General features: G+C 41.8%; 2 protein-coding genes, 1 long non-coding RNA gene and 1 pseudogene across 3 annotated transcripts; all 4 read left to right on the top strand.

The window, feature by feature from the left end:
* The first annotated feature begins 38,370 nt into the window (after positions 1 to 38,370).
* On the top strand, positions 38,371 to 46,558 carry LOC121581584. The gene is made up of 3 exons (XR_006003229.2): positions 38,371 to 38,502; positions 42,624 to 42,668; positions 45,744 to 46,558. It is a non-coding gene; the product is annotated as an uncharacterized LOC121581584 (long non-coding RNA).
* Positions 46,559 to 60,131: 13,573 nt separating this feature from the next.
* LOC121581364 lies at positions 60,132 to 111,344 on the top strand (annotated as a pseudogene).
* Positions 111,345 to 111,619: 275 nt separating this feature from the next.
* cdpf1 (cysteine rich DPF motif domain containing 1) lies at positions 111,620 to 119,776 on the top strand. Its single transcript, XM_041897085.2, has 3 exons — positions 111,620 to 111,741; positions 112,017 to 112,128; positions 117,930 to 119,776. The coding sequence occupies exons 1-3, from the start codon at positions 111,629 to 111,631 to the stop codon at positions 118,056 to 118,058; spliced, it is 354 nt and encodes a 117-aa protein (XP_041753019.2). The 5' UTR covers positions 111,620 to 111,628; the 3' UTR covers positions 118,059 to 119,776.
* Positions 119,777 to 120,016: 240 nt separating this feature from the next.
* On the top strand, positions 120,017 to 123,317 carry LOC121581240 (cyclin-dependent kinase inhibitor 1B-like). The gene is made up of 3 exons (XM_041896730.2): positions 120,017 to 120,766; positions 121,216 to 121,338; positions 121,935 to 123,317. Exons 1-2 carry the CDS (start codon positions 120,301 to 120,303, stop codon positions 121,329 to 121,331), a joined length of 582 nt encoding a protein of 193 aa, XP_041752664.1. The 5' UTR covers positions 120,017 to 120,300; the 3' UTR covers positions 121,332 to 121,338; positions 121,935 to 123,317.
* Positions 123,318 to 144,179: the final 20,862 nt, after the last annotated feature.

Here is a 144,179-nt window from a genome sequence, read left to right as displayed (position 1 = left end):
AGGATTTATGCGTTTTAAATATTGCTTTTAAAGTTTCAAACTTGTTCCAGATTTGTATTTGTATTTATTAAGGATCCCCATTAGCTGCTGCCAGGGCAACATCTACTCTTCCTGGGGCCAAACACATTAAGGCACTTACATATACACATAAAACAAAAGATAAAACAGTACATCATATAACATTATTACACCACTACATATCTACAATACAAAATGTATGATACCACCATACAACAATATTACAACGTACGTGTGTGTAAAGTGCGTGTGCTAGCGTTTGTGTGAGCTAGATGCATTCACAAACAAACAATCTTGAGACAAGTAAGCAATTGTTACAGGGTTTTAACGTTCAGGAAAGACCCCTTTTGGCCAACGTAAAATATTTACGCTTTATATTAACATAGACGTGTAGTTCATTGGTAAGTCAACTATTTACTATACTGTTATTACAGTTAATCAGAATGGAAAGTCTAAGTTTCCAAAAGTCTCCTTAATCTTAAAACATAATGCGGGATAAGCATGCATTGTGCCAGACATTTCTTAGTTCAAGACAGAGAAAGAAAATGGTGCCATGATGATATCGGAGTTGGATGAAGTGAGTTGCCCCCAGAAACTGATCTAAGGTCAGTTTTGGATTTCTGCTCCCTTATGGTTTTTACCAATAGAGGGAGACAATACACTTAAGAATGGCTGAGCTCAGAGGCTATAACCTAAACTTCCAGCTTTTGTGTTTCCCTTACCTCTACCCAATACATATTGTCATTGTTGTCACTTATGTTTCAACTTTCATATTTTATTGTTGATTTTATTAATGTAGTACCCATGAATGTCAGTATATTCCACATTAAAATAGATATGTATTTATTATTGTCAAGTTCTACATTGTCTGCCGTGTGTGTGATGCCAATGACGTTCTGGATTGTCTCTGTGTGAGAGCAATGCTCTAAATGTCCACCTGGGGTCTCTTCTCATCCATATTTGCAGCAGAAAAAGTGCTGGAGATCATACTGTTCAACACCCTCCAAACCACCGCACCAAACTGTGAGACAATGCCTTGCAGTGGTTCCGCCATTTTGATTCCCACCTTGGCAAGACAGTGAGCATCGGTATTATTGATACACAACTGACCAGTTCATAGCTCAATCAGTGTTTTCCACTGTGTGTAGGCTACTAGGCGTATTATTACTTCCTGAAAAGAGTATTGGACGTTTAAAGGTGTGGTTATAACAGTTTTAAGACATTTCTTCACTTTTTCTGTAACTATCTGCAAAGTGCAAACTTTTATTTGTACTGTCCCTTTTTGGGGCAAAATGTCAAAAGCAAGAATAACACCGAATTGTTATTACATTGTGAAGTTATAGTTATGTACTGATCGTTGGTCCCCATTATGAACTGGTTGTTGTTCCCAAAATAGGGGAACCAAACACATATCAGATATCTCTAAGTCTCTCTTGAATATACTGAGTGCCATTAGTCCACAGGGTTGGGTTTCTTTGTTGAAACATACTGACAATATCTTTCTCTCTCTCTCTCTTTAACACACACACACACACACACACACACATTGTACCGCTTAACAGGTTTTAGCAGGTTCTAATGGCTCAACCCACAAGGCAAAAGTTTTTAGAGTCATGTCGCATTAGTGCTGACCTTGCTGATTGAGCTTGCTTATAATCACATGGGTCAACTCTGATGTCAGCTGAACGGGTCATTTGTTTTAACTTTAACAACCAATTTCTGCTTCTCAAGGCACATGTTGGAGAAAACACTAGAAGACATGCTAATGTATGTAGCCTGATTATTTGCAGTACTTGACTCAGCAGAGAAAGAGAGACTGGCTAAATCAAACAACTGGCTAAATCGTAAACAACAGGTGCAGACTAACAGTGAAATGCTTACTTACAGGTCCTTTTCCAACAATGTAGAGTTTAAAATCAAGATAAAAAATAGTGACACAAGGAATAAATACACAGTGAATAACAATAATGAGTAAAAGTAACATGGCTATATACAGGGAGTACCAGTACCGAGTCGATGTGCAGGGGTACGAGGTAATTGAGGTAGCTATGTACATACAGTGGGCAGAACAAGTATTTGATACACTACTGATTTTGCAGGTTTTCCTACTTACAAAGCATGTAGAGGTCTGTAATTTTTATCATAGGTACACTTCAACTGTGAGAGACGGAATCTAAAACAAAAATCCAGTTAATCACATTGTATGATTTTTAAGTAATTAATTTGCATTTTATTGCATGACATAAGTATTTGATCACCTACCAACCAGTAAGAATTCCGGCTCTCACAGACCTGTTAGTTTTTCTTTAAGAAGCCCTCCTGTTCTCCACTCATTACCTGTATTAACTGCACCTGTTTGAACTCGTTACCTGTATAAAAGACACCTGTCCACACACTCAATCAAACAGACTCCAACCTCTCCACAATGGCCAAGACCAGAGAGCTGTGTAAGGACATCAGGGATAAAATTGTAGACCTGCACAAGACTGGGATGGTCTACAGGACAATAGGCAAGCAGCTTGGTGAGAAGGCAACAACTGCTGGCGCAATTATTAGAAAATGGAAGAAGTTGAAGATGACGGTCAATCACCCTCGGTCTGGGGTTCCATGCAAGATCTCACCTCGTGGGGCATCAATGATCATGAGGAAGGTGAGGGATCAGCCCAGAACTACACGGCAGGACCTGGTCAATGACCTGAAGAGAGCTGGGACCACAGTCTCAAAGAAAACCATTAGTAACACACTACGCCGTCATGGATTAAAATCCTGCAGCGCACGCAAGGTTCCCCCTGCTCAAGCCAGCGCATGTCCAGGCCTGTCTGAAGTTTGCCAATGACCATCTGGATGATCCAGAGGAGGAATGGGAGAAGGTCATGTGGTCTGATGAGACAAAAATAGAGCTTTTTGGTCTAAACTCCACTCGCCGTGTTTGGAGGAAGAAGAAGGATGAGTACAACCCCAAGAACACCATCCCAACCGTGAAGCATGGAGGTGGAAACATCATTCTTTGGGGATGCTTTTCTGCAAAGGGGACAGGACGACTGCACCGTATTGAGGGGAGGATGGATGGGGCCATGTATCGCGAGATCTTGGCCAACAACCTCCTTCCCTCAGTAAGAGCATTGAAGATGGGTCGTGGCTGGGTCTTCCAGCATGACAACGACCCGAAACACACAGCCAGGGCAACTAAGGAGTGGCTCCATAAGAAGCATCTCAAGGTCCTGGAGTGGCCTAGCCAGTCTCCAGACCTGAACCCAATAGAAAATCTTTGGAGGGAGCTGAAAGTCCGTACTGCCCAGCGACAGCCCCGAAACCTGAAGGATCTGGAGAAGGTCTGTATGGAGGAGTGAGCCAAAATCCCTGCTGCAGTGTGTGCAAACCTGGTCAAGACCTACAGGAAACGTATGATCTCTGTAATTGCAAACAAAGGTTTCTGTACCAAATATTAAGTTCTGCTTTTCTGATGTATCAAATACTTATGTCACGCAATAAAATGCAAATTGATTACTTAAAAATCATACAATGTGATTTTCTGGATTTTTGTTTTAGATTCCGTCTCTCACAGTTGAAGTGTACCTATGATAAAAATTACAGACCTCTACATGCTTTGTAAGTAGGAAAACCTGCAAAATCGGCAGTGTATCAAATACTTGTTCTCCCCACTGTATAGGTAGGGGTAAAGTGACTAGGCAACAGGATAGATAATAGACAGTAGCAACATCGTATGTGGTGAGTGTGTGTGTGTGTATGTGTGACATACCCTCTTCCCAACTGTGTGTGTGTGTGTGGACCATGTTAATTCCTTTGTTATTTGGACACAAAGAAATTTGAAGCTATCGACCCACTCCACTATACTATCGATGTGGATGGGAGTGTGCTTGCCCCTCCGTTTCCTGTAGTCCACGATCAGTTCCTTGAGGGAGAGGTTGTTGTCCTGGCACCACACTGCCAGGTCTCTGACCTCCTGCCTATAGGCTGCCTCATCGTCGTCGGTGATCAGTCCTACCGTCGTGTCGTCAGCAAACTTGATGATGGTGTTGGAGTCATGTGCGGCCACGCAGTCATGGGTGAACAGGGAATACAGGATGGAACTAAGCACACACCCCTGAGGGGCCCTGTGTTGATGGTCAGTGTGGCAGATGTGTTGTTGCCTACCTTCACCGCCTGGGGGCAGCCCGTCAGGAAGTCCAGGATCCAGTTGCAGAGGGAGGTATTCAGTCCCAGGGTCCTGAGCTTGGTGATGAGCTTGGAGGGGACTATGGTGTTGAATGCTGAGCTGTAGTCAATGAACAGCATTCTTACATAGGTATTCATTTTGTCCAGGTGGGTGAGGGCAGTGTGGAGTGCAATAGAGATTGCTTCATCTGTGGATATGTTGGGGCGGTATGCAAATGGTGTGGGTCCGGGGTGTCTGGGATGATGGTGTTGATGTGAGCCATGACCAGCCTTTCAAAGCATTTCATGGCTTTAGATGTGAGCGCTACGGGCGATAGTAATTTAGGTAGGTTACCTTGGCATTCTTGGGGATGGGACTATGGTGGTCTGCTTGAAACAAGTTGGTATTACAAACCAGGTGTGGCAGAGAGAAAGTGAAAGGGAGAGATGAGGCAGAGGGAGTGAAAGAGAAAGAGAGCCAGACTGGGAGAGGGAAAGAGAGTGAGAGGGGCAAAGAGAAAGAGAGGCTAGTCATTTTGTGGCCCTTGTCACCAGTGCCCTGTTGGGATGACAGATGTGCGATGATGTCATGCAGAAAGGGGATAGGGCGCGTGGAGGGGTGGAGCAAAAGAAGCGGACAGGCGGAGCCTTGATCCAAGAGAGGGAGCGAAAAGGAGGGAAGGGAGGTGGAATTCTTTTTCAGCCACTGCTCCTCTTCAGCCCTGCAGCCCAGTATTAAGTTATTTCTTATAAAGAACACACTGTATGTAATGACAAAATACAGATGTATACATTTATGGTGCTTTATAATGCAGCATCTATTATTTTTTCAGACATTATAGTAACAACCCTAGAGGGCAAATAACTGTAAACAATTGTATTATCTACAAAATCCTATGTGCATCTACAAAATCATCACTGTTTAAGCTCAAGGGATAGTTACTGTATAAATATGCTGAACTTGTGCTACCCTATCTAGCAGCACAACACAAAGCAGTGCTTTCTAAACGAGGGCACACACACAGACCGACGGGGTTGTAGCTTGATTGTGCAATTGTTGCAATGCTAAAGTTTATCCTCCGATCCCCTGACTATCCGCGGTATAAGAAGTCAATTGTATGCCGTGACAATGAGTGTTTGTGGTCATCCGAGGCAAGCTATACAGTAATTGTACTGTTCACTCACTGCTGCTCAGAGACCAGACATGGGTCTGTGTGTGTGTGTGTGTGTGTGTGTGTGTGTGTGTGTGTGTGTGTGTGTGTGTGTGTGGCTCTTTGCTGCTGCACTAGTGGGGTCACCTCAAGGGCATAATGCTCCCAGTCAGTCACTCTATCAATTCCCTTGTCCTTTGCAATAACGATTATACGATTATAAGATGAAGATAAACTTTTAGCTTTGCTTGCAGTTGTAGACTGACTCCCCTCCAGTCGAGTCCTCAGGTCCTACTCAGGGTAGTTTTTGCTGGCTTGGCAGCAGGAGAAATTGAATTAATTAAGGCTAGGGGATGTTTCTAAATAGGTTTCTGCAAATACGCACCCATTCCTGGCATTGTAGTGTGTTAGTATCGGTGTGAGGGGTATTGTGTAGAGTGGGGTAGAGTTGAGTGAGAGAGCCCCAGAGAGCCTCAGAGCCAGTGCAGGAAGTTAGAAACTATGTCAACCTGTGGGACTCAGTCCAAGGGAAAAGTGACGCAGTTCGGGGTGTGTTCTTTTTTTTGTTGCATGAAATTTTACCACGACTTTGACTCTTTCTATAATGTACAAGTCAGGTTGTAACTGTGACTCTTTTAACATAATATATCCTACAAGGCCCTCAAACTCAACTCTGGACCTCTAAACCATTTCCACTGCGTTTCTTTCATTGTTCCCCTCTTATCAGGGACTGATTTAGACCTGGGACACCAGGTGGGTGCAATTAATGATCAGGTAGAACAGGAAAACCGGCAGGCTCCGGACCTCGTAGGGTAAGAGTTGAATACCCCTGCACAAGGTCTTCCAGTTCTATTACATCAGCTAGAGCTAGTCACGCTCAATTGACTTTTATAGTGCAAAATGTCAATATGTCACTATTGTTCACAACATGTATGTTACAAAAAAGGAATGAGACTAGCATACAGCTAGCATTGCCCTTGCTAACAATAACAAATAGACACAAATGAAACATTTTAAAAATGTGTTATCATCAGACAGTTAAACACAGCTAAATCTACTGGCAGTAGGTTAGCTACCACAGCCCAACAATGCATGGTTCTGCTTGTGTCTCTGTCTCTGTCACAGTGTGGTGAGCCTGATGGCCTTGACCTGTTCCTGAGGAAATCCTCCCTCAGTCAGGGCTCCCTGGGTAATCATTCACCTGTTACCTGTGGCAACAGAGCTACAGCAGACACCCGCAGTGCCAACAGATAGCAGGGCAATAACAGCACTGGAGATGCACACACATACACAGGTGACCTGTTATCGACAATCACAAAGACAGACTTATGACTGCCTTATCAGTGAAAGCTTAGGCCTACCCTGTCATAGTCTTGTCACATTTAGTCCTAATGATTTTTTTTAATGATGGGTATATTTGACTTTAAGATGGTTTCTATACTTTGTGTTGGTAATAAGGAAAAGTTAAAGATGCACGTCCATTTAATAAAGATATATTCTATTCTATTTTATTCTATGTGAAATAGCAGAGGTTATTGGGAGGCCTCTAACAACCCTGTTCTACTAAAGAAATAAGAGTGATTAGCAGTTTATTCTGTGTAGATTTCTGACATAAGGTTATTTTCCAAGAGTGACCTCTCTCTCACAATGTCAGTTCAACATGAACACACTGTATAATAACTAAAGTTATTGCAGTGATTAGCAAAGTATTCTGCATACATTTCTGAAACAAGGAGAATGAGGTTCTTTTCCAGAGGTGACCTCTCCCTCACAATGTCAGTTCAACGTGAACACAGTGTATAATGTCAATTTTACCTTTATTTAACTAGGCAAGTCAGTTAAGAACAAATTCTTATTTACAATGACGGCCTACCTAATACTGCATAGCCAAGAGGCACAGAATAACTCCACGACCTGGATACCAGATATTGTAACAGAGCAGAGCTATAAAACCTGATTACATAACCATCGATATTAGATTTTAAAAGAGTAGAACTACCCCAGAGGCCTGAACATGCAGTGCCTGCCTAGGCCTTAGGGTGTGGCACTGCAGCATGTCTTTGGTGAGGAGGGAGGGTGGGAGGGATTGAGAATGGTGGGGGCAGTTCAGTTTGCAGTTTGTCCCGCTTTGGTTCCGCCTCCTCGGCCGTCGTTGCCATCTCTTGGCTCTCTCCCGTCCCAGAATGCTCTCCGTCTGAGAGCACTGGCCTGAAATAAAAGTGCGAGCTAGCTAGGGCCCTGGCTGGTCGGCTGCTCAGGACCCAGAGAATGGCTGCTTTGTCTCAGCTGCCATTTACACTGTCTGGAGGCATGGAGAGAGAACTCAAGGAGAGTGTATGATTGCAAATTAGCACAGGCCTTAGTGTGAAATGGAGCTACCCTTACCCTCCAGTTTATCCCCTCCCTCCTTCGTTCACTCCTTCCCTCTGTACCTCAGATACAGTTGGTGCTGGAGGAAATTGGGAGAAATTGTCTTGCAAAAGCTACAGGTTTTGAGTCTTTGATAGAAGTTATTCAACTCAATTCGTGAAATTTGAGAAATCAAGATTTACTTTACTATCGGGTGAATCTAAATTAGAGCATGTGATTAGTCTTAGCTTGTAAACTGTTTTTAAATTATTGTCCACAAATTTATACAGTATAAGTTAGCGGGCATTTACATCATTACGAGTTAAATGCAGATCATGTCTTCTCATTTGCCTCATAGGCCTAGCCTACAGTGTGATCTTGCAAACATTGTTATTTGGAATGAATATGTGACATCCACTATTTTTGAAATGTTCGAAAAAACTGTGTGTGATGTAATGTATTCTTCATTCACGGGTAAACAGGAGTCCTGCATCATCTGATCCTGCTCTCTACACACACACACACACACACACACACACACACTTCAGCTTTAATCTCATTACATTTGTCGGTAGGGATCTATACTGTAGGGTCACTGAGTGCATTCCTCTTAACCCAGACCCAGGATATTACTCAAATTTTACTGACATACTGAATGATACTACACTGAACAAAAATATAAACGCAAAATGCAAAGATTGCATGCTCCCTCAAAACTTGAGACATCTGTGGCATTGTGTTGTGTAATTATGTGATATTAAGACGTTATTATGAGATGGTAAATCATAATTATGATATAGTATGTCATAATAGTGACATATGTAAGTCATAATTAGGAGATAGGATGTCATTATTATGAGATGCGTTTAGGCGATCTCTATCATATGAATCCAATGTGTACTTTGCATCAGGCTCTCCTCAAATTTCAAGCATAACCGTATGTATATCTTATAGTCAATCACACATTGTGTGTGTTTGTGTGCGAGCGAGTGGGTTTGTGGTGATATTGTTATATTAATGGATTGGAGAGTTTTGTTGATATGAGTTAATGCCTGTTTGATGACATCTGGTTGACATCAGATTTAGGCTTCGACTTGGGCCTAAGAACAGCCCTTATTTGGGAGTTATCACACGATAATCCATGGGTTCTCATGCCTTTTGCTTATGTATCTCATTATTATTACTTAGTATCTCATTATTATGATTTACTATCTCATTATTAGCATTTATTATGCCTTCAGACTTTTTTCAAATGTTGTTGTGTTACAGTCTGAATTTAAAATGGATTAAATTAAGATTTTTTGTCAATGGCCTACACACAATACCCCATAATGTCAATGTGGAATGATGTTGTTGTATTTGTTTACAAATTAATAAAAAATGAAAAGCTGAAATGTCTTGAGTCAATAGGTATTCAACCCCTTTGTTATGGCAAGCCTAAATAAGTTTAGGAGTAAAAATGTGCTTAACAAATCACATAATACTCACTCTGTGTGCAATAATAGTGTTTAACATGATTTTTGAATGACTACCTTATCTCTGTACCCCACACATACAATTATCTGTAAGGTCCCTCAGTCGAGCAGTGAATTTCAAACACAGATTCAACCACAAAGACCAGGGAGGTTTTCCAATGCCTTGCAAAGAAGGGAACCTATTGGTAGATGGGTAAACATATAAAAAGCAGACATTGAATATCCCTTTAAACATGGTGAAGTTATTATTTACACTTTGGATGGTGTATCAATACACCCAGTCACTACAAAGATACAGGCGTCCTTCATATCTCCGTTGCCGGAGAAGAAGGAAACCGCTCAGGGATTTCACCATGAGGCCAATTTTAATGGGCGTGATAGGAGATAACTGAGGATGGATCAACAACATTGTAGTTACTCCACAATACTAACCTAATTGACAGAGTGAAACTAAGGAAGCCTGTTCAGAATACAAATATTCCAAAACATGCATCCTGTTTGCAACAAGGCACTGAAGTAAAACTGCAAGAAATGTGGCAAAGCAATTAACTGTTTGTCCTGAATGCAAAGTGTTATGTTTGGCGCAAATCCAATTCAACACATTACTGAGTACTACTCTCCATATTTTCAAGCATAGTGGTGGCGGCATCATGTTATGGGTATGCTTGTAATCATTAAGGACTGGGGAGTTTTTCAGGATGAAAAAGAAACAGAATGGAGCTAAGCACAGGCAAAATCCTGGAGGAAAACCTGGTTCAGTCTGCTTTCCACCAGACACTGGGAGATGAATTCACCTTTCAGTAGGACAATAACCTAAAACACCAGGCCAAATCTACACTGGAGTTGCCAACCAAGAAGGCAGTGAATGTTCCTGAATGGCCGAGTTACAGTTTTGACTTAAATCTACTTGAAAATCTATGGCAAGACTTGAAATTCGTTGTATAGCAATGATTAACAACCAATTTGACAGAGCTTGAAGAAATATGAAAAGGATAATGGGAAAATGTTACACAATCCAGGTGTGGAAAGCTCTTAGAGACTTACCCAGAAAGACTCACAGCTGTAATCGCTGCCAAAGGTGCTTTTACAAAGTATTGACTCAGGGGTGTGAATACTTATGTAAAATTCCTATAAACATGTTGAACCCTCATATAACAGAATACAATAGCTAAATAATATCTGTTGACATGGAATCATATAGCCTAATCATAAGTCCATGCATGAAACCACCTGACACCGCATGCATGAAAAAAAATTAAAACATACAACAGCACATGCTTTATTCAAGATGACACAGGTAGGCTAAACAGGTGCATTGGGCGTAGGCCTAGCCTACTGGTTTATTGGGTGCCTATTCGGCTAAGGTATTTTTGGAAAATAGGCTTACATGCCTGGAAATTATTATGATGGCCTACATTGACAGAACGTGTGTTTGAGACCTAGGCCTATGCCTCTCATTTGCATTTACTTGAAACTGCCTCGGTAAAATGACCAAATATGCTGACAGTAGGCTAGGCTAGCCTATTTGAACATGAGTCTCAAGTCTATTCTCGTATGTATCCGTTGGAAGTTTAGGACTCCATTGAACACTTGAATAGACCGAAATAATTCCGATTGCGTTATTGAAAAGTAATGTTTTCCATGTTTTCTTATGGAACAACTACAGTGTGGTAACGCGTGTAAAAAAAACTAGTGAAATAAAGAAATGAACTGGAGTAGCCTAAACGTAGTGCCTCGAGTTTCTCATAGCAATATTAAATCGTGTTGCAAGCATGCATTCTATAAAAACGGATGCGTGTGCATGGCTGTTTGTTCGCAGTAGGCTAATGCTCCACACTATCGACATCTCTTATCTTTTGTAAATATGTCATTGTAGTAGGCCTATGCTAGGTCCAGTGTTTTTCATAGCTGAGATATTGCAGCAACAGGCAGGCAGCTGCAAATCACAGTTCACCTTAGCTGAACTTCTCAAATCTATTTCAGCAATGGCAGAGGGAACACAGTGAGTCTGTCCGTTCTACTGATAGCCGGCCCCGCCGCCGATGTGTCGAGCGAGGAAATGCTGGTAGCCTATTCTTTATGAGCCTGCGAACTCAACACAGCTCCTTTTGCTATGGATGCTTATTTGCAGAAGGTTGTATAGGCCTACTTTGCTACAATGTTACAATGTATCGACTCAGCGCGCAGCTCACTACATAGCCTAGTCGTTTGTTCTCACACTCGCAGCATTGTTGCCGCGGTGCAGCGAGGACACAATAGTTACCGGGGGAGAGGAATTGGAAGTGAGGAAGAGACAGACAAATACAGCGTGACCGTCGCTCAGGACTTGAACTTGAACTTCATCTTGAAATTGGCGTCCATGTGAAATCGACGTTCGTGTTATTTTTTCTATAAGTGATTCAATGACAAACTACGAGGAGATATGAGGAACATACAGATGTTTTGAAGACAAGCAACTAAACGTAAGTTAATGTGCTCCATAAAAATACAAAAATAAACCGCATTTATTGTAGGGAATGGCCGTTCCAAATCATGTGCTGTCTGCGGGTGGATAGCATGTATTTTCAGTGCGGTGGATGACACGATTCAGAGACTGAGATGTTCGACAATCTCGTCTCGTCCGTAAGCAAGAGGGAATTAAGTTTTCGCGGGTCATTATTTCAACTGCAAACTAAATGGCCCCCAACAATTTTATGTTGATCCTTACAATGACATAAAACAAAACAAACCAAGATCAGCGTATAATGCAATGCTATTTTGAGTAAAGGGGGATGATAGGCTATAGCCTTAAATTCACAATTGCAGTTAAAGAAAGAAAGAGGTCAGTTTTAGTGCATGGTTTATATGATATATTTTCTCTTTGTTGTTCTAAACAGAGAGCTGAAATACAATGCTGATAGCCTTACCATCTCCACTAATCCACCATAAAGACGACACATCATTTTAAAATATGCTTTTGTGGCATTTGAACAAATGTGCATTTAATAAAACAAATGTTATTTCGCCAATTTCAGCTGTTCACTCGGTAAATTATCAGACTGAGATATGATTTTATTGTGTGGTTTTCTTATCTGTTTCCATGTGGTTTTCCCTCAAATACGTTTTAAAATGGAATATAGCCTATTATACTGTCATTGAAAAGTGACATTTGGGCATCAAGCCTTTATAGGCCTAAACCTATTAAAAATATATTTTAGACTCGAGAAGAGCCCATATGGACATTTTGTGTTTAGTTGTAAATATTTAGTAGGCTATTCAGTCCTTGAGTCTTATAATGATTCACATAGTATGGGACAAAAATAGATCTATTGAAAGTTGGGAGACAATTGCCTTCTTTGAGGAGTTGAAATGAGTTGGAGTTTTGCTGTGATGTTGATAATAATCTCAGCAATGCATCCTGTGTGTCTGTGGAAGAAAATATCCTACTATAGCCTAAAATGATTTTGCTGTAAATCATCCTCAGAATATTTTCACTATTTGCCTTTTTTGATGGTGATCATTTGTAATTTTCAGATGCAAAGATACAAGGGTGTTTCTGTAAAAGTGCTAAAATGTGCTGTGATTTCTGTGTTTCAGTGATGGCTGCTCAACCTCAGACATTGAAGAAGTGGACATTTCAGATCAACAGAAAGTCAAAGAGTTGAAGAATGCGTGTTATAGATGTTGTTATAACAGGTAGGTTGTATTTTTTTATGATGTAACTATTCAGTGACACAAAAACAATTTAAATCATAATGAGAAACCTGCCAAAATATTTATCTGATTTAAGTCACATTTGAATGATTTAAGTGTGCTGTAGTTGCTGGGTGAAACATATTGTATTATGATTCAGTGCATCATGTATTACATTTTAGTGCTGCATTACAAATGAAAAACATTGAGTGAAACTTGTATTTATTATTTATAATGATTGCCAAATAATGGTTATTAGTTCTATGGAGAATGTATAAGCCTATCATTTGTAAATCAAATAGGCAGTGGGAAAACCTGTTCATGTGAAAAAGATCACATACTCTGACTATACACCCTGGCCATCCTTCATCTATCTGAAAAGGCCTATGTTTAGAGACATTGATCCGAAATATCTCCTGTAAACGTGGCAGAAAATGTTGATTACTTCTTCATTTGAGCCTTGAGCCTTGAACCTTGTCAGTCACAGCATAGATGTTCTGTGTTAAGTGCACAGGTGTGCACAAGTGTTGGGGTCGGTACTCAGAGTAGGCCCTACATAACAGGTTGACTCTCACAGCCAAAGCTGTGAGCTGCACAATTCAACTGAGAGAGAGATGATGTATTATGAATACATAATAATATATATATATATATATATATATATATATATATATATATATATATATACTCTTTAAAGAATTAGCAATATTTAGAAGTAATGCCCCACTTTAATTTACATTAACAGCTTTAAATGAAACATTTCTAATTGACAGTATTAAGGGAAAGTTTTACTATCTGACAGCTCTTGGGAAAGCATTTCCCTTTGTTTAATAGTTGTCTCTCACTGCTCTCCTGCTTCTGCCAAAGATAACATTCAATTTACTCCTCCTTTCGTTCGGTTGGCAAGCTTTTTTTTATTTTACACAATCAAAGTTAAAAGTGTCATGGCCTGGGCCGGGCTGAACGGGCCAAATAAGACTGTCATTGGTTTTCTTTCTGCACATCTGGCTGTTTTAGTTCTGTGTCTGCAACTGGAAGCTTCTTCTGTTGCCTGGCCTGGTACTCTGGTGATGCCGAACCCAGCCTGTCAATCGCACTGCAGCGATGTTTCCCAAAATTCTGGGAGCCGCAGCAACGGATGACAGAAACTTGGCATTTGTTGTCGGCCACATTCTCTCCTCTCCTCGCTGCTCTCTGGAAAGAGGAGCAGACAGGGGCCAAATGTGTAACGGATCAATATGACCCTATGGCCCCCGATGGCTCAGGGAGATAGGCATCTTTAATGTGCTATATTAATAACCAGTATATTGCATGTTTATAAAAAAACACTTGTGACTATAAACAGGAAAACCATTGTGCATTGGGGAAAACGAGGCAATGAGGCAAACACAGGTGGCTGGAGACAATGGACAAGGGCTCGTTTCTCAAATCCTAAGCAGTAAAGAAAGAGAGAAAGCCTGTGGACTTGTGATTGGCATGACTTTGGCAGTGGCATGATTTACCCTCAGTTTACTCTAGAACAGCATAACAAGAAATAACTTGATTGGAATGAACAGGAGATCAGTCCCACAAGGGTATCTCTCTCTCACTTGTCTCCAGTCCTGACCATTCTCCACCGGACTGTTGTTTTCAGCCCCAGAAATTGATTGAAACATAAACTAAGGCACAGAGCCCTGATATTCTTCTCTATGAATACTTTATGATGATGATGATGCATTGGATGGTGTCCCTGTAAGGGCATTTCAGGTCAGGGACAGGGGGAAGGCTGTGCTGTTCTGAGCTATTCTGTTCTGCATAATTATTTCTTAATTTGAAAGAAGAACAGATGTTTTGAAGAGGGATGATGCTGCAGCTTTGGGTCAGCCAGGTTTCTGCGGAATGTGTGCAGAAGTAGTTTGTTTCGACTTGTGACCGGAGTTTTAAATGTTACAAAGCCTTCCGTAGCAGTGTGAAGCTAAAGTGGAGGTAATCGGCTCAGACGCTGTAAAATATAGCTAGTGTAGTCTATGGAGATTATATTTCACTGTTCCCCTGGTAATACGATTTCCCTGTGACATGGTTTGTATGTGTAGTTAGCTGCAGTGTGTTTGTGTGTGCATGCTTGTGTGTGTGCACGTGTAGCACATGGGGATGTGTGAAACTTACTCCTCAGCCTGGTGTCCCCACTTGTGCCAGCGAATAGCTAGCTTTTCGCGTGTTGCCGACTGGTAAGACACTTCAGGAGGGCAGTCACGTGTGCTAGTAAGGCAGAGGTCCCGAGTTTGCGCCAGGTATGGGTTGAATCTGGAGGAAGTGGTACTCTCAAAGCAAGCACCGTGACATCCTTTACACATGCTTCTACACTACAGCATGCGTGCAACACATATACTTTTTTTCTGTCGATAATGCTTTGCATGGAACACTTAAAGATGGAATCCGCAAGTAAAAGCGCCACGGCCGCCCCACCATTGTTATTGTTTTAGTTGCCGAGCTGAGGTTACCTGGCTACCCAAACTCCTTGCTATGGCCAAATGCTACGCCACGGCCAAACGCTATGCCACGCAGGTTAGTTTCTTCTCCACAATGAGTCTGGAGCGATTTCTAGAATGCAAACACATTAACCGTTCTGATTGGTCCCAGAAACTGATAGGTTGGGCCAGAGCCAGAACACCTGTGGGTAAAGCAGCACCCCTCATTTTGATGTCACCACAAACGACTTCAACGATGGCAGTCTCATACATGTAGAGTCTCTGCTCTTGGTGATGCATTTTCTTCTTTGACGCACCTTATGTCTAAACTTCTTTACAGTGAAATGATCTTGATTGGTGATCTCAACTGGTGTTGGTTAAAGCCGGTGTCTGATGATTTAAAAATGTTTTGTAATTCTATGAATCTTACCCAGTTGATTAATTCACCCACTCGCCCAAATCTTAAATGCCCTGATAAATCTACCCTGATTGATTTGATATTGACAAATGTTCCACATAAATATTCTGCGGTTGGTGTTTTTTGTAATGATTTAAGTGACCATTGTGCTGTTGTTGCTGTTAGAAATACTAAGGTTCCAAAGACAAATCCACGTTTTATTCGTAAGAGAAATTTGAAGTGTTTTAATGAGCAGGCTTTCTTTCATGATTTGTTTTATTTTGACTGGAGCAAGATTGAGCTTATCCCTGATGTGGAAACTGCCTGGATATTCTTTCATGATGGTTTTTTCCAAATAGTAAACAAACATGCACCATTCCGCAGGTTCAGGGTTAAAGGGCGGGATAATCCATGGTTTTCTTCTGAGCTGTCTTGTATTATTCACGACCGTAATCTAGCCTGGGCTAAAGCAAGGAAATCTTGTTCTGATGCTGATTGGCATATTTTTAGGCAGTTAAGAAACAAGTGTTCTTTTCTTCTCAGGAAGGCCAAGTCTGAATATTTTATGTCTGTTACCACTGATAACCTGAATGACCCTAGAAAGTTTTGGAATGCTATTAAGTCTATGTCTGGTAACAGTAATGTTAATGAATTACCGTCATGTGTTTTGAAGGACTCTGTTGCTATATATGACAAAACTGAAATGCTGAATTGTTTCAATGAGCACTTTGTATCATCTGGTAGGCTGTTTGATTCAGTGTCCTCTGTCTCTGTACAACCCTGTGTGGATGAACCAGTGTCCTCTGTCTCTGTACAACCCTGTGTGGATGAACCAGTGAGAGCTGGTCAAACTTTTAGTTTTCTGCCATTCTCAGTGCAGGTGGTACATAAAGCCCTGAAATCCTTAGATCAAAGAAAGCCTGCAGGTCCTGATCTTTTGGATCCCTGCTTTTTGAATCTGGCAGCTGATTTCATAGCTGAACCACTTACATATCTGTTCAATCTAACCCTGGAATGTAATGAAATTCCAAAGATCTGGAAATCAGCATTTGTCCTACCACTTTTAAAAGGGGGAGATCCAACTCTTTTAAATAATTATAGGCCAATCTCAAAGCTGTCACCCCTGGTGAAAATACTTGAAACCCTTGTAAGTGAACAGCTAAAATAGTTTTTATTTACTAACTCTATTTTATCAATGTATCAATCGGGCTTCAGGAAGAAGCATAGCACAATTACAGCAGCCATGAAGGTTTTAAATGATATCACTGAAGCCCTTGACAAAAAACAGCACTGTGTCTCACTTTTTATTGATCTCTCTAAGGCTTTTGATACAGTTGATCATGCTATACTAAGGCAGAGATTGTTGAGTGTAGGTCTTTCGGAGCATGCAGTTGCATGGTTTGCTAACTATCTGTCTGATAGAACTCAGTGCACTCAATTTGATGGGCTTATGTCTGTTAAATTGTCTGTCCTGAATGGTGTGCCCCAGGGCTCTGTACTTGGTCCTCTCTTATTCACTATTTATATTAATGATTTAGACAAAAATGTCCAAAATGCACAACTTCATTTTTATGCTGATGATACTGTTATTTACTGTTGTGCCTCATCTCTTACAAAAGCTTTCCAGAACTTGCAAACTGCTTTTTATACTGTTCAACATACCTTGTGTCAATTGAAGCTTATCCTCAATACTGACAAAACTAAACTAATGGTGTTTTCTAATGCAAGAAATAGACCTCTGAACCTTTCACCTGTTACTACCTGTCAGGGCAAGGAGATTGAGGTTGTAACCTCATATAAATATCTTGGAATTCTAATTGATGACGGCCTCTCTTTTAAATTGCATATTCAACAACTTACAAAAAAATTGAAGCTGAAATTGGGATTTTATTTTAGGAATAAGGCCTGTTTTTCTTTTGAAGCCAGAAGGAGGCTAGTATCAGCTACATTTATGCCTTTACTAGACTATGGGGATATTTTATATATGAATGCTTCCGCTCAGTGTTTGAGATCAATTGACACTCTTTATCATGGTACTTTGAGATTTATTTTAAACTGCAAAACCCTTACGCACCACTGTACTTTGTATACCAGGGTTGGCTGGCCTTCTCTAGTCACTCGTAGGCTCAGTCACTGGTATACTTTTATTTACAAAGCCATTTTGGGTTTACTACCTTTTTATTTGGGCATTTTTATTGTTCAGAAATGTGGTGGGTACTCTCTTCGTTCACTGGACTTTATCCTGCTAACTGTTCCAAATGTCCGAACTGAATTTGGTAAAAGGTCTTTTATGTACTCTGCGCCATCGTCTTGGAACACCTTACAAAATAATTTTAAACTGGAAGAACTTGTCCCGATTGGTGTTTTTAAATCTCTGATGAAGGATTTTGAGGCTGATTCCCTGACCTGTCAATGTCTTTAATTTGCTGTTTTTGATATTGTTATACTCTTGTGAATTCATGAATGGTTTTTACTAGATTACTTGTAGTTTTTCATGTTGTCTGTCTGTAATTTTTTGTAATGACTTGGTGCTGCCTATCTTGGCCAGGACGCTCTTGAAAAAGAGATTTTAAATCTCAATGAGCCCTTCCTGGTTAAATAAAGGTTAAATAAATAAAAAATAAAATGTAGCAAACATAGAGCAGCGTGCAATTGTCTTTTATCGCATGTGCAATGCAGTAACTTCTTTGTTGTTGTAATATCACAAACGGATTCCAGCTTTGACCTAATTTCTCAGGCGTTCAGTGAAGAGTTCAGGCAGCAGAGAGAGAGGGAGGGAGAGGGAGAGAGAGAGAGATATCCTTGGCATGTTAGTTTTCTTCCAGGGAGGGGGCGAGACACAAAAGGCCTGCCTCTGTCAACTAGTGTGACTGAGCTCTCTGCTCTCTCTCCTCTCTGTTCAGCTTTGGGTCGTATTTATAGTGGACACCGTAGCGTTTCTTTTTGGACACGTTTAGGGATAGTCCCTCCCTGTTTGACTCCGTTTTCTTCCGTTTGGTGCATAGTGAATATGACCCTGCTCTCTGCCTCTCTGTGCTCTCGCTCTGCTCTGGGCGTTTCCTCCTCCCAACCTATAACAGGAAGCTCATGTTCAAGTTCATGCGAGGACAGGGAAAAGGCTTTTTCTTTCCGCTGTGAATCATTTGGGAGAGAGAGGAGGAAGAAAAGAAGAAAAAAAGAAAAAACCCAAAACCCTTGCTTTGCTGCCTTGCACTGAATCAACCCTCTGCAATCTGGCGTGTTTTTCTATTTTCCCCTATACTGCTTTATTGTCTATTTTGGCTGAGTTTGCAAAGTTTTTCTCCCCCTATTCTTGCCAAGAAAATGTAAAAATAAATAAAAATAGGATAGGATATAGTGAGTGAGAGCAGAGTTGAGTTCCTGAGTCAAAAGCAGAGTTCATGAATCCTGTAAGCAAATTAAACAAATCTCTGTGGGGAGCTCCGCAGGTTCTTCCGGTTTGGTTCTAAATTCTAGAGAGAGCTTTGACCTGTAGTTACACACTCTGGAAAAAATAACACACTCTCTGTATGACTTTATACATGTTTATGATATCTAGACAGTGAGGTCAATCTTTAGAGAATGTCTTTGTGTATATACAAGGACCTGTAAATAAAGAATCTGACATGGATGAAAATCTGCCATGTTAAAACACTATAGTACATGGAGGAGTGCATAAAATACACTGTAACGTTTGTTTTCTTCTCTCCAAGTCACAATAGAGGTGGCTGAGCTTTGGAAACAGTTATGATGAGTGATACAGTGCTAGAAGTTTGTATAGTCAATTGCAGTATGGTTTAGATGTTTACAATTTTGATATTTTCCCTGAACATTGTATTTCACAGCACAACAGAGGCCTTTTATGGAGACAGACCAGACCACAAGGAAGACATACCCACTCCAGTGCAATGCAGGTATACCAATATACCACCATGTATGCATTGAAGGTGGCTGGACTGTCCACTCCCCGGTACTGAAGCAACTTAATAGCTTCAACATCAACTTCAGCTTCAGCATTCCACTTTATTTTTTTCTCTACTACAGAGTGTACAAAACATTAGGAACAACTCCCTAATATTGAGTTGCACCCCCTTTTGCCCTCAGAACAGCCTCGTGGACTCTACAAGGTGTCGAAAGCGTTCCACAGGGAAGCTGGCCCATGTTGACTCCAATGCTTCCCACAGTTGTGCCAAGTTGGCTGGATGTCCTTTGGGTGGTGGACCATTCTTGATACACACGGGAAACTGTTGAGCGTGAAAAACCTAGCAGCATTGCAGTTCTTGACACATTTAAACCGGTGCGCCATACCCCGTTCAAAGGCACTTCAATATTTTGTCTTGCCCATTTACCTTCTGAATGGCACATATACACAATCCATGTCTCAATTGTCTCAAGGCTTAAAAATCGTCATTTAACCTGTCTCCTCCCCTTCATCTACACTGTTGTTAGTAGTACTGTACACCAGTCCAGAACAGCCTTCAGCATTTATTATAACTGATACCAAACAGGCCCCTCTTTGGTTATAGAATGCCCTAAGTGTGGGAGAGTTAGGAGGGGATTTGAGCATGGTGGATTTAACCGAGACAGAAACTCAAGGCAGAACTGAGATTATGATGGTTGGTCGTAATATATATTTTCTGTATATGATTATTACAGCCTGACAATGTTCAATTCAAAACATTAATCCAAAAGTTATGTCTTACCCATGAAATTGAAGTAGTTTTTGACATTCTCTGAATGTATCATTGGCATTCTGTACTTGGGAACCAAAGCTTTAGGGATTCCAGTTATGAGCTGCCCACTGGAATAACATTAGAGGAAACAAAATGGGGTTTCAGTTGGAGCCAGTTGGATGACATCAAGGACAAGTCAGTATATTATAACCTTTAAAAATGAAAGTGAGCATGCTCCTCTTGAAGGACAGACGGAGGTCAGTTATGGCATATTTTAGGAGGGAATTTTTCAGGCAAACTGTGCCAGGTATACTGAGGGAATAAGTGTCACGTTCATTTATAGACGGGACGGACCAAGGCGCAGCGTGATATCGTACATGTTTATTTTTCCTTAATAAACACAATGACAAAACAACAAGTCCAAGGTACACAAAACAAACATACCTAACACGAAACAAGATCCCACAACCCACTAGTGCCAATAGGCTGCCTAAGTATGTTCCCCAATCAGAGACAACGAGCTACAGCTGCCTCTGATTGGGAACCACACGGCCAACATAGATCTACACGATCTAGATCTAAACATAGAAAATGCAACATAGAACATACCACACAGAAAATACACACCCTGACTCAACAAATACGAGTCCCCAGAGTCAGGGCGTGACAATAAGACTGGTTAATATAACCTTTTTTGAGACTTTTGAGTCCTCTTGAGTCCCGATCATTTATCTCTCTATCTCTCTTTCTCCCCTCTCCATTGTCCCTCTCTTCTTTCTGTCTGAGAATCGCCGCATCATCCTTTTTCTCTTCCTCCCTTTCGCTCTCTCTCAATTCAATTCAAAGGGGCTTTATTGGCATGGGAATCATATGTTTACATTGCCAAATCAAGTTAAATAAACAATAACCAAAAGTGAGAAGAAACCTAAAACAGCATCAACAAAAAAATTTACAGTAAACTTTGCACTCTTTAAGGTTTCAAAAGGATAAATGTTATATTATCAGCTTTGTACAGTGTTTTTAACAATGTGTAAATATAATTGTAGCACGAATAGTAGGGGAAGAAAAGTAAACGGATAAATATGGGATATATTTACAATGTTGTTTGTGCTCCACTGCCTGCCCTGTTTTCCTGGAAATGGGTCACGAATGTTTCTGCTGTGATTGCACATTGCAATATTTTGCTTAACAGATATGGGAGTTTATCATTGTTTGATTTGTTTTCAAATTAATTTAGGGTCTGTGTGATCTGTGGGAAATACAGTGCCTTTGGAAATTATTCAGACCCCTTGACCTTTTCCACATTTTGTTAAGTTACAGCCTTATTCTAAAATGGATTAAATACTTTTTTTCCCTCAGCAATCTACACACAATACCCCATAAGGACAAAAGCGAAAACAGGTTTAAAAAATACATTTAAAAAATACCTAATTGCTATGAGACTCGAAATTGAGCTCAGGTGCATTCTGTTTCCATTGATCATCCTTGAGATGCTTCTCCAACTTGATTGGAGTCCACCTGTTGTAAATTCAATTGATTGGACATGATTTGGAAAGGCACACACCTGTTTATATAAGGTCCCATAGTTCACAGTGCATATCAGAGCAAAAAACAAGCCATGAGGTCAAAGAAATTGTCCGTAGAGCTCCGAGACAGGATTGTGTCGAGGCACAGATCTGGGGAGGGTACCAAGACATTTCTGAGGCATTGAAGGTCCCCAAGAACACAGTGGCCTTCATCATTCTTAAATGGAAGAAGTTTGAAACCATCAAGACTCTTCCTAGAGCTGGCCGCCCGGCCAAACTGAGCAATCGGTGGAGAAGGGCCTTGGTCAGGGAGGTGACCAAGAACCCGATGGTCACTCTGACAGAGCTCTAGAGTTCCTCTGTGGAGATGGGAGAACCTTCCAGAAGGACAACCATCTCTGCAGCACTCCACCAATCAGGCCTTTATGGTAGAGTGGCCAGATGGAAGCCACTCCTCAGTAAAAGGCACATGACAGCCTGCTTGGAGTTTGCCAAAAGGCACCTAAAGACTCTCCGATCATGAGAAACAAGATTCTCTGGTCTGATGAAACCAAGATTAAACTCTTTGGCCTGAATGCCAAGCGTCTCTTCTGGAGGAAACCTGGCACCATCCCTACGGTTAAGCAAGGTGGTGGCAGCATCACACTGTGGGGATGTTTTTCAGGTGCAGGGACTGGGAGACTAGTCAAGATCGAGGGAAAGATGAACGGAGCAAAGTACAGAGAGATCCTTGATGAAAACCTGTTCCAGAGTGCTCAGGACCTCAGACTGGGGCGAAGGTTCACCTTCCAACAGGACAACAACTCTAAGCACACAGCCAAGACAATGCAGGAGTGGCTTCGGGACAAGTCTCTGAATGTCTTTGAGTGGCCCAGCCAGAGCCCGGACTTCAACCTGATCGAACATCTCTGGAGAGACCTGAAAATAGCTGTACAGCAACGCTCCCCATCCAACCTGACAGAGCTTGAGAGGATCTGCAGAGAGGAATGGGAGAAACTCCCCAAATACCGGTGTGCCAAGCTTGTAGCGTCATACCCAAGAAGACTCAAGGTTGTAATCGCTGCCAAAGGTGCTTCAACAAAGTACTGAGTAAAGGGTCTGAATACTTATGTAAATGTGATATTTCAGTTTTTATTTTTTCATACATTTGCAAACATTTCTGAAAACCTGTTTTTGCTTTGTCATTATGTGTAGATTGATGAGGGGGAAAAAAACAATTAAATCAATTTTAGAATGAGGCTGTAACGTAACAAAATGTGGAAAAAGTCAAGGGGTCTGAATACTTTCCGAATGCACTGTATGTCTCTCTAATATGGTCATACCTTTGGCAGGGGGTAAGGAAGTGCAGCTCAGTTTCCACCTCATTTTGTGGGCAGTGGGCGCATAGTCTTTCTTCTCTCGAGAGCCAGGTCTGCCTGGCGGCCTCTCTCAATAGCACGGCTATGCTCACTGAGTCTGTACATCTCTCTCTCGCTCTCTCACTCTGTATCTCTCTCTCCCCCCTATTTCTTGTCCCTCTCTTCTTTCTTTCTGAGACTCAGTCCTTATCGCCTCATCATCCTTTTTCTCCTTTCTCCCCTCTCTCGCTCCCCCCCTCTCCTTTTTTATCTCTCCTCCTCCCTCTCTCCTCCTCCCTCTCTCCTCCTCCCCCTGGACGGTTCTATCAGTGTCATGTGGCTGTTTGTTGCAGGTGTTCTACAGATGTGGCTGACTCAGCACTTCAGATCCCCGTCCACCATTAAATCTCTACTGCTGGAAATGTAGACATCACCACAAATGTGTTGGAAATGTATATCTATTGTATTAACATTGTATTGTAATTTATACACATTTTCATCACGTTTGTGTAGTAAATACATTTTCAGTTTTCAGTTTATTGCAAGTTTTTTGCAAGTTTATTACATTTATTTGAAGTCGAAAACAGTGGAAGTAATTAATTAGAAGAATATATCATGTTTTAACTATCAGTTTGCTAACTAAGAGAGAGTTCCATAGCCAGAGTTAGCTGGTCAGATGGGTGTGTTTATATTTTTTTTACATTTTAGTCATTTAGCAGACGCTCTTATCCAGTGCGACTTACAGTTAGTGAGTGCATGCATTTTTTTTTTCATACTGGCCCCCCGTGGGAATCGAACCCACAACCCTGGCGTTGCAAGCGCCATGCTCTACCAACTGATAAAAGTTGTATTTTTTAGTGATCCAATTGACATTTTAGTCATTTAGCAGACACTCTTATCCAGAGCGATTTACAATTTAGTGAGTGCATACATTTTTCATACTGGCCCCCCGTGGGAATCGAACCCACAACCCTTGCGTAGCAAGCGCCATGCTCTACCAACTGAGCTACAGGAGTGCCAATATATGAAGTCATGGAGGAGAATTAAGGAAAGTGGATGGTCCCTGTGCTCTCTGCCAGAAGGCTGAAGCTTGAGCTGGAGGAGTGAACCATGTGACTGAACCAGCTCCTGGGAGGCTAGATGTGTGTCCCAAATAGCACCCTATTCCCTATATAGTGCACTACTTTTGTCCAGGGCCCTGGACAAAAGTAGTGCACTATATAGGGAATAGGGTGCCATTTGGGATATACCAGGGCCTTTGAGTCCCCAGTCTGGGGCTGCACTGCGGGCCGGGCACCAGCGCTGCTGCGGCATTGTTAGCAGGCCCTCATTTGAATAGGCCTTTAGTGTTTCTGTGTGAGCAAGTCAGCGCCATTTGCATTTGTTCCAGTCACAAAGGTTTACAGGTCAATAGGGACTGCCTGGAAGAAAACTAACATGCCAAGGAACTCTTTGGGGCTCTCTCTATCTTTCTCTCTCTCTCTCATTATATATATATATATATATATATATATATATATATATATATATATATATATATCTCCTTCTCCAACCTTCTTTTTACTTATTTTTGTGTGTGTGAGAAAATTGACATATTTAGTGCCATTTCTGATACGGTAGTGGGAAGGGGGCCCATGGTAATCCTGAAGCAGTATTTACAAAAGTTAAATTAACATACATTTTACAGCCTGTTGCTTGTATAAGAGACATAGTATCAGAGGGAGGGGCTCTGTGCATGGACATGTAAGTGTTATGTAGATAATACGTTTACCTACCACCCCCACACCCTCTGGGGTATATATGGGGAACGATTGATGCTGTAAACCTCATTTCCTGAGCCTGCGATTATTGTTTTATTACAATTTATAGAATAACAGCGAACAACGCTGGGCAATTTGAGGTAACTAATTTCTCCAAAATGGATTTGCCACAAACATGTTGAATGTTATTATGCTTATTAAAGACTAGGAGGAACTTATTGCAAAACCATTAGCTCAAATATCACCACTGACATTTAGACTTAGTATTTTATAGCAATATCCCAGCAAGATATGTAGTGAGAACATTTTATTTTCTTGTTAATATCCAGCCTACTGTTGGTTTTGAAAGCATTATCTGTGAAATAGTCGTTTTATGGACATCATTTTCTTTTCGAATATACAACCCTTATGAGGATATTTTACTAGTATTAATTAGGGTTAGAGTTATTACATTTTAAACCAGGAAAACAAAGCTTAATCCATATCCGTGAAAGCATTCCATATGTGTTTTATGAGTGGCCACAGGAAGGCAGTGTCTGTCCTGTCCTGTGTGTGTGTGTGTGTGTGTGTGTGTGTGTGTGTGTGTGTGTGTGTGTGTGTGTGTGTGTGTGTGTGTGTGTGTGTGTGTGTGTGTGTGTGCGTATCTCTGTATCTCTAGTCAGAGGAGTAGACAGACAGACCCAGACCTGGCATGCATCCCATGCCCGACCTGCGTTATGTGAAACACTGAACACAAAGAAGGCTCCGTTATCTGTATGCACCCAACATAGGGGACCTTTTGTTGCTGGGGGCGCGCACATTACTCTTAGCATCTTAACCCCTTTGAGCCGCCCCACCTCATTGAAAAGACGGTATAGACTGTGGTGTGTATTCATGGATGACAAGGGAAGCCAGGCTTCCCCAAAAAATTTACCAAGAAAAAAACATACAAAATAATTAATATTTAGTCTCTCTGTGTTTCATACATTTTCTTCAATTAGCAAGAGGCTGCATGTCTCATCGGAGAAAGCATTCGAGCGAACGAAACAGCGCCCCTCTGTCTCAGTATGTGTAGCGGATCTATCTGATGCCGTCTGGTCAGAAAGAGTATGACATTGTTGCCGCCCATGGCATTGAATACAAGGGAAGCCAGCGAGCATTTGGCCAATAGCCAATCAGCTAAACTGAGTGAGCTCAGCTGTGAATGGTCCTGGCGCACCAAAAAAAAGTGTCAAGGGAAGCCAGTTTGGATTTGGCTTCAGACCAATCACATCACAAGCCAAACAACATTATTGACAGAAAAAAAACTTGAATTGTTGCATCTCATTGTGTTGTTGTCCTCCGGTGGCTAGCTAGCTAGCTAAAATCGCCCCTTTCCTAAATTAGCCATCGATGGAGATAGGGATTTGGACTTGTGGTTTTACTTAATTCTCCATACTGGCCAATAATTATAATGTCTATTCTAATCCAACCATTAATTCATACATTGTGCCCCTGGAATGAGGAAATAGTATGGAAATAGTATGCTAATATTAACTAATGTTATGCTAATATTAACTAGCTGTACACACACACAAATCAGTCCCATGGACAGCCACATCATATTTAGCTTACGTTGATTGGACTAAATTGTTTTTGGTATCTTTTAGTTGTCACTGTATTAGACTAAGCATAGGTGATTAGATGATGTTGAAATGTTGAAGTTGAAGGGGTGCTGGAATATTGAATCCAGCTCCTGTTTTCTTTGCGACTTGCGGTAACTCTCCGTGGTTCTAAATCAATAGTTGTTTAGTAGTCCGAAAATTCTAATTACAGTCTTAATTTGCCTCAAGCTAAAATTATAAGTATTCTAATTTATTATAGGCAGAAATGAGATGCTTGGTTTCCATAGGGTGATGCCTCACTAAAATCCAATTAAAGACAAATAACTAATATACTACAGAAAGACTAGATGGTGTCTACAGACACTTTGACCTATTAGAACTCTTTAATTTTTCAATTTTAGGATATGCCCTTGACCAGCTAGGCAAGTCATGATAATATTACACACTTTTAAAGAGATGGTGATGCTATTTTAGTTGTCTTTTTCTTGTTAAACACATATCGTCAACCCATTATATAGAAAGTGACATTGAATGTACGCTTTGAGTACATCACATCTATATAATTTTGTTACGACATATTACTCTTTATAATCTATACCCTTGAAGAATGGCTCTTCAACCCCACTTTAGCAACCACATATACAGTGAGGGAATTAAGTATTTGATCTCCTGCTGATTTTGTATGTTTGCCCACTGACAAAGACATGATCCGTCTATAATTTTAATGGTAGGTTTATTTGAACAGTGAGAGACAGAATAACAACAAAAAAATCCAGAAAAACGCATGTCAAAAATGTTATAAATTTATTAGCATTTTAATGAGGGAAATAAGTATTTGACCCCTCTGCAAAACATGACTTAGTACTTGGTGGCAAAACCCTTGTTGGCAATCACAAAAGTCAGACGTTTCTTGTAGTTGGCCACCAGGTTTGCACACATCTCAGCAGGGATTTTGTCCCACTCCTCTTTGCAGATCTTCTCCAAGTCATTAAGGTTTCGAGGCTGACGTTTGGCAACTCGAACCTTCAGCTCCCTCCACAGATTTTCTATGGGATTAAGGTCTGGAGACTGGCTAGGCCACTCCAGGACCTTAATGTGCCTCTTCTTGAGCCACTCCTTTGTTGCCTTGGCCGTGTGTTTTGGGTCATTGTCATGCTGGAATACCCATCCACGACCCATTTTCAATGCCCTGGCTGAGGGAAGGAGGTTCTCACCCAAGATTTGACGGTACATGGCCCCGTCCATCGTCCCTTTGATGCGGTGAAGTTGTCCCCTTAGCGGAAAAACACCCCCAAACATAATGTTTCCACCTCCATGTTTGACGGTGGGGATGGTGTTCTTGGGGTCATAGGCAGCATTCCTCCTCCTCCAAACACGGCGAGTTGAGTTGATGCCAAAGAGCTCCAGTTCTCCTCTGAATCATTCAGATGTTCATTGGCAAACTTCAGTATATGTGCTTTCTTGAGCAGGGGGACCTTGCGTGCGCTGCAGGATTTCAGTCCTTCACGGCGTAGTGTGTTACCAATTGTTTTCTTGGTGACTATGGTCCCAGCTGCCTTGAGATCATTGACAAGATCCTCCCGTGTAGTTCTGGGCTGATTCCTCACCGTTCTCATGATCATTGCAACTCCACGAGGTGAGATCTTGCATGGAGCCCCAGGCCGAGGGAGATTGACAGGTCTTTTGTGTTTCTTCCATTTGCGAATAATCGCACCAACTGTTGTCACCTTCTCACCAAGCTGCTTGGCGATGGTCTTGTAGCCCATTCCAGCCTTGTGTAGGTCTACAATCTTGTCCCCTGACATCCTTGGAGAGCTCTTTGGTCTTGGCCATGGTGGAGAGTTTGGAATCTGATTGATTGATTGCTTCTGTGGACAGGTGTATTTTATACAGGTAACAAACTGAGATTAGGAGCACTCCCTTTAACAGTGTGCTCCTAATCTCAGCTCGTTACCTGTATAAAAGACACCTGGGAGCCAGAAATCTTTCTGATTGAGAGGGGGTCAAATACTTATTTCCCTCATTAAAATGCAAATCAATTTATAACATTTTTAACATGCGTTTTTCTGGATTTTTTGTTTGTTATTCTGTCTCTCACTGTTCAAATAAACCTACCATTAAAATTATAGACTGATCATTTATTTGTCAGTGGGCAAACGTACAAAATCAGCAGGGGATCAAATACTTTTTTCCCACACTAGATTGTGTACATACAGAATATTCTATGATATTGTCAAAGGAGTGAAAAGTTTCCATTGTATGATATGAATTGGAGCCCTGCACTTCGGATTTGGCTTCCCCAGAACGTGGGAGTGGGTCGAGTTTATATCTATTGGCCTTCCTTCCTTCCTTCCCTCCTTCCTTGAGGTAATCAATGACCTAACACAAGTTGGATTAAGTGGGATAAATTCAAGTAAGGATACAAGTTCAAGTTAGGATACAGTTACTAGCTTTCACCAATCCAGTCATCACCTATTCAGTCATGATGTTAGATCAGTTATCACTTCAAGGAACAGATGAAGGAAGGAAGGAAGGAAGGAAGGAAGGAAGGAAGGAAGGAAGGAAGGAAGGAAGGAAGGAAGGAAGGAAGGAAGGAAGGAAGGAAAGGAGGGATTTTATTATTATATATATATTTTTTTACATTCGTCAATAAGGGCCCATGTCTCTCTCTGAGCTCCCCTGGGTAGTTTGGGAGTGTAGTACTGGTAGGGGGCGTGGGGTGTGGAGGGCTCGACTGGGCCGAGTCCTCTCCTCACAGGCCTGTCCGCACCGGAAGAGCTGTGACGTGGCACGTGCCAGAACCAAACGGCCGGCATGAGTCTTTAAGAGGGACAACCGAGAGAACTCTTCCCCTAGACCCACGCTCCCCTAGACCCGCCTGCCTGGCTTGCACACAATGTACTAAAAGAGGAAGAAATCATTGCTGTTTTTCTGGGGCTTTTTTCGAGACTCGAGGTTGACCGAGAGAAGCTATAAGCACAGTAAGAATTGCAGGTAACAAAGATATGGGGTTGTGGGGGTATGTTGTCAGATTGTACAAGACTGTGATTAGTTCAAATTAGTTAAATTAGATTGAAGTGGGTTAAAAGACTTCCCTTGTGTGGAGTTCGTTACTGTTTCTGCTATGATTGACAATGTATTAGCTATCACTTTCGGTTAATCACACATTCCAAATACTATGAGTAACAATATATTACAAATCATGAATCTCTCAAATGTTTTACCTTGACACAAGTAATTCGGAGGTTGTTAAGATAAATAAAAGATATAGATATATTTCTATTCAAACCTATCTTTCTTGTAATTTTTTGCTATCTTACAATATTGTGCTTGTATCAACATTAAATATGGAGTCATGATAATGAGCAATTTCATCTTAGGTCCTCCATGAAGCGTTACAAAGGTTCAGAGCTGCACATCTTTGTGTGATGGGTAAGGTTTTTATTTTATTTATGTCCTTGAGATAGACAATTTGCTTTCCTGATTTAAAAACAAATACAAGTGTAAGTGTTTTGTGCTAATAAAACACTAACTGGAAAATATTGTAATATGGTAGTCGCATGGTTAAATTGAAAGTATATTATTGAATTGAAAGGCCGATTATTAAATTGAAAGGCCGATTATTTCCCATTTTCTTTTAATGAGAAGAGTTCTAAGAGAAGATCTGCGAGGAGGCCAATAATAATTTTGTTTGGATCAGTCTGTCTGGTTAAAGTGTGACAGTCCTGTCCTGGCCACTTACTGTATTTCCAGCTCAGAGCAGTTCAGTTCTGTCCCAGCCTCTACCTTGCTAACATTTGCTCTGCTTAGCAGCTGAGTGAGCTCTCACAGAAGTAAAACTTCTGTTTTTAAAGGTGAGTTGTTGAATGATTATCAAAAAGAAAGGACTGAATTACAAAGAAGTTATACCTTTAACTTTTTGTACTTAGCTTTTTTAGTATGTGGTTTCAGTCTCAAGCTATTGTTTTCTTTCAGGATAATGTATTTCTTATTGCTAAAATCTCCTTTAAGTCATTGACCATTTATTTTTTCACCAACAGACACAACATTATTTATTTACATTTGTGGTGAACAAAACATAATACAACTATTTGATATTAGAATCGTGTTGCTTAAAAGTGATAAAATAGGTACAATTATTATAGAATACACGTATATGGTATTCCGGCACCAGCAAAACTATTTTGGTCAGTGTTCACAGATTTTCAATTCACTATAGAAATGTTCAGTAAAAAAAGAAGAACAGAAGTTGGCTCATATATGTTTTTGAAAGTGGCTTAAAATGTTTTATTGAAAAGAATGTAACGAATAACTGTAGTATCTATGTAAGAGGCTAAATCATCTGTCATTTTAGTTAATTTTGTAAAAATGGTCAAATATACTTTTTTTATTTATGCTGTTTATTCTTCTTCACTTTAAATAGTGATAACAATTTTTATGAATTATACATTTTATTAAAACACATTTACACACTAATGCCATTTTTTTGTCTCCACCTACTGACACCTTCTTTATGTCCAGTGTGTATATCACATGTCTGTATATACCTTTTAAGTTATAAAATACATGACTAACCTTGAATAATAAACATCATTAAAATAATAAAGATATATAATATGGTATACATTTCTGTTCCTAAATGGTAGTTTACGTAAGCTATAGTTTTGAAAATAAGCCATTTAAATTAATATAGTTATATTTGCCTCCAACATATTTGTATCTTTCTAATATCATGATCAGACTTAGATTTTTCTAATCTTTGATTTTGCTATCTAAATTAAACTAAAAACATCTTAGGTTGTATCAACCTAAATTTGAGTAAATACTACAGCATTTTGGATATTTGTAAGTACACAAATTCATTATTGCTAAAAGCTTTTGGCAAATGAACATAAATATAAATATGATTCATATAATATCTTATTTCTTTATTTTTATTTTCTAATCAATTGAACAAATAATTGTATTTAATTTGGTAATGTATTTCTGTAGAACAGAATCTATTCTTAGGCTATATTTCATCATATTTTTCTCTCTACATTACCTCTAGTTTATCAGCCATCTAAATCCATAGGTGCCCATTTACCTGTCCATTCTGAATGAGTTATACAGTATGTTTATTCGTGAAATACTCTTATGTTAATCATTATTTGCATTTGATATGATTCACCAACATTAGGAGTGAAAATTATTTCAAGCTTCCCCTCTTATCACTCAAGACATAATAAAATGAATAATGTGACCTTTAAAACAATACATGTCTTAATCCATCCTTAGCCACTTGAAAAAGCAATACTAAAGGCAACAAATATATATATATATATGTTAACATGGTCATATTCTAGTTTATTTTCTTTCATATATTGATGTAAAATATTTGCATTCATCCCTAGCCAAATATTTTAAATTGATTGCAAATAATATAATGTATATGTTTAGTTAGAGCTATTTGCCTTTTCCATCGGAATGGACAGAGTTAACCTTATCCCTGCTCAAACATGAAGAAACTGTAGAAACCGATGGTCACAAAATACTTAACTTCGATACCATGTTTTTGGTATATTTACAAAAAAAAGATATCATGATATACTTCTTTAGATCTCTTATCTGAATTTGTTTAGGTGAATCAGCAATCTGCAGTGTATTGCTACTTCACTAGTATCCATGTTGTCTCTGTCCTCCATTTTGAGTTTTCAGTTCTCTGTTGTACCTGCTGATATCGAGGCTGTTTATATCGATGCCTGAACACTTCATAATCATAACATTTTGGTTTTTAATTCTGTTTAATCTAATGCATTTACTTTATATCATAACATTTTCAATAAGAATACCGTTTAATTGGTTGTATACCTGCCAATATCGAGGCTGTATTCTCTGATGGCTTTCTGTTCTCTGAGGTATAACATTTTGGCATCTAATTATTTAAACAGGCAATCTGTTTTGTAACTTCAGAGGTTTTCTATAGAAATACAATTCAAATGTGTGGTCCTCTGTAGCTCAATTGGTAGAGCACGGCGCTTGTAACGCCAGGGTAGTGGGTTCGATCCCCGGGACCACCCATACGTAAAAATGTATGCACACATGACTGTAAGTCGCTTTGGATAAAAGCGTCTGCTAAATGGCATATTATATTATATTATAATTGATTAGGGAAACATGTCAATACACAAAACAATACAGTTGTTAAATTCATGTTTTACAAATATTGAATTTGCAAGCAGTTGATAATATCAGCCATATAGGATTAGCAGTCACACCAGCACAGCCTCTTGTAAGTGACCTGTAGCCCCTAAATGGCGGTCGGAGGTCAGGGAGGTTAACAGAGACTGATGTTACTAGTCCCCTGAGTGACATCCCTAAGGAGATGGGCCCCTTAATCTCTATTAGGCCCCTGTGTTAGTGATCTTTACCTTCTCTGAGCTAACACCATGCTACCTTGTCAATGGGGCTTAACACTTCTGACCTCAGGGGTCACGCCCTTTGTTCCCGTAGCAACAGAGAGTGACCCCAGGGGTCAGGGGTGTAATCGAGAAGTTGTCTGGACACGTGCGCTTGAGGGGCCCCACCATAGACCACCAATTAGAGGTGGTGGTTGGCTGTCAGTACTTCTGTCTGGGTAGCAGAGAGAAAGTCTCTCTACAATGTATGAGGTAAATAGAAAGGGACAGCACTCCAATAAATACTCTTCAATAATTTATTTATTCATGAATTGCACTGCATATATGCGATTCACAGCCCATTCTCATATGGAATACGCCAGGAGGTGCCGATTCTGCAGGTACCTTATTACGTATGGACCTGGCGAAATGTGGAAGCTATACCGTCCACTAGGGGCAACGTGGTCGCCTATTACCGTCTAGTAGACTTGAGGCTTGCTAGGGCGCTGTGGATGGGGATGGTGGATGGGCTTTAAGTCACAGCCTCCGGCTCGGAGGGTTGTGTGTTCGGAAATAATGCATAAACTTAAGTTTAACTTTATCCCTAACCTTAACCCTAACCATTCGGAATTAATGCCTAAACTTACGTTTTAGTTTCACTTTTACAGAGTTTGAGTGACAGCTAAGATACGGCACCACATGGCGTAATTAAAACGTCAAGCCATGGCGTAATTCTGTTACTGCAGTTAAGCCACAGGTTGGCGTTTTATTTGGAGATTGGGTTGGCGATTCAGCCTCAGTCTTCTTCAGAGTGCAGTGTCAATGAGATGAATACATGACATTTGTCATGAAAAAGTATACAATAAAGGGTATGGTCTTCTTTACCCTACAAAGGAATTTGATATATATTATTATATGTGACACAAAGCAGTGTACTATTTATTTACACTGTTATTATTACAGGTTTTAGGTAGCTTACATACCCTGCAGCATAACTCTCCCATTCTCCAACTGTTTGTAATTACACTGCTTCAGTGTATTTATTTCATTGTTAACCAGACGCTACAGCTAATAAAAAGACTAAATTACCTCTGGGATCCCCCCACCCAAAAATGTATTTGAGTACTTTGATGTCATTTAAGCTTTACAGCTCCGTTTTGCTCTTTGAAAAAGAATATGCACATTCTAGCTGTCAAGTACAGTAGGATAAGCTAAGCCAGATATATTTGTTCTTGTAAAGTCAGTCCCCAATCACCATAATGCCATAATCTTTGAATAAATGTTTTTCTTTATTTGTGTGTTTCAATATCATAGTTATTTTTGTGAACTTTGGATATGGTTCCCAAAACTGCTGTATTTGTCACTAAAAGTTTTTGTTTGATATATCAGGTATGTATTACTTACTTGTTAAGTAAAAATTCCCAACAGTCTATTTTGCATTAAGTTATTATTATTCTGTGAATCACTTTTGTTTTGTTCTTTTATGAGTGTCTGTGGTGATTGAGGTGGTGATTGAAGAAGCAGCCATTTTTATTGTGATTAAATATTTTCCCTTACGAGTTGCCAAGTCATACTCTCTGGATAGTTGGGCAACAATATGATTTGTAGGTGTGTGGAAAAGGATAATATTGCCTTAGTTGATTTGCATTTTTTTTAATTAACAAGGAACTTTATTTTGGCATGCTTTGGCAGATAGAAAAGCTCATCTGATGACATGTAACTCCATCAGAATGCTGAATTACATTACTGCCTCATCTCAGGCTAGTGTTCAGTCTGGTCACAATTGAACAAAAACACATGCACTGTTTAAAAACAACAAATATTCATTGTTTTACTAAATTGCTTTGAAAGTATGTGCGTGATGAACCAACCACACAACAAATATTCGTTGTTTTACTAAATTGCTTTGAAAGTATGTGCATGATGAAACACACAATACAGCTTTGATGTAGAAATCTACAGCTAGATGAAGTGCATCAATAAAGTTCCGTGCTACAGCTGACGGTTGTACAACTCCTAAAGAAGGTGTCATAAAGAGGTTGTTAATATTGGGGTTTGATCAATGGTAGACTTAAGCAGGCAGCTCAGAGCTCTCTGAGAGGGGTGAGGCCTTAGAGAGGCTTACAGTGTCAGGACTTGGCAGCCTATCCGAAACCAGAACTGTATCCTCGAATGAACTTTCCACAACAGCCCTGCCAAGTTTTTTGAATTCCTGCTACATGTAAAATTGTAAACAACAGAAGTCTCTCTTCAGACTAGAGTAGTGAAATGGGCCTGATAGTCAGAATGGAACAAAATGAATAAGTGACAAAGAGTATACTTTTGCTTATCTTAGTATTTGATCTATGTACTTTATATTATGTGTAATGCGGTTTTTAGTCTTGAGGAGTAGTGATTGGCTAAAAGAGGTGGCGAGATGTGACGTGGTAGGTTTAACCTCATGTTTGTACTGTAGATGCACCATCAGCTTTTGTCATAAGAAAATATGAGAGAAATATAGTTTAATTTAGCATATTCAACTGTACTGACACCATCTTGAATGTTTCTCGACAACTCCTATGTAAACTGGATTACACGCGTGTTTCTGAATATGGCAGTATTTATATTTTATTATATATTGGGTCATTGCAGAGAGAGTACATTGCAGAATGGGCAGAGTTAATGCTGAGAATAGCCCAGCTTTTAGTGCTGGGCTGGAGTGTGTTCTGTCTCCGTCCCACCTCCATGGCAGTCACGCACGAACACACACACACACACACACACACACACACACACACACACACACACACACACACACACACACACACTGGGATAGAGCCAAAGCAGCCAGACCAGCAGCCATGTTAGCTCCATCTCCTTTTTTAATCACCATCTAAAAAATATATAGACACAAGGAGAAAACCAGGAACAAAAAGATCCCAAACCTTCATTTTAATGAATGCAGTCCTTCTTAATCTCATGCAGCTAATGTAGGGTTTGGGGAAACTGCCAATAATGTTACATAGTTAGATTATAAGTTACATGAATGATAGGCCACATATTTGTGTGCGGCAACAAGGACTATCTCTTTACAGAGGGATTGAGACATGGTTTGTATGATAGATACTTAGGGTTCAGTGAGATGAGATGTGTGTGTAGGACGTGATTGTCAGGAGAGTCCATTTTATCATGCTCCCCTGAATCGAAGACACCCCTCCCCCTCTTACCCTCCTAGGTGCTGTAGATCGTATTTACTAGTGCAGCCATCTGTATTGTCACTGTGAACGTGAGGAGGATCTCACGGTGCACTAAGCTTTGAGTGTGTGTTGTGTGTGTATAAAATCACAGCCAATGCTTTACTGCTTCTCCAGCCTGCAGCCTCTGTGAAGCAGTCTCACCCCAGAGACTTATCTGGGTTTCGACAAAATAGTTGCAGGGGCCGAGCACTTTTTTAACTCGAAAATTGCTCAAGGTGGGGTGTATAGGGAGTTGAAAATCACTGTCCATCTCAACACTGCTGCAGTCACAGTCTAAGTTGCTTGTAAAGGTGTTAATCAAGTTTTTTTTCATTGTGATCAGCCTTAAACCTCCCCCCGTTTTTATAAGAATGGATTCATCCGTCTCAGAAAAGGCTCAAACACGTGCCTTTTGTCAGAACTGTAGCTGCATGGTTGTGGAACAGATTTAGTATGAAGCTAACCATCTGAGGTTACAGTAGCATTGTTTACATTTGTTTTAATCACGCACTAGATGTGTGTAGGGCCCTGGAATGATGATTGGCCAATATGTGTGTGTGCTACGGGAGTAGTTTGTCATACTTCCACCCCATTGATCGTCTCTCTCGCTCTCTCACACACACACACGTCGTGTCGAACGTGTGATAAAAGTGCGTCTTCCTCAATTACTTCGATGCGTCCCTATTTCATCATCAGCTGAGCTCCATCTCCTCCACTCACAGCTCTTTATTTCCCTCCCTCTTTCCCTCCCTCCCCCCCTCGCTCTCTCTCTTTCTCTCTCTTTCTCCACCCGCCTCACTCTCCCAGTCCCGGCCACATGCAAGGGGAAGACTAGATATGAAAAAAAGGAAAAAGGGGACAGCGTTATTTCTAAAGCTAGATCCTCCCCTTCAGAGCGACTGTGCCAGGAGGAGGAGGGCTTTTACTACTCTGGGGAGTTTAACCCTCTGCCTCTATCTCTGAGCTCTGCAAGCAAGTCCAGCTACTAAATACCCTGCAACAAGTAGCTTTTGGGCCTCCGCAGTTTGACTTTCAGTTTGGTTGCCCTTTTGAAAAGGTTTGTGGACATTTTTCCTGCAGCAGATTCCATACTTTCGTATTTTATTGGGAGTTATTGCGCATTGCGTTTGGATAATTGTTTTGGTAGCTACTGCTTTTAACGTACTCCACGGCGTGTTGCATTGGCTGTTCCCCATGTCGTCCCTCTTTGGAAGATAAGGATGTGCTTCTTCATGCTGAAGATGAAGATGGCTGTGTTTTTGGCGACCGCTGTGCGTCTGTGGTGGCAATAGCTCGCTTAGTGTCTCGTCACGTCTCTTTTCTTTCTCGCTAAGAAACACACATACACAAATACTCCTAGACTTTTTCACTCCTCTTACCATTTATTTCCCCCTCTCCCTTTCTCCCCCAATCCCTCTTTCTTTCGTCCTTTCTCTCTTTCTCTCCCGTTCTCTCTCTCTCTCTCTCTCTCTCTCCCTCTCTTCCTCTCTCCTTCCTGTGAAAGGAGAGTAGGAGGGCGGTGCAGCAGTGGCAGAGTTTTTTTTGGGACAGGTGCCAATTTCAAACAAAAGACACAAAAAGACGATGAGTGAGAGGCCTCCAAGAAATAAAAAAAGATGTGCAAATTGAAACACAAGAAGTGATTTGTAGTGATCATGTACTGTATGCATGTGTGTGTGTGTGTGTGCAAAAATGAACTCTTGCAGAATTCCCAGCACACGAGAGAGTGAGCGAGCAGAGATTTAGAATTCTCTCTCTCTCTCTCCCTCGCTGTCTTGTGAAGGCATTTGAGTTTCGGACTCGGAGGGAGGGGTGGTGGGTGAAAAGGGAAGGGGTCCTCCTATTTGGCTGCTGTTGAATTATTCACATTCCCGGGCCAACCAACCCAATGCAGAGACGGGACTGGCTGTAGCTGCTCCCATTAGCATTCATCCGACATGCAGTTTGTCTGTTTGCTAACATTCCTCATTCAAATACTTTTTAACTGCCAGACGGGGATGACCATGCGGCTCCCAGGCACGAACATGGCCTCTGATTGTGGCTGGGCCCAGCCCAGTGATAGACCCAGACCCAGACAGACCAGGGGATGGAAGACAGGAAGACAGCCCAGACATGATTCACTGAGCTGGGGGAAGGCAGCTCCCTCACACCCCTTTCTGGTTCTCACAGGGAGTCTGGATCTAACTGACTGGCTGACTGACTGTGGCTGCCCTCTGTCTGTCCCTCTCTACAGGACAACTGCACTATGGTTCTGGATCTGGATCTACTACCCTGGTGGATAATAAGGCCTGTCTGGATTTCAACAGCCTGGATTTCGTATCCATAGGTGGTGTGTGATGCTGACTGTCTACTGATGTCCGATTTGAGGTAAGTGGTACATTTCTAAGTGTGCTTCATTGCGTGAATGTGTGTAAACTAGTCTGTTTAGATCAGCTATCTGAATACGTTATTTAGTGGTTAAACCACACATGGAAGTGCACATTATTTTAATATAGTTTGTTTTTAGTTTAAGGATCTCAGACTCATGCAATGCAGAGATTGACTTCTCGATAATACACGATACAGCTAAACATCAGGAACAATAACATACCACGTCCCCAAACAATCCAGCATTTTGATGTTGCCAATTTGTACTTCGCTGAAGAAACTGCCAATGTAGTTTCCGATGTAGGTATAGTTCCTGCTTCCCTCATGGCTGTGTTTGTGATGGTTAGTGGTTGGGGTCGAAAGAGGGGGACAGTTTTTGAGGGACCAGAGCTGAGTGTGGTTGCTGTAGTTTTGGGAGAGATGCCAGAGCATGGTAGCAGGGCTGTGTCTCTCTCCCAGAGTAGCTTTTCAGTTAACCACTGCAGCTAAGAGAAAGTTATCAGAACGTGTAAATCCAAAAGATTGTTGTCTTATTGTTAGTTCAAGCGCTTACAGATACTGGTAGTTTTTATTTTGTTTTTCATCCGTAAATGCGGAAGATAATCAAAACAGTCACATGGTTTAATTGTTTTTATCAATGTATTTTTATACTGTGCAAGTCAATTTCCATTTTTCAACAAATGTTTAATTTAACTTTCAGATTATTATTTTATACTACGTAGGCGTAGTATGTCTTATTTCATGAACCATCGGTTCAATAAATATTATCTACAAACAATAGATTATTTACTCAAGTGGTCTGCCACGTGACACATTTAATATAGCTACATTTCTATATATAAAATGTGGTTTATGTAACCTTTTAGAAAATACGTCCCTTTCAATGTTTTCTCTTATTCAATGGAAGAACAAATTCTGCTATACCAGTATAGGCTTGAAAAAATAATAGGCTCAAAAATCCATTGATAGTAGTTCTGGTATGTCCAGTGTTGACGCAGATTCTGATAGACCTTCACCAATGGCAGGAGGGTATTTTGATTTAACCAATAGCAGTTGAGTTAGAGTTAGGTGAGTCATCACTGATGAAACCCACGAGAACCATCGTACATTAGATGTCCAATACTCTATTCTTCACCACATTACACTGGAACACTATAAGACGTACCGAACACCAAAATAGATTATGTTTAGGCCTATAACATTTAGCTTTCTTTAACAAATAGAAATTATCCTTCATACGGTAAGATACTAACTCTTATTTTATTATTGTAATGTAGCCCCTAGTAATAAAGTGTTGTTTCAATGCCATTAAAAGCAATCATATAATGTCTCGGAATACCGTATTAATAACTTTATCATAGGTGGTGACTATGGTAAGATGAGGGACAGTGTGTTGGACAAGAGAAGGGTGATGAAGATATGCATGTGTAGGCACAGGGCGTTCCCCCTCTGTCTCAGGCTTTTAGAGGCCTAGTGGAAAGGAACGAGCCGAAACGTAGGATCCGAATGCGTTTCCAGAATGTTCTAGAATTTGGCGAGGTGTTCTAGAAACTGGCGAGGCCTTCTAGAAGGTGTTATAGTTGTCATTGTTCCTTCACTATTATGTCTCATCCAACACCTAAATACCGAAAGCCGATTTTTGGCACGCGTCTACTGTACCATTTCTTACTTCATTTCATCAGCGGGTTGTATAGTTTCAGGGTATAGAAAGGAAAGATCGTAAAAGAGGACACAGTGGATCGGCCCTCCAAAGTTAGTAATAGGGGGGTATTTATAGTGGTATTGAAGCATATGTAAACATAATATACATTTCAGACATACTGAGCCCATTCCTGGGTATGCCAAAGGGACTGCTTGTGTAAGCAGACAGACACACACTGTCACATAGAGGCAGCAAACACCCAGACACACTCGATGCCATGTGCTCCACAATGGACCCTGGGTTTAACGATGAATGAGTTCCCACGCCTCTGTAAAGGAAAGGAGGGCAGAAACCCCTCCTTTTAGCATTCACATACACACACACACACAATACATTACACATTTACACGCAAACATACACACCATTTACACACACACACTTATACACTTACATGTGATCACACTCAAACACAAACACACTCCACCCACTCAGAATGTGAAAAATGTGTAAGAAGAGACACTTAATTACCATATTATGATTTTCGACCCATATGTTTGTTAATACTCATATTGACAGAGAGAAATGTGACACCACTGCATTTATGTGAGAATTGATTGATGAGACAAACAGAGAAGAGGAAAAAATGTAGACCAGGCTAAAGTGCATTCAGAAATGTTTTTAAGATGTGATTGCGAGGTTGGGTAAGTGTTTGCACGCACCTGTGTGTGTGTGTGTGAGAGAGAGAGAGAGGGACAGATGGAGGGAGGGAGAGCCAGAGGGAGATAGAGAGGGGGAGGGGGTAGAGGGAGAGGGATAAATAAATTGTAATAAAGCTGGTTTTGTGGCAGGAATCTAAATGAAGCATTGAAACAAAAGATCTGTCTGCTGTTGGGTTTGTGGGAAAATCTAACAGCTTATTCAAGTCCAAAGACTGTGTGTGTGTGTATGTGTGTGTGTGTGTGTGTGTGTGTGTGTGTGTGTGTGTGTGTGTGTGTGTGTGTGTGTGTGTGTGAGAGAGAGAGAGAGACTGAGCCAATAATAATAGGTAAGTCCATTTTTGCATTATTTACATAAATATTTACATTATTCACTGTTATTTAATTATGGGGGTTTGCATGATAAAATGCGTTATCAATTATAATGTTTGGATCAAAATGACAAAAAGTATTGCACTTACAGTTTTTGGCATTATTACATTGGTATAAACATGTCCAGACTTCAATCAGTACTTTAAAATACATTAACATTTGCATGAAAATTCTGGAAGTAAATATATTTTTTCAATTGAACAATAAAAAGTTGTATTCGTTTTATAATATTATAATTTTGAAGTGTTAGCCTTTGCACATTCTTTACGTTTACTTACTCTCACATAGCATCGACTTGTTATAAACAAACTGCACACAGTTTACGACAAAACTGTATATTATATTGGATGGTCAACATTTGAAATAAGTGCAACATTTTAGGTGTGTGTGTGTGTGTCCATACACATTCCAGCTCTATCCTAATGAACTGTTATTTTAGTAACATTTAGACATTCTAATTTGAACAGGTGCAATATTATAAATAACTTTAGTGTTTTATTACCTCATTATATATAATTAAAACCATGTGTTTCTAGTTTGTTTAAAGACATCATGTTGACTTGTATTCATCTATATAGATTTGTTTTATGTTTCTACTATAGTGATCTAATAAATGTTTTGCCCTGTTATTTCAGTCATAACACATTACCCTTTATGATTAGAAATAGATAAGCAAATGAGGCTATAAATCAGGATACACCCAAAGGAAAGTCAGAATAACAGACATATTTCTATTCAAGTTTTAAATAGACATTTACAGTAATAACCCATACGATCTGTGAACTTCGGTATGTGGGCCAAAATAGCAATGCTCAATACAAGTTATTTTCTGGACAGAGAGACCAGAGAGAGAGTGAGCGTTGACTTTGTGCAGCCGCTTGCGTTTGATGCCACTCGGGCCAGTAACTGTCTTGATATACTGTAGTCCATTTTGGTACAGTATTCTGAGGCCTGATCACTTCAACATATGGGAACTCAGTCTTAATTATATATTTGAGCAGAGGTTCGGGGAAAACATAGGCCTGGGATTGCTCCTGTACCAGTCAACGTGAAGTGAACTTGCACTGGGCAGACAAACTATATACAAACTATTTTTTTAGCCCGTTTTTACTAAATCAAACGGTAATAAATGTTCTCTGTATTTGACCTATGTTGCTCTTATTTAGTTGCATTTACATTTGACATTTTAGTCATTTAGCAGACGCTCTTATCCAGAGCGACTAACAGTTAGTGAGTGCATACATTTTTCATACATTTCTTTGCCAAGTTCTATTTGCTACATTACTGTAAGCATTTGTTTCTGTGTTTGTGATGTGCTTGACGAGCATTATTGTACTTTCAGACTTTTAGAAGAATTTAAGTTGTTTAAATTTGTCGTTTTATTTTTGCAGGTTGATGTGGCGATGTGTAGAGACGGAACAGACCCTGGATTCAAGGTGAAATTATGTTAAATTTAAATAGCATATTCTTGGTTCTCAAGCTGATTACGGTTTATATTGGTTTGGTATTTGGTTTGCTTTTCATTGTATGATTTTCATTGTACTCTAAGTAAAATCAATGACACTATGCAGCTCTTTGGTTTAGCCTGAAATGAAAAGCATCTCGCCTCGTTTTTCAGTAGCCTGCAGTTACACAAAGTTAGTCAAATGTTTATGGTGCAGTTGTTTGTTTTGAATGCACGCTCGCACTCACAGTATGAGAGAAAAAATCTCAGCTAGTAGACTGTGGATACAGTAATGTTAGTGATCTGTACAGTACAGTAGAAGCTGCTCATACCCTGAATCTGCCAAAAGAAATCAGTGAAAGAGGGAAAGTAAATCCAGTACCTCAAAGGTCAGACGAAGATGAAGAGACAGCGGACTGCGGTTGGCACCCTGAGAAACAGTAGACAGTGCACCACAGTGGGTTGGCAACCTGAACTTCACAAAGTCCATATTGTCAGTGGGTGCACTGCAGACAGCACTCAATAGACCTAAAAGGCCTACGGCTCTAGTCCTGGGGGGAAAGCGCCACCTGTTGGCCGTTTTGTAATATACAGCAGATTGACTTGGCTAGTTCTAGAATCATGCTTGTGTGATGAGTAACCTTGCCTGAGACCTGTAGACTTGTGTTAGCTCCCTTAGTGAATGCCCAGCCTTTAGCTCAGTGGGCTAACACAGTCTTTTGGCATGCTGGAGACCCAGGTTCGAACCCCAGCCATTCAATATTAGTGTCACATGTTCAAAACATTTCCACTGAAATGGCCTGCACTTCTGCACCCTGAAGAATGATGTCTGTAAAGGGAAATTGATGATGTGACATTAGAAATAGTACAATATTTGGGCTGTGAGTTTTGTGAGAGTGTCCTTACCCTCAGTGGAGTCGGGAAGGTCAGCCATGGTTTAGCTCCTCTTCTCTACTATGGAGAATGAATCCGTTACATTCATATAAATCCAAATGAAAGCCAATGACTGTGGAGTGGCGGCTTCGTCTCAGCCTCGCTGGCCTAGCGGGAGGTTGTACAAAGCTAGAGGCAGAGCCAGGGTCTTGAAAGTGTGACACCTAAAGTTATACCTCCACATATTAGTATAACCCTGTTAGTATACTATAATGTGCAGTTTCCTGGACACAGACCAAGCCGTGTCCTGATCTAAAAAGCATTGTCAATGGAGAATCTCTATTGAAAGCTCTTTTTAGTTCAGGACTATGCTTAATGTGTCCAGGAAACCGAACCAATATAACCTAATTCAAATACATATTATAATCTATTAGTATAATAGTGTAACCCTATTAGCTAATATGGTCTCACCCATCCAGGATGGAATAGGAGGAGTAGCATTGGACTGACAGTGGATTGCTACAGAGGGATACACTGTAACTGTGCCAAACAATGTTAGAAACAGTGGTACAGTCTATTTACTTTAATTGCAATGGGGTTGTGTCCAAACATTAGATTGGTCTCAGCTAAAGAGGGCATCTCAGGACACTGGCTGAGTGTGACAATGTGATTTCTCTTCTCAGTCAAAGCCCTGTTGTCAGTTACATTGATAACTTATACACTGAGTGTACAAAACATTAAGAACACCTTCCTAATGTTGAGTTGATTTGCCCCCCCGCTCCCTTTTGACCTTAGAACATCCTCAATTCATCGGACATGGACTCTACAAGGTGTCGTAAGCGTTCCATAGGGATGCTGGCCCATGTTGACTCCAATGACAGTTGTGTCAAGTTGGCTGGATGTCCTTTGAGTGGTGGACGATTCTTGATACACACGGGAAACTGTTGAGTATGAAAAACCCAGCAGCGTTGCAGTTCTTGACACAAACGGGCACGCCTGGCACCTACTACCATACCTCATTCAAAGGCACTTAAATCTTTTGTCTTGCCCATTCACCCTCTGAATGGCACACATACACAATCCATGTCTCAATTGTCTCAAGGCTTAAAAATCCTTATTTAACCTGTCTCCTCCCCTTCATCTGATTGAGGTGGATTTAACAAATGACATCTATAAGGGATCATAGCTTTCACCTGGTCAGTCTATGTCATGGAAAGAGCAGGTGACCTTAATGTTTTGTACAGTCAGTTAAGACTGTTAAAATACATTGACACAAATAATTAAACTACAAGCAACACTGTTTCACCCCACCCCTGTGTAAAATGGGCCGCGGTTTACTTGACAAAGAGATCTGCGCCATGGGAATTATTTCAGCAACACATCAATCACTTATTCAAGTGATTCCGTTTCTATTTAAATAATCTATCCTCAGAGACTGATGGACAGGGAGTACTGGATTTGTGTGGCATTTATGTGATCCCTGTCCTCCTATAAAATAACCACAAGCTGATGTGAGAGAATGTGTGTGTGTGTAAATCGCGACTGTGCGTCAATCTCACTCCTCCTGAGGCCTGTGACTCACCTTTGTGGTTGTGACTCCCCCATCTCCCCATTCTGAGGTAAACCACAGTGCTGCCCACAGCCTGTCACAGAGAAAACTCCCAGCATTAACCACAACCTTTCACCTCTCGTCTCACCCTCTCCACACCCCCAACACTAAACCACCACCAGATTTAATACCTCCCTACTTGAGTCACTTGATAGTCTCCTAATAGTAACTCTCTAATATGGCCTTGATTTGTCACTGTTACCTTTATAAACCTTTATAATATAGACAAACACTCTTGATTTGAGTTTTGGCAGTAACACTTGCTTTTCAGCTTCACAGTGACATCAACAACATAAAAAGAACAGATCCTAATAGCTCTAATATGTAATTATATGTAGTCCTATGATTGAAAACGTTATCAAAAACATTTCATGTTAACTGTATTAAATGTGCCGACATGTGAGGCTTAAGTAACTTAGCTGTGTGGAACAGAGATATCTGACCCTGGTCTGGTCTGGTCTGCCTGGCTAAACTATAATCAAGGGCCTGGTTAATAATGTAGCAAGACAACAACACAGCAGGTGAAAGCCTAGCTGTCCACTCAAGTCGCTGTTGTTAACATACTCTTCTCTTTTGGTCTTACAGATGGTGTGAACCTGAGATGGGTCAAGGTGGAACAGGAGGCAAAATATGAGGTTGACACATTGCATGTGCCGTGTGTGTCCGTGCTATCCACCTTTTCATGTCTGAGCTCTCACGAGGATCACTTTAAGGACCACTCCGACTGTTCATCAGAGACAAACCAACTGTCATTTGGTGTGAGGTAGTAGGTTGTATAGTTTTAGGGTCACACCCAAGCTGTCAGATGACTATACAACATACTGTCTTTCCTGAAGTGGCTGTAATATCATCACAGACTCTCCACGTGAAGAACCCTCGGCAAAGGCTGCTATGAAAATGTACCTTTCGTGCATACATTATTAAAATTTTTACAATATTATTACATAATTGTATTATTATCCATTTTATATTTGAACAGGAAATGATATTTCACTTCAGGTTAATTCACATTTTCTGGTTGGACTCCATCTCTAACCAACTGGTCAACCGGACCGTGCCTGGTCGGTGGTTCATGGTGTTCGCACAGGGTGAGGTAGTAGGTTGTGTGGTTTCAGGGTTGTGATTTTGCCCCATCAGGAGTTAACTGTACAACCTACTGCCTTCCCTGAAGGGCAGCAACACAACGCTACAACATGGCCACAATGGAGCTCACTGTCTACTGTGCTGTTTTTAAGTGGAGCGCAAAGTAAAGGTAAGCTATCTCAAATCATTGCCTTGTATTACTGCACAACAAGTATTTTATGTATTGGAATTTGGAAATAGGCCTATTGTTTATCTACCTTCAATTTTGTAATAATCCATACTGTACTAAAAGTCATAATAAAAAGTGAATAGTGTTAGTCACGTGTGTCGACTCCTTTTGGTTGTCAATAATTGGAAGTTTATAGTTATGCATGTTCCTAAAAATACTGTATTTGGCCATTTCTTATCCTGGAGATGAAGACTGAAATCTGCTGGGAGGATGGATCAATCAATACATTAAGAAGAATACATGTCAGGATAAAAATAAATGTAAAACAAGGCCAACATTTTGTAATGTTGTCTTTGAAAGCTGCAGGGTTTGTGTCCCCTCTCTCTTCCCAGCCAGATGCCATGGCATTTATAGCTTTTATGGTAAATAAAATATGCACACAGCCAGCCCAGACAGCCATTAGCCAGTGTATAGGGCAGACAGGCCCTCAGTCACATATGCCCATGTCACTGCTCCAGAATTTACGACTGTCGGCTGGCACAGGCACACACAGTCCCAGACAGACAGAAGGAAACAAGGCCGCAGGGGAAAATGAGGGTTTGAAGACTGCATTTTCTGTACAAGGACACAACATCTCCAACAGCACCCAATAACTGTGAGAACACGGGATAATTAGTTCGTTGACAATGTCAATGACTTGCATATTTGCAAGGCCATTAATCAGGTAACAACACTAGGTGGCGCCATAGATCATTGTATTTTCTTCAGCCAGGCAAGTTTTCCTTCCGTAATGATTTTACAGACTGAACAAAAATACATTTGTAGAGATATATAGAAGTAAATATAGAAGTAAATTCAGCCATTGCAGCCCAAAAGAAACATCCATAATGATATGGTCAGGAAGCAAACTGGGTGCATTTTTGGAACGACCAGACTATAGCAACAAGCAACGGTTGAGAGAAAGTTACAAAGAGGACAGTCACTGTAGCCTATTGTCTGCTCCTGTTCACTTATAGTACAGTGCACTTACCATCGTGGAGATGATATATTTAGTTTATGTCCACATCTCAGTGGTTTTCTGTAATTTTTTCTTTAAAGCTTATTTTAAGATTGACTGACATAGTTCACAGTGAATGAATGACAGTCTAAAAACATGTTGGGCTATTCATGGAACATTTGGAAATGTCATATAGACACTTCACATTCATACATACACTGACTCCTCTTTCATTTGCTATCATGTGTTGTATGTGGCTTGATGGCTGCTTGGCCTTCATCTGTCATTGTGCTTTTAAATTGAACAAGACAAATTCCCTATTGTATTATTTTCTATTCAATTGCATATTGGACAGTGTTTTGCAACGCATTTAGTAGTGGGTGAAGGATTCTTTCTGTGAAAAGTTCACTTGGGGTTGATGAAACTGTAGGATAAATGAAAAGCTTTGGCATGTCGCTGTGGAGCTGGCCAGCCAATCTCAATTATCATTGCGGTTTAACGATAGGCTTTTAATCGAATGGAAATCTCAACTGTGTGGAAGGGGTGTCTCTCACTGAGACCTCTGATTTCCTTCTCGCTGAAACCATAGGTGTGTCAGGAGATGTGTGCTTCTCCGGAGCTGTATTACCGCATCATTTCCGAAAGGGAGTGTGACTGTTTTGACAAAGAGTACAGTAGTTTTGACAGAGTTAGTGGTGGACAGCACAGGCTTGTTTGTATCAAAGGGAATACACCTGCCCCCTCCGATTTCAGTTCTGACAGTTGTATTCAGCACGCTTTGCAACCATATGGCGACTTTGGATTGGACAGTCATCGTTTAGGTATAAACCCTCTCTCGTACTAAACAATGTTGTTATGTAATATTGTGATAATAGAAAATGATCAAAGGCCTACTCATGATATACTGTTTGGATGAAGGAATTAAAAACAGCATGCTTTTAACCTCATTCTGATCGATTTAGATACATTTTTGTCTTTGGTGTCGTGTTGAATTATAAAATTAAACATTAGTGAGTTAAATTGGAAAGTAGAGAAGAAGGCAAAAACTTAATACAAACATTTTTCTTTCCTTTTAAAACGTATTTCTGTGTTCTGCATTGTATAATTCCCCATCTAATAGGCTAAAAAGCATCAGTTCTGCTTAAGATGTTTATATTGTCACATACACCGAATAGGTGCAGTGAAATGTGTTGTTTTACAGGGTCAGCCATAGTAGTACAGCTCCACTGGATCAAATAAGGGTTAAGTGCCTTGCTCAAGGGCACATCGACAGATTTTTCATCTTGTTGACTCAGTTATTCAAACCAGCGACCTTTTGGTGACTGGCCAAACACTCTAACCGCTAGACTACCTGCCACCCTCTTAGAGTTTGGCAATGGGGTGGATTTCTGGTTACAATACCCTACATACAGTAGCCTAGGCTAAACTACACTGCTCAAACAAATTAAGGGAACACTAAAATAACACATCCTAGATCTGAATGAATGAAATAATCATATTAAATACTTTTTTCTTTACATAGTTGAATGTGCTGACAACAAAATCACACAAAAATTATCAATGGAAATCAAATGTATCAACCCATGGAGGTCTGGATTTGGAGTCACCCTCAAAATTAAAGTGGAAAACCACACTACAGGCTGATCCAACTTTTATGTAATGTCCTTAAAACAAGTCAAAATGAGGCTCAGTAGTGTGTGTGGCCTCCACGTGCCTGTATGACCTCCCTACAACGCCTGGGCATGCTCCTGATGAGGTGGCGGATGGTCTCCTGAGGGATCTCCTCCCAGACCTGGACTAAAGCATCCGCCAACTCCTGGACAGTCTGTGGTGCAACGTGGCGTTGGTGGATGGAGCGAGACATGATGTCCCAGATGTGCTCAATTGGATTCAGGTCTGGGGAACGGGCGGTCCATAGCATCAATGCCTTCCTCTTGCAGGAACTGCTGACACACTCCAGCCACATGAGGTCTAGCATTGTCTTGCATTAGGAGGAACCCAGGGCCAACCGCACCAGCATATGGTCTCACAAGGGGTCTGAGGATCTCATCTCGGTACCTAATGGCAGTCAGGCTACCTCTGGCGAGCACATGGAGGGCTGTGCGGCCCCCCAAAGAAATGCCACCCCACACCATGACTGACCCACCGCCAAACCAGTCATGCTGGATGATGTTGCTGGCAGCAGAACGTTCTCCACGGCGTCTCCAGACTCTGTCACGTCTGTCACATGTGCTCAGTGTGAACCTGCTTTCATCTGTGAAGAGCACTGGGCGCCAGTGTCGAATTTGCCAATCTTGGTGTTCTCTGGCAAATGCCAAACGTCCTGCACAGTGTTGGGCTGTAAGCACAACCCCCACCTGTGGACGTCGGGCCCTCATACCACCCACATGGAGTCTGTTTCTGACCGTTTGAGCAGACACATGCACATTTGTGGCCTGCTGGAGGTCATTTTGCAGGGCTCTGGCAGTGCTCCTCCTGCTCCTCCTTGCACAAAGGCAGAGGTAGCGGTCCTGCTGCTGGGTTGTTGCCCTCCTACGGCCTCCTCCACATCTCCTGATGTACTGGCCTGTCTCCTGGTAGCGCCTCCATGCTCTGGACACTACGCTGACAGACACAGCAAACCTTCTTGCCACAGCTCGCATTGATGTGCCATCCTGGATGAGCTGCACTACCTGAGCCACTTGTGTGGGTTGTAGACTCCGTCTCATGCTACCACTAGAGTGAAAGCACCGCCAGCATTCAAAAGTGACCAAAACATCAGCCAGGAAGCATAGGAACTGAGAAGTGGTCTGTGGTCACCACCTGCAAAACCAGTCCATTATTGGGGTTGTCTTGCTAATTGCCTATAATTTCCACCTGTTGTCTATTGCATTTGCACAACAGCATGTGAAATGTATTGTCAATCAGTGTTGCTTTCTAAGTGGACAGTTTGATTTCACAGAAGTGTGATTGACTTGGAGTTACATTGTATTGTTTAAGTGTTCCCTTTATTTTTTTGAGCAGTGTATATTCCTATACAAATTTGGCCTAATGCAAATGGTATTTACTGTATAAAGCATGCATTCATCCTTCTCAGAAAGCCAGTGGTGTGACAGGAAACATTCCCAACCACTTCCTTGCTTGTGTACACCTGTTTTTGTCACAGTCTGGTAGCAGGCATTCTTGCAGGCTCCACTATTTTCTTAGGTGGAGCGGGTAAGTAAGGTTACTGTATAGAATACTTTTGACCTAAACGAAAGGTAATTGGTTTTAGCATACCTCATTCAGTTAATCTAGATCCTGATGACTATGTGCATGGTTTACATTTTAGTCATTTAGCAGACGCTCTTATCCAGAGCGACTTACAGTAGTGAGTACATACATTTTCTTACTTTTTTAGTACTGGTCCCCCATGGGAATTGAACCCACAACCCTGGTGTTGCAAGCACCATGCTCTGCCAACTGAGCTACATGAGACCATGGTTACCTTCCGTTAAAACAGGACAAGACAGTACTATGGCCCCGCTGAACAAAAATATAAACGCAACATGCAACAATTTCAAAGATTTTACAGAGTTACAGTTCGTATAAGGAAATCAGTAAATTGAACTAAATTCATTAGGCCCTAATCTATGGATTTCACATGACTGGGAATACATGCATCTGTTGGTCACAAATACCTTATAAAAAGGTAGGGGCGTGGATCAGAAAACCAATCAGTATCTGGTGTGACCATGAAAGAACTGGGACATTTTCAGCTTCCAGGAATTGTGTACAGATCCTTGCGACATGAGGTGATGGCGGCGGATGAATGGCACAACATTGGGCCTGAGGAATTCATCACGGTATCCCTGTGCATTCAAATTGCCATTGATAAAATGCAATTGTGTTCATTCTCTGTACCTTATGCCTGCCTATACCATAACCATTGGGGACTCTGTTCACAACGTTGACATCAGCAAACCGTTCACCCACATAACTCCATACATGCTGTCTGCCATCTGCCCAGTACAGTTCAAATCAGGATTCATCCGTGAAGAGCACACTTTTCCATCATGCCAGTGATATCGAAAGTTAGCATTTGCCCACTGAAGTCAGTTACAACGCCAAACTGCAGTCAGGTCAAGACACTGGTATTTGTATTTATTAGGGATCCCCAAGGCAGCAGCTACTCTTCCTGGGGTCCAAACACCTTAAGGCATTATATAGTTTCTTAAATCAGCATCTCTACATGTATGACAGCCATTCCATTCCAGTGTCTGTTGAATTCCAACACAGGCACACCTCATTCTACTGAATTAGGTACTGATTAGGTGATCACATGAACCAAATCTTATTTAACGAGGAAAAGTATAAAAACCACTGCTGTGGTCATCACTATCCTCTTGCAATAGGACCAGCTGGATGGCAAAAACAGTGCTAATAGTACCTCAAAAGTAATATTAATCAAAAAAATAACTATTGACCATGCTAAAAGAGTTGAGAAGGAAAGTTTTGAGTGAGGAAAAGAAGGGTTCAATTCTGGCTTTACTGGCAGAGGGATACAGTGAGGGTCAGGCGGTTCATAAGAATAAGGTCAAGCAGCAGACATTGGGGACAACAAAGCTACAGACCGGCAGAGGGCGAAAACGACTCTCTACTGACCAGGATGACTGCCAACTCATTTGAATGTCACTCAACAACCATAGGATGACATCAAGTGACCTACAAAAATAATGGCAAACGGCAGCTGGGGTGAAGTGCACGGCGAGGACGGTTCGAAACAGGCTCCTAGCAGCAGGGCTGAAGTTGTGCAAAGCTAGAAAAACGCCCTTCATCATTGAGAAGCAAAGAAGAGCCAGGCTGAAGTTTGCAAAAGACCATAAGGATTGGAACATAGAGGACTGGAGTAAGGTCATCTTCTCTGATGAGTCCAATTTTCAGCTTTGCCCAACACCTGGTCGTCTAATGGTTAGACGGAGACCTGGAGAGGCCTACAAGCCACAGTGTCTCACACTCACTGTGAAATGTAGTGGAGGATCAGTGATGATCTGGGGGTGCTTCAGCAATGCTGGAATTGGGCAGATTTGTCTTTGTGAAGGACGCATGAATCAAGCCACGTACAAGGTTGTCCTGGAAGAAAACTTGCTTCCTTTTGCTCTGACATTGTTCCCCAACTCTGAGGATTGGTTTTTCCAGCAGGACAATGTGCCATGCCACACAGCCAGGTCAATCAAGGTGTGGATGGAGGACCACCAGATCAAGACCCTGTCATGGCCAGCCCAATCTCCAGACCTGAACCCCATTGAAAACTTCTGGAATGTGATCAAGAGGAAGATGGATAGTCACAAGCCATCAAACAAAGCCGAGCTGCTTGAATCTTTGCGCCAGGAGTGGCATAAAGTCACCTAACATCAATGTGAAAGATTGGTGGAGAGCATGCCAAGACGCATGAAAGCTGTGATTGAAAATCAGGGTTATTCCACCAAGTATTGATTTCTGAACTCTTCCTAAGTTAAAACATTATTATTGTGTTGTTTAAAAATGAACGTTAACTTATTTTCTTTGCATTATTCGAGGTCTGACAACACTGCATCTTTTTTGTTATTTTGACCAGTTGTCATTTTCTGCAAATAAATGCTCTAAATGACAATATTTTTATTTGGAATTTGGGAGAAATGTTGTCAGTAGTTTATAGAATAAAACAACATTTTTATTTTTACCCAAACACATACCTATAAATAGTAAAACCAGAGAAACTGATAGTTTTGCAGTGGTCTCTTAATTTTTTCCGCAGCTGTATATATATATTTTTACCCCTTTTTCTCCCCAATTGGTAGTTCCAGTGAGGGAAAAAAGTATTTGGCTGATTTTGTACGTTTGCCCACTGACAAAGAAATGATCAGTCTATAATTTTAATGGTAGGTTTATTTGAACAGTGAGAGACAGAATAACAACAAATAAATGCAGAAAAACGCATGTTAAAAAAGTTATAAATTGATTTGCATTTTAATGAGGGAAATAAGTATTTGACCCCCTCTTAATCAGAAAGATTTCTGGTTCCCAGGTGTCTTTTATACAGGTAACGAGCTGAGATTAGGAGCACACCCTTAAAGGGTGGCTTGTCATTGTTGATAGACAACAATACTTTTTTCACCTCTTCCACACTCACTTTACGTAATTCAAAATGACAATACTTATCTTTTATAATTTAGTCAGTTACACTTGGATGTGTATTGTCTGCGTTTGTTGCTGGCATGTCATGCCTAAGTTTTCTAATCTTGCCAATTAAACATTATTAAAGTTGTTGGCAATATCAGTGGGTTTTGTGATGAATGACCCATGCTTATTAGTAACTGGTATAAGCAATTTCATAAATGTGTCAAGTGCAGTGTCTGGTTGCTCCACATTACACACCACAGACCAGCAAATATTATTTACATCATCAACATAGGAATCATTATAAAACCTAGTGTATGACCTCTTATACCCTATATTAGGTCCAGCCTTTGGAACTTTGGTTTCCTAGATATGGCTACTATATTGTGATCACTACATCCAATGGATCTGGATACTGTTTTAAAGCACATTTCTGCAGCATTAATAAAGACGTGACCAATACATGTTGAGGATTTCATTCCTATGCTGTTTGTAACTACCCTGGTAGGTTGACTGATAACCTGAACCAGGTTGCAGGCACTCGTTACAGTTTGAAGCTTTTTCTTGATTGCGCAGCTTGATGAAAGCCAGTCAATATTTAAATCACCCAGAAAATATATCTCTCTGTTGATATCACATACATTATCAAACATTTCACAGATATTATCCAGATACTGACTGTTAGCACTTGGTGGTCTATAGCAGCTTCCCACAAGAATGGGCTGTAGGTGAGGCAGATGAACCTGTAGCCATATTACTTCAACAGTATTTAACATGAGATCCTCTCTAAGCTTTACAGGAATGTGGTTCTGAATATAGACCGCAACACGTCCCCATTGGCTTTTCTGTAGATGTTATAACCATGTATTGCTACCTTTGTATCATCAAAGGTATTATCTAAGTGAGTTTCAGAGATAGTCAGAATATAAATGTGATCTGTTACTAGCAAGTTATTGACTTCATGAACCTTGTTTCTTAGGCTACATATGTTAATGTGGGCTATTTTTAGCACTTTCGTTGGATGTTTGATAGTTTTTATTGCTTTACTGGGAAGCTTATCAGAAGTAGACATGCTCATGTTATTTATATATGAGCTGATAGTGCAGTTTCAGCTGCACACAGTGGACTTCCTACTAGGACACACCGCTTCAGTGCTAACCGTATATCTCTGGTTCGTAGGCACATGATTACTGCATACAATAGCGACACAATGGTAGGGATTAACTAAGCTGGGCATGAGTCATAATAAGTCATAGTCTCAACGCGGCATTGAAATGCGTGGACAGAGTCCAGGAGCCAAGATGATTTGGATGAACTCCATTCCTGTAGAGCATTTTCTGTTTCAAGAAGGTGTCAAAGTTATCTATAAAAGTGATTCCTACAGAGCGAGGACGACAAGAAATGAACTTCCCTTAGACGGTTTCTGACAGTTTGTGCAGAAATTATTTGGTTGTGCAAACCCACAGTTTCATCAGCTGTCTGGGTGGCTGGCCTCAGACGATCCTGCAGGTGAAGAAGTGGGGCCTCCCACTCCTCTTTCTATTCTGGTTAGAGCCAGTTTGCGCCTTTCTGTGAAGGGAGTAGCACATAGCGTTGTACGAGATCTTCAGTTTCTTGGCAATTTCTTGCATGGAATAGCCTTCATTTCTCAGAACAAGAATAGACATTTACATTACATTTACATTTACATTTACGTCATTTAGCAGACGCTCTTATCCAGAGCGACTTACAAATTGGTGCATTCACCTTATGATAGCCAGTGGGACAACCACTTTACAATTATTATTATAATGTTTTTTTATATCAATTTTTCTTGTTTTTCATTTTTCATTTTGTGTTCATTTTTAGAGTTTTTTTTTAAATTTTCATTTGTTTTATATATATATTGTTGTTGATTTTTTATTTTTGTTGTTGATTTATTTTTATATGTGTTTTTTTGTAATTATTATTATTATTATTATTCATATATATATATTTTTTTTTTGGGGGGGGGGGATAGAAGGAGTACTTTTATACTATCCCAGGTATTCCTTAAAGAGGTAGGGTTTCAAGTGTCTCCGGAAGGTGGTCAGTGACTCCGCTGTCCTGGCGTCGTGAGGGAGCTTGTTCCACGATTGGGGTGCCAGAGCAGCGAACAGTTTTGACTGGGCTGAGCGGGAACTGTGCTTCCGCAGAGGTAGGGGGACCAGCAGGCCAGAGGTGGAAGAACGCAATGCCCTCGTTTGGGTGTAGAGACTGATCAGAGTCTGAAGGTAAGGAGGTGCCGTTCCCCTCACAGCTCCGTAGGCAAGCACCATGGTCTTGTAGCAGATGCGAGCTTCAACTGGAAGCCAGTGGAGTGTGCGGAGGAGCGAGGTGACGTGAGAGAACTTGGGAAGGTTGAACACCAGACGGGCTGCAGCACACTCCACTGGCTTCCAGTTGAAGCTCGCATCTGCTACAAGACCATGGTGCTTGCCAACTCAACTTCTGGATGAGTTGTAGGGGTTTAATGGCACAGGCAGGGAGCCCAGCCAACAGTGAGTTGCAGTAATCCAGACGGATCCTAGACTGATGAGTTTCAGAAGAAAGTTATTTGTTTCTGGCCATTTTGATCCTGTAATCGAACCCACAATTGCTGATGCTCCAGATACTCAACTAGTCTCAAGAAGGCCAGTTTTATTGCTTCTTTAATCAGCACAACAGTTTTCAGCTGTGCTAACATAATTGCAAAAGGGTTTTCTAATGATCAATTAGCCTTTTAAAATGATAAACTTGGATTAGCAAACACAACGTGCCATTGGAACACAGGACTGATGGTTGCTGATAATGGGACTCTCTACGTCTATGTAGATATTCCATAAAAATCAGCCTTTTCCAGCTACAATAGCCATTTACAACATTAACAATGTCTACACTGTATTTCTGATCACTTTGATGTTATTTTAATGGACAAAAAAAATGATTTTCTTTCAAAAACAAGGACATTTCTAAGTGACCCCAAACTTTGAACGGTTGTGATGATTACAAAGTTAAACATACCATACAACTGTTAGGCCTACTGCTGCTAGGTAGCTCTCTCTCTGCTCTCCCCCTCCCCTCTGTCTGTCCTTGATTGCAGGAGTGAAGTCTGGTGTGCGGGAGTCAGGGTTCCAGCTGCAGCTCATTCACCATAATCACCTCAGCCTTTAAGACCCGGTCAAACTTTCCACTCATCGTCAGATCATAGTCAAGACAACCATATATTTGGAACCTGACTCCTGCCTCCGCTTCACTCCTGCCACCACCATCCTGCTCTCCACTATCGGGCCTCTCCTTTGGACTCACCACGGACACTAGGACATTATGGTACCACACCTGCCCTGACCTGGATCTGTACCCTCCCTGTAACCTGGACTTGCTCTTCCCCATTTATTGGAAACCTGGACTATTGAACATTATAATAAACCTGTTAAAACTTCTCTGGCTTGGTGTACTTGTCTGCATTTGGGTTCTATCCAGTTAAATCATAACAGTATGATCTGACCAACATGAACCCAGCAGACAGTAGCTCGGATACCACCCCAGAGTGCACTCAAATTTGGACTGCCATAGCCAATCAGGGCATTCTACTTGGCCAACATGATACCCTGTTTAAGACGATTGCTGAGGACAGTCAGGTGCTGCTTAATCAGGTTCAATTACTCACCAATCAAGTGTCTGCCCTTACTACCCCTTCAGCCCAGATCAGAGAGCCCTTTGTTCCTGCTCCAGAGCGCTATGACGGGAACATGGGAACCTGTGGCGATTTTTTGACTCAATGCTCGTTAGTGTTTGAACAACAGCCCCTCACCTACGCCTCAGAAAGAGCCCGTATTGCCTACCTTATCAACTCTACTAGCGGTTCCGCTCGTGCCTGGGGATCCGCGGTCTGGGAGAGTCAGTCGGACATTTGCAACGCTTACGTGGCCTTCACCACGGAGATGAGGAAGGTTTTTGACCACCCCGTACGAGGCAAGGAGGCTGCGAAACGGTTGTTTTCTCTTCGGCAGGGGGCTCGTAGTGTGGCGGAGATGGCAGTGGAGTTTCGGACTTTAGCAGCAGTGAGTGGTTGGAATGACGAGGCATTACAAGGAGTGTTCATCAATGCTTTTTCTGAGACTTTAAAAGATGAATTGGTGTCATATGATGAATCGCCTACGCTGGATAATCTTATTTCACTCACTATCAGGTTGGATAATCGGATTCGGGAGCGCCGCCGGGAGAGGAGTGTTAGTTCCAAGCAACCTGTCTGTCATCAACAAACTCCTCCCTGCATCGTCCCCTACGGAGAGAGCCGTGTCTTCCCGAGTCGATACGAGGAGCACTGAACCCGAAGCCATGGAGGTGGGTCGTGCACGGTTGTCCTCAGAGGAGCGTGCACGTCGTATTCAGGCTCGGGTCTGCCTGTATTGTGGAGAAGCTGGTCATTTCGTTCCTTCCTGCCCAGTTCGTCCGGGAAAAGGGCCGGCTCATCATTTATGGGAGAAGTTTTGGTGAGCCGAGCAGCGGATTCTTCCTCTTCTCCCCGCATTCTGCTCCAGGCATCCCTCCAGTGGCAGTCCCAGAATTTCTCTGTTAGTGCGCTGATTGACTCTGGTGCCGACGAAAGCTTTTTGGATAGAGAGTGGGCTCAACAAATGGATTTGGAGACTGTTCCTATGGACTGTCCGCTGCAGGCTAAGGGTCTAAATGGACAATTGTTGACCCGCATTACCCATCAGACTGTTCCTGTTTGTCTTAGAGTGTCGGGAAATCATCAGGAGAACATTCAATTCCATATTATCGACTGCCCACAGACTCCCCTGGTCCTTGGTATCCCCTGGCTCATAAAACACAATCCACACATTGATTGGGTGACAGGTAGCATTGTTTCATGGAGCACATTTTGTCATGTGAATTGTTTGTGTTCTGCTCAGACTCCTGCCAGTACTGTGCCTCAACCTCCACTGGAGTCCATGGATCTTTCTGCTGTTCCTGACGTGTATCATGACCTGGCATCCGTTTTCTGCAAACACAGAGCTACTTCTCTTCCTCCTCACCGGCCTTACGACTGCGCCATTGACCTCCAGCCAGGAGCCCCGCTCCCCCAGCAGTCGCCTGTACAATCTCTCCCGGCCGGAGACGGAGGCTATGGAGAACTACATTCGGGACTCCTTGGCGGCAGGTATTATGCGTCCTTCCTCGTCACCTGTAGGAGCGGGATTCTTTTTGTTGCTAAGAAGGATAAGACCCTCAGACCCTGTATTGATTACCGTGGACTTAACAACATCACCATTAAGAACAAGTATTCTCTGCCTTTGATTAATTCTGCTTTTCCCCTCCTTCATGGTGCTACCATCTTTACGAAACTGGATCTACGAAATGCGTATCACCTGGTGCGCATTCGTAAGGGTGATGAATGGAAGACTGCCTTCAACACACCCTTGGGACATTTTGAGTATCGGGTTATGCCTTTTGGGTTGTCTAATGCCCCTGCTGTTTTTCAGGCACTAGTCAATGATGTCCTTCGGGACATGTTGAATCGGTTTGTTTTTGTCTATCTGGATGATATCTTGATTTTCTCAGAGTCCTCCCAGGAACATGAACTGCATGTGCGCCAGGTGTTGCAAAGGTTGTTGGAGAACAAACTGTTTGTGAAGATGGAGAAATGTGAATTTCATGTGTCTGAGACCTCTTTTTGGGTTACATCATAGCTCAGGGGGAGCTGCGGATGGACCCAGCTAAGATCTCTGCTGTCACGGACTGGCCAGCTCCCTCTACCCGCAAACAACTTCAACGATTCCTGGGGTTTGCGAACTTCTATAGGAGGTTCATCAAGGACTACAGCCGCATTGCGGCGCCACTCACCGCTCTCACCTCCATCTCACGACCGTTCGCTTGGAATGAAGGGGCCGAATCAGCGTTCGAAGAACTGAAACATCGCTTCGCCTCGGCTCCCATTCTGATGCAGCCGGACCCCGACCGCCAGTTTGTCGTGGAGGTGGATGCATCCGACACTGGGGTAGGTGCAGTGTTGTCACAACGTTCTCCTGAAGATAACAAACTGCATCCCTGTGCTTTTCTCTCAAGGAAACTTTCTCAGGCAGAGAGGAATTATGATGTTGGAAATCGTGAACTGCTCGCCGTTAAGCTGGCTCTCGAGGAGTGGCGACATTGGTTGGAGGGGGCGGAACAACCCTTCATCGTTTGGACGGATCATAAGAATCTGGCTTACCTCCAGTCAGCGAAGCAGCTCAACCCCCGTCAAGCCAGGTGGGCACTATTTTTTGGGAGATTCAATTTTTCTCTGTCTTACCGTCCTGGGTCACGCAACGTCAAGCCTGACGCCCTGTCTCGTGTTCATTCGGCTGTTGATACTGGTAGTAACCCTGAACCCATTTTGCCTCCTACCTGCAGTATTGCAGTCATCACATGTGACATCGAGGGGATTGTTAGACAGGCTCAACATCATCAAGCTGACCCTGGGAGGGGTCCTCCTAACCGGATGTTTGTCCCTGAGTCTGCTCGCTCCCAGGTACTTCAGTGGGCTCACTCGTCTCCCCTTACCTGTCACCCTGGAGTTTCGCGGACCCTTGACTTTGTGCGACGGAAGTTCTGGTGGGCCACGATGGAGGCGGACACTCGAGCCTTCGTTGCTGCTTGTGCGGTATGTGCACGAAGTAAAAACTCCACCCAGGCCAGCGCTGGTCATCTACGACCTCTACCTATACCCAGCCGGCCCTGGTCGCATATCGCTATGGATTTTGTCACTGGACTTCCCCCCTCATCTGGTAAGACTGTCATTCTTACGGTGATTGATCGTTTTTCTAAGTTCGCTCATTTTTTGGCCCTACCTAAACTGCCCACTGCCAGAGAGACGGCTGATATTTTGGTTGAACATGTGTTCCGCTCTCATGGTCTACCCACGGATATTGTCTCTGACAGGGGTCCCCAGTTTGTCTCCCAGGTGTGGAAAGCTTTCTGTAAAGCTTTGGGCATTACATCCAGCCTGTCCTCTGGATATCACCCCCCAGACCAACGGGCAAGCCGAGAGAGCGAACCAGGAGATGGAGACCGCACTTCGCTGTGTCACTGGGTCTAACCCTGGGTCATGGAGCTCCATGCTCCCCTGGGTGGAATATGCTCATAACACCTTGACTAACGCTTCCTCTGGTTTGTCTCCTTTTCTGTGTGCTCTGGGTTATCAACCTCCCCTGTTCCCTTCCCAAGAGAGGGAACTTGCGGTACCCTCGGTGCAGTCCCACATGCGCCGCTGCTGCAAGGTCTGGAGGAAGGCCAGGGTAGCTCTGTCCCGAGCTTCGGCGTACATGCAGAGGCAAGCCAACCGTCACCGGTCCCAGGCTCCCGGTTACTCTCCTGGTCAAGAGGTATGGCTGGAGTCACGGGACCTTCCATTGAAGGTGGAGTCGAAGAAGATGGCGCCTCGTTTTATAGGACCGTTCAAGATACTGTCTATTGTTAACCCCCTGCGGGGTTAAGCTACAGCTTCCTGCCTCCCTACGGGTTCATTCCACCTTTCATGTTTCCCAGATTAAGCCTGTGTCGGTTAGCCCTTTGTGCCCGCCCTCTCGTCCCCCTCCTCCGCCCAAGATCGTGGGTGGGGGTCCGGTCTACACTGTCCGGCGACTTCTGGATGTTCGCCGCCGGGTCGTGGTTTCCAGTACCTGGTGGATTGGGAGGGTTATGGTCCTGAGGAACGTTCCTGGGTGCCCAGGAGCTTCATTGTGGATCCTGCTCTGGTTCGTGAGTTTCATAGGTTACATCCTGATAAACCCTGTCGGCCGCCAGGTGGCGTCCGTAGAGGGGGGTACTGTTAGGCCTACTGCTGCTAGGTAGCTCTCTCTCTGCTCTCCCCCTCCCCCTCTGTCTGTCCTTGATTGCAGGAGTGAAGTCTGGTGTGCGGGAGTCAGGGTTCCAGCTGCAGCTCATTCACCATAATCACCTCAGCCTTTAAGACCCGGTCAAACTTTCCACTCATTCGTCAGATCATAGTCAAGACAACCATATATTTGGAACCTGACTCCTGCCTCCGCTTCACTCCTGCCACCACCATCCTGCTCTCCACTATCGGGCCTCTCCTTTGGACTCACCACGGACACTAGGACATTACGGTACCACACCTGCCCTGACCTGGATCTGTACCCTCCCTGTAACCTGGACTTGCTCTTCCCCATTTATTGGAAACCTGGACTATTGAACATTATAATAAACCTGTTAAAACTTCTCTGGCTTGGTGTACTTGTCTGCATTTGGGTTCTATCCAGTTAAATCATAACAACAACTCTATGCACAAGGACTACTTTCAACAATTTCTTCAGAAAATTTTACAAAAACACATTTACTTGTAGAACAGTAGAGTTTCGTAACAGAATTACGTTAAAATCTCCCTCTGTTTTTTATGTGACCAAGTTTTCCAAAAACTCAAAAGATGTCTGCAGAAAGAATGGGTGTCAGCTATGATATGACAACTTTGAAAAAAATCTGTTTTGGTTATTGAACTACAGTAAGTGAAATGGATTAACACCTGGTAACAGAATGACGGTAACAGTATGACATCATGGGTCCCTGATCTGTACTATACAAAAATGCATTATTATGAATATTTGATGTATTTATTGTGATGTATCCTGAATAGGTACACAAAGGTAGAAAATCCTATATCATCCTTTACATGTTTGGGTATTATCCCCCCGTACTCTACAGTCCAGAACACCACATCACAGCAGAGTAGAGTTCATTCAGTACAGTATACACTGAATGTACAAAAGATTAGGAACACCTGCTCTTTCCAAGACATAGACTGACCAGGTGAATGCTAGGATCCCTTATTGATGTCACTTGTTAAATCCACTTCAATCGTTTTTCACGCTCAACAGTTTCCCGTGTGTATCAACAATGCTCCACAACCCAAAGGACATCTAGCCAACTTGACACAACTGTTGGAAGCATTGGAGTCAGTCAACATGGGCCAGCATCCCTGTGGAACGCTTTCGAGACCTTGTAGAGTCCATGCCCCAACGAATTGAGGCTGTTCTGAGGGCAAAAGGGGGTGCAACTCAATATTAGGAAGGTGTTCTTAATGTTTTGTACACTTTGTGTAGTTTAGTGCAGTACAGTATAATAAAGTACATTATACTGTACTCTACTCTAGTGTGCTCTACTGTCCCCTGTAGCTCAGTTGGTAGAGCATGGCGCTTGCAACGCCAGGGTTGTGGGTTCGTTTCCCACGGGGGGCCAGTATGAAAAATATATGCACTCACTAACTGTAAGTCGCTCTGGATAAGAGCGTCTGCTAAATGACTAAAATGTAAAATGTACTGTAATGTACTTTACTTTAATGTGCTGTCCAAACTTTTGAAACATAGACAGCTATGATTGGTTCAGATTAGGATTGACCAGATTTCAACTACTTGTTACTTCGTCCGGTGTCGGTCAGTACTCATTGGTTGAGAACGCTGCACACTGGCCACAGACGTCAACTAAACGTTTATTCCATGTTGGTTCAACTGGAAACAACGTTGATTCAACCAGTGTGTGCCCAGTGGGTGGTTACAGTAAATGGAAAGAGAGGGGGCTCATGGGTAGGTGTCAGTAAAACTTTCATTAAAGTTCACAGAAATTACTATATATCTTAAAGATGTGTGGGACACTAGGCAATATTTCTTAAACTTACAGAAGGCAAACATTTCTTCAAAATTAAATATAAATGTTCATATTATATGGCAAGGGTCTTAACTTCAACATTATTGTGTTTTGATGTATTTCTAATACCTTTAAAACCGTTTTCTGGTAGATGTTTTCTAAGAGGACAGATGTGAACAGCTGGTTAATTGACTGGAGCTGTTGTTTCAGTCTCAGTTTTAGACAGAGCTCAGATGAGTTGGGTAAAGAGTCTGGGATTGAGCATCTTGGTAGATTTACTTGGAAATGTGCTGTTGCTGGGAACCTCTGTGTCTGTTTGTATCAATCAGTGTTTGGAAAGATCATTAGTCATACTATGATCTACAATCATTAGTGGTAGCAAGAAAGTGGATGCTGTAGCAGTAGCTTTATCTAAAAGGTCTATAGCTAACAGATCTACCATAACAAGACTTAGATACAACTGCCTCTTGTGATCAACATCTGACAAGACTTGCAATAAACTGTCTCTTGATTTCTTGATCAATAGCTGATCAATAACGACGAACCAAAGAACCCTAGACAGTCTATTATATGTCCAGAATATACCAACAGCTGCCTGCATACCTTCAAGGGTCATTGCAGGACGAAGTGTTAGCTACAGAGGGGGGATATTCACCCACAGTGCTATAAAAGTCTCCGGCAGGTGTTTCCAACCACAGAGTGAGAAGAGAGACAGCTGTGTGTGTTTGAATTAGTCAGATCTAGTCCCACACAGTGGAACCACACATAGATAAATCTCTCTGTACAGAGTAATGGGCCATGGGGTATAGAGTTACCAACTCCACAGGATGGAATTTCACTGGAACTAGGCTACATAACAGAACCTGGAGGTGTATTAGTCAGTGAGAAGGTGTGTGTATGTGTGTGTTTATACAGTATGTGTGTTGCGTTGCTTGCGTGTTAGTTTGTTGGGAGTTTGGGGTGGAACTTCACTGGAACTAGGGCTGTAGGCTACTGTACATTCCCTGAATATGCGTTGGTTTGTGATCGTGTGTCTTCGTCTGTGTCTTTGTCTGTGTCTATGTGTCTGTGTGTCAATGGATCATTGTGTGCAGGTTACGTAAAATGTTTTCTCGCGAAGATGAAGGGAAGAGGAAAGGAATGAGAGGAAGATGAGAAGAGGAAACCACTTAAAGTTATAGTTTCAGGTCACTGTCCTTCACTAACAACAGCATCACACCCCAATCCATGCACTGTAATGCATCCTATCTGGGAATGTGCACTTTGGTAGCCTTGTTGAGTCAGTGAGTAATAAGGTGATAAGACCCAGTCCAGTGTTGACTTAGTGGGCATGGACGGTTTGCTCTCCCTCACAGTAAACAGACTGACGCGAATGACCTGACCTTCCCTTCCTTGTTCTGTGTGAGTCTGGACATCACTAGGCCTGTATGCAACATTATTTCTCTCAGGAAGTGAGGTTGTTATAGACTACATAGAAAAGATGACTCAAAATTCCCTCCCTTGTTTCATACATTCTCTGTCTTTCTCCCTCTCCCTCTCCCCCTCCTCTCCCCCTGTTCTCTCTCTCCCTCTCTCCCTCCTCTCCCCCTGTTCTCTCTCTCCCCCTCTCTCCCTCCTCTCCCCCTGTTCTCTCTCTCCCTCCTCTCCCCCTGTTCTCTCTCTCTCCCTCTCCTCTCCCATTTGCTTGCTGGAAGTTTTGCAATTCACTATATTATAGACTGACAACTATGTCTATTTTGTACCTGTACATACAGTTTAGATTACTTATAGTGCTTTCAACCTGGTCTTTCTATTGTTTCGTTGTTTGTTGTGTAGACACCCTCACACCAAATTCCTAGATGAAATTATTTATATATTATTTAAGGATTATTTGGAATTGTACACATTTGCAGCTAGAAAGCTGAAATGCAGCATACCCAGGCCTACGTAAGTAAGTAAAAAAATTTATGAAATAAAAAGAGATGTAGTATACAATATTACAGTTAAGCAGCATTAAGCAGTCTCACAAAGTAAGGCATCGGGCTGTTGTAGTATCTGTCAGTCCGAGTAGTGGGAAGGTTCAGTTTGTGACTGGATCGGGTAGACCTGCCACTGACATGGCCTCTCGCCATTTGCAAGCTTCTGGGCAAAGAACCTGCCGAAGCGGGTGCTGTGGGGCTCCAACGACTGCAAACCCAGGTCATTGCATGCAGTCGCAGGAGGTGTAGGTGGGGCCCATGATGATTTTGGTTGCACGTTGTTAGATCTTCTCAAGTTGGTTGTGTTGGTGGGCTGTGAGACCTGGGTGTCATACTGGAGCGTTGTACTCGAGCACTGGACAGACAAAGCAGTTCAGAAGGTCTTCGGGGGGGGGGGGTTAAGTGACAAAGATGGTTCATCCTGAAGAGCTTTCGGTTCCCTTTGGTGCTAATGTCGGAGATGTGTGAGTCCCATTTTAGGTTGGCTTGGAATGTCACACTGAGTGCTTTGGCGCTGGACACCACCTTTATGTACACCTTTAGTATTACATTATGTAATACTTCTGATGAATGAGGGAATAGGATTTTCTGTAAGGATCATATGCCACAGAGACCAATGCTTTTTGGAGTTTTGCGCTTCACTTTCAGTAAACTGCATATATAGATTGCATAGCGCTTTCCACAAGGTCTCAAAGCATATATATATATACACACACACACACACGTAATTTCGATGGTAATTTTAGGTAACAGTAAAAAACTCAGAAATGTGTTACTGCAGCATACTGTAAATTATGGTGCATTGTGGGAAATTGAATTGCTGTATTTCAAATGGGACTGTAATTCCACCCCACAGAATACAGAACTGTACTGTACCTTTGGAGTGCCAAAAACCTTTTGAGCACTAGTGGGTGCATGCTATTGTTGTTTCTGGCTCATTAACATATTCTGTTGCACCTGTGAGTGAAAATGCTGTACCAATATAACTCCTATGTGGTTATGGTGTCCCATGAAATTTAAAGGTGCTACACATTTATTAAAAATAAAAAACTATAATATCACATTTACATAAGCATTCAGACCCTTTACTCAGTACTTTGTTGAAGCACCTGTGGCAGTGATTACAGCCTCAAGTCTTCGTAGGTATGACACTACAAGCTTGGCACACCTGTATTTGGGGAGTTTCTCCCATTCTTCTCTGCAGATCCTCTCAAGCTCTGTCAGGTTGGATGGGGAGCGTTGCTGTGAAGCTATTTCTCTCCAGAGATTTTAGATCGGGTTCAAGTCCGGGCTCTGGCTGGGTCACTCAAGGAAATTCAGACTTGTCCCGAAACCACTCCTGCAGCATTGTCTTGGCTGTGTGCTTAGGGTCGATGTCCTGTTGGAAGATGAACATTCCCCAGTCTGAGGTCCTGAGCGCTCTGGAGCAGGCTTTCATCAAGGATCTCTCTGTACTTGGCTCCGTTCATCTTTGCCTTGATCCTGACTAGTCTCCCAGTCCCTGCCGCTGAAAAACATCCCCACAGCATGATGCTGCCACCACCATGCTTCACCTTAGGGATGGTGCCAGGTTTCCTCCAGACGTGATGCTTGGCATTCAGGCCAAAGAGTTCAATATTGGTTTCATCAGACCAGAGAATCTTATTTATCATGGTCTGAGAGTCTTTAGGTGCCTTTTGGCAAACTCCAAGCGGGCTGTCATGTGCCTTTTACTGAGGAATGGCTTCTGTCTGGCCACTCTACCATAAAGGCCTGATTGGTGGAGTACTGCAGAGATGGTTGTCCTTCTGCAAGTTTCTCCCATCTCCACAGAGGAACTCTGGAAATCTGTCCGAGTGACCATCGGGTTCTTGGTCACCTCCCTGACCAAGGCCCTTCTCCCCCGATTGCTCAGTTTGGCCGGGCGGCCAGCTCTAGGAAGTGTCTTGGTGGTTCCAAACTTCTTCCATTTAAGAATGATGGAGGTCACTGTGTTCTTGGGGACCTTCACGCTGAGCAGGGCGCGTGGGATGACCACGATGGAACTCAGTCAGCAGGGACGGGTCTAAGATATCTCTCCTCGGCACCCAGCACCGCTCCTCCGGACCGTACCCCTCCCACTCCACGAGATATTGGAGACCCCCCATCCGACGTCTCGAATCCAGGATGGACCGAACTGTGTACGCCGGAGCCCCCTCGATGTCCAGCGGGGGCGGAGGAGTCTCTGCTATCTCACAGTCCTGGAGTGGACCAGCTACCACCGGCCTGAGGAGAGACACATGGAACGAGGGGTTAATATTCTTATAATCAATAGGTAGTTGTAATCTGTAACACACCTCGTTCAACCTCCTCAGGACTTTAAAAGGCCCCACAAACCGCCGACCCAGTTTCTGGCAGGGCAGGCGGAGGGGCAGGTTTCTGGTCGAGAGCCAGACTCGATCTCCCGGTGCGTACACCGGTCCCTCACTGCGGTGGAGATCGGCGCTCGCCTTGTGTCGACGGATGGCCCGCTGCAGATGTACGTGAGCAGCGTTCCAGGTCTCCTCCGAGCGCCGCACCCACTCATCCACCGCAGGGGCCTCGATCTGGCTCTGATGCCAAGGTGCCAGAGCCAGTTGGTACCCTAATACACATTGGAAGGGAGTTAGTCTGGTGGAGGAGTGGCGAAGGGAGTTCTGGGCCATCTCGGCCCAGGGAACATACCTCGCCCACTCCTCCGGCCGGCCCTGACAATACGACCTCAGAAACCTACCCACATCCTGGTTTACCCATTCAACCTGCCCATTGCTCTCCGGGTGGTACCCCGAGGTAAGGCTCACGAGACCCCCAAGCGCTCCATGAACGCTCTCCAGACTCGAGAGGTAAACTGGGGGCCTCGATCAGACACTATATCCTCGGGTACCCCATAATGCCGGAAGACGTGAGTGAATAGGGCCTCAGCGGTCTGTAGGGCAGTAGGGAGACCCGGCATGGGAAGGAGACGACAGGCCTTCGAGAACCGATCCACAACGACCAGGATGGTGGTATTCCCCTGGGAGGGGGGAAGGTCAGTAACAAAATCCACCGAGAGGTGAGACCAGGGTCGTTGTGGAACGGGCAGGGGTTGTAGCTTACCCCGGGGCAGGTGTCTGGGTGCCTTACACTGGGCACACACCGAGCAGGAGGAAACATAAACCCTCACATCCCTGGCTAACGTTGGCCACCAGTATTTAGTGCTAAGGCAGTGCACTGTCCGGCCAATACCTGGATGTCCAGAGGAGGGTGACGTGTGAGCCCAATATATAAGTCGATCCCGAACCTCGAGCGGAACGTACGTCCGACCCCACAGGACACTGTGGAGGGCTAGGATCGGTGCACGCCGCCCGCTCGATTTCGGAATCGACCTCCCACACCACCGGTGCCACCAGGCAAGACGGCGGTAGTATGGGCGTGGGCTCAACGGACCTCTCCTCCGTGTCATACCGCCGGGACAGGGCATCTGCCTTACCGTTCTGGGACCCAGGGATGTACGTGATCTTAAAAACGAACCGGGCCAGAAACATGTTCCACCTAGCCTGGCGAGGGTTCAGTCTCCTAGCTGCCCAGATGTACTCCAGGTTTCGGTGGTCAGTCAAAATGAGGAAAGGGTGTTGAGCCCCCTCAAGCCAATGCCTCCACACCTTTAGGGCCTGTACCACGGCTAGCAGCTCCCTGTCCCCCACGTCATAATTTCGCTCCGCCGGACTGAGCTTTTTAGAATAAAAAGCACAGGGACGGAGTTTCGGTGGCGTGCCAGACCGTTGCGAGAGCACGGCCCCTATACCGGCTTCAGACGCGTCTACCTCGACCTGGAATGGTAGCGCGGGATCCGGATGCGCCAGCACCGGCGCCGAGGTAAACAGGTCCTTCAGTCTCCCAAAAGCCCTATCAGCCTCAGCAGACCACTGCAAGCGCACCGGACCTCCCTTTAGAAGGGACGTTATAGGAGCTGCCACCTGTCCAAAACCCAGGATAAACCTCCTGTAGTAATTCGCAAAGCCCAAGAACCGCTGCACCTCTTTAACAGTGGTTGGAGTTTGCCAATTACGCACGGCCGACACACGGTCAACCTCCATCTTCACCCCTGACGCAGACAACTGATAACCCAAAAAGGAGACAGCCTCGGCCGAAACCATGACAGGGTCTCAATACTTTCCGTTAAAAAGTTTGGGGTCACTTAGAAATGTCCTTGTTTTCGAAAGAAAAGCAATTTTTCTGTCCATTAAAATAACATCAAATTGATCAGAAATACAGTGTAGACATTGTTAATGTTGTAAATGGCTATTGTAGCTGGAAACGGCTGAGTTTTAATGGAATATCTACATAGGCGTACAGAGGCCCATTATCAGCAACCATCAGTCCTGTGTTCCAATGGCATGTTGTGTTTTTAACCCAACTTTATCATTTTAAAATGCTAATTGAGCATTAGCAAACTCTTTTGTAATGATGTTAACACAGCTGAAAACTGTTGTGCTGATTAAAGAAGCAATAAAACTGGCCTTCTTGAGACTAGTTGAGTATCTGGAGCATCAGCAATTGTGGGTTCGATTACAGGCTCAAAATGGCCAGAAACAAATAACTTTCTTCTGAAACTCGTCAGTCTATTATTGTTCTGAGAAATGAAGGCTATTCCATGCGAGAAATTGCCAAGAAACTGAAGTTCTCTTACAACACTGTGTACTACTCCCTTCACAGAACAGCGCAAACTGGCTCCAACCAGAATAGAAAGAGGAGTGGGAGGCCCCGGTGCACAACTGAGCAAGAGGACAAATACATTAGAGTGTCTAGTTTGAGAAACAGACGCCTCACAGGTCCTCAACTGGCAGCTTCATTAAATAGTACCCGCAAAACACCAGTCTCAACGTCAACAGTTAAGAGGCAACTCCTGGATGCTGACCTTCTAGGCAGAGTTGCAAAGAAAAAGCCATATCTCAGACTGGCAAATAAAAAAAAAGATTAAGATGGGCAGTCTGAGATATGGCTTTTTCTTTGCAACTCTGCCTAGAAGGTCAGCATCCCAGAGTCGCTTCTTTAATCAGCACAACAGTTTTCAGCTGTGCTAATATAATTGCAAAAGGGTTTTCTAATGATCAATTAGCCTTTTAAAATTATAAACTTGGATTAGCCAACACAACGTGCCATTGGAACACAGGACTGATTGTTGCTGATAATGGGCCTCTGTACGCCTATGTAGATATTCCATAAAAAATCAGCCATTTCCAGCTACAATAGCCATTTACAACATTAACACTGTCTACACTGTATTTCGGATCAATTTGATGTTATTTTAATGGACAAAAAAAAATGCTTTTCTATCGAAACCAAGGACATTTCTAAGTGACCCCGTTTGAACGGTAGTGTATATATATACATGGGACACACCTACTTTTTTGTACTTCTTTGTTTTTCTTAATTTTGTACTATTTTCTACATTGTAGAATAGTATTGAAGACATCAAAGCTATGAAATAACACATGGAATCATGTTGTAACCAAAAAAGTGTTAAACAAATCAAAATATATTTTATATTTGAGTTTCTTCAAAGTAGTCACCCTTTGCCTTGATGACAGCTTTGCACACTCTTGGCATTCTCTCAACCATCTTCATGAGATAGTCACCTGGAATGCATTTCAATTAACAGGTGTGCCTTGTTAATTTGTGGAATTTCTTTCATTTTTAATGCGTTTGAGCCAATCAGTTGTGTTGTGACAAGGTAGGGGTGGTATACAGAAGATAGCCCTATTTGGTAAAATACCAAGTCCATATTAAGGCAATAACAGCTCAAATAAGCAAAGAGAAACGACAGTCCATAATTACTTTAAGACATGAATGTCAGTCAATCCGGAAAAGAAGTGCAGTCGCAAAAACCATCAAGCGCTATGATGAAACTGGCTCTCATGAGGACCGGCACAGGAAAGGAAGACCCAGAGTTACCTCTGCTGCAGAGGATCAGTTCATTAGAGTTACCAGCCTCAGAAGTTGTAGCCAAATAAATGCTTCACAGAGTTCAAGTAACAGACACATCTCAACATCAACTGTTTAGAGGAGACTGCGTGAATCAGGCCTTCATGGTCGAATTGCTGCAAAGAAACCACTACTAAAGGACACCAATAATAAGAAGAGACCTGCTTGGGCCAAGAAACACGAGCAATGGACATTAGACCGGTGGAAATTTGTCCTTTGGTCTGGAGTCCAAGTTGGAGATTTTTGGTTCCAACCGCCGTGTCTTTGTGAGACGCGGTGTGGGTGAACGGATTATCTCCGCATGTGTATTTCCCACCGTAAAGCCTGGTGGAGGAGATGTTATGGTGTGGGGGTGCTTTGCTGGTGACACTGTCTGTGGTTTATTTAGAATTCAAGGCACACTTAACCAGCATGGCTACCACAGCATTCTACAGCGATACGCCATCCCTTCTGGTTTGGGCTTAGTGGAACTATTATTTGGACAATGACCCAACACACCTCCAGGCTGTGTAAGGGCTATTTTACCAAGAAGGAGAGTGATGGAGTACTGCATCAGATGACCTGGCCTCCACAATCCCCCGACCTCAACCCAATTGAGATGGCTTGGGATGAGCAGCCAACACCTGCTCAGCATATGTGGGAACTCCTTCAAGACTGTTGGAAAAGCATTCCAGGTGAAGCTGGTTGAGAGAATGCCAAGAGTGTGCAAAGCTGTCATCAAGACAAAGGGTGGATATTTGAAGATTCTCAAATATAAAATCTACTTTGATTTGTTTAACACTTTTTTTCAACTACATGATTCCATATGTGTTATTTCATAGTTTTGATGTCTTCACTATTATTCTACAATGTAAAAAAAGTAAAACCCTTGAATGAGTAGGTGTGTCCAAACTTTTGACTGGTAGTGTATATATACTGTGTATGTGCTAGGGCTTTTCCTCCCTCTGTTTGTTTTTGAGTAATCCTTCCTCGCTGAAGGATTGATACCCCAGCTGGGGATCCATCTGCAGATTTATGTTATTTTTGCAGGAGGGAGAAGAGAGGGCTCTTTTAATGCAGGAAACCACAATTTCCCAATTATTATATTGTCTGGTTTTCTCCTCTTTTCTCTCTTCTGTATTGTCCTATTAAATATTTGTACAGGTGGGACAAAGAGTTTTCCTGACAATGTGGTCTGACCAGGAAAAGTACACACAAAAAAAGGGATAGTTAGTACCAAAACATTGTTCTTCATTTTTGTCCCTGTAGGGGAACCCTTTTTTTGGGCTATGGAGAACCTTTTCATATTGGTTCTTTGAATGTTAAATGTAATGTCAAAATTTTGATTTTCTCCTAAATAGACATACCCAAAAGTAAATATTTATAATGAGGACCATAAACAATACCTAGAATGCTTATACTACCAGAAAGATTAAAATCTCACCTTTCTGGTAAAAAATAGTTATAAATTGCTGAGGTGTGGTCACTTTTGAGGAGACAAGCTCAAGTACAAACTATGATGCAAATATGCAAATATGAAAAATCATATATATATATTTTTCATATTCAACAAAAGTGTTGGAATAGGGCTTGAAATGGTTGAAATACTTTCTGAATATAGTAACAATCAAATTATAAATGACTTACTATAATATTTCACCTTTCATATAACTGTAAAATAAATATGATCATACTTAGTGACAGTACAAAATTGGCACCATTTCATTTTACTGATGATAGAGCATTTTATGCCAAGCGTCCTCTGAGTGACCCACAGGCACCATTTAATAATAACAATAATAACAATAATATGCCATTTAGCAGACGCTTTTATCCAAAGCGACTTACAGTCATGCGTGCATACATTTTTGTGTATGGGTGGTCCCGGGGATCGAACCCACTACCCTGGCGTTACAAGCGCCGTGCTCTACCAGCTGAGCCTGCTGACTCGTTACAACTTCAGCTTTAAGCACGAGGTGATTTTGTCGTCCCTCTGTGGCCAAGAGAAAGTGGTCTTGTTTAAATTCTACAAAATTATATAATTGTTTTTCATGTTGAGAGCTCTAAATCCATCGGAAAACATCACAGCCAAATGAGACTGTGTTTGCTGCAATTGCTAGTCACCCGTAACATATGCCGTATTGTAAGTGGAGCTGCGACGTTCACAGCCAGGGGAATTCGATCCTTTGTCTGGATAGGCCAGAAAATATGACATGTCGCTCTCTATGCAAATTAGGTGTCAGATTTCACAAACTGCCTCGCAGATGAGAGTGGAGGCATGCGAGGCGAGACAACCACAGCTGTCACGGAGTGCACAGAGCACTCTGTACACAAAACTGTTGGTTGGAACCAGTCCTGAACTGCTCAAAGTTCCTTAAATAGGGGACTTAACATTTAAGAGTTTATAACCATCCGCGGCGGGTTCTTCATTACATAGTTAAAAATGTCCAGACTATTGGTTGCAGCGACAATATGGTTAATATACAAAAATTAACTATTTCTAGAGTGGATTAAGGTAATATAAGTGTTAGGGACAGTATGCTGCTGTATTCTGATTACTTGGGAGTGAACCTTACTTGGGATTTGAACTCACAACCTCCCGGTTAACAGCGACCTGAATTTCCTGCTACACCACCGGGTCTATGGGTATGATAGAGATTAGAACCCATAGACACTCTGTCATTTGTCCCTATCGGGGAACCCTTTTGGGTGCAATGTAGAACGCTTTGATTTTTTTGAACCCTCACACAAGGAACCCAAGGTGAGTTCTTTGTTTTGTCCCTGTAGGGGAACCCAATTGGGTTCTACGTAGAACCCTCTCATGAGGAACCGTCTGGTTCCATGGTTTTATCATCTGTCCCTATGGGGGAACCCTTTTGAGTTCCATTTAGAACCCTCTCATGAAGAACCCTCTGGTTCCAGGTAGAATCATTGATAGGTTCTACAGTTATACTTATGGCACACTGTTACGAAACCAATAACTAGCCTACTGATTTTGCTGCACTCGTTAGGTCTAGGGACCTTAGGCCTAGCTACATGGTCTGTAACCTGATTTGATGTGTGCATTAATGTGAAAAGTAAGCTAATGCAACCAGGCATTAAATCCATGTACCCAGGAGACAGCCACTTTACCTAGGTCCAGGGCCATCTCGGTCTTGACTCCTTTTCAGATGTTCAGATGGTGGCGAAAACAAATATATACAAATGATGACCACTTAATTGGCAGCTCTTGTCCTTATCAAGGCTTGGCAGCACAGCACTTGGACATGGTTACTGCTGCCCTCTGGGGAATGGAGTGTGGAAGTGGTAATGTGCCATCTAAACTACCTAACCCATTCCATAACACACATACACTGTTAGGTACTCACGTGGTACTGGTCGGCACCTTTAACGGTATATGTGCGCAAAATCTAGTATAATGGTGAATTTTTCGACCCAATATATTCAATATACACTGAGTATATAAAACATTAGGAACACCTGCTCGTTCTATGACAGACTGACCAGGTGAAAGCGATGATCCCTTATTGATGTCACTTGTTAAATCCACTTCAATCAGTGTAGATGAAGGGGAGGAGACAGGTTAAAGAAGGATTTTTAAGCCTGAGACATGGATTGTGTATGTGTGCCATTCAGAGGGTGAATGGGCAATACAAAATATTTAAGTGCCTTTGAACAGGGTATTGTACACTGCTCAAAAAAATTAAGGGAACACTAAAATAACACATCCTAGATCTGAATGAATGAAATAATCTTATTAAATACTTTTTTCTTTACATAGTTGAATGTGCTGACAACAAATCACACAAAAATGATCAATGGAAATCAAATGTATCAACCCATGGAGGTCTGGATTTGGAGTCACCCTCAAAATTAAAGTGGAAAACCACACTACAGGCTGATCCAACTTTTATGTAATGTCCTTAAAACAAGTCAAAATGAGGCTCAGTAGTGTGTGTGGCCTCCACGTGCCTGTATAACCTCCCTACAATGCCTGGGCATGCTCCTGATGAGGTGGCGGATGGTCTCCTGAGGGATCTCCTCCCAGACCTGGACTAAAGCATCCGCCAACTCCTGGACAGTCTGTGGTGCAACGTGGCGTTGGTGGATGGAGCGAGACATGATGTCCCAGATGTGCTCAATTGGATTCAGGTCTGGGGAACGGGCGGGCCAGTCCATAGCATCAATGCCTTCCTCTTGCAGGAACTGCTGACACACTCCAGCCACATGAGGTCTAGCATTGCCTTGCATTAGGAGGAACCCAGGGCCAACCGCACCAGCATATGGTCTCACAAGGGGTCTGAGGATCTCATCTCGGTACCTAATGGCAGTCAGGCTACCTCTGGCGAGCACATGGAGGGCTGTGCGGCCCCCCAAAGAAATGCCACCCCACACCATGACTGACCCACGCCAAAGAATGTTGCAGGCAGCAGAACGTTCTCCACGGCGTCTCCAGACTCTGTCACGTGCTCAGTGTGAACCTGCTTTCATCTGTGAAGAGCACAGGGCGCCAGTGGTGAATTTGCCAATCTTGGTGTTCTCTGGCAAATGCCAAACGTCATGCACGGTGTTGGGCTGTAAGCACAACCCCCACCTGTGGACGTCGGGCCCTCATACCACCCTCATGGAGTCTGTTTCTGATCGTTTGAGCAGACACATGCACATTTGTGGCCTGCTGGAGGTCATTTTACAGGGCTCTGGCAGTGCACCTCCTGCTCCTCCTTGCACAAAGGCGGAGGTAGCAGTCCTGCTGCTGGGTTGTTGCCCTCTTACGGCCTCCTCCACGTCTCCTGATGTACTGGCCTGTCTCCTGGTAGCGCCTCCATGCTCTGGACACTACGCTGACAGACACAGCAAACCTTCTTGCCACAGCTTGCATAGATGTGCCATCCTGGATGAGCTGCACTACCTGAGCCACTTGTGTGGGTTTTAGACTCCGTCTCATGCTACCACTAGAGTGAAAGCACCACCAGCATTCAAAAGTGACCAAAACATCAGCCAGGAAGCATAGGAACTGAGAAGTGGTCTGTGGTCACCACCTGCAAAACCAGTCCTTTATTGGGGGTGTCTTGCTAATTGCCTATAATTTCCACCTGTTGTCTATTCCATTTGCACAACAGCATGTGAAATGTATTGTCAATCAGTGTTGCTTCCTAAGTGGACAGTTTGATTTCACAGAAGTGTGATTGACTTGGAGTTACATTGTGTTGTTTAAGTGTTCCCTTTATTTTTTTGAGCAGTGTAGTAGGCGCCAGGCCACTCAATATTAGGAAGGTGTTCTAATGTTTGGTATACTCAGTGTAAGGTACAATCATTACTGCACTTTGAAATGTAGGTGGGGCCAATGTGCTGGCGGGGGCTCATTAGCATATTTGCGGGCATGGTCTATATATGTTGTATTTGTGCCAACCATTAGTGGAAGTGTTGTACCAGTTTAAGTGATTTTATCATTACCAGTTCTACAATCTTTCTAAGTGTGTTAGACAATCTAACGCTGCACTGTTAAGAGGTTACGGCACATTTTTCAGTAACTTAATGGTAGTTGGTCACCAGGAAGTTCATGTTTATTTTTCAATAATATACTGTCAGCTTGCTGGAAGTAGTTATTGTAATATTCACTGTGGCTGATCTCTATGATGCTCACTGACCTGGCAGGATGGTCACTTTGCAGTCAAATAAAAGGTTCAGGTGAGGCTGAGTCACAAGTATGTTCACCACAAAGAATGCTTAGTAGTTGTCAACTAATGTTAAGCTATCTTGTAATAACAAAAGTTTAGTTATTGGCAGCTAGTTGCAAGGAAGTTACTAGCAGTTACTGGCTATTAAGTTACTGTGAATTTTACAATAACTTACTGACAGCTGGTTGCACAGTAACCTCAACAGTGCAGCTCTTTATTGTCACATGCTCTTACAAAGATTGCAGAACTGACCTTTGACAACATAACCATAACACTGACGGTTGGCACAAATACACAAAATGCAGTAACTTGTTGTTGTTTACCATACTTTCACTGCAACCAGTAGCCTGTAGTGTACCGTAAAATTACAGGAACTTTTTAACAGTGTAGCCTTTCATGGCATAAAGGAAAACATTGTGGAGAGGGAAAAAACAGGATGGTTCTTCACAACCATAACAGAAGTAAATAACCCTTCCTGATATGCAAAACATAATAATAGTTACACATATCACACTCACCCCTGACAAAGAACTCCTCAATAACTATTTTTTTAGTGTAGATCACTTGGCTTTAACAAGGGCCCAGAGTTTTTCCAGGTCAGGTTGCGTAGTGACGTGATTGAATTTAGTTCAATCAATGCCCTACAGTCCACTAACTTAGGTTACAGTGATGTCACACTGCTGCCATTATGTTTTATTTTATTTTTATTTAACCTTTATTTAACCAGGAAAGCCAGTTGAGAACAAGTTCTCATTTACAACTGCGACCTGGCCAAGATAAAGCAAAGCTGTGCGATAAAAACGACAACAACACAGAGTTACATATGGAGTAAACAAAAACGTACAGTCAACAACACAATAGAAGATAGATAATCTATTTACAGTGTGTGCAAATGTAGTAAGTTATGGAGGTAAGGCAATAAATAGGCCATAGTGCAAAATAATTACAATTTAGTATTAACACTGGAGTGATAGATGTGCAGAAGATGATGTGCAAATAGAGATACTGGGGTGCAAATGAGCAAAATAAATAACAATGTAAATAACAATATGGGGATGAGGTAGTTGGGTGGGTTAATTACAGATGGGCTGTGTACAGGTACAGTGATTGGTAAGCTGCTCTGACAACTGATGCTTAAAGTTAGTGAGGGAGATAAGTGTCTCCAGCTTCAGAGATTTTTGCAGTTCGTTCCAGTCATTTGCAGCAGAGAACTGGAAGGAATGGCGGCCAAAGGAGGTGTTGGCTTTGGGGATGACCAGTGAGATATACCTGCTGGAGCGTATACTACGGGTGGGTGTTGCTATGGTGACCAATGAGCTAAGATAAGGTGGGGATTTGCCTAGAAGTGATTTATAGATGACCTGGAGCCAGTGGGTTTGGCGACGAATATGTAGTGAGGGCCAGCCAACGAGAGCGTACAGGTCACAATGGTGGGTAGTATATGGGGCTTTGGTGACAAAACGGATGGCACTGTGATAGACTACATCCAATTTGCTGAGTTGAGTGTTGGAAGCTATTTTGTAAATGACATCGCCGAAGTCAAGGATCGGTAGGATAGTCAGTTTTACGAGGGCATATTTAGCAGCATGAGTGAAGGAGGCTTTGTTGCGAAACAGGAAGCCAATTCTAGATTTAACTTTGGATTGGAGATGCTTAATGTGAGTCTGGAAGGAGAGTTTACGGTCTAACCAGAAACCTAGGTATTTGTAGTTGTCCACATATTCTAAGTCAGACCTGCCGAGAGTAGTGATTCTAGTCGGGCGGGCGGGTGCAAGCAGCTTTCGATTGAAGAGCATGCATTTAGTTTTACTAGCGTTTAAGAGCAGTTGGAGGCCACAGAAGGAGTGTTGTATGGCATTGAAGCTCGTTTGGAGGTTTGTTAACACAGTGTTCAATGAAGGGCCAGATGTATACAAAATGGTGTCGTCTGCGTAGAGGTGGATCTGAGAGTCACCAGCAGCAAGAGCGACATCATTGATATACACAGAGAATAGAGTGGGCCCGAGAATTGAACCCTGTGGCACCCCCATAGAGACTGCCAGAGGTCCAGACAACAGGCCCTCCAATTTGACACATTGAACTCTATCTGAGAAGTAGTTGGTGAACCAGGCAAGGCAGTCAGTTGAGAAACCAAGGCTATTTAGTCTGCCAATAAGAGTGCGGTGATTGACAGAGTCAAAAGCCTTGGCCAGGTCGATAAAGACGGCTGCACAGTACTGTCTTTTATCAATCGCAGTTATTATATCGTTTAGGACCTTGAGCGTGGCTGAGGTGCAACAATGACCAGCTCGGAAACCAGATTGCATAGCGGAGAAGGTACGGTGGGATTCGAAGTGGTCGGTGATCTGTTTGTTAACTTTCTAAATACTTTCTAAAGTGTTGTATGGCATTGAAGCTCGTTTGGAGGTTTGTTAACACAGTGTTCAATGAAGGGCCAGATGTATACAAAATGGTGTCGTCTGCGTAGAGGTGGATCTGAGAGTCACCAGCAGCAAGAGCGACATCATTGATATACACAGAGAATAGAGTGGGCCCGAGAATTGGATATAGGTCTGTAACAGTTTGGATCTAGAGTGTCACCCCCTTTGATGAGGGGGATGACCGCGGCAGCTTTCCAATCTCTGGGGATCTCAGACGATACGAAGGAGAGGTTGAACAGGCTAGTAATAGGGGTTGCGACAATTTTGGCGGCTAATTTTAGAACAGTCTACTCTGGGCTGGGCTGGTGCTCAACTAGACAGGAGAAGCCATGACAATGGCACATGACCATTTAGCTATTATAGTCCACGTCTGTCGTCTGCGTACGCATTGGCAATGCAAACCAGACACCTCGTGTTAATCCTTTTTGGTTATGGAAAATATATTTCACAGCGGTTTTGATGGTACAATGATTCTCTACACTATACTTGCTTGTTTTGTCACATAAATTGAAATTAGGCAAACTATTAGAATTTTTTTAACCAGGAAATGGCGGAACGATTTCTGCATAGTACATCTTTAAGATCCGACCTCTGTAGGATGCACAGAAATCATTTCTTCATAATTTCATTTCAACAGCCAGTGAATCTTATAGTCAACTCACTCTAGGAATACAGTGGTCAGTGCTGGATAATGTTGCGACAGAAGGATTTGAAAGGTTATGTTTTTATCTCAGACACAGCAGCTGTGATTGTGTTCGTGTTTAGTTTGACGACTTCCTTTGAGTGTTTCCATAAAGGCACGTTAGTACAGTATACACCGACAGGGTGTGTGTTGTAAGTCTCTCTCGGAGGAGGAGGATTAGTAGGGATCATAAATGTATCTGATTACATCTTTAATCTGGTACCTTGTGCCTGTTGGCTATTCAGCTCAGCACAAGACAGTGCAGAGGTCTGTGTGTCTGTGTGTGTGTCACGTTCGTTGAATGACGGGTCAGACCAAGGCGCAGCGTGATATGCATACATGTTTATTTTAACTGAATAAACACCACGACAAAACAAGAAACGAAACGAAACGTGAAGTCCAAGGTAGCACACAACAAACCTTACACGGAACAAGATCCCACAACTAGACAGTGCCAATAGGCTGCCTAAGTATGGTCCCCAATCAGAGACAACGAGCGACAGCTGCCTCTGATTGGGAACCACACCGGCCAACATAGATCCACACATACTAGAATATACAACATAGAGCAAGCACAACAAGGAATATACACACCCTGACTCAACATATAAGCGTCCCCTGAGTCAGGGCGTGACAGTACCCCCCCCCCCAAAGGTGCGGACTCCGACCGCACAACATAAACATAACAGGGTAGGGGCCGGGTGGGCATTCCGCCTCGGAGGCGGATCCGGCTCGGGGCGTGACGACCTCTCACTCTCCGCCTCCCTGTTGCGCCCCTGGTCTGTTCTGGACCTCGGCGCGCTGCTTCCCCTCTCCTTCCTCCCACGATACGCCAGGCCCTGTCTGGACCCTGGTGTGGGAGACCCCGAACCTGGAGAGGGGCTGACGTCATGGTCTGGACTGGAGCCGCTGACCGGAGCTGGACTGGGCACCGGTGGAGCGGACTGCTCTGGCTCCGGAGTGGAGCCGCTGACCGAAGCTGGATCAGGCACCGGTGGAGCGGACTGCTCTGGCTCCGGAGTGGAGCCACTGACCGGAGCTGGACTGGAACCCGGTGGAGCGGACTGCTCTGTCTCCGGAGTAGCGCAGCTGACCGGAGCTGGATCAGGCACCGGTGGAGCGGACTGCTCTGGCTCCGGAGTGGAGCAGCTGACCGGAGCTGGATCAGGCACCGGTAGAGCGGACTGCTCTGGCTCCGGAGTGGAACAGCTAACCGGCACTGGATCAGGCACCGGTGGAGCGGACTGCTCTGGCTCCGGAGTGGAGCAGCTGACCGGAGCTGGATCAGGCACCGGTGGAGCGGACTACTCTGGCTCCGGAGTGGAACAGCTGACCGGTGCCGAACCAGGCACTGGTGGGACGGGCACGGGCCGTGCCGGACTGGACAAACGCACCACTGGTCTGGTGTGAGGAGCAGGCACGGGCCGGACCGGACTAGGAACACGCACCACTGGCTTGGTGCGAGGAACAGGAACGGCCGGGCCGGACTGGCGACGCGCACCACTGGCTTGGTGCGAGGAGCAGGAACAGGCCGGGCCGGGCTGGCGACGCGCACCACTGGCTTGGTGCGAGGAGCAGGAACAGGCCGGGCCGGGCTGGCGACGCGCACCACTGGCTTGGTGCGAGGAGCAGGAACAGGCTGGGCCGGACTGGCGACGCGCACCACTGGCTTGGTGCGAGGAGCAGGAACAGGCCGGACCGGACTGGCGACGCGCACCACTTGCTTGGTGCGAGGAGCAGGACTGGGTTCCTTTATTAACCCCCGCTCCTTCTGCTGCCTAACCAGCTCCTCTCGCCGTGCCTCTACTCTTTCCTTCTCCCTTTTAGCCTCCTCTAGCGCCTCCCTCTGACCGAATAACTCCTGCTCCCTCTGAACCAATAGCCCCCGTAACATGGTGGCCTCCTCTCCTAAACTGCAGATCCGCCCTTTAACGGCCTCCTGCTGCCTCGTCGTCCACACCGTGTGCCCCCCAAAAATGTTTTCTTGGGGTTGCCTCTCGGGTCTCCGTCGTCGGCACTGTTGGCGCCGTTTCTCCTCTCCTACCTGGGCATCCTCCTTCATTGCCCTTCGATAACGGACGGCCTCCTCCTCCGTAATTCTCCCCCAACCGAGGAGGACATCTACTAACGTAACCTCCTGTTGAGTCCCAGGCGTTGTATAGCTGCAGACAGTATGTTCATTTTTTCATCCCACTTCCCTCGACCTTTCTCTGTTTTCTAATTCTAACATTGTTTTACGGAACTAAAACACCAATACATCCTGTATATCTTCATTAGATAAGTATTCACCCTGAGTCAATACATGTTAGGATCAGCTTTGGCAGCTATGACAGCTGTGAGTCTTTCTGGCTAAGTCTCTAAGAGCTTTGCACACCTGGATTGTACAATATTTGCACATTATTCTTTTTAAGATTCTTCAAGCTCTGTCAAGTTGGTTGTTGATCATTGCTAGACAGCCATTTTCAAGTCTTGCCATAGAGTTTCAAGCCGATTTAAGTCAAAACTGTAACTAGGCCACTCAGGAACATTCAATGTCATCTTGGTAAGCAACTCCAGTGTATATTTGCCCTTGTGTTTTAGGTAATTGTCCTGCTGAAAGGTGAATTTGTCTCCATGTGTCTGTTGGAAAGCAGACTGAACCAAGTTTTCCTCTAGGATTTTGCCTCTGCTTAGCTCTATTCTGTTTCTTTTTATCTAAAACTACCTAGTCCTTGCCGATGACAAGCATACCCATACCATGATGCACCCACCACCATGCTTGAAAATATGAAGAGTGGTACTCAGTGATGTGTTGTGTTGGATTTTCCCCAAACATAACACTTTGTATTAAGGATAAATGTTAATTGTAATAACTTTTGTGCCTTATTGCAAACAGGATGCATGTTTTGGAATAGTTGTATTCTGTACAGGCTTCCTTATTTTCACGCTGTCATTTATGTTAGTATTGTGGAGTAACTACAATGTTGTTGATCCATTCTCAGTTATCTCCTATCACAGCCATTAAACTCTGTAACTGTTTTAAAATCACCATTGGCCTCATGGAGAAATCCTGGAGCGGTTTCCTTCTTCTCTGGCAACTGAGTTAGGAAGTGCGCCTGTATCTTTGTAGTGACTGAGTGTATTGATGCACCATCCAAAGTGTAATTATTAACTGCACCATGCTCAAAGGGATATTCAATGTCCGCTTTAAAAAAAAAAACATTTACCAATAGGTGCCCTTCTTTGCGAACCATTGGAAAACCTACATGGTCTTTGTGGTTGAATCTGTGCTTGAAATTCACTGCTCGACTGAGGGACCTTAGTCATTTAAAAATCATGTTAAACACTATTATTGCACACAGAGTGAGTCCATGCAACTTATTATGCGACATGTTAAGCACATTTTTATTCATTCACTTATTTTGACTTGCCATAACAAAAGGGTTGAATACTTATTGACTCAAAACATTTCAACTTTTCATTTTCAATTAATATGTAAACATTTATAAAAACATAATTCCACTTTGACATGATGGTTATTGTGTGTAGATCAGTGACACAAATTCAGGCTGTAACACAAAAAAATGTGGAAACGGTCAAGGGGTGTAAATTCTTCTGAAGGCACTGTGTATGGCCTGCACTACACGCATATGACAATAATCAGATGTTTATTGTGTCCATTCAGGTTTTTACCATTATCATTTGCACACATACACAGCAAATTCTCCAGTGTTACATCAACACTGAGAGTGTTAAATTGAACACTGAGAGTGTTAAATTGAACACTGGTCCAGTGTCTATTCGGGTCAGTGTTAAATTAACATTCTGCTTAGAGTAAATTCTTATTTGCATATTTGCCAGAGTGCCTTGCCTTTCGAGTGAATTGTAGAGTTACCACCATGACTGTATTTGTTAGTGACAGAGACATGGTTGTTGCATTTGTCAAATTTTTTTTATTGTGGCCTTCACCAAGTGAGATCCTTAAGTGAATGTTATTATTACAATTACATTATTTAACACAATAAAACACATATTTCATAAGGCCTTATTTTGAGGACCTAGTTTGTTTTACCTTAATACGGTGGCCTGAAACTCATCATTTACAGGCAATATCAGGCTTACTGTCACACCTCCACCCACTCCCCCTCTCCAGCGCTCGACTTTGCCGGTCTACTAACCACTGGTCCTGGCACCATCATTACGCACACCTGGACCTCATTATCACCTTGATTACTCTCCCTTTATTTAGCCCTCAGTAGCCTCAGTCATCACGCAGTATTGGTTTTGTCTCATTCAGTAGGCTTCTCCTGTTTTGTTTATCTGCCTATTATTATTAAACTCACCTTCTGCACTAGCTTCCTAACTCCCAGCGATAACGATACACCTACAAATTACATTATGCTGGTTAGCAAAGTGTAATTCCTATTAGAATCCAGCCAGAGTAGGGATATCCAACATCAGACATTTTTATTCAACTGCAACCTGCATTCAAAATGACTGTCGGGTTGGCAAGACTAAGATTTGAGACTACCTAAAGCATCTAAACTGGAACAACCATTTCAGTAACGGGTGCAACAAGTCCAAGTAACAGATTGGATTAGTTTAGAAAAATTGATGTTATTTATATTTCAGTAGCAAAACATTAATTATTCAATCAATGCAAAAACATAGATATTGAAACAAACAAAAATCAACCTGCAATAGAGCATGCTGGGAAATATGAAAAAGATAGGCGTGGTTTTGGTTTAACACTGGTTATTAACACCAACACTGGGGTTCGTTTACACTAAAGAGAGCTAATTTAACACCTGAATCAACACTAGAAATGTTACCCAAAAATAAATAAACTCTAGGTAAAACTGACCAATTGGCCGTGTATGATCTGGAGGACTACACTTGATGGCATGCTATGCGGAGGGGATGATACATAGCCCCGTACATTTTTGCGATTACTAAGTGTACTTGAATATGTATGGCCTAAGGCCTGATAAATATCTGATCTTGTGTCCAGCACTTATGGTCCTGGTTACCAACAACCAGGATGAAGAGGAGTGTGCACTAACAGGAATGCCAAGCATTGTACATGTACTGTACTATAAATATGTACAGTGGTGTCATGGAGTTAATGTATTGGCAGGTTTCCCAACATCCGTTTGCTGGTTTTAACATGACACTCCTGGCTTTGGCTAAGGGTCTTCATCCCAAATGGGACCTTCCCTACATAGTCAAAGGTAGTGCACTATATAGGGAATAGGGTGCCATTTGGGATGTATTCAGGGTCTTCGAGGATCTAGTGACCAGTGGTGGAAAAAGTACCCAACTGTCATCCTTGAGTAAAAGTAAAGATACCTTAATAGAAAATGACTCAAGTAAAAGTGAAAGTCATCCAGTAAAATACTATTTGAGTAAAAGTCTAAAAGTATTTGGTTTTAAATATACTTAAGTATCAAAAGTAAATGTAATTGCTAAAATATACTTAAGTATCAAAAGTTAAAGTATAAATCATTTCAAATTCCTTATATTAATCAAACCAGATGGCACAATGTTCTTGTTTTTTTAATTTACGGATAGCCAGGGGCACTCTCCAACACTCAGACATAATTTACAAACAAAGCACCCCCTATAAATAATAATAATAATAATAACAATAATAATAATAATAATAATAATAATAATAATAATAATAATAATAATAATAATAATAAACAAATTAAAAAGCATTCGTGTTTAGTGAGTCCGCCAGATCAGAGGCAGTAGGGATGACCAGGGATTTTCTCTTGATAAGTGCGTGAATTGGACCATTTTCGTGTCCTGCTAAACATTCAAAATGTAGCAAGTACTTTTGGGTGTCAGGGAAAATGTATGGAGTAAAAAGTAAATTATATTCTTTAGGAATGTAGTGAAGTAAAAGTAAAAGTAGTCAAAAAATTTAAATAGTAAAGTAAAGTAAAGTAAAGTACAGATACCCCAAAAAACTACTCAAGTAGTACTTTAAAGTATTTTTTTTCTCAAGTACTTTACACCACTGCAAGTGATAATCTAGTTCTACCAGGAAGTCCTCTTCATATAGAAATGGTTAAAGGTCCAATGCAGTTGTTTTTATCTCAATATCAAATAATTTCTGGGTAACAATTAAGTACCTTACTGTGATTGTTTTCAATTAAAATTGTCAAAAAATAAACACAAATAGCTTCTTAGCAAAGAGCAATTTCTCAAGCAAGAGTTTTGCTAGTATTGTCAAAAAAAATCTAAAATGTGATTTTCCTGTGTTTTATATATATTTCCACACTATGAGGTTGTAATAGTACTGTGAAATTGTGAAAATTATGATAATTCCCTTTTAGTGTAAGAGCTGTTTGAAAAGACAGCCTGAAATTTCAGCCTGTTTCACAAATCACCTAGCAACCAGACCAGGCACCATGTTAGAAGACCAGAGTCAGTCTGGTGGAAGTCCTCCAATCGCCCACATGGCTGGCTGCGTTTTGCTACCACTAGAAACATCGGGAAGACTGCCCATTATTTTGTTTTCTAAGGACCCAGAAAACAGAGGCAGTGGGAGAACTTATTGAAGTCAGTAACTATATTTTGAAAAATATTTGTACTATGTATTATTAGATGGCTAGCTTGCTACAGGAACTTAGTGTGCAGGCTGAGGCTAACTCAAATGAGCTGCTAACGTAATGTTAGTTAACAGTAGCTAGCTAACTTTACCTACTATATAGCTAGTTAAGTGAATTTAATATCACCAGCTAACTAACTTTATATTAGCTAGTTGGCTATCTTGATGTATTTATCTTTGTAAATTAAAAACACTAACTCGAAATGCATTTGTAGCTAACTACTGATAGCTAACAGCCATGGAAGAGTGTGAAACGATTAGCAACTCCAGCTGCCAGAGAAGGGAGAGAGTAGGCTACTCTGGATAGGGCAGGTACCTTTGTGGGAGGACATTATGAAAAGATTGTCCAGTTCCATTCCCTAGTGAGAAAAACTATGACGACAAAGAGATATAGTGAGCTCCAAAAGTATTGGGACAGTGACACATCTTTTGTTATTTTGGCTCTGTACTCCAGCACTTTGGATTTGAAATTATACAATGAGGTTAAAGTGCAGACTGTCAGCTTTAATTTGAGGGTATTGTCATCCATATCGAGTAAACCGTTTAGAAATTAATGCACTTTTTGTACATAGTCCCCCATTTTAGGGGACCAAAAGTATTGGGACAAATTAAATTATGTTTGTATTAAAGTAGTCAAAGGTTTAGTATTTGGTCCCATATTCCTAGCACACAATGATTACATCAAGCTTGTGACTCTACAAACTTGTTGGATGCATTTGCTGTTTGTTTTGGTTGTGTTTCAGATTATTTGTGCCCAATAGAAATGAATGGTAAATAATGTAGTGTCATTTTGGAGTCACTTTTATTGTAAATAAGAACAAAATATGTTTCTTAACACTTCTACATTAATGTGAATGCTACCATTATTACGGATAGTTCTAAATTAATCATGAATAATGATGAGTGACAAAGGTACTAACTGTAAGTCGCTCTGGATAAGAGCGTCTGCTAAATGACGTAAATGTAAATGTTACAGACGTACAAATATACTATATACAGTTGAAGTCGGAAGTTTACATACACCTTAGCCAAATACATTTAAACTCAGTTTTTCACAATTCCTGACATTTAGTCCTAGTAAGAATTCCCTGTTTTAGGTCAGATCACCACTTTATTTTAAGAATGTGAAATGTCAGAATAATAGTAGAGAGCATGATTTATTTCAGCTTTTATTTATTTCATCACATTCCCAGTGGGTCAGAAGTTTACATACACTCAATTAGTATTTGGTAGCATTGCCTTTAAATTGTTTAACTTGGGTCAAACGTTTTGGGTAGTCTTCCACAAGCTTCCCACAATAAGTTGGGTGAATTTTGGCCCATTCTTCCTGACAGAGCTGGTGTAACTGAGTCAGGTTTGTAGGCCTCCTTGCTCGCACACGCTTTTTCAGTTCTGCCCACAAATGTTCTATAGGATTGAGGTGTGGGCTTTATGATGGCCACTCCAATACCTTGACTTTGTTGTCCTTAAGCCATTTTGCCACAACTTTGGAAGTATGCTTGGGGTCATTGTCCATTTGGAAGACCCATTTCCGACCAAGCTTTAACTTCCTGACTGATGTCTTGAGATGTTGCTTCAATATATCCACATAATTTTCCTTCCTCATGATGCCATCTATTTTGTGAAGTGCACCAGTCCCTCCTGCAGCAAAGCACCCCCACAGCATGATGCTGCCACCCCCGTGCTTCACGGTTGGGATGGTGTTCTTCGGCTTGCAAGCTTCCCCTTTTTCCTCTAAACATAATGATGGTCATTATGGCCAAACAGTTCTATTTTAGTTTCATCAGACCAGAGGACATTTCTCAAAAAAGTACGATCTTTGTCCCCATGTGCAGTTGCAAACCGTAGTCTGGCTTTTTTATGGCGGTTTTGGAACAGTGGCTTCTTCCTTGCAGAGTGGCCTTTCATGTTATGTCGATATAGGACTCGTTTTACTGTGGATATAGATACTTTTGTGCCTGTTTCCTCCAGCATCTTCACAAGGTCCTTTGCTGTTGTAATGGGATTGATTTGCACTTTTTGCACCAAAGTACGTTAATCTCTAGGAGACAGAATGCGTCTCCTTCCTGAGCGGTATGACGGCTGCGTGGTCCCATGGTGTTTATACTTGCGTACTATTGTTGAACGTGGTACCTTCAGGCGTTTGGAAATTGCTCCCAAGGATGAACCAGACTTGTGGAGGTCTCCAATTCTATTTCTGAGGTCTTGGCTGATTTCTTTTGATTTTCCCATGATGTCAAGCAAAGAGGCTCTGAGTTTGAAGGTAGGCCTTGAAATACATCCACAGGTACACCTCCAATTGACTCAAATTATGTCAATTAGCCTATCAGAAGCTTCTAAAGCCATGACATCATTTTCTGCAATTTTCCAAGCTGTTTAAAGGCACAGTCAATTTAGTGTATGTAAACCTCTGACCCACTGCAATTGTGATACAGTGAATTCTAAGTGAAATAATCTGTCTGTAAACAATTGTTGGAAAAATTACTTGTGTCATGCACAAAGTAGATGTCCTAACCGACTTGCCAATACTAGAGTTTGTTAACAAGAAATTTGTGTAGTGGTTGAAAAACAAGTTTTAATTACTCCAACCTAAGTGTATGTAAACTTCCGACTTCAACTGTATACAAAGTATGTGGATACCCCTTCAAATTAGTGGATTCAGCTATTTCAGCCACACTCGTTGCTGACAGGTGTATAAAATTGAGCACACAGCCATGCAATCTCCATAGACAAACATTGGCAGTAGAATGGCCTTACTGAAGAGCTCAGTGACATTCAACATGGCACCGTCATAGGATGCCACCTTTCCAAAAAGTCAGTTTGTCAAATGTCTGCCCTGCTAGAGCTGCCCCGGTCAACTGTAAGTGCTGTTATTGTGAAGTGGAAACGTCTAGGAGCAACAACGGCTCAGCCGCGAAGTGATAGGCCACACAAGCTCACAGAACGGGACTGCCGAGTGCTGAAGCGCGTACCGCATAAAAATCGTCTTTCCTTGGTTGCAACACTCACTACCGAGTTCCAAACTGCCATTGGACTCTGGAGCAGTGGAAACACGTTCTCTGGATTGATGAATCACGCTTTACCATCTGGCAGTCTGATGGACGAATCTGGTTTGGCGGATGCCAGGAGAACGCTACCTGCCCCAATGCATAGTAACAACTGTAAAGTTTGGTGGAGGAGAAATAATGGTCTGGGGCTGTTTTTCATGGTTTGGACTAGGCCCCTTAGTTCCAGTGAAGGTAAATCTTAACACGGGGGGCCAGTATGAAAAATAAAAATAATAATGTATGCACTCACTAACTGTAAGTCGCTCTGGATAAGAGCGTCTGCTAAATGACATAAATGTATAAATGTAAATGTTAACACTACAGCATACAATGACATTCTAGACGATTCTGTGCTTACAACTTTGTGGCAAAAGTATGGGGAAGGCCCTTTCCTGTTTCAGCATGACAAAGCCCCCGTGCACAAAGTGAGGTCCATACAGAAATTGTTAATTTTACACAAATTATCATTGGGTCAGTGCAACTGGAGTTTTTTTGTACAGTAATATCCTCCTCCAGGCTAGATGGACGTCATATTGTACAATTTGTGTCTCGCCTTTTGGTAGGCCTAGATTAGATGGATTCATTCAAGACAAGGTCATTTTTTATTGATCTGTTTGTCAGTGTCAGCAGAGTAGGGTGCCTTCGGAAAGTATTCAGACCCCTTGACTTTTTCCACATATTGTTACATTACAGCCTTATTCTAAAATAGTTTTTTTTTAAAGATAATCACAATCTACACACAACACCCCATAATGACAAAGTGAAAACAGGTTTTTAGAAATTTTAGCAAATGTATAAAAAACAAAACTGAAATACCTTATTTACATAAGAATTCGGACCCTTTGCTATGAGACTCGAAATTGAGCGCAGGTGTATCCTGTTTCCATTGATCATCCTTGAGATGTTTCTACAACTTAATTGGAGTCCACCTGTGGTAAATTCAATTGATTGGGCATGATTTAGAAAGGCACACACCTCTCTATATAAGGTCCCACAGTTGACAGTGCATGTCAGAGCAAAATCAAGCCATGAGGTTGAAGGAATTTTCCGTATAACTCCGAGACAGGATTATGTCGAGGCACAGATCTGGGGAAGGGTACCAAAAAAATGTCTGCAGCATTGAAGGTCCCCAAGAACACAGTGGCACAGTTGACAGTGCATTCTTAAATGGAAGAAGTTTGGAACCACCAAGACTCTTCCTAGAACTGGCCGCCAGCAAAACTGAGCAATCGGGGGAGAAGGACCTTGGTCAGGGAGGTGACCAAGAACTCGATGGTCACTCTGACAGAGCTCTAGAGTTCCTCTGTGGAGATGGAAGAAAGATGGCTTCGGTACAAGTCTCTGAATGTTCTTGAGTGGCCCAGCCAGAGCCTGGACTTGAACCCGATCTAACATCTCTGGAGAGACCTTGAAATAGCTGTGCTGCAACGCTCCCCATCCAACTTGACAGAGCTTGAGAGAATCTGCAGAGAAGAATGGGAGAAACTCCCAAATAGAGGTGTGCCAATCTTGTAGTGTCATAGACAAGAAGACTAAATGCTGTAATCGCTGCCAAAGGTGCGTCAACAAAGTACTGAGTAAACGGTCTGAATACTTATGTAAATGTTATATTTCCCTTTTTTATATTTTATACATTTGCAAACATTTCTAAAAGTGTGTAGATTGATGAGGGAAAAAAACAATTTAATCAATTTTAGAATAAGGTTATAACGTAACAATGGGGAAAAAGTCAAGGGTTCTAATTACATTTTCAAATTAGTGGATTCTGCTATTTCATCCACACCCGTTGCTGACAGGTGTATAAAATCGAGTACACAGCCATGCAATCTACATAGACAAACATTGGCAGTAGAATGGCCTTACTGAAGAGCTCAGTGACTTTCAACGTGGCACCTTCATAGGATTCCACCTTTCCAACAAGTCAGTTCGTCAAATTTCTGCCCTGCTAGCGCTGCCCCGTCAACTGTTAGTGCTGTTATTGTGAAGTGGAAATGTCTAGGAGCAACAATGGCTCAGCCGCGAAGTGATAGGCCACACAAGCTCACAGAATGGGACCGCCGAGTGCTGAAGCACGTAAAAATCGTCTGTCCTTGGTTGCAACACTCACTACAGAGTTCCAAACTGCCACTGGAAGCAACTTCAGCACAATAACTGTTTGTCGGGAAGTTCTTGAAATGGGTTTCCATGGCCGAGCTGCTGCACACAAGTAATGCCAAACGTCGGCTGGAGTGGTATAAAGCTTGCCGCCATTAGACTCTGGAGCAGTTGAATTGCGTTCTCTGGAGTGATGAATCACCCTTCACCATCTGGCAGTCTGAAGGACGAATCTGGGTTTGGCAGATGCCAGGAGAACGCTACCTGCCCGAATGCATAGTGGAATAATGGTCTGGTTTTTTTTCATGGTTCGGGCTATGCCCCTTAGTTCCAGTGAAGATCAATCTTAATCCAACAGCATACAATGACATTCTAGACGATTCTGTGCTTCCAACTTCGTGGCAACAGTTTGGGGAAGGCCCTTTCATGTTTCAGCATGACAATTCCCCCGTGCACAAAGTGAGGTCCATACAGAAATGGTTTGTCGAGATCGGTGTGGAAGAACTTGAGTGACTTGCACAGAGCCCTGACCTCAACCCCATCGAATACATTTGGGATGAATTTGAAGGCCGACTGCGAGCCATGGTCTGTGCCCGACCTCACTAATGCTCTTATGGTTGAATGGAAGCATGTCCCCTCAGAAAATGTTCTAACATCTAGTGGAAAGCCTTCCCAGAAGAGTGGAGGCTGTTATAGCAGCAAAGGGGGGACCAACTCCATATTAATGGCCATGATTTTGGAATGAGATGTTAGTCGAGCAGGTGTCCACATACTGTTGGTCATGTAGTGTATAAAGTGTAGTAGAATTGCATGAAATGTGTTTATCAAAGGCCACATTTTCCCGTGCAAAGGAAAGCAACATTTCTGATATAGCCTATAGGCCTATGCCACTATGCACTCAGCCATGCACAGTGATTAGATTGAGTTATATTAATAGCCTAATAAATTATGACTATCCAAACTACTCATCACATTAGGAATAATAGGCTTACATTAGGAAAAAAAATTCTGTGACAAAATTGCTTCCCAAAACTTGAAACTCACGCGCAGCCTATGAGGGAGATGCATGCTAATAGTTAGACTACAAGTTATTTAGCTAGCTAATGTTGGGCTAACTTAGTGTCTTTCCTGCCTTGTTAGAGCAGCTAAATACTGCACAGAAATTGACCATGGTGATGAATCAACTAGTTTTAGGCACTGTTATCATGTAGCTTGGGGTAACCACTCAGCTGTTTTTGTCAGAGGATTGATGCGGTGGTCTTCTAACATGGCTGCCAGGAGGCGTCCTACGTCACCTGGCAACCCTCTATAAGAAAGAGTTCAAAATCTCTCTGCCAATATCATCTAGTTTTCAGTTTTCCTCTCCCAACACAGACAGTGTAGCAAAGTTCTTGTTTGAGAAATTGTTCTTTGCTAAGAAGCTATTTGTTTATTTTTACCATTTTAATTTAAAACAATCACGGTAAGGTACTTAATTGTGACCCAGAAATGATATGATACTGAGATAAAAATGACTGAATTGGACCTATAAAAACAGGCAATATGGTGATCAGTTGACTCTAAAAAGTTTGTACTGTTTGCTTCTGTTAACCACATTTTAAGGAAATATCTTTGTCTTTCTGACAGGGATTCTTCAGAAGGACCATCAGACTGAAGTTGGAATATGACAACTGTGACCGACACTGTAAAATACAGAAGAAGAACCGCAACAAGTGCCAATACTGTCGCTTCCACAAGTGCCTTGCTGTGGGCATGTCCAACAACGGTAAGAACTTAGTCAGTCCCTGAGTGTCCCAGTATATAATAGTATATAAAATAGTAGTGTAATAAAGCTCGCTAGACCACCCGAGAGGTGGGGCAAGTACTGGATTGAGCAGAGTAGCGTGACTCTGCCACCACCTTTGTTTGACTGGTATGGTCCAGCTTCAGAGGATAGGACACACCAAAACTCAACACAGAAATAGCAAACAATGATTTTTATTGTATGGGACACCTTTAAATGTGCCTTTAGAGGCCATGCAATTCAGTACTCATCTCGAAAACAAAAGCAATTTAGGTCAAAAGAGTTTATACTAAGAAAGGAAATAGAAAGTCTAACAGAACAGATAGATGGCAATAAAAACTGTAACATAGAGGCTCAGAATAAATTAGAGGAAAAACAAAAAGAAATGGAGAAATTTATTCAAGAAAGATCAAGTGTAACATATTATAAAAATAAAGCAAACTGGATGGAATATGGGGAAAAATGCACAAAATTCTTTTTTAATCTTCAACATAGGAATGCTACCAAAAGAACTTAATGAAACTGGTTACAATTGACGGAGTCACCCATGATTCACCAAATGACATTTTGAAGGAAGAAACAAAGTACTTTAAGCATATGTTTTCTTTTCAGTCGCCTCCATCTCCTCTAACTGAAGCTAATTGTAGAGATTTTTTTTCTATTGATAATGTCAAATTAACAGCCACACAGAAAGACTCATGTGAAGGTGAAATTACAGAGGAGGAACTTCTGGATGCAATTAAAGACTTTAAGTCTGGGAAAACTCCAGGGTTGGATGGCATACCAGTCGAGGTATACCAAACCTTTTTTGATATACTAAGAGGACCGTTATTAGCATGTTTTAACCACTCCTATGTAAATGGTAGATTATCTGACACTCAAGAAGAAGGACTGATCTCATTATTACTGAAACAGGATACAAGTGGAAAATATAAAGATCCAGTCCATTTACAAAATTGGAGGCCCCTTACACTTCAGTGTTGTGATGCAAAAATCCTAGCAAAATGTATAGCGCATAGAATTAAAAAGGTATTGCCGGATATTATTCATTCTAATCAGACAGGTTTTTTTACATGGAAGATACATTGGAGATAATATAAGGCAAGTATTGGAAACATTAGAACACTATGGAAAATATGGGAAACCAGGCCTGCTATTCATAGCAGACTTCGAAAAAGGCATTTGATAAAGTTCGACTGGGGTTTATATATAAATGCCTGGAGCATTTCAATTTTGGAGAATCTCTTATAAAATGGGTCAAAATCATGTATAGTAACCCTAGGTGTAAAATAGTAAATAATGGCTATTTCTCAGAAAGTTTTAAACTGTCAAGAGGAGTGAAACAAGGTTGTCCACTATCGGCATATCTATTTATTGTGGCCATCGAGATGTTAGCGATTAAAATCAGATCTAATAATAATATCAGAGGATTAGAAATAAAGACCTTAAAAACAAAGGTGGCATTGTACGCTGATGATTCATGTTTTTTTTTAAATCCACAACTAGAATCCCTCCACAGCCTCATAGAGGATCTAGATACATTTTCTAACCTCTCTGGATTACAACCAAATTATGACAAATGTACTATATTACGTATTGGATCACTAAAAATACAATTTTTACATTACCATGTAGTTTACCAATAAAATGGTCTGATGGTGATGTGGATATACTCGGAATACATATCCCAAAGGAAATAAATGATCTCACTTCAATAAATTTTAATAGAAAATTAGCAAAAATAGATAAGATCTTACTACCATGGAAAGGAAAATACCTGTCAATTTGTGGAAAAATCACCCTGATTAACTCATTAGTATTATCACAGTTTACCTATTTGCTTATGGTCTTGCCTACGCCTAGCGAACAGTTTTTTAAATTATATGAGAAAAAAATATTCAATTTTATTTGGAACGGCAAGCCAGACAAAATTAAAAGAGCATATTTATATAATGAATATGAATTCGGAGGACAGAAATTATTAAATATTAAAGCATTAGACCTATCACTAAAAGCTTCAGTCTTACAAAAGTTATACTTAAATCCGAACTGGTTCTCAAGCAAATTAGTAAGATTGTCTCACCCAATGTTCAAGAAAGGCCTTTTTCCCTTTATTCAGATTACAACCTCACACTTTCAGTTATTTGAAAAGGAAATAATCTCCCAAATGTCACTATTTCTAAAACAAGCCATAGAAAGTTGGTTGCAATTTCAATTTAATCCTCCAGAAACGACAGAACAAATAATGCAACAAATATTGTGGTTAAATTCAAATATACTAATTGACAAAAACCTTTATTTTTTGACAGAATGTTTAAAAAAGGTATAATCTTTGTAAATGATATCATCGGTAGGACTGGTGGAGTTATGACGCACATGCAGCTAACAAAAACATATGGAAATGTCTGCTCTACCCAAAATTACAACCAAATAATGGCAGCATTACCGCAAAAATGGAAGAGGAAAGTGGAGGGGGAGAAAGTAAGGAACTTGTCTGTCGGCCTTGCATTAAAGAACATAATTGGTTAAGGAAAACTGTGATAAATAAAAAAATATATCAGTTTCACTTAAGGACCAAAGGATTGACAGCCGTCCCATATAGATTGCAAAATAGTTGGGAAGAGATCTTTGATGTACCGATCCCATGGCATAGTGTTTATGAACTGACACGCAAAAACGACACCGGATTCAAAAATTAGAATCTTTCAATTTAAATTATTATATAAAATCCTTGCTACCAATAGAATGTTATTTATATGGGGGATACAATCCTCCCAGCTCTGCAGATTTTGCTGTGAAGAGACGGAATCATTGGACCATTTGTTTTGGTTCTGTCCATTTGTAGCTTGTTTTTGGACACTGGTCCAGGAATGGCTAAAGGATTGCAATATTTACCTGGAACTAACCTTGCAGATAGCATTACTGGGTGATCTGAAAAGTCATAGTCAATCAATCAATAATATAATAATACTTTTAGCAAAGCTGTTTATTTTTAACTCTCAATCTGTAGAAGCAATGAGAATAGAAAGGTTCAGAATTATTGTAAAACATCACAGTACGGTTGAAATATATATGGCAAATAGAAATCCGATATGGATGGTGTTAAGAGATAGATGGGAGGTATTGAATAGAGCTGAAGGATGGGACTAATAACAAATAACAACAAATAATAACAAAGATAGCTAATAATGTAAAGCATACTGTGTCCATAATAAGTATATAGGCTGTATGTTGGGAGCTTTTGGGAAAGAGCACAGTTAGAAAGATATGGCATATAGAAGCAAACCGGATGGACATCATGAAAACGATCGGAGAGGTTGAGAGTAGAAGTAGTTCAGGAGCAAAAAATAAATAAATAATAATAATAATAATAATGATATATATGTATGTATGTATATGTATATATATATGTATATATATAATAGAATTATTGTAAAATTAACTGTGTCCATAAGGTGTAGATAGTAAGTATAGACCGGAAGTAGAGACCTGGGCATTGTTGTTCACTAATTTACTCCAAGTAGGGAAAGGATGGTGGGGTTGAAAAGTAATAAAGGGGAGTATATATAAAAAAAAAAAAAAAAAAAAAAAAATGGGGGATTGGAAGTGATGCAGACAATTACATTGATAGAAGATACAATCTATCTGCAATATTAAGCTGATCCATTCCCCAAAAAAAAAAAAAAAAAAAAAAAAAAAAACAATGATTTTTATTAGCTACAAAATTTCATAAGGCAGCGTGCATGAAATGCTAGGCGACCTACTGAATTCCTGCAGTCTCTGTAACCCAATCAGAAGGCTGCAATGAGCCGAAGAAGGTGTAAGGCACACAGGCTATTAAGTGCGATAACTTGCTAAAAAGTGAAGCTACACACACACACTAGTGAGGTATATGGTTAAGGAGAACTGAACATCCAAGGTTCTACTACTACTTCACTGCAAACTTGGCATATCCCAATGAAACACAATTGTACAAACATGCAAATTCACTGCACACAGGGGCATAATAGCCTACACACGGACCCACACCTGATAATAAAGTCATAGAACCCCCCACTTTGAGCTATGCACTGCAATCCCTGTTCTGTCCGCCCCACATAACCCATTTAACAAGACTAGGCCAATGAAAGAGGACCTAGACATAACACTGAACATTTAAATGTAACATTTAAAAACACTTAGCTCTCCTAGCTGACGGACCCCCCATGGGGCAGGGCGTGTGCACCACCGTTGGGCCGGTCGGAGTGGCAGACCGGCAGTGGATATGTATTCAAGGTGCACTGAAAAGGCTACAAACTGGACAGGAATAACAACTAGGCTATACTCGGATTCAGGTTGATCGCCGTTGTCATGACTCTCCCTGGGTGAGGATCAAAGGCCTCATATCAGCTTGGCAAATGGCCGACAACAACCAGACTCTCTTACCCACAGGGGGCTGTGCCGGTCTTGACACCTTAATACTGCCATAAATTCGAGAGGAGGAGAATCTATCTCTGACGTTCTAGTCTAGTGAAAGGAATGCCTTTGTTTCAGAGACTTTTTGCCGCCCAAAAACTTCAACATCCAACAATGAACATTGGGACAATATATTTCAACATCCAAACGTTGGGAATGATGAGAAATGGAATATAGAAAATGAATGTCTATTTTGTGATGTCATAAAAATTTTATAAAGGCGTTACAACGAAAACATTGTGACTTGAAGAGCTTTTACACTGTGTATATCAGGTATACATCCTTTACCTTGGGTAGAAAATATCAAGGAGGAAGACAATGTTTTCGTGAAGATAGGAATGTGATTTTAGCTTTCTAACAAAATCATAGTGATGATAATACTTTTGCCTCGTAACTAGCCAGGGAGCTCAGAGAGCATGTCAGTATGACGGAAACGCCCCTCTTTAGAGTCTACGACTTTCAGAATGAGACTGATATGAGGTAAATTATTAATAAATGACTGTTAAATGATAAGAGATATCTAGATATCTTTAGAGTTAATTCGGGAAACGGTAACTCGTTAAACAACTTTTCCCATGGTTCCCCAAATTCCTAATGAGTTAATTGTTATATGATTAATTTAATCTAGTAACAATTAAACATAGTAGGTAATTATTCGATAAATAATAGTCATCACAATAATGAGTCACGTCACGACACCGTAGGTTTTAGCCTGATGAATTACATAGAACAGAGGAGTGCACAAATCTTATGTTTGTGCTTTTCTAGTAACCAATTTCTGTGTTCTTTGTTTGACGACCAGACCCTTGTTTTTAGAACGAAAGATATCTCAGTTTCAAGGTCTAAGCTTAGAGAGAAGAAGCCTCGTGAGGTATTGGTCTGTCACATGTGTCATAACTCTCTCCTTGGTGAGGATCAAAGGTGCCAGATCAGCTTGGCAAATGGCTGACAGATAGCCAGACCCCCCCCGTCAAAAACTTCCGCACCTTTGACCCCGTTCCAGGTAAGCCAAACGACGCTGAGACATAGAGTATGCATTGGATGGCTACCCGAACGCTACGGGTTCTGACATGCTTTACCTGTTGAAGTGAACGTCGAATAGACACGTGACAAGGTTCATTCGTCTACAACAGCAACACGTGCAAAACGACTACGCTAAACTTGCCACGGCTTTGAAAAAAGTATTCAGTGGTTCTGCGACTCACAAACATGACAGCTCACTGGCTAACACTGTCAAACAAGCTCGGAATGAACACCCACAAGCTTACTATCATAGCCTTCATTCAGCTTACTTTGGTCTACTCACTGAAACAGGAATGGACGAGCTATTACCATTCAAACGAATGTTTCTGTCGAACATGTATTCCACCTTCATTACCTACTTACCTACACCCCACGTTGGTTTGCCAATCTCAGACCTCAGAAGGCTTGCAAGCACAGCTTTTGAGGCATCAAAAGTGCGCAAATCTAAGAGCCCTGTAATCTCGGGTTTGAAGATTGATCAGGAGCACTCACTCCAGTTACAGAGTGCATTATCAGGTATTGAAGCGTTGAGTGATGACGCACAACAACGGTTTCTACCATAAGACCACGATACCAATACCCACGCGGTCGAAATAACTGTAAAGTACGTCGCCAGGAAAACAACAACCGCTACAATCAACCTGATCGTTACGTTCCTGCACCCAACCCACACAACGTGTCAGAGCACAAGGGTAAAAAAAGGTTCAATGTCGACCAAAACACAGACCGATGCACTCTAGAAGTTCTACTAAGAGAAGAACTAAAGTGAGAAAAATTTGAGAAAAGGGATCAAGTTAAGTCACTATGACTAGACATGGAATTGGCGGAAAACAGGTCCGCAAGAATTAACACCCTTAGCAAGGACGTAAACAATCAAATGACTCCCGCTCTCACTCGAGACCCTATCCAGGGCCCACTCAATCAAGAAACAAGCCCACAGGCTTTGTCTATAGACTCTGATACAAATGTTGCGAATCAAAAGGTAAAAAACATCGCAATAGCCAATGCCACTCAAACCCCGATAAGTCGATCTGTCTTCACCATGAACACATATGACACATCACGTAGTTGCGAATAACCACTCCACTTTGTGGGGAATATGACCACAAAACGCAACTCAAACAGCACATACCTGGAAACAGTCCTGGAGGACTGCTTAACCTGTTATGCGCCAATTAATTCAGGCTCAACAATGTCGCTCATCTCTCAAACGTTGTTAAGTGATCTCAAAATGGCTTTTAACCCAGCTGAACGTTGGTTAAAAACGGAAATATGCGACATTAAACTTTTGAGGTGTCACTCAGACTACCTCTTCTCTCACATTGAGACTCATGCTGAAACTACACTTCCAAGACGTATCGCTTGTTCACCCTGTGTATGTTACCAGCCTTGAAAGTGAACCCCCGCTACTCAGAGCAGACTTGATGGATTGTTTGATCCCTCTAATGGATTGGAAAAGCAACCAAGTATGGTCACAGGTAACTGTGTCATCTCCACTGACCACACTGTCTTCTCCGAATGCTAGCTGCAACACAGTAATCCACGAGGGGTATCTATCGAAAGGACCCCTTGAAAAAAAAAAAAAAGACGTTTCGTCATTTTTACTTTAATTTTCTTTGACTTAGGAACTGATAGTGCCACAAACAAGTTCCCCATACGACCACCAGTTAGTGACACAACGCCGCTCATTTGGGGAAGAAATGTAATGATGTATTTCGTGAGTGTGTGTGCGTTGTTAACATCTGCCTAAGTTACTGCCCAGATCTACCAGCCTGGACGACCGGGCGACGGGTCCAGAACGGCGATTCCCAACCCGGACATCACCTGCCCATTCTTGTGGTGGTCTGCAGCTTGCAGAAACCCTACTAGGGTAAACCACCAGATGGGGACCGCAACGATGATCCACAACCAGGACATCCCGTGGTCATTTTTAGGATCAAAGGTGCCAGATCAGCTTGGCAAATGACAGATAGCCAGACCCCCCCTCTCTCCCACAGGAGAGGAGAAGGGGGAGTTGGGCTGGTTTTATGACTTAACAGCCGGTCATAAATAGTTTGCAGAAAAGGACTCATTTTGGTCTCTAGTGTGGGAAGAATTAGATCTTCTTTGTTCCAGAGCCTTTGCTGAGACGTCCAAAAAGTAAACACTGGAACAATATTCCTAACATCCGAATGGTCAGTGGGGATCTAAAGAATAATCATGTCATATTGTTTATTATTTTGTGATGTAATTAAAAACTTTATGAACCAAATACTGTAATTTAGGAAGGACACCCCCTTTATCTGTCAAGTTTCCATCCAATACGTTGTCTATGTGATATGAAAATGGATGAAACTATTTTTGTTAAGATAGGAATGTGATATTAGTCATAAGAGATAATCATATCCTTTGCACAGTAACTAGCCACGCCCCAAGTGCCATCAGCGATCATGTCAGCAAGTAGGAACGCCCCTTTTACCAAGAGTGCATAAAGGCTTGAAAGACAAATTAACATTAGATCAGGAAGCGTGGAGCTATGGATACATGGCTGAAAATGGTTAGACCAGAAAACGTGAGAGTGGCGACTACACTTTTAGAATGGTTAGAACTTTGAATGAGAAAGACCAGCCGACGTGAAGCGCGAGCTCACGTTACAAATGGTTGAACCTCTACAGACCAGCCAACGTGCAGCAGGAGCTTCACGTCGGCTGGAGTTTCTTATCCGAATGAGCGGTGGTTTCCAAATGTAATAACGATAAATTGAATATCTTTGTCTCTCCCTTTCGCTCTCTTTCTATTGACCCCTCCCTTTTTGATAACCTATACCGTGTGTGTGTGATTATGTATTCTGTGTTATTATTTAGTTAGTTAGTAAATAAATAATTAACCTCTTAAGGATTGGACACTCTTTTAAATTTTCGCCTAAAATGACATACCCAAATCTAACTGCCTGTAGCTCAGGTCCATCATCTTTGAAATGCAAGAGAAGGCCACAATAAAGTATTACCGTTTAGGCGCAATTTAGGTTTTGGCCGCTAGATGGCAGCAGTGTATGTGTGCAAAGTTTCAGATTGATCCAGTGAAGCACTGCAATACTGGACTATTTTGTATCAAGTCTCCCCAAATGTGCAGAATTGGTCAATTGATAAATTTTCAAGTACATAACTATAGAGAACATAAAAAAATGATATGGTAAGTTTACACACGCCCAGGAATGCCAAACATGATGTTCATTAGCTCATACACTAACTTTCACACATCTAGATGGCCGGGCGGTGTCAGTGTGGCGCCAGAGACAGCAGGGGCTCAAACTGTAGAACCCAGTTCCTACATTTGAATATAAAAATGGATTTTATCAAACAAAACTATGCTACATTTTATCTCTGGGACTCTTAGGATGACAAATCAGAGCAAGAGTATTGAATGTAAGTACATTATTTAACTTCAGAGGTGAATGTATCAAACCAGTTACCGTGATATGTTTTTTGTTGTTTTGTACTCTCATCAAACAATAGCATGGCATTTTTTCACTGTAATAGCAACTGTAAATTGGACAGTGCAGTTAGATTAACAAGAATTTAAGCTTTCTGCCCATATAAGACATGTCTATGTCCTGGAAAAGTTTGCTGTTACTTACAACAGTCATGCTAATCTCATTAGCGCACGTTAGCTCAACCGTCCCATATACGGGACACCGATCCCGTAGAGGTTAACCCAATTTGTGTATTGCTAATTCATCAATAAGGTTAGGGTTCTTGCAGGTTCAAGGATTATGCGACGTTCAGAATGAGACTGATGAGGTAATGATTTAATAAGTTATAAATATATAACATATATCATCTAAGAGTTTAATTCGGGAGATGGTAACTCGTTAAACAACTTCTTCCGTGGTGCCCTAAATTCCTAATTAGTTAATTGTTACATGATTAATTTAATCGAGTGACAATTAAACATAGTTAGTGGATTCGATAAATAACAGTCATCACATGAATGCAAGTCACGTCATGGCACATGCATGAACCAGCATTGGTCGGTCACATGATTGAAGCAAACATTAATGATGAATTAATGATGAATGATGAATAAGCTAAATCATGCAAATATAACTTGTCTGCAGTATATAACAGAAATAACGGGACTGCCCCGGTAGAGCTCCTGACAGATGTTCACTATGGTGCATCAAGTTTGTTGGAACCTCTCCAGTTAACTGTTAATAAACAATGATTCATTTAAGATTGACTTTGAGTGTCCCATGTGTAGAATTTCCACGACAAAGCTTAGCCAATTAATTTGCATGTCCAAGAACACGCTACAAAACAGTCTGTTCCCAAAAGCCGGGGAGATGACTCGCACTCCTAGCAACCCCAGTATCTTATCTGGTTTTCCAAATTCACCCTCACTACCTGTCTTCGTTGCCGGCTGCCCTATCCAGCAGCAAACGACAACTTCCCTCCGTTAAAGCGGTCTACAGACAATAGCAAACATTGCCGACGCAGTTTTTTCCTACCTGGAAATTGAGACCTGACGTAATATTCCTTGCGAAGACTGAGGGGCAGTATTGAGTGAGTTTTGCAACGTCTGTGTCTACATCCCATATTTTCCGGTATTTCTTCTGGTATAAACACAGAAGAGATGGACGTTCTGCTACTTCACTACTACTACTTGCAAGCTTCCTTTTTTGTGCTTTTTATTTTTGAGATTTGCTAAGCGTAATTATGTCTGTCCAGTTTGGAGGAGTGTCTGTGCGAGCTGGTGAGACAATACAATAACCTTTTCAACCCTCTGATGCGGTTGTATTTGGACAAGCAAGCAAATGTCAACAGCTGGAGGGACAAATTACCGATACTGACATCAAATAAACATGGAGAAAGATTCGGGACCGATATGTTCACAATCTGAAAAGGGTGAAGGAGACGAGGAGTGCAGCTGCCGCGGGTGTGTGTCCCACCGATTATCAGACAACTGGGGTTTGGACAGTCCAGAGATTGAGCTGAGCCCTGAGGGCTCATCCCCGGCCACTCTCTCCAACGCCCAGGCCCTTCTCACCAACACCCAACCCACTGTCCAGATGCACCCGTGCTCTCTGCCCTGCAACACCATCAACCTCCACTCCATCTCCCCGACCCAGCTCCAATGGCTGGAAGAGGAAGACAGCTGAGAATCTTTTGGACACTGACATTATGCAGCGGGTGGATGACTTACGTATGTGTGCATCCTTCTGGTCTACCCCATAGCTATCCGGTTTGGTCGGATGCCTCAGTCAGAGAAGTTAAAGCTGAAGGCAGAACGCCAGACGGGGGAGAGAGAGGCGGGAGGAGACCCCAGGCAGGTGGACCACAAGACCCTGGTCAGACAGATCCACGAAGCCTACATGAAGAACTTCAACATGAACAAGGCTAAAGCACGGGTCATACTGACCGGCAAGACCTGCACACCGGTGAGTGGGAGAATTTCATTACTTTGCTTTAATGAAAACCACACTGTAAATATCCTGTTGTTTTAATGTTACACTAATTGATTTACAGTACCAATAATGCTACTGCAATAATTTTACGGTAACATATTCTTACTGTAAAGCCTAATTTGCATATTTCCCAGAGTGCCTTTCGAATGAATTGTAGAGTTAACATGACTGTACTTGTTAGTGACAGAGACATGGTTGTTGCATTCATCCATGTTCAGTCCTGTGGCTTTCATCAAGTGAGATCGTAAGCGAATATGTCCTAATTAAAATTCATCCGAACTACGAAACATGAATATTTATAATGTTATCCCCACACCCATACATTTCGCCTAGTGCATGTGTCCAACTCATTCCACGGAGGGCCAAGTGTCTGTGGGTTTTCGCTCCACCCTTGTACTTGATTGATGACTTAAGGTCACTAATTAGTAAGGAATTCCCCTCACCTGGTAGTCTAGGACTTAGGAGTCTAGGCCCTCCGTGGATTGAGTTTGACACCCTTGACCTAAGCCATTTAAACTGGAACAACCATTTCAGTAACGGGTGCAAAAAATCTAACTCATTGGATTAGTTTAGAAACATGTACGTTATTTATCTTTGTGTAGCATAAGATTAATCATTCAATGTACATACAAAAATGCAGATATTAAAAACTATTCCAAAAAATCTACCTGCAGTAGAGCATGCTGGGAAATCTGATAATGATTACAGATATTTTACAGTAATTTACAGGTAACTGGCTGCCAGTAAGTTACCGTAAACAAAACAGTTTTATGGTATCAATGCCGCTACTGTAATCCATTGACGGTACCATTAATGGTACTGTAATCTATTGTAAGGGAAGGGGAGAGTGATAGTTGTTTGAATTTAGGCTAAGTGATGGTGCAATTTGCCTAATTTCCACAAGGGGCCTGCATTTTACATGTAGCTCCTATTTTGTGTGTGCTTGGTTTACTTTTAACAAAGTTATTTAGTTTTATGATGTGCCTTTCAAATTGTATATTTTTTCTTTAATATAAAACAGCATTGCCACAAAGAAAGCAATGTATATAAACTAACAAAACAGCTTTGATTTGGTTGCCCATGTGCTTTTTGTGTGGCATTCTTTTTGATTGGTAAGTGCACAGCTACTGTGTTTTACATAGCATTTTTTTTACGGTAATGGCCAAAATACATCCAATATTTCCAGTCCGTTAAAAAAAATTCCGCAATGCAATTTACAGTAATCTACTGTATTCATTTTATACAGTATGTTACTGTTGATTATACAGTAATTTACTGTGACAATAAACAAAAAAAATTAGTGTACTACTAGTCATTGACTGCTCACTGGCGCCCATCTCTGGCAGCCTATATCATGCACAACATTTAGGACACGTTTCCTGGACCCAGATTAAGCCTAGAGTTGGGCTAAAACACACTTTCAATGAAGACTTTTTATTGAGAATGATTTTTAATCATGGACTAGGTTTAATCTGGATCCAGGAAACCGGTCCAGAATGTGTAATATACTATACATGACCTAACTATGCTTATAACACTGTATTATGTACTGAACTAGGTTAGTCTTTCTCTCTTCTCTTCTTTCCGGCAGCCTTTTGTCATCCACGACATGGAGACACTCCAGCTGGCTGAGCGGACAGTGATGGCACGGCTGGTGGGTGGAGGAGGTGGAGGAGGTGGTGGTGTAGGCCCAGATGGAGTAGGGTCTGGGCCCGAAGAGCTCCAGGCGAGGGAGGCAGAGGCCAGGCTGTTCCACTGCTCCCAATGATTCTCTGTGGAGACTGTGACAGAGCTCACAGAATTCACCAAGTCCGTACCAGGCTTCCAGTGCCTGGACCTGAATTACCAAGTGGGTGACCAGTGTTAGGATTTGTAGAACTTGATGTATGTGCAATGTGTGGTTCATGTTATGTTGTGTATATTGTATCATATTCCTTGTGAAATGTCTGTTGTTGTTTTATGGATGAATCTTCTACAAAAACAATTTCCGCCTGAGAATAGTTTTCTACTACTTCTACTAATAATAATCTACATTTTCTTCCAGAATTAATTGAAGTTAACTGGCATTGATTGACCCCCATACTCTGCAGGTGACTGTTGAAGTACGGGGTGTACGAGGCCCTCTTCACCCTCCTGGCCTCCTGTATGAACAAAGATGGCGTCCTGGTGGCGAGCGGAGGAGGGTTCATTACCCGGGAGTTCCTCAAGAGTCTATGGTGGCCCTTCAGCGACATGATGGAGCCCAAGTTCCAGTTCGCCATGAGGTTTAACTCCTTAGCGTTGGACGACAGTGACCTGGTGCTGTTCGTGGCCACTATCATCTGCTGTGAAGGTAAAATACAAAACACAGACCCTTTTGACTATGGTGCAGCTATGGCGGATGCATAGCTAGGCCAATGCAGTACACTGTAAAAAAAAACAAAAAACTATTTGGATCAAACAAAAAAAATTGTTTCAACTGGTTACAATAAACCAATTTGGTTATTGAAAATATATTTCACAGCGGATTAGATGGTACAATGATTATTTACACTGCTGTATACATTGCTTGTATACAGAAAATAATATTTCCTGTAAATAAAACCCATTTTTTATCTTGCTCCAATTCTATTTTTCACTTATCTACCTATCCAAATTACTTCAACTGGGTTACAAGCAATTCTATAAATTCTCCACAAATCAAGAAATTACAGTGGTTCAACAACATGATATAGTGATTCCAAAATGACCTTTGGCGTCTTCAACATAAAACAATCACATTTATTGGCCACAATATTGTAGTCAAATAGTACCTTCTTAACAATGGAAGCCTTAAACAGGCTTTTAAATACCACGTAGAATTATGCAAGAATTTTAGATTCAACGCAGGCAGTGTACAAGCCTAAAGCTTAGCAATGGTGAATACAACAGAACAGATTAACTTGAATGACATCCACTCTGACGGGTGGCGAAAAATAATTACTTAAAGTCACGCCCCATATAAGCCACGTCTTCCTCTTCTGATAGGTTGACGCCACTTCACTGCCCCATCGCAATGCAATGTGCATCTGCTTGTGTTGAAAGCGATTTAGTAACTTTCATTCAATTTAAAACACCACATTGAACTGTCAATTAATTGTTTGACTTTTAAAAAATGAATAGGTTAAACAAACCAAAGTCTATACCAATCAGCATTCCTCTTCCAGAGTGTATCACGTGCACTTATGCAAGGACAAATAATATATATTATATTAAAGTGATGAATAAGGTAGACCATATTCACAAGAATGACATTCACTCTGACGGGTGCGCAAAAAGAACAATCTGAAAGCCCCCAAAAAACCATGCCTCCAACTCTTCCAATAGTGTGCAACTGCAGCCCGCAATTCAGTGCATTCCTGCATGTGGGCATTCCTGTGAGACTTTTGAATGTGGGTCAAAAGGGAAATAATAGTATTATCTGAGTTTTTTCACCCCCGCCTAGAGTCCTTGCTAGCTAGCAGAAGTGACACCGGTATCCAATGTCCTTCACTCCCGCCTGCCAAACACCTGCTCTCGCCATTGATAACAGAACTACGGGAAAACAGTGCCCGACAGGCGGGGGCGAAGGACACTGTCTTCCAGTGTATGTTAGCTAGCCGTTGTCACCCCCCACCCCTTCTTCTGTGGGGTTTATCCGTGGCTGGCATCCAACGCTATTGTGCATTAATACCACCTACTGTACTGGAGTGCTCCCCGCCTCCCGCCTGTCCTAACTTAAAAATTGACCAATAGAAGTATAAAGAGAGGTTCCTGCAGATGCAGGAATGCCCAATTGCAGGAACGGCTCAATGCGTGCCGCAGTTGCACACTTCTCAACTCTTGTAATAGGCTGCCGCCACTACATTGCTCCCACCGCTATTCAATGCGCATGCACATGAGGTATGGAAAGTAATTTATATATTTGATTTCAGACAAATTGAATAGAATAGGTTTAACAAACCAAAGCGTAATTCCAATCATTCTAATCAGTAAAATCACTTCAGATGAACCATAGCGTTGTCCCACTTTTTGCAGTGTACAGCTCGGCTCGGCTCAGTTATGTGGAAAGTGCTTCTGTACTGTACCATTTAAGTCACATTGTACCATTATAACGTTATCTTACATATTGTATTAATAAATTATTGCTTAATCAAGTATAGGCTTGATTTTAATAACTTAAATGGCATCCTTTTATTTTTTTAGTTTCATTGATCCATCTAACCATGCCATTACAGGGCCATTACTAATCAGACATAACTTGAGTAAAGTCAGATATGGTGTCATAGACCACGTGTACATTGTGCAGAGTATGTGTGCAGAGTATTCCAGATAGTAGCTCATATCCCGCTTAAGGTCTTATTCGGGATAAGCTTTGATATCCCGCTCACAAGTATCCCTGTACCAATGGAAAGTAGCCAGTAGACTATGTGGTCCAGTATGGAATATATGCAAAATATATTATTATGGAATTATGGTGGATCGAACTACGCAGGTTGCCTACTTTTTTAAGTGATTTGTTTGACAATCAGATGAAAACATCGTCACACAACACCCATAATATGTGAAACTGAGCCTGCGCAGACCATGAAAAACCACAGTAAATGGACAAGATGTTTACATGCCACAGTATCCTTTCTAAAATCAACATATCCCAGTCATTTTATCCGGGTTTCTCATAACCGGGATACAAGCTTTTTCAGGTTATTGTAAACGGGATATATCTTTTTTTTTTAATCTTTATTTTAACAGGGAAAAACAGACTGAGACCTGGATCTCTTTTACGGCTGTGCCCTGTGTAAACATGTTGACATGTACAGTTTTAGACATACAGACAAGAACATTTCAAACATACAAAACAAAAACACAATTCAACAGAAACAATCACAGACAACATCATATTGATCCTCCATAACATTTTTAAAATGGGCAAGGGACACCAGAGTGTCTAACTTAAGTTGGATCTGCAGTTTGTTCCATAAATAAGGTGCAAAGGAACTGAAGGCAGTCCTACCCAACTCTGTGGAGACCACAAAAGTCTCTAATGTAATCCACATCTGTGATCTGGTTTTAAAATTAGTATATCTAGTGGAAATTAAAGATGATATAAATGGAGGTAGTTTTAAAAGAAGTGCTTTATAAATAAACAAGAGAGCATGTTGCTCTCGCCTCACAGATAGAGAGGCCCAACCCACATGTTGATATAGGAAACAGTGATGAGTTTTGTAAATATCACCCGTGATAAACCTGAGTGCACAATGGTAAATAGCATCCAGTGGTTTTAATGTGTTTGCCGATGCATGCATATAGATAATATCACCATAATCTAAAACGGACATAAAAGTAGCCTGCACAATTTGTTTTCTATTTACGGAGGACAGACAAGCCCTGTTTCTGTAAAGGAACCCTATCTTGAATTGGAGCTTTTTTCCCAATTCAGTAACATGTTTTTTAAAAGAAAGCCTATCATCTAACCATACCCCTAAGTATTTATATGCAGAGACCTGTTTGATTTGAGTACCATCCAAGCTAGTGATTACAAAAGTGTTTCTAATTGAGAGTTTAGACCTAGAAAAAAAAATAGGATATGATGTTTATATGCGTCAACTCAAAAACAGAATACTTGAGTATCCCGAATAATAACGGGATATCGGTGTGCATGTAGACGTTGTCATAGTAGTCGATTAATCTCTTCTTTCCCCCTTGAACGTGTCTAATGTAGAGCAGCTCCAGGAGAGCATCGTCCTGGCTCTCCGGCTCCACCTGCTGGCGAACCACCCCGATGACACCTTCCTGTTACCCAAACTGCTGCAGAAATTGGCCGACCTGCGGGAGCTGGTCACAGAGCAGGCTCAGTTGGTCCAGGAGATCAAGAAGACGGAGGACACGTCTCTGCAGCCATTACTGCAGGAGATCTACAGAGACATGTACTGAGAAGGCGGGAGGATGAAGATGATGAAGATAACTTGTGGTGCTGGAATGGACTAGCTAGGAGGGGATGGGTTGGGTTGTGCTGGACTAGGTTGTGTTAGGCTGGGCTAAAATGGACTGTGTTGGACTGGGCTGGTCTGGACCAGTGAAAATAATATGTGCTGCTGTGTGGCTCCAGAGAGGTGCCTGGATGATCCCAGGTGCAAATGCATGGAGCCACTCTTCTAGCCTTTCATGTTAATAGAAATAAGAGTATATGTGTATCCTTGTACAATGTGTTCACCAGCAATTGATCCCCAAATTTTAACAACCACTTATTGTACTGTACAATGGTAATATACAGGGACTCAGAAAAGGAAATATATTACTGTCATAAGGGCAGATGATGTCAGCATTTATTTTTAACCACAAACAAATCCAAGTCTCTGTTAAGCTCCTTGATACTTTATTTTTAAAATATTTCAAGAATTTGAGAGTTAAGGTGAAAGGGACATCTGTATAAAAAAAATTGCATATGCGTGACCCTCCATTTTTTTCAAATGTGTCTCTCTATATACCACTATCAAAATAAATATGTTGCTCATACCATATTCACATAATCCATCATAAACTACCTGGCAGTTTAGGGTTATGTTTTTAACAAATAAAGTACACTGTGTGTTTTAAACTCTACCATATCATATCTACACTATATTCTAATATTCTAATTTCATCATGACAATATGCAGTATAAGTATTGATTGTGTCCGGTTAATGATATCAATTACCGGTAGGTCCTCTTCTCTATACCTCTCTGTGTATTTGTAGTAACAATGGTTGGTAAATTCAGGACAGGACGATCCGCTGACTGTCCATTGCCTTAGTCCGTTCAGTGACATAGCTAGCTACAATAGATCTCATTAACTTGAAAATAATGTTTTATCTGAAGTAGTGTTGAAATACTGTAAATCTGATCATCTTTTGCGGTTGTGCAGTGGTTTGCTAGCCAAGGTCTAAGGGAAACTGCTGGAAGACATTGTGATATACACCTAAAATTTGGTGGGGTTATCAACTGTGTTGTTCAGTCATGTGAATTAATCAATTGGATATTGATTAATTTTAAATAAATGATGTAGAATGTTAAAAAGTACATTTCATTGTCTTAGTTTGGTTGTAAAGTAGTACTTTGAATGTCATTAGTATATTAATATATTGGTCTACTGCAGGAATCAACTAACGGAAAAATATGTACTCCTTTTGGAAATAGACAGTTGACCATAGTGAAAATTGACCGCAAAGTACAGAAGGCCTCGACCTCTTGGATGCAGCATTATCCCTCCCGTCCACTACGTGGTGGTAGAACCATGCTGTTGCACACTTCCCACAAATGAAGAAAACAAAGCAGGAAGTAGAACCATGCTCACATTCACAACAATGGAGTCAAGCATAGATGGGGTTCCTCAAAATATGTTTATTTGCCATTTGTGCAGTTTATCTACACCATTCACATACTATGGACAGAAGCCACCCAATACCAGGGCTATTGTGTGAGTAAAGTTTTGATAACAGTAGCGTCGTAGCGAGGTGTGTGAACTCAATATTTGCTCATGCTTACTGGTTAACATGGAATGCAATGCAGTTGGTCCCTGGCTAGTGGCTTCTCTAGAGTCTAGTGGAGTCTCTAGTGGCCCTAGCTAGCTAACTTCTAGTGTTGTCTATGACTATGTTAACTGTCAAGTGATGAGGTGTAAAGTAAACCTTTCAGAAGGTTGTAACGTTAGCTCTTGCATTTACTCATCATGTTTTTGTTTCTTTCCATCAGCTTGTTGGAAGAGTGTTTTGTGACCAAGGACCCTTTCAGTCCAGACCGAGAGAGGTTCCTTATCCTGGGATCCAACTGCAGTTTGTGCCACATCACAGTTTGTGTTGGAACGGTACGTTGTTTGCTCATATTGCCGAAAATAATGAACATGAAATGGCTGAAATCTGTTCATCATACAATGTATGATGTCAATGTCATAACCTAGAATGGAATGTCCAGTTATTTTATTTTGACTAAGTCACCCTTACGGAAAAAAGTACATTTCTATATATTTAACATCACATAAAATGTATTTCAAATACATGTAGTTACATTTGAAATGTCACATCTTTGCTTAAATGCGTGTAATGCCTTAAAATGTATCCCAGAGATGCATGTACATACACTATATATACAAAAGTATGTGGACACCCCTTCAAATTAGTGGATTCGTCTATTTCAGCCACACCCTTTGCTGACAGGTGTATAAAATCAAGCACACAGCCATGCAATTTCCATACACAAACATTGGCAGTAGAATGGCCTTACTGAAGAGCTCAGTGACATTCAACGTGGCACCGTCATAGGATGCCACCTTTTCAACAAGTAATTTCGTCAAATATCTGCCCTGCTAGAGCTGCCTCGGTCAACTGTAAGTGCTGTTATTGCGAAGTGGACACTTCTAGGATCAACAACGGCTCAGCCGCGAAGTGGTAGGCCACACAAGCTCACAGAACGGGACCGCTGAGGCGCGTAGCACGTATAAATCGTCTGTCCTCGATTGCAGCATTAAATACTGAGTTCCAAACTGCCTCTGGAAGCAACGTCAGCACAATAACTGTTTGTCCGGAGGGTTTCCATGGCCGAGCAGCCTCACACAAGCCTAAGATCACCATGCGCAATGCCAAGTGTCGCTGGATCGGCTGGAGTGGTGTAAAGCTCACCACCATTGGACTCTGGAGCAGTGGAAACGTGTTCTCTGGAGTGATTAATCTCTATCTGGAAGTCCAACGGATAAATCTGGGTTTGGTTTGGTGGATGCCAGGAGAATGCTACCTGTCCCAATGCATAGTGCCAACTGTAAAGTTTGGTGGAGGAGGAATAATGGTCTGGGGCTGTTTTTCATGGTTCGGGCTAGGACCCTTAGTTCCAGTGAAGGTAAATCTTAACGCTACAGATTAAGATTACATTCTAGACAATTCTGTGCTTTCAACATTGTGGCAACAGTTTGGGGAAGGCCCTTTCCTGTTTCAGCATGACAATGTCCCCATGCACAAAGCTAGGTCCATACAGAAATAGTTTGTTGAGATCCTTGTGGAAGAACTTGACTGGCCTGCACAGAGCCCTGACCTCCACCCCATCGAACACATTTGGGATGAATTGGAACGTCGACTGCGAGCCAGGGCCTAATCGCCCAACATCAGTGCCCGACCTCACTAATGCTCTTGTGGCTGAATGGAAGCAAGTCCCCGCAGCAATGTTACAACATCTAGTGGAAAGCCTTCCCAGAAGAGTGGAGGCTGTTATAGCAGCAAAGGGGGGACCAACTCCATATTAATGCCCATGATTTTGGAATTAGATATTTGACGAGCAGGTATCCACATACTTTTGGTCATGTAGTGTACTTTTCCATCTTTGCTCAAATGCATGTAATGCCCTGACAATATTCCAGAAATGCATGGCTATGACATCTAGTCTACACCCACCAAGACAAAACTTTGGCAGTGATATAATTTAAATTGTGATGGTGAGTAAAAAAAACCCGTTTGATTTCACCTAATTTTAACATTGTCATAAAGATCACATGGTCAACTTAATAAAAAACAGGTTTTCCCATCTCAAGAGAGAGAGAGAGGGGAAAAAAATACTGTTGTAAGTGCCCCTCTTAAGCTTAATTAAATAAAGGAAAAAATTGGGCACAAATCAAAACCAAATGTATTTGTAACATGCGCCGAATACAACAGGTTACCGTGAAATGCTTACTTACAAGCCCTTAACCAACAATGCAGTTCAAGAAATAGAGTTAAGAAAATATTTACTAAATAAACTAAAGTAAACAATAAAAAGTAACACAAAATTACATAACGAGGCTATATTCAGGGGGTAACGGTACCGAGTCAATGTGCGGGGGTACAGGTTAGTCCAGGTAGTTTGTACATGTAGGTTAGGGTAAAGTGACTATGCATAGATAATAAACAGCGAGTAGCAGCGGGGGGTCAATGTAAATAGTCTGGGTGGCCATTTGATGAATTGTTCAGCAGTCTTATAGCTTGGGGGTAGAAGCTGTTAATGAGCCTTTTGGACCTAGACTTGGCGCTCCAGTACCGCTTGCCGTGCGGTAGCAGAGAGGACAGTCTATGACTTGGGTGACTGGAGTCTTTGACAATTTTTTGGGCCTTCCTCTGACACCGCCTAGTGTATAGGTCCTGGATGGCAGGAAGCATGGCCCCAGTGATGTATTGGGCCGTACGCACTAGGCTGTTTTCTATTATTTTAATTTGAGTTTTTATCGATTTTAAAGAAAAACTATACATTGTACAACACTCCACAATATGTCTAGGTCTTGTGCTTCCAATTAGATGTACAGGATTGTACTGCTGGATGGTGCGTGGTTAGCGGTGTTATGGTGCGTTCGTAACCAAGTGGGAATTTTCCACATCTGGGGAAAAATCCACTTGAACGGCCGTCCAGCTAGTTAATTACTAGTTAAATCAGCCATGAATTCCCTTGTGACAGGAGGAATGGAAGCGTGTTGTGGGCAACAGGGAGGGGCAATTGTTAAAACATTTCTAGCCTGTCTATCTATGGGTAACAGGGTTGACGTGTTAGAAAATGGCTAAAAAGAGTAGAACCAGCTCACCAGCTTTTACACTATGATTTGACTATTATATGTTCAATGTTTCTTTTGAAATAAATATTTTAAAAGGGAATAGTTTCACCATATTAAAACGAGAGTTCAGTTCACGTAACAGGGTTGACCTTAAAATTAGGTACAGATGTAAATGAATCACAATCACATTAAATAAATAATAATCTTCAGAAATAACTTTGTCAAAGCAATGAAATAACAAAGGCTTTACAATGATGGTGAAAACGTGGAATATTAATGAGGTTACTGGGTTAAAATCTTCCTAGAAATCACAGAGGATGCACGGAGGGACATGTCAAAATGCAGAATATTGAAAATCAGATTTATTGAATTTTCCATGTGGTCTATATTAAAGGGCACGTCATTTCATATAACAAGCTTTTAAAATTCAATATTCGTGCATAATTTCTACTTAACATATCAAAAAGGAGCAAAAGGCACTCATTTTCGTGGAACAACCCAGTACACGTTAAGTTCTGCCCATTGGATGTTGTTTGCAATGCTCTCGTCAAGTTCATTTGTTAATTTTTCATATGCACATGAAGGACGTGGAGTCACTACATGACCGATAATGTATCATATTTGTAGTCATTTTTTAAAATCATTTAAATGCATGTTAGTGCTTTTGGTATGTGTCAAGTACAATAAAAATGCATTTAGAAAAACTATATTGTAGCGGCGGCAGCCTATTAGAATAGTTGGAGGTGTAGCTTGTTGGGGGCGTGGCTTTGTCGTAGTGCTTTTTGGTCTCCTGTGAGACTGATTGTCATGCCAGTTGATGTGTTATGTTGTGTTCTGTGATTTAAAAGTTAAGCTTGTATACTGTCAGTTCTACGGTCTTAATAAGACTGTCATAAGTGCATGTGATACCAAATAGCCTACTGAAGTTTCATTGTGAAGCCTGTGACCATGTTGTTACAATATTTTTTATTTATATGGGAAACACTTTATTTAAATAATATATTTCTTACAAATACATTTAAATGCATGTTGGAATATATTTGACAAAACATTTTTGAATATATTTTCATATATACAGTACCAGTCAAAAGTTTGGACACACCTACTCATTCAAGGGTTTTTCTTTATTTTTACTATTTTCTACATTGTAGAATAATAGTGAAGACATCAAAACTATGAAATAACACAATAACACCAAAAAAGTGTTAAAAAAATCAAAATATATTTGAGATTCTTCAAATAGCCACTTTTTGCCATAATGACAGCTTTGCACATTCTTGGCATTCTCTCAACTAGCTTCACCTGGAATGCTTTTTCAACAGTCTTGAAGGAGTACCCACATATGCTGAGCACTTGTTGGCTTCTTTTCCTTCACTCTGCTGTCCGACTCATCCCAAACCATCTCAATTGGGTTGAGGTCGGGGGATTGTGGAGGCCAGGTCATTTGATGCAGCACTCCATCACTCTCCTTCTTGGTAAAATAGCCCTTACACAGCCTGAAGGTGTGTTGGGTCATTGTCCTGTTGAAAACCAAATGATAGTCCCACTAAGCCTAAACCAGATGGGATGGCGTATCGCTGCAGAATGCTGTGGTAGTCATGCTGGTTAAGTGTGCCTTGAATTCTAAATAAATCACAGACAGTGTCACCAGCAAAGCATCCCCACACCATAACACCTCCTCTTCCATGCTTTACGGTGGGAACTACACATGCGGAGATCATCCGTTCACCCACACCACGTCTCACAAAGCCACGGCGGTTGGAACCAAAAATCTCACATTTGGACTCCAGACCAAAGGACAAGTTTCCACCGGTCTAATGTCCATTGCTCGTGTTTCTTGGCCTCTTCTTATTATTGGTGTCCTTTAGTGGTGGTTTCTTTGCAGCAATTCAACCATAAAGGCCTGATTCACACAGTCCCCTCTGAACAGTTGATGTTGAGATGTGTCTGTGACTTGAACTCTGTGAAGCATTTATTTGGGCTGCAATTTCTGAGGCGTTGCTCATGAGAGCCAGTCATAGCGTTTGATGTTTTTTTTTACTGCACTTGTTGTGCAAATGTTCCGTGTTGACTGACCTTCATGTCTTAAAGTAATGATGGACTGTCGTTTCTCTTTGCTTATTTTAGCTGTTCTTGCCATAATATGGACTTGGTCTTTTACCAAATAGGGCTATCTTCTGTATACCCCCCTACCTTGTCACAACACAACTGATTGGCTCAAACGCATTAAGAAGGAAAGAAATCCCACAAATTAACTTTTAGCAAGGCACACCTGTTATTGAAATGCATTCTAGGTGACTACCTCATGAAGCTTGTTGAGAGAATGCCAAGAGTGTGGAAAGCTGTCATCAAGGTAAAGGGTGGCTATTTGAAGATTCTCAAATATAAAATATATTTTGATTTGTTTAACACTTTTTTAGTTACTACATGATTCCATATGTTTTATTTCATAGTTTTTATGTCTTCACTATTATTCTACAATGTCAAAAAAATAAAGAAAAACCCTGGAATTAGTAGGTGTGTCCAACCTTTTGACTGGTAGTGTATGTACCAAATATAACACTAAAAACATGTGAAAGTATATTCTAAAATACATTCTTTAATGTATTTCTGAATGCATTTTGAAATACATAAAATTCATTTTCAGATGCATTTAACATGTGTTATACATTTTACATACATTTTCTGTGTATAAAAATACTCCCTAATACATACAGTACCAGTCAAAAGTTTGGACATGTGGCAGGGATAGTGTGCTTGCTTAATGTGTTTGTTATATATAGATATAGAATTATTGTAAAATTAACTCTGTCCATAAGGTGTAGATAGTAAGTATAGACCGGAAGTAGAGGCCTGGGCGTTGTTGTTCACTAATTTACTCCAAGTAGGGAAAGGATGGTGGGGTTGAAAAGTAATAAAGGGGAATATATATATAAAAAATAAAAATAAAACATGGGGGATTGGAAGTGATGCAGACAATTACATTGATAGAAGATACAATCTATCTGCAATATTAAGCTGATCCATCCCCCCCCAAAAAAAAAATAAAAAAAAATAAAATAAAAAAAAAGTGTTTGTTACTATTTTTGTTTCTCTTCTTCCAGGGCTGCAGCCTTTTCTACACCAAGCGATTCTGCATGCAGTGTGTGAACAAACACTTAGACCAGTTCCCCCCTCACATTCAAGCTGAGCTCGCCAAGAAGAAACAGCCATCAAAGACAGGTGTTTCATGATTTCTGCAAGAGACAAATTAAAGACTCTGGAGGTACTTCAGGAAGGAAAATCTCCTAGCCTTTCAATTAGGAGATGTCTCTCTGGGTTGTGGCTAGCGTGCTTGCCTTGGGGTCAAGTGACCCGTGTAGTATTCCCACTTAGGGTGATACTGTCTCCTGTTGGTCACTTGTGATATACCCCTCTGGGATAGACACGTTTCTGTTTTGGGAGAAATGGTTGGAACTGAACATTACTTCTGGGCCACCTAAGGGATTCTAGTTGGTGTCATATACAGTTTTACCACTAGATATCAGTAAAGACTTACATCCCTCATTCACAGCAGCTGAATACAAGGAGTCCCAACGTCAAAATATATAATGTACCTTGTTTAATATTTCAGTATAACATGGAAAAATTGTACAATATGTTGAAAATACATATACTACCAGAATTACGTGTAGTTTGCACTTGATGAAATATGCTCCGCCCAAGCATTGATACTAACACTATTTTTCTATGGATGACCTCAATGTTTATAAAACAAGATGTGTTAACTTGTTGACCTTGCAGAGTAAATGAGAACTCTCTGGTCCTAAGGGACATTCGGTGTATCCCAAATGGCACCCTATTCCCCATTTAGACTAGTGCACTACTTTTGACCAAAGCCTCATGGGCCCTGGTCGAAAGTAATGCACTAAATAGGGAATAGGGAGCCATTTTGGACAAAATCTAAATTGTCCCAGTGAGGGAACTCCAAGTACATAAGCAAATGTAACCACTAAACTGCAGTGATAGTCAGATTGTGCCAAAGTCAGTTGGCAATAGGCGAGCTGCCAACTGTGATGGAAGGTATTTAACACTGAGGATATGTCACTCTGGACTGGAGGCAGGTTTAAAAAGAACAAACAAAATTGTCATATTGGAGATGTTGAACCCTGAACCCAACATTGCCAAATGTAGGACAGGTATAATTCCACAAAACCCTTCCCTATCTCTCCCCGCTCTTTAGGGAGACAATTCCAAACAAAAATCTCCTACCCTTGCTCCAAAAACTGACAGAAAGTGTCATTCTATGACTGTTCATAAGAGACTGCCATCAACTTTCTTTTGTCATAAACCAATAAAATATAGGTGCATAAAGAATAATACAAATATTACTTTATTCAACTACCTAGACTATTACTAGGTTATTACTTTAGACATGGCCACTTATTAATAACTTTAAAATGGTATTACATTTTTATTATCACAATGGGTTGATCTGTTTAAATTCTAAAAATACAATATTCCTACAGCCACGTTCACCTTTAAGAAATAAATATGGGCGGTTCCATGTTCTTAAACCAATTAAGCTAATTTTCTGTTTGAATAGCCTTACCTGCCAATCTGTTTCCCACAATAGCAGTTCCTCTCTAATGCCACATTGGGTCCAGCCAGCGAGAGAAAGAGAGAGGCCAAACTCGGAAAAAACACCTGTCTCCGTCCAGCAGGGGGCGGTTTTCGTTGGTTCGCCAAACAAGCAATGCGTTTTTTATGGAAGTCAATGAGAATGTCGAATTTGGTCAACATAAAAATGTATGGCTTATTTGCTAAGTGAGGTTAATTTGATCAGATATAAGTTTCGTAATGCTTAAGTTGTTACGAGTTTACTGATATAAGAAAGACACGTGACATCCCGGCAACTTTAAGGAAAAACACTTTATATTGGAGTTGTCCAGTATGAAAATGTATGCACTCACTAACTGTAAGTCGCTCTGGAAAGAGCGTCTGCTAAATGACTAAAATGTAAAATGTCTCGAGATGGCTATGCATATTAATGAAATGAGGCTATTAGCATAGCCTCTCTCCCAATTCAGTACAGGCGGTTGACGTCAACAACCCTCATCGAATATTTAAAAAAAGATTAGAATAATGAGATGTATCCACCAATCCAAAGAAAGGATAGGCGGGAGCTAGACAGCCCGCCGTGCCGCTTTGTGGACAACGACTCCCATTGTTAGGGCGGAGAGACATGTATCTTGTCAGTATATCCATCATCTTTGGTACAGCACAGATGACTTGGTTGTTTTCTTCCATTTGACTACGGAACTAACAGAACTAAGCCTTCACTAGACGGGCAGATTGTTTTTCGCTTGGAGGGGGAATCACGTTGGCAGTTTTACGGATGCTATGCATGCGTCTCTAACTTGTGATCCAGGTCGCTTATTTAAAAGGAATACTTGTTTTTTGGGATAAACCGTCGCGACATAGGGTCGTTTTCATATGTGCAACAAAATGTCAAATGTTAGTCTTTCGAATGGGAGTCCGACGTTGGAAAGGGTGGATCCGCGTCCGACGGATCACACGAAGACCCCGATTCGCAGAAATCTTTTCGGATCGGTGGATCACGACGAATTTAGGAGGGAGTGTTTGGTTCAAATGAACGAGATGGAGAAGGCATCTATTGACAAATGGAATTATGATTTCCTAAACGACGAGCCCCTTCCCCAGGGAGATTATAAATGGGAACCCATGAAAAGCAGTGACCTGCCTGACTTTTACACCAGACCGCCTCACAAGCGAGGCTGGTCCTCTGGAAATGTGGACCATAACGGGAATCATGATTACCGAGTCCGACCGAGCTGTCCTGCAAACGGGGTTGAGCAATCCGAGGAGACCGAGAAGAGCGAGAGGCAGGCGGATTGTCACCACTCTCACATCGGGGAAAGGAAAAGACCTGCAAGTCCAGGTAAATGATGCAGTTTTGAAAATTGACTTGAGGATTTTAGAGTTAACCAATCGACAACAATTCAGCCAGTCTCCTCCGCACAATATGGCACAGTCGAAATAAATTGTTACAATCTGCGAGATTGTATAACAATTCTGCGTCACTGCACTGATACAATGTCGCAGAAAGCCTATACTTTGTACCGCGCACCTCTAGATTCCGTCGATACTTTCTTTTCAGAAAGACACGCTTTGTGTGTCAGGCTATTTAATACTTTGATTTCTTCCTCGTCTTCAGTTTTTAATGTGTGTTCTGCTCTGGCCTAATGAATAGCATGATTATATAACCACTTGGCTGTTTAGCTTGATGATAAACTTAATTTCTGAACTATTCAACAGGGAGGGAAATTAGCTTTTTCACGAAAAACAGTTTACTGACATGTCTTTAAATATTATTTAATTTTTTATCAGAACCGCAAAGTACAAGTACAAGAAAAAAGTTGCATTCCAGTGAAGATGATGAAGTTGGGTCAAAGTCAGTAGAGCAGACACCCAGCAAAAACGATTCCAGGACACATGAACACTAATACCAAGGTAAGAACTTCATCATCATCATCATCATCATGCATTTCCAATGTCTACTGTCAAGTGAGTGTAAAATGACGTGTGAATGACAACCTCTGAGTAATGTTATTTGTTCATGTGGAATTAGAATGTCCTGGAGCATAACCCGGTTGTTCTAACAACCTTATTATAAACATAAACATTTCAGTTGTGAAGCCTATGTTAGATTTTAAACGTGAAGCCATAGTGAGATGTTCAAAAAGGGTTAAAAAGTGTAGATGACACACTGGTAAACTCCCCAGCTATCTGGTCTAATATTAACTTAAGCAAGCCTAGTTCAAGTGCAGAACAGTAGTAACACCTCATCATCAGGCTTTGCACGAGGAAGGGTTGTTTTCAAGAGAATGAGCTCTGCAAGCTGCTGCTCTCTCTGCAGCAGTCTGTCTTGAGTGACATGTTGACATTTAATGTACGCCTTTGCACTGTTTTGCTTGCTTCAACAGAATACACAATGCATGATACTGGACAACTAAACTGTCTTTACTATGCATGTGTTATAACCTTCGGGCTATGTACCCATAACCCCTTCTGTGAACAGAGCTAATATGAATTTGTTTTCCCCACAGCGCTGAGAAGTCCTCCTTTTTCATTGAATACTGTACTTCAGGACCTGAAGAAGAGACGAGCGATAGAAGAGGAGACAGGATACAAAATGGCCTGTCTTTAGGAGGGAGGGAGGCTGTGCAAGCACTGAATATTTACACTAATGTTTTGGCACTCAATTTAATCCAATCGCCTCAAAAGCAGAAAATGTAGCAGTGTGCAAAAACTGGATGTTTTTCCCTTTTTGCTCAGTTTTATTTTTTACTACGTATGTTTCATATGTAGCACATAAAACATAATATTATTATGTTGATAAAATAAGTGTCTTGAAGAATTGCTGTGCAGTTTTCAAAAATATATTGTTTGTTTGTAAAAGTGGTCATATGATATCCTTGTTCAGGTATAATTGATAGTTATAAATGCAGATTATTTCTAAATCAGGGTTTTTGAGAGTATCATCAAATAATCAGTTGTTTCTGTTTTATGGCTTTATGCAGTGTTCAGTGGTAGTACATAGTGTGAAGGCCTATTATTCAAAAGCTGGTCATTAGGGTTGGGGTCAATTCTATTTCAATTGATGAAGTAAACTGAAAGTCAGATTCCATTTCCAATTTTCCTCAATGCTTTTCAATGAGAGAAAATATTTAGAATTTTAGTTTACATCCTGAATTGACTGAATTTGAATGTAATTGACCCAACATTACACTAAGGTCATACTGTCAATCAGAAGGACTTCTATGTTACATGACCTAACTAGATAAAAGTTTACATGCAAATAATATATTATTAGTACGTTTTCCTACTGAGAAAGGGAAAGATCCTGCCAAAGTTTCAACATTTGTCTTTTTTTTTTGGAAAAATAATTAAATGAGTAGGGCTTATTCATGGCATAGTTACAAATTATTGGTAAAAGTTAGAAAATGTGAGTTCCCATTTTGCTGTATTAATTATTATTATGCCACCCTAAAATCAGTTGGTTTCCTTTAACGTATTCATAATGTGGTCCAGTTTGACCAGAGTAGCCTACACTCTCAGATGTGTTGTAACCACCTGGCACTTTGCAAACATAAATATGTGAATCAACAATTTGCCTCTTATTTTGTGTTGAATTCATGTTGAGCATGACATGGCACTATATAGACCACACAAAGGAAATAATTATCATCTTTGAGGAGGACAGACAGATAAAAGGTACACTGCATGTACAGCATGTCTGTGTAAAACTTTGAAGTGTACCTTTTGTATATTTCCTTGTAAAAATTATAGTAACTTATTTCTGTTCAGGTTTTTGTGGTTGTATCGATATCCAAAGTGGCATTTTTTGTGCATTGTTATGTAAATACTTTAAAAAATGTTTTTGGATACAAAAGGTTGCAAAACTGAGCCTAATTAAAAATATACCTGTATATTTTGTATTGTGTCTCTGAAACCGGCAATAATTTGATTTAAAAAAAAATATTTGGTTAAATAAAAAATGACTTATTATTTTCAAAGTTACATATTATGTGCACATTAATTTTCCTCCATATGTCAACACTGTCACAGTATGCTATACATTGTTTAATTTAGGCTATAGTGTGCCAGGGCCAACCTCGGCAGTAGGCTAGTAAAGGTATTAGTTATGAGATATGGTTGATAATGTGTAAAAACACGCGTATAGACTAGTCACCCAGAAATGATAGTGGCGCAGCAGAATGTGAGCCCAAGGGGTCCTTATTTGAAAGGACAATGACTAGTTGCAACTTTTGATCCATGCATAATGCTACAGTTGCAGAAATGCATGACGTTACTGTTTATTGAGTGAAGAGATTCTTTTGAATTGAAATCGCCATAGATTCCACAAGACATGCTCAAGAGAATGTGCAAAAAAATAAATCATTGGACTTCAATTACACGTAACTCGCACTGCAGAGAGATAAGGTAACCAACCTAGTTTGTAATGTGCAAACTAAACTAGTGTGTCTAGGTACTTTACAACCATCGCAATATACACATTTCTCATGTGGTATCACAACAATTACGCACAACTCTCACTATTACACATCTTGGGCTGATTTACGCGCCATTCGACTCTCGATAACACGCATACTCAGGGCACATCCTATACCACGGTACGGGTGAAAAAACTATGTTATTGACACTCGCTTTCTCCAATCAGGCACGCATTAAGAAAAGCACACCACTTATGACAGCCACTTAGGTTGGCTTTCACTGTAGCCAGGTTTGAACGGAGTTAACTTAGGTCAGGACAGCATGTTCTTTTCGAGGAGCACACCCCCAAGGACTTTCATTGGCTGGCCAGACTGGAGTGCCTCTTTTTGCTCATACAAGCAGGAGTACTACAGTGTAAAATGTGAATAGAACTGTGCCTGTGATGACTTTCTTTTGCAGTGAAAGAAAGCAAAATATATGAGGAAGAAAACAAACAACAGTGATGTGTGCATAGAGAGATGAGGAAAAACTACTTCAGGTTGGACAGACACATGGAGGAATAGAATAGATTCGTTAACAGCACAGTTATAACACCTGTGTGTGTAGTGTACACACATGTAATGCCTGGATCATATTCTGCAATAGCTAGTTAATAGTTATTCTGCATTGGTACATTTATCTAATATTTAGTGGTACTTTCAAATGTTTATGGAGTGAATATGGTCTAAATAGGAATGGCAGACATTGCATACAGTAGGGTACTGTAGTAATAATAATAATAATATGCCATTTAGCAGACGCTTTTATCCAAAGCGACTTACAGTCATGTGTGCATACATTTTTACGTATGGGTGGTCCCGGGGATCGAACCCACTACCCTGGCGTTACAAGCGCCATGCTCTACCAATTGAGCTACAGAGGACCAGTAATGAGTTTACACTGTCTGACCTTGTAGTAGGCTGTAGTAAAAAGACGACCACATCCCTCAGTTGTTATTGTTGTGGATGCCGAATTTCTAGGAAGTCACTGTGGTGGAGGCCGTTCACATACTTCTGGTTAATCTGAATTTGATGACTTCAATTCAAGCTAAAAACAAGCACTTATTTAAAGTAGTGTGTATGGTATATCTCTCTCTCTCAAAAGAAAGAAAGAACATTTATTGGAATTATTACTCCATCTTCACTACAATGTTGCTACTATGCCAGATTGGACTACATAACTATTGGCATGAACAAGAGTGTAAAATACCTCACTATTCATATGGGTAACTAGGCGCTGTCAAAGTTCTTTCTGTTGAATTGGAAAACATATTTAGAAAAGTCCTTGACTGAAAGCCCTAACCCAGACCCACCCTACTATAAAGGACTGTATCCCATGGAGCACACTGCTACATACAATATAGTCCAGCAACAATCTGTGACTGTTACTACTAATTTTGATTATACAGTTACCTCAAATGCACTGTTTCTCCCATATAGCAGGTTTTAGTTTCATGCCCAAATGACTCATGAAACCATAATGAACTGTGATAAAAGATATGGGAGGTACTAGTGTTTTCCTCTAAGTGACAATACTCCAGTTCATCTGAAATACCCATTTCCTCTACATTTTCTCAATTAACCACAACTTCTTGTCAGGGCAAAAAGCCCTGTGTAAGATTTTTGGCCTACAGTAAGCGAGAAACAAACCATTTAATGGTAAAGGGAATTACTACACGTGTATTGTGCAATTAACAAGTATCACATCCTTTCCTCAGCTACTGGATAAGACATCTTATAGATGGACAAATGAATCTGGAGCACATAGGCCTACTCTACAATGCAGCCACATTATTAAACCCCACTGTGTGTTACTCCTTTGATGACTGTCAGTTGTCAGCAAACAAGCCCATTACTCTTATTGAAATTACATTTTGTTTTGATGGTCTCTTTTGAGATTCTCTACTGACTAGAGGTAGATTAGATAGGCCAAATCAGTCTTTGAAGTGATTCAGCATTTCATAGAGTAGACAACCAGAGTCATGCACATTCAGGTGGTTACAATTATGTTTGCCCAGTGTGCACATAAAGGCAAAGTAGCTAATAATCCCAGCACCAGATGTTTGAGTTCATATCAGATAGAACTGAATGGCACTCAGAGCTCAATATCAAAAGCTCATTGGAAATGGAAGGTCAGCTATTGTTGGGGTTATCCTTGATAGAGAGGGAAACTACTGTACAGCTGCCAAAATGTTTAGGTGGTGTGCATGTGTGTGTGGGTGCGTGCGTTGTTTGACTCAACTCAACTGACAGAAAGGGAAGGTAATGAGGCACACACTAGATGAGATGATATCATCATTTTTAAAGGACCCAGCGTGTATTGCCAGGTATGACTTCAAGCACAGGGTAGTTAGGTGGTGTGTGTGTGTGTGTGTTTTTTCCACACGTGTGTGTGTGTAAAGTTGACAATTCCCCTCATACTGACCTCTTCATTGATATGGCTTTGTTAGCACACACCACCCCACAATCTCCCCTCAGTGACCCTATGTCCATTACCTAGTAATAAGAGGTGTAGGGTTTTAATCAATTTCAGCTCACAGAGGTGTGCGTGTGCGCACATTTGTATGAGTTGTCTGAGCCCATTCCCAACTCATTCAAAGCCAAACACCAACCACATTTCTGTGGTACGTGAATTAGCAGAGGCCTAATTTCTACAACAGATAATGAGAAGAGAAAAGGATAGTAAAAATCAGAAATGTTGGAGCTGGCACTATTAATAGACGATTAGCAGAGGCCCAAAAAACATGAGCTCATATTCTGGCATCTCCACTGGGAAAAAGGAACAAGCTTAGCTTATGAATGCTCTTATTTTATTTTGGAAATGCAACTCGCCCATCTGTTTTGTGTTGTTATTAATTCAACAGATTTTTTACGAGGGTGAATTAACTATTTTATTTTCCACCTCTCTCTCTGCCCAACAGTCATGTGCTCTGGCACTACTCCCCTGGCCCATTATGAGCCTGTGTCAGAGAGCAGGCCTGGGTTCAAATACTTTCAGCATTTGCCTGGAAGTACCGGTTGGGCGGCGTGTGCACATCTGGGACTTTTCTATTGGTTCCATTGCAACAGGCAAGCTCAGTCAAGCACCAATAAAGTATTTGAAATTATTTAAAATAGTATTTGAACCCAGGTCTGTCAGTGAGTGAGTGAGTGAGTGGGAGTCAGTGGGAGGGAAATTGAGGCCCTGGCTAAGAGTCCTTCAGCCCAGGTTGGGCCAAGACGTGTCCAGCTTCAGTGCAGGATGTAAACAAGGGGACGTGCCAATGTGGACTTTTTATACATATTGGCTCCTTGACACATGGCGTCTTCCTGTTTGAACTCATAGACACACTGGATGGAGTGCAGCATGTATATTTTTGGTTTGCTCAGAGCGAGTTAGCATGCTGCGCTGTGCTCGTAGGTTCAACCCCAATCTGTTACTCCCCCCCATCGTCTCCCCCTTCCTCCCCTCTGTCTCTCCCTTCCTCACCCCCTAGTGTATCACATGTCTTTGATTTCTTTCATCTTGCCCCGAGGGGGTTGATGACATACTTGTGCTCGGCAGGGAAAGAGAAAAATAAAAACCAACATGGTTTGAATAAGGCACCAATCAACTGCTGAGGTGACCCGTGTGCCTGCTAATAACTAGGGGGCATGTCTGTTTGCCTCATACATCAGTGCACAACCAGCTGGAGGATGGCACGCGCCGCCAGAGAGAGGCAGGACAGCAACTCAATCTCACTTGCTGTGTGCCTGCCTTTCACAATGCAGAGAAAACACTTTGGCTGGCTATGATATTATTACCCAAGGCACATAGAGCATTGGGATTAGTAAACAATAGATGGTTATGGTATTGTAAAAGCACACACATATAGTATTTAGGAATGGCATCGTACTGTATGGGTTTTCTCTCAGTGTCACTCCTCACTTTAAAGTTACTGTTACTCTCCTGATTCCAACCTCTCTGATCTAAAGATAACCATACATCATCATTTAGTCTAGTGTTTGTTAATCCTGGTTCTGGGGACCCAAAGTGGTGCACCTTTTAGTTTTTGCTCTAGCACTAAACACCTGATTCCACTAATCAACTCATCATCAAACCTTTGATTAGAGGAATCAGGTGTGTAGTGCTAAGGAAAAAACAAAAATGTGCACCCCTTTGGGTCCCCCAAAGAGGATTAAGAAGCACTGCTTTTTTTTGTGAAAGAAGGTTGAGTCTAACTTTCTGTATTTCTGCACATTTCTCTGTGTGGTTCTGGAATGTAATATAATAAATGTCATTTAGTAGATGCTTTTTTCCAAAGCAACTTACAGTCATGCGTGCATACAGTGAGGGAAAAAAGTATTTGATCCCCTGCTGATTTTGTATGGACAAATGACAAAGAACAAAGAAATGATCAGTCTATAATTTTAATGGTATGTTTATTTGAACAGTGAGAGACAGAATAACAACAAATAAATCCAGAAGAACGCATGTCAAAAATGTTATAAATTGATTTGCATTTTAATGAGGGAAATAAGTATTTGACCCCCTCTTAATCAGAAAGATTTCTGGTTCCCAGGTGTCTTTTATACAGGTAACGAGCTGAGATTAGGAGCACACTCTTAAAGGGAGTGCTCCTAATCTCAGTTTGTTACCTGTATAAAAGACACCTGTCCACAGAAGCAATCAATCAATCAGATTCCAAACTCTCCACCATGGCCAAGACCAAAAAGCTCTCCAAGGATGTCAGGGACAAGATTGGAGACCTACACAAGGCTGGAATGGGCTACAAGACCATCGCCAAGCAGCTTGGTGAGAAGGTGACAACAGTTGGTGCGATTATTCGCAAATGGAAGAAACACAAAATAACTGTCAATCTCCCTCAGCCTGGGGCTCCATGCAAGATCTCACCTCGTGGAGTTGCAATGATCATGAGAACGGTGAGGAATCAGCCCAGAACTACACGGGAGGATCTTGTCAATGATCTCAAGGCAGCTGGGACCATAGTCACCAAGAAAACAATTGGTAACACACTACGCCGTGAAGGACTGAAATCCTGCAGCGCCCGCAAGGTCCCCCTGCTCAAGAAAGCACATATACAGGGCCGTCTGAAGTTTGCCAATGAACATCTGAATGATTCAGAGGAGAACTGGGTGAAAGTGTTGTGGTCAGATGAGACCAAAATTGAGCTCTTTGGCATCAACTCAACTCACCATGTTTGGAGGAGGAGGAATGCTGCCTATGACCCCAAGAACACCATCCCCACCGTCAAACATGGAGGTGGAAACATTATGCTTTGGGGGTGTTTTTCTGCTAAGGGGACAGGACAACTTCACCGCATCAAAGGGACGATGGACGGGGCCATGTACCGTCAAATCTTGGGTGAGAACCTCCTTCCCTCAGCCAGGGCATTGAGAATGGGTCGTGGATGGGTATTCCAGCATGACAATGACCCAAAACACACGGCCAAGGCAACAAAGGAGTGGCTCAAGAAGAAGCACATTAAGATCCTGGAGTAGCCTAGCCAGTCTCCAGATCTTAATCCCATAGAAAATCTGTGGAGGGAGCTGAAGGTTCGAGTTGCCAAACGTCAGCCTCGAAACCTTAATGACTTGGAGAAGATCTGCAAAGAGGAGTGGGACAAAATCCCTCCTGAGATGTGTGCAAACCTGGTGGCCATCTACAAGAAACGTCTGACCTCTGTGATTGCCAACAAGGGTTTTGCCACCTAGTACTAAGTCATGTTTAGCAGAGGGGTCAAATACTTATTTCCCTCATTAAAATGGAAATCAATTTATAACATTTTTGACATGCTTTTTTCTGGTTTCTGTTGTTGTTATTCTGTCTCTCACTGTTCAAATAAACCTACCATTACAATTATAGACTGATCATTTCTTTGTCAGTGGGAAACTTACAAACTCAGCAGGGGATCAAATACCTTTTTCCCTCACTGTATAGTGCACTACTTTTGACCAGGAACCATAGGGCACTATATAAGGAATAGGGTGTCGTTTGGGACGCACACCATGGGTCCGTTTTATGACCCATCATAAGGCACGCCACATACGATAAGATGGAGGTAGTAGTTAATGATTAAACACAATGTTATGGTGTGATAACAGAAGGACAAAGAGTACCCTAGCCCTACACACAAAACAAGCTGATTGTTGGAAAGGAGATATAGCTAGAGGTTGTTTTCAGAACTGAGTATAAATAAACGCACTCAGTTAAAACAGAACAGGGAAGAGATTCCAGAGGATTCAATTAGTTCTAGAATGCAGAGTCAGCATTTTTGTTGTTGTAGATCGGCATACAGAGTCAGTCATATTAAAAGGAAGAATTTTCATATTAAGCTAGTAAGGTTTTAGGGAGAGTAAGATGATCCTACATCTGTGTGTACAGTATGTGAGCAACTTCAAACTGGAGGAAAATCCGAACTCTGTGCCTCTGCCCCTCTCTGCTGCTGATCCTTTCACTCATATTGCCCTCTCTTGGAGCCCAGAGGAGATTGTGGTTCAACATAATACCACAGTTCTCCAAATACCACACGACACATGAATGATATATCATTATTACATAGACGAGTGATGAGGGCATTCTTTGGTATAAATACCTTATCTGTGGGCTGGGCTCATAATGGGGCATAATTATGATAGGTCTGAGATTGTATACTCATATCATCATCATCATCATTCCATTCATATGGCTTCACTGCTGTATTCACTGCGCAATCAATGGTGGTGGTTTCGGCTGTGTTGTGTACTGGGATAGGGAGATGACTGGCTAAATAGAGAGGAGAAGATAACTGAAACCACAGTCTCTTTCTCTCTCTTTCTCTCTATACATGTCACGCTCGTTGATAGACGGCTCGGACCAAGGTGCAGCGTGGTAGGCGAACATTTTAATTCAATAAATGAACACAGACCAAACAACAAAATACACACAAACGTAAAGTACTGCAGGCTACAAAGCCACTACACAAAACCAAGATCCCACAAACTAAGGTGGGAAAAAGGCTGCCTAAGTATGATCCCCAATGAGAGACAACGATAGACAGCTGCCTCTGATTGGGAACCATACCCGGCCAACAAATAAATTGAAAAACTAGAATGCCCACCCAAATCACACCCTGACCTAACCAAATAGAGAATAAAAGGGATATCTAAGGTCAGGGTGTGACAATACAGTGCATTCGGAAAGTATTCAGACCCCTTCCCTTTTTCCACATTTTGTTACGTTACAGCCTTATTCTAAAATGGATTAAATTGAAATTTTTCCTCATCAATCTTCACACAATACCCCATAATGACAAAGCGAAAACAGTTTTTAGACATTTTTGCAAATAAAAAACAGAAATACCTTATTTACTTAAGTATTTCCCTTTGCTATGAAACTCGTAATTGAGCTCAGGTGCATCCTGTTTCCATGGATCATCCTTGAGATGTTTCTCCAACTTGATTGGAGTCCACCTGTGGTAAATTCAATTGATTGGAAGGCACACTCCTGTCTAGATAAGGTCCCACAGTTGACAGTGCATGTCAGAGCAAAAACCAAGCGATGAGGTCGAAGGAATTGCCCGTAGCACTCTGAGACAAAATTGTGTCGAGGCACAGATCTGTGGAAGGGTACCCCAACATTTCTGCAGCATTGAATGTCCCCAAGAACACAGTGGCCTCCATCATTCTTAACTGGAAGAAGTTTGGAATCACCAAGACTCTTCCTAGAGCTGGTCACCCGGCCAAACTGAGCAACCTGGCGAGAAGGGCCTTGGTCAGTGAGGTGACCAAGAACCCGATGGTCACTCTGACAGAGCTCCAGAGTTCCTCTGTGGAGATGAAGGACAACCATCTCTGCAGCACTCCACCAATCAGGCCTTTATGGTAGAGTGGCCAGATGGAAGCTACTCCTCAGTAAAAGGCACAGCCCACTTGGCGTTTGCCAAAGGCACGTAAAGGACTCTCAGACCATGAGAAGCAAGATGATCTGGTCTGATGAAACCAAGATTGAACTCTTTGGCCTGAATGTCAAGCATCACGTCTGGAGGAAACCTGGCACCATCCCTACGGTGAAGCATGGTGGTGGCAGCATCATGCTGTGGGGATGTTTTTCAGCGGCAGGGACTGGGAGACTAGTCAGGATCGAGGGAAAGATTAACGGAGCACAGAGAAAACCTTGATGAAAACCTTGATGAAAACCTCATCCAGAGCGCTCAGGACCTCAGACTGGGACGACGGTTCACCTTCCAAAAGGACAACGACCCTAAGCACAAAGCCAAGACAAAGCAGGAGTGGCTTCTGAATGTCCTTGAGTGGCCCAACCAGAGCCCGGACTTGAACCCGATCGAACATCTCTGGAGAGACCTGAAAATAGCTGTGCAGAGACGCTCCCCATCCAACCTGAAAGAGCTTGAGAGGATCTGCAGAAAAGAATGGGAGAAACTCCCCAAATACACGTGTACCAAGCTTGTAGAGTCATACCCAAGAAGACTTGAGGCTGTAATCGCTGCCAAAGGTGCTTCAACAAAGTACTGTAAATATTTCAGTTTCGTTTTTTAAATAAATTTGCAAAAATGTCTTAAAACCTGTTTTTGCTTTTTGATTATGGGGTGTAGATAAATGAAAAACAATTTAATCCATTTTAGAATAAGGCTGTAACGTAACAAAATGTGGAAAAAGTCATGGAGTCTTTCTGAATGCTCTCTCTCTCTCTCTCTCTCTCTCTCTCTCTCTCTCTCTCTCTCTCTCTCTCTCTCTCTCTCTCTCTCTCTCTCTCTCTCTCTCTCTCTCTCTCTCTCTCTCTCTCTCTCTCTCTCTCTCTCTCTCTCTCTCTCTCTTTACACAGGGTAGTAAGGCAGATCAGGGAGTTGGCTTGGCTGCCAGACAGACAGAAAAAATACTACCAACTTGTGGAATGTCTTGGCATCCTCAGATAAAGAGTTGAGCTTCATTCATTACCCAGAAAAAAAATCCCTTGGCTTTGTGCCAGGAGCTCCGGATCAAACAGAACACAATGGGGAAACCTTGAACACATAACCACGAAAACCATACATTTAATTGTCACTCTCTATGTGTTGGGTCCCTATCTCATTCTCTCTTTCCCTCTCCACAAGCTTTTAACGAATCATATTTCTACAACTTCATTGCCATGTAAACCACCAATTTTGCTAACATTTTGTATCAACATAACACCTAAATTGGAGCATGTCAAATAGATAGATAAATAGCTTTAGTTCATTTCCATATAAGTTTATACTAGTCCAGTCATTGGGCTGTAGAGGTGGAGGTCAGGTAATGAATGGTCTGGTCAGAGAAACAGTTTAGTTAAAGTGGCCTGAATGAATCATCCCTTCTTCCCCGAGGACAATGTTTCTTCATTGGGGCATTCTACAAAAGCAGAGAGGTGTGTTAACCGCAGTTCTGTAATGTCCAGTCCTGCAGGCCAATAATCCCCCCACAAGGAAAATGGACAAAGGGCCGGTCCACTTCAAACACAAGGGAGAAACAAGGTCCTTGTAATAATATTTAATGTTCCCCCTCCCTCCCTTAGGTTGACCCTGTCCCCTCTGTTGGGCACTGACCCATGAGTATAGATTAAAAGATATACGGTATCTTTCTAATGAAGGCATTATCTGTGATGCCTACAGCCTGTACCTTTTAAGTGTGATAACTTCCCTGCCATTATTAGCACTTGTAAAAGTGGGGCAAACTACCCGCCCTCCAAGACACATACAGCACCCGATGTCACAGGAAGGCAAAAAAGATAATCAAGGACATCAACCACCCGAGCCACTGCCTGTTCACCCCGCTATCATCCAGAAGGCGAGGTCAGTACAGGTGCATCAAAGCTGGGACAGAGAGAATGAAAAACAGCTTCTATCTCAAGGCCATCAGACTGTTAAATAGCCATCACTAGCACATTAGAGGCTGCTGCTGCCTATTGAAATCACTGGCCACTTTAAGAAGTGGAACACTAGTCACTTTAATAATGTTTACATATCTTGCACTACTCATCTCATATGTATATACTGCATTCTATTCTATAATATTCTACTGTATCTTAGTCCATGCCGCTCTGTCATTGCTTGTCCATATATGTATATTTTCTTAAATTCCATTCCTTACTAGTTTTGTGTGTATTGTGTGAAATTGTTAGATATTACTTGTTAGATATTACTGCACTGTCGGAGCTAGAAGCACAAGCATTTCGCTACACCCACTATAACATCTGCTAAACACATGTATGTGACAAATAAAATGTGATTTGATTTGATTTGATTTATATGTTAAAAATAAGAACTTTATTTAAAGTATGTTTTTTATATTGACACTGTCCAAGAGAATGCAACCTTTTGGTGGGACTTTGCCTTCAGCATCACATGGTTTGAGATAAAAAAGATAGTGTACTAATTCTGTACTCTCCAAAAAATAAAGGTTTACATTTGTTCTTAAAGGCAGGGTTCTAGCCTTTTGTTGGCCCTAAACAAGATTTGGTTGGGGGGCCTCCCACTTCATGGCAAAACGTGTTAGTGAATGCTGTTGACGGTGGAGAGAAAAAGTTTTGAAGTCAATTTATTGCAATTCTACACATTTTGCCATGGGGTGGAGAGAAAATGGTGCAATTTTACAACAAATTGCCATGGGGCAGAGAGAAATAACTGATATTAACAGATGTTTTCTGTGCCATTGCCGTGTGTTTCCACTATGATGTGACGTGCTAATACTTTTCAATTTACGTTTCTTTTCAGGGCTGTGTTTTATTTGAATGTTACCTTCCACTAGCATGGGATTGTTTATTAATCAGAAACACATACAAAGTTCTTCCTCTTCGCGAGTCGTGACTGAGCTGCGCAATATAATAGATAATCTTTGGCTGAGCCAAACAGCTTTTTGGCCACCTGAGCCATGGAGCAAATTAAAATAATGGGTGCAAACTTGTGTTTTTGCACCTCCACTTTTTGACCAGCTAATTATCATAATCCATTGGATAATTTGTCAAGTTTTACTTATTTTTTTAGCTAGTCTGTATATATATCTTTTTATATATGATAATTTCATAATTTGTAAAATTGCGTATGATATTATTGCATTTTGGAACCCCGCTCCCCCCAACGCCCCAAGATGAATGGCTTTGACCACGCTCCACTGCTTTGATTGGTGCAGCTAGAAATGGAGTGTCTATCCTATAATGAAAAGGCACCCGCAAAATAAAAGTACCCAAACGTGTTAATCTATTTTGTGCTGCTGTTACATTTGTATTGGTGTTTAGTTTCATGTCTGATGTTCTCAGGGTGTTGTTACGTATCATTTGCAGCGTGCATCATGAGCAATGTCGTTGTAGCCTATAATTTCACTTCCCCTAGCTATAGCAAAGCTAAATATGGCCTGCTAGCAGCCTACCAAAGGTTTCAAATGTCCATTACAATGTAGAAAAACTAGTCTCTAGTCAAAACCGTTAAATAGTTAGGCTATCCATATTACCGGAGCTTCATCTTATTCTTTCTATTTCAATGGCGGAATTCTAGGGCTGTGACGATACCAGTATTGCAATATTTTTTCCATGGCAAAAATGAAAACACGAAGCAGTCCAAAACTCGTTGGTCCTTTCAAAATCTGCTGTATGTAAAATATTGTGTGCTATAGCTAGGAAAATAAATTAATGTGACTCTGGATGATAACATAATGATGTTTGTTTCCAACATTAAGGTGGTTTTCCTAAAGAATTTAAATCTGCTTCGTGTTTTGTTTCCTTGCCACGACACTAACGAGTATTGCGATACTGGTATCATACCGAACCTAGCGGATTCGCGGCCACAATTTATTGAACATGCCAAACCTTTGGAGATAACAATAGATGGCAAAGTCAAAGATACGGGTTTTCCCTATCCATCTGTGTCGAGGTTTCCCTGAATGCATATGACAAATCCAGCTCCAAAACAAGCTGTAGCCTAGCCAGTTGGCTAATCTTTTGAATACAGTGTAGCAACAACAGATAACATTAGCTAGCTAGATAAGGTTAGCATGCTAGCTAACTACACTGACAGTGCCCTACTTTTTGTTATTTGGCCACTCCATGTGGAAATCACCACAACGTTTCCACCCCCAATTCGTGAATATGTATTAGCAGCCTGCGTCCTTCTTCGGAGGTGGAAACTAAATGAGAATCTTCGCTATAGAACAGGATGAAATAGGAGCGACATTGCCCTCTGGTGGGGGCCTTTAAAGCTAAATTCCTAAAACTCTACGCATTTTGCCATGACTTATACCATGTTAATATGATATCTGATTGAGAATGACTAACACAATCAATGGGGGCCCCCTGTTTAGATAACTGACTAGACTAACTACCAATCTAAACATTGAGATGGCTAATTGTCAGCTAATTGAGTGACTGACATAACAAGAGAAAAACGCTGATGCACAACCAAATTTTGAAATTGCACCTGTTGTATTTTACTATTCTTACTCTCAAAAGTAAGTTGTGACCCTGACTGCGTTCCCAAAATATGTGGGGTCGGGGGTTCCATAGTGGCCGGTGACCCTAAGCGGACGCTTATGCCTGTAGCCGGCCCTTCTTAAATGGGGTACAAACACTTGTCACTGTAGTGGTACCCAACAAGGTACATCCTTTGAATATTTAGTTACAGGTACATAATTGCACTGTAGTTCATAGCTTAGATAATACCTTTACACAGATACAAAAGTGTGCCTTTAGAAAAGGTGCATTTTGTCTTTATAGGGTTCCACCACAGTGACAGCGCCATGTGTACCTTAAGGTACGGCCCAGTATCTAGAATGGCCGTGTACTCTGAGCATGTGCTGACCAACTGGCAAGTGTCTTTACTGACATTTTCAACATGTCCCTGACTGAGTCTGTAATACCAACATGTTTCAAGCAGACCACCATAGTCCCCGTGCCCAAGGACACTAAGATAACCTGCCTAAATGACTACCGACCCGTAGCACTGACGTCTGTAGCCATGAAGTGCTTTGAAAGGCTGGTCATGGCTCACATCAACACCATTATCCCAGAAACCCTAGACCCACTCCAATTTGCATACCGCCCCAACAGATCCACAGATCCTCCAATTTGCACTCCACACTGCCCTTTCCCACCTGGACAAGAGGAACACCTACGTGAGAATGCTATTCATTGACTACAGCTCAGCATTCAACACCATAGTGCCCTCAAAGCTCATCACTAAGCTAAGGATCCTGGGACTAAACACCTCCCTCTGCAACTGGATCCTGGACTTCCTGACGGGCCGCCCCCAGGTGGTAAGGGTAGATAACAACACATCTGCCACACTGATCCTCAACACGGGGGCCCCTCAGGGGTGCGTGCTCAGTCCCCTCCTGTACTCCCTGTTCACCCATGACTGCATGGCCAGGCACGACTCCAACACCATCATTAAGTTTGCCGACGACACAACAGTGGTAGGCCTGATCACCGACAATGATGAGACAGCCTATAGGGAGGAGGTCAGAGACCTGGCCGTGTGGTGCCAGGATAACAACCTCTCCCTCAACGTGAACAAGACAAAGGAGATGATTGTGGACTACAGGACTGAGCACGCCCCCATTCTCATCGACGGGGCTGTAGTGGAACAGGTTGAGAGCTTCAAGTTCCTTGGTGTCCACATCACCAACGAGCTATCATGGTCCAAACACACCAAGACAGTCATGAAGAGGGCACGACAAAGCCTATCCCCCCTCAGGAGACTGAAAAGATTCGACATGGGTCCTCAGATCCTCAAAAAATTATACAGCTGCACCATCGAGAGCATCCTGACTGGTTGCATCACCGCCTGGTATGGCAACTGCTTGGCCTCCGACCGCAAGGCACTACAGAGGGTAGTGCGTACGGCCCAGTACATCACTGGGGCCAAGCTTCCTGCCATCCAGGACCTCTATACCAGGCGGTGTCAGAGGAAGGCCCTCAAAATTGTCAAAGACTCCAGCCACCCTAGTCATAGACTGTTCTCTCTGCTACCGCACGGCAAGCGGTACCGGAGTGCCAAGTCTAGGTCCAAAAGACTTCTCAACAGCTTCTACCCCCAAGCCATAAGACTCCTGAACAGCTAATCATGGCTACCGGACTATTTGCACTGCCCCCCCACCCCATCTTTTTACGCTGCTGCTACTCTGTTAATTATTTATGCATAGTCACTTTAACTCTACCCACATGTACATATTACTTCAACTACCTCAACTAGCCGGTGCCCCCGCACATTGACTCTGCACCGGTACCCCCCTGTATATATAGCCTCCCTACTGTTATTTGATTTAACTTCTGCTCTTTTTTTTCTCAACACTTTTTTGTTGTTGTTTTATTTTACATTTTTATTAAAAATAAATGCACTGTTGGTTAAGGGCTGTAAGTAAGCATTTCACTGTAATGTCTGCACCTGTTGTATTCGGCGCATGTGGCCAATACAATTTGATTTGATTTGATTTGAAGAGGAAAAAATTTACCTCTACCATAGACCACTTAAACTGGTACAACACTTCCACTCACGGGTGGCCAAGAATACCTAACTGAAAGCCACACCTCCAATATAATTTCCCAGTGTGCCTTGCCTTTTTGAATTGTAGAGTTACAACCCATGACTGTATTTGTTAGTGACAGAGATATGGTTGTTGAATTTGTTCATTTTCAGTCCAATGGCCTTCATCAAGTGAGTTCCTAGGCAAATGTTATCATTAAGTTAATCCCTTTATGACAATAAATTACATATCTCATAAGGCCTTATTTTAAGGCCTAGTTTTATCCTAATACAGTGATCTTAAACTCATGGTTTTACAGGCCACATCAGGCCTGCAAGTAGGGTTGCAAAATTCCAGCAAATGTTCAGATTTCCTGCTAATTCCTTCCCATTTCCAGGAATCTTCCAATTTTGGGAAAGTTACCAGTATTTTGCAACCCTATCTACAAGTCACATTATGCTGACTTGCAATGTGATGTGGAGTTCGTATTTGAATTCAGCCAGAGTTAGGATATTCAACAGTTAGAATTTTAATTCACCCGCAACCAATGTTCCCTCAAAGGTCTGCTGAGTGCAAACTAGAAGGTTGTGAAAATTCTGTGCAACTTCCGGCGCGCGATTACTATGAACACTGAGGCTGTACCCACTTTAAGTTACAGTTTTAACAGTGGTCAAGTAGGCTACTGTGGCTATTTGATCATAATATAGGCCTACCAGAGTGGCCTACCATCAAAAACAATGGAGAAAAGTGCATCCCATAACATTTTAACATGGAAATAGCTGTTCTATCATTAAGCCTACAGTAGTAGCCAATGTGTGGTGTTCAATATAGGCCTACATTCAATGAGACTTTTGAAAAAGATGGCTTGAAATGCACACATTTTTTGCTCTTGTAGGAAGCAACCACTTCCCCCCCATTGTTGACTAGAAATTAGCTATAATTGGGATAATAACTCACTAATTAACAAAGAATATGAACAAATGTGCACAGGTTGCTTCATGTACACTATATATACAAAAGTATGTGGACACCGCTTCAAATTAGTGGATTCAGCTATTTCAGCCACACCCATTGCTGACAGGTTTATAAAATCGAGCATACAGCCATGCAATCTCCATAGACAAACATTAGCAGTAGAATGGCCTTACTGAAGAGCTCAGTGACTTTCAACGTGGCACCATCAAAGGATTCCACCTTTTCAACAAGTCAGTTCATCAAATTTCTGCCATGCTAGAGCTGCCCCGGTCAACTGTAAGTGCTGTTATTGTGAAGTGGAAACGTCTAGGAGCAACAACGGCTCAGCCGCGAAGTGGTAGGCCACACAAGATCACAGAACGGGACCACCGAGTGCTGAAGCACGCAGCGCATAAGAATAATCTGTCCTCTGTTGCACTTTACAACACTCACTACCGAGTTCCAAACTGCCTCTTGAAGCAACGTCAGCACAAGAACTGTTAGTCGGAAACTTCATGAAATGGATTTCCATGGCTGAGCAGCCGCAGACAAGCCTAAGATCACCATGCGCAATGCCAAGCGTCGGCTGGAGTGGTGTAAAGATCGCCGCCATTGGACTCTGGAGCAGTGGAAACACGTTCTCTGGAGTGATGAATCACGCTTCACCATCTGGCAGTCCGACGGACATATCTGTGTTTGGCGGATGCCAGGAGAACGCTACCTGCCCCAATGCATAGTGCCAACTGTAAAGTTTGGTGGAGGAGGAATAATGGTCTGGTGCTGTTTTTCATGGTTCGGGCTAGGCCCCTTAGTTCCAGTAAAGGGAAACCTTAGCGCTACATCATACAATTACATTCTAGACGATTCTGTGCTTCCAACTTTGTGGCAACAGTTTGGGGAATGCCCTTTCCTGTTTCAGCATGACAATGCTCCTGTGCACAAAGCTAGGTCCATACAGAAATGGTTTGTTGAAATCGGTATGGAAGAACTTGACTGGCTTGCACAGAGCCCTAACCTCAACCCCATCGAACACCTTTGGGATGAATTGGAACACCGACTGCGAGCCAGATCTAATCTCCCAACATCAGTGCCCGACCTCACTAATGCTCTTGTTTCTGAATCGAAGCAAGTCCCCGCAGAAATGTTCCAACATCTAGTGGAAAGCCTTCCCAGAAGGGTGGAGGCTGTTATAGCAGCAAAAGGTGGACAATGAGATGTTCGACGGGCAGGTGTCCACATACTATTTGGTCATGTAGTGTAGCTCTCGCTTTGATCTCAAAACAAGTCCATCTACTCATGACCGCTCATACAAAGTCCAGTTCAAAGTGAATGGCACAGATCCATATATGGCAATGGCTATTTGCATACAGACCTATTGCAGCTTTGATTGGTTAAGGCGCACCAGTCTGTCTAGAGTATGGGCCTGAGTCTTGCCTGTCAATGTAATAGAATCCTACTCCAATGCGCTCTGCCTACAAGAAAATCTATTGCACAGTTAGTTTTGCATACTAAGTTTTGCATAGTTCGTTTTGTGTTGGTATGTTACATTGAAATTGGCTAACATTGTGTTGATTCGATCCCAATTCCCACAGTAGAGCAAAACGTTAAACTGGAACAACTATTTCATTAACAGGTGCAAAAACATCCAACTAACTGATTGGATTTGTTTTTAACAATGTATGTTATTTATCATTTTGTAGCATAAGATTAATCAGTCAATCAATGTACATGCAAAAACACAGATATTAAAAACCATTAAAAAGATAATCTACCTTCAGGAGAGCATGCTGGGAAATATGATCATGATTATGGTACAAATGTGCCTTTTAGGGTACCACCACAGTGACAAAGCCGTTAGTTCCTTTTAAGTGCCAAAAATTTATCATTGTACCTTATTGGCCGGGGTACGCCGTCATTGTAAATAAGAATTTGTTCTTAACTAACTTGCCTAGTTAAATAAAGGTCAAAAAAATATGGTGGGTATTGAGGCTACACACAATATGTTTGTACCCTGGGAAACAGAAATGTACCTTCACTGCAGAGTGTGATGATTGTACCTTTATATTCAAAATATTGTGTACAAAAATGTAGCATTATGCTAGTTCATCCGCACATTTACCCTAAAAGGTACCGAAAGTACCAGTGAGATCATTATACCTCTGAAGGTACATTGTGTGTATTTTTATATTTTTGTACCCCAGGGAACAATTTGCACCATAACCATATCCTTATTTCTAAGAGTGTAGGACAAGATTGGAAAACCCCTTGATGCCCTTGTGTTAAGATCTATTTGATTTGGGTTGGATTTATAGTTAATTCGATTTGAGCTACTAAGCCAATTCAGATTTATGTTTTTAAGATTTGGGTGCCGTTTTCAGTACTGTGGCACTACTGTAGGCCCTATATACTGTTTTGGCAACCACCGTTAGGTTGCTAAGCTATTTCAGATGCAGTAATGGCAGTACCATGAGAGTATACACCACTCAGTGTAGCCGTGTCTGTACGATGACTCCTTCCTTGCCTGTCCTGAACAATATTTGTACACATGGAAAAAAATATGACAACAAGAAGTAACTAAAAATTAGCCATTCATCTGCGTCTGAAAATAAAACCAAACAGGGACAAACACTGTAAAATAAAACAACAGATGGATGGAACACACTTCACGGGGGATTCACTGAACATACAAACCAGTAATACAATTGTTTTTCAAGATGAATCACTAATGAAATCGTTAGGACTGTTTGGCCTGTTAGACTCCGGGAAGCTGACCTTCTAGGCAGTTGCAAAGAAAAAGTCCAGTGTCTGTGTTCTTTTGCCCATCTTAATCTTTTATTTTTATTGGCCAGTCTGAGATATGGCTTTTTCTTTGCAACTCTGCCTAGAAGGTCAGCATCCCGGAGTCACCTCTTCACTGTTGATGTTGAGACTGGTGTTTTGCGGGTACTATTTAATGAAGCTGCCAGTTGAGGACCTGGGAGGCGCCTGTTTCTCAAACTAGACACTCTAATGTATTTGTCCTCTTGCTCAGTTGTGCACCGGGGCCTCCCACTCCTCTTTCTATTCTGGTTACAGACAGTTTGCGCTGTTCTGTGAAGGGAGTAGTACACAGCATTGTACGAGATCTTCAGTTTCTTGACAATTTCTCACATGGAATAGCCTTCATTTCTCAGAACAAGAATAGACTGACGAGTAGCAGAAGAAAGTTATTTGTTTCTGGCCATTTTGAGCCTGGAATCGAACCCACAATTGCTGATGCTCCAGATACTCAACTAGTCTCAAGAAGGCCAGTTTTATTGCTTCTTTAATCAGCACAACAGTTTTCAGCTGTGCTAACATAATTGCAAAAGGGTTTTCTAATGATCAATTAGCTTTTTAAAATGATAAACTTGGATTAGCAAACACAACATGCCATTGGAACACAGGACTGATGGTTGCTGATAATGGGCCTCTGTACGCCTATGTAAATATTCCATTAAAACTTAGCCGTTTCCAGCTACAATAGCCATTTACAACATTAACAATGTCTACACTGTATTTCTGATCAATTTGATGTTATTTTAATGGACAAAGAAATTGCTTTTCTTTCGAAAACAAGGACATTTCTAAGTGACCCCAAACTTTTGAACGGTAGTGTATACACAGTGAATTTGGAAAGTATTCAGATCCCTTCCCTTTTTCCACATTTTGTTACGTTACAGCCTTATTCTAAAATTATTAAATAGTTTTTCCCTCATTAATCTACACACAATACCCCATACTGACAAAGCGAAAACAGGTTTTTAGAATTTTGAACTTTCTTGAGATGTCTTCACAACTAGATTGGAGTCCGCCTGTGTTAAATTCAATTGATTGGACATGATTTGGAAAGGCACACATCTGTCTACACTGCATTCGGAAAGTATTCAGACCCCTTGACTTTTTCAGACCCCTTGAATTTGAGCTCAGGTGCATCCTGTTTCCATTGATCATCCTTGAGATGTTTCTACAACTTGATTGGAGTCCACCTGTTGTAAATTCAATTGATTGGACATGATTTGGAAAGGCACACACCTGTCTATATAAGGTCCCACAGTTGACAATGCATGTCAGAGCAAAAGCCAAGCGATGAAGTCGAAGGAATTGTCCGTAGAGCTCCGAGACAGGATTGTGTCAAGGCACAGATCTGCGCAAGGGTACAAAAAAATGTCTGCAGCATTGAAGGTCCCCAAGAACACAGTGGCCTCCATCATTTTTAAATGGAAGAAGTTTGGAACCACCAAGACTCTTCCTAGAGCTGGCCACCTGGCCAATATGAGCAATCGGGGGAGAAGGGCCTTGGTCAGGGACCAAGAATCCAATGGTCACTCTGACAGAGCTCCAGAGTTCCTCTGTGGAGATGGGAGAACCTTCCAGAAGGACAACCATCTCTGCAGCACTCCACCAATCAGGCCTTTTGGTAGAGTGGCCAGACGGAAGCCACTCCTCAGTAAAAGGCACATGACAGCCTGCTTGGAGTTTGACAAAGGCACCTAAAGGACTCTCAGATCATGAGAAACAAGATTCTCTGGTCTGATGAATCCAAGATTGAACTCTTTGGCCCGAATGGCAAGTGTCACGTCTGGAGGAAACCTGGAACCATCCCTACGTTTAAGCATGGTGGTGGCAGCGTCATGCTGTGGGGATGTAGTTCAGCGGCAGGGACTGGGAGACTAGTCAGGATTGAGGGAAAGATGAATGGAGCAAAGTACAGAGAGATTTTTGATGAAAACCTGCTCCAGACTGCTCAGGACCTCAGACTGGGGGCGACGGTTCACCTTCCAACAAGACAACGACCCTAAGCACACAGCCAAGACAATGCAGGAGAGGCTTTGGGACATGTCTGAATTTCCTTGAGTGGCCCAGCCAGAGCCCGGACTT

Source organism: Coregonus clupeaformis, chromosome 14 (genome assembly GCF_020615455.1).
Source record: "Coregonus clupeaformis isolate EN_2021a chromosome 14, ASM2061545v1, whole genome shotgun sequence".
NCBI classification, from domain to species: Eukaryota; Metazoa; Chordata; class Actinopteri; order Salmoniformes; family Salmonidae; genus Coregonus; species Coregonus clupeaformis.
The sequence above is the reverse complement of the archived record's forward strand: the minus strand, read 5'-3'. Positions and strand labels throughout refer to the sequence as shown.

What these genes read in the sequence shown, in the direction of transcription:
- cdpf1 (XM_041897085.2), top strand. Translation starts at nt 111,629, where the DNA reads ATGGAGTCAAGCATAGATGGGGTTCCTCAAAATATGTTTATTTGCCAT. An exon ending in CCCAATACCAGGGCTATTGT is followed by an intron (nt 111,742 to 112,016) that starts GTGAGTAAAGTT and finishes TCTTTCCATCAG; the next exon opens with CTTGTTGGAAGAGTGTTTTG. An exon ending in TCACAGTTTGTGTTGGAACG is followed by an intron (nt 112,129 to 117,929) that starts GTACGTTGTTTG and finishes CTCTTCTTCCAG; the next exon opens with GGCTGCAGCCTTTTCTACAC.
- LOC121581240 (XM_041896730.2), top strand. Translation starts at nt 120,301, where the DNA reads ATGTGCAACAAAATGTCAAATGTTAGTCTTTCGAATGGGAGTCCGACG. An exon ending in GAAAAGACCTGCAAGTCCAG is followed by an intron (nt 120,767 to 121,215) that starts GTAAATGATGCA and finishes ATTTTTTATCAG; the next exon opens with AACCGCAAAGTACAAGTACA.